The 144,179-nt window shown below is 31.8% G+C and overlaps 6 protein-coding genes and 1 long non-coding RNA gene across 10 annotated transcripts in view; 3 read left to right on the top strand and 4 right to left on the bottom strand.

Moving 5' to 3' along the window:
* The first annotated feature begins 9,273 nt into the window (after positions 1-9,273).
* Positions 9,274-15,380, top strand: LOC127734487 (ninjurin-1-like). The gene is made up of 5 exons (XM_052244388.1): positions 9,274-9,428; positions 9,763-9,810; positions 10,809-10,844; positions 12,315-12,365; positions 14,890-15,380. The coding sequence occupies exons 1-5, from the start codon at positions 9,396-9,398 to the stop codon at positions 15,367-15,369; spliced, it is 648 nt and encodes a 215-aa protein (XP_052100348.1). The 5' UTR covers positions 9,274-9,395; the 3' UTR covers positions 15,370-15,380.
* Positions 15,381-29,241: 13,861 nt separating this feature from the next.
* On the bottom strand, positions 29,242-56,484 carry LOC127734482 (transmembrane 6 superfamily member 1-like). 3 transcript variants are annotated; one of them, XM_052244381.1, is made up of 8 exons: positions 56,194-56,484; positions 42,070-42,271; positions 39,828-39,910; positions 39,291-39,382; positions 36,867-36,983; positions 35,766-35,858; positions 31,575-31,700; positions 29,242-29,563 (listed from the first exon to the last, which is right to left on the bottom strand). In XM_052244381.1, exons 1-8 carry the CDS (start codon positions 56,390-56,392, stop codon positions 29,318-29,320), a joined length of 1,158 nt encoding a protein of 385 aa, XP_052100341.1. In that variant the 5' UTR covers positions 56,393-56,484; the 3' UTR covers positions 29,242-29,317. The 3 variants fall into 3 exon arrangements, with proteins under 3 accessions (XP_052100341.1, XP_052100340.1, XP_052100342.1); XM_052244380.1 differs by lacking the exon at positions 42,070-42,271 and adding an exon at positions 43,625-43,826 and having other exon boundaries at positions 56,194-56,483; XM_052244382.1 differs by lacking the exon at positions 56,194-56,484 and adding an exon at positions 43,625-43,760.
* On the bottom strand, positions 46,341-48,335 carry LOC127734494 (uncharacterized). The gene is made up of 2 exons (XR_007997628.1): positions 47,576-48,335; positions 46,341-46,447 (listed from the first exon to the last, which is right to left on the bottom strand). It is a non-coding gene; the product is annotated as an uncharacterized LOC127734494 (long non-coding RNA).
* A 297-nt stretch (positions 56,485-56,781) lies between the features above and the next one.
* Positions 56,782-68,222, top strand: LOC127734489 (sugar transporter SWEET1-like). The gene is made up of 6 exons (XM_052244392.1): positions 56,782-56,915; positions 59,670-59,747; positions 62,458-62,581; positions 63,721-63,882; positions 64,670-64,789; positions 65,382-68,222. The coding sequence occupies exons 1-6, from the start codon at positions 56,848-56,850 to the stop codon at positions 65,466-65,468; spliced, it is 639 nt and encodes a 212-aa protein (XP_052100352.1). The 5' UTR covers positions 56,782-56,847; the 3' UTR covers positions 65,469-68,222.
* Positions 68,223-72,444: 4,222 nt separating this feature from the next.
* LOC127734484 (survival of motor neuron protein-like) lies at positions 72,445-86,515 on the bottom strand. The gene is made up of 8 exons (XM_052244385.1): positions 86,465-86,515; positions 82,421-82,498; positions 81,410-81,529; positions 79,403-79,600; positions 78,976-79,110; positions 78,548-78,604; positions 75,061-75,186; positions 72,445-73,070 (listed from the first exon to the last, which is right to left on the bottom strand). Exons 1-8 carry the CDS (start codon positions 86,504-86,506, stop codon positions 73,011-73,013), a joined length of 816 nt encoding a protein of 271 aa, XP_052100345.1. The 5' UTR covers positions 86,507-86,515; the 3' UTR covers positions 72,445-73,010.
* Positions 86,516-86,627: 112 nt separating this feature from the next.
* LOC127734478 (uncharacterized) lies at positions 86,628-120,410 on the top strand. Its single transcript, XM_052244369.1, has 15 exons — positions 86,628-86,688; positions 101,187-101,405; positions 104,829-104,986; positions 106,245-107,462; positions 107,946-107,985; positions 108,342-108,469; positions 109,240-109,363; positions 110,918-110,994; positions 112,209-112,310; positions 113,364-113,473; positions 114,818-114,989; positions 115,910-116,007; positions 116,910-117,064; positions 118,897-119,026; positions 119,563-120,410. Exons 2-15 carry the CDS (start codon positions 101,209-101,211, stop codon positions 119,587-119,589), a joined length of 2,736 nt encoding a protein of 911 aa, XP_052100329.1. The 5' UTR covers positions 86,628-86,688; positions 101,187-101,208; the 3' UTR covers positions 119,590-120,410.
* Positions 120,411-129,221: 8,811 nt separating this feature from the next.
* The window catches only part of LOC127734483 (DNA repair protein complementing XP-A cells homolog), a 16,055-nt gene continuing 1,097 nt past the window's right edge, over positions 129,222-144,179 (bottom strand). For both annotated transcript variants that reach the window (XM_052244383.1, XM_052244384.1), the window contains exons 2-7: positions 138,266-138,398; positions 136,886-136,998; positions 134,820-134,925; positions 134,124-134,289; positions 132,075-132,192; positions 129,222-129,683 (exon numbers count right to left, since the gene is read on the bottom strand). In XM_052244383.1, coding sequence (XP_052100343.1) covers positions 129,532-129,683; positions 132,075-132,192; positions 134,124-134,289; positions 134,820-134,925; positions 136,886-136,998; positions 138,266-138,398 — 788 coding nt within the window. In that variant the 3' untranslated portion in view covers positions 129,222-129,531. The remainder of the gene's footprint in view (positions 129,684-132,074; positions 132,193-134,123; positions 134,290-134,819; positions 134,926-136,885; positions 136,999-138,265; positions 138,399-144,179) is intronic.

Below are 144,179 nucleotides of genomic sequence, written 5' to 3'. Positions count from 1 at the left end.
ATCTTCAGCTAGAAAAGGTTCAAAAACTTTGAGGTTGTTCTTCGCAATCTCTGCTTTACAGTCTAAGGCAACCTGTAGATAAAACAGAATGAATTTTAAATAATTATATATTATAGATTCATTTAATTTCATGTGTACCTTTCAAACACCAACTGAAATTTATTTATCTTTCTTCAATATTCTTAAACCAAACAAAATCCAGAATTATGTTTACAAACAAAAGGTTACCAATAGTTTGGTTATGTACCATAAACGCAGACTTAAAATCCTTCCAATGCTAATGAAAGGAAGTTCACTAACATACTGGTTATCATGTGATATATATTAAAACATTTGACTTTTCTACACTTTACACAAGTATTCCCCATTCCAAACTAAAAGACAAATTGAAAGAGATGGTATTACTTTGTTTCATTAAAAAGAATGGCGAACGTAGATACAAGTATCTTGTCTTGGGGAGGGATAAATCCTACTTTGTAAAGAATCACTCTGATTCAAACAAAAAATTCTCTGAAACTGACATTATCAAGATGCTTGATTTCTTGATTGACAACATATTTGTTTCGTTTGGAGGACGTGTTTTTCAACAGACTGTCGGAATTCCAATGGGAACCAATTGTGCCCCTCTTCTTGCCGACTTGTTTCTTTATTATTATGAGGCTGACTTCATACAGCAACTTCTTAGGAAGAAAGATAAGAAGTTAGCAATATCCTTTAACTTTACGTTCCGCTATAAAGATGATGTTCTCTCACTAAATAATACAAAATTTTGTGACTATGTTGAACGAATCTATCCCATCGAACTAGAGATAAAGGATACTACAGATACAGTTAAGTCTGCCTCATATCTTGACTTACATCTAGAAATTGACAATGAGGGTCGGTTGGAAACAAAACTTTACGACAAAAGAGATGATTTCAGCTTCCCAATTGTGAACTTTCTATTTCTATGTAGCAACATTCCAGCAGCGCCTGCATACGGAGTATATATCTCCTAATTGATACGATATTCCCGGGCTTGTATTTCCTATCATGATTTCCTTGATAGAGGATTGCTGCTCACAAGGAAGCTTTTAAACCAAGGGTTCCAAATGGTGAAGTTGAAATCATCCCTTCGTAAATTTTACGGACGCCACCACGAGTTGGTTGACCGTTATGGAATAACCGTTTCACAGATGATATCGGATATGTTCCTTATGTCGTAACTACAATACCCTTCCCTTTTCAAGAATGTGACCTACCGAATTAGACTATTTACCGGATTTGTAATAACATAAGCAACACGACGAGTGCCACATGTGGAGCAGGATCTGCTTACCCTTCCGGAGCACCTGAGATCACCTCCAGTTTTTGGTGGGGTTCGTGTTGCTTAGTCTTTAGTTTTCTATGTTGTGTCATCTGTACTATTATTTGTCTGTTTGTCTTTTTATTTTTGGCCATGGCGTTGTCAGTTTCTTTTCGATCTATGAATTTGACTGTCCCTCTGGTATCTTTCGTCCCTCTTTTAAGTGTATCAATAACAATCAATCAAGAGTTAATTCATGATAAAAGGCATTGTTTAGTTCAATTTTTAATGACATATGATGCTATATTTGTTCTCTATACAGTCCTATCTCTGAACAATTTTTTCCAAAGGCAGCTTGAACAAAAATTCATGTACGGTCAAATTAGTAAAATCTATCAATTAATAGTCATGATCTTAATGAATTCTTCTTGCTGAAATATTTTGCAAATATGGTAGTTATAATTAGTCTGTATAAACTAGCTATCTCACTTCTTCATAGTACAATCTTAAAAATATGCTAATACCATGTTAAGAGATCTAGATGTAACTCAAACACAGATTTAGATGTTTTTCAACATCTATAAATCATAGGCATATGTTCACATAAACATTGCAACTAATTCTAAAATGACGTTCTTCTTTTGCTTTGGAGACACAGCCATGTTCTAATTCGAATAAAACATGGGTTACAGGTGATTGAGTGACGTCACAATTGAAATTCCAACGTCAGTTGTATTTTAAACAACGCCGGAGATCAAAATGGACATTTTTGTTGATTTTGTTCGCTAGGAAATTACATAAAATCATTCTAAAAGAAAGTGTACATGTTTCTGATCATTTTCTATAATGCAACGGTTAATTTTATATATCGTTTTGGCTTTATCAAATCAAAATGGCTGCCTGCTTTCGAACGTGAATTGTAGGTCCATTTCAGAGGATAAAAGTTCTAAATTTTCCTATTAGAATCGAAATTATTTTATCATGCCATGCTCTATGCTTATTTTAACATGATTAGGCATTATATTTGTCAACATATCACAACTCTCTAACGCTCGGTATAAAGATGTTGACAAATACAATGCCTACCCATGCTAAAATAAGCATAGAGCATGGCATGAACGAATTATTTCTTAATTAAACAATATGTAACATACATATAGCCCATAACGGAGAGATTTAAAGGAATCAGACAGGTATATCAATTTGTTGTCACACCCCATTCTCTCCATCCTTTTCTGTCTTCAAGTAACCTGTCAACCCATTTAAACCATACATGGTACCCAGGGATGGCACTTTAATCATGGGGTAACCACCTTTAGAGACAAATATAGAACTTCAATTACATTTCCACTGTACTTGATACCCTGGTGGTCATTGTAGAAAACTTTTTGATTGATAATTTTGAATAATAAAAAAATGGCATGAAATTTTAAAAGGAGGGTACATTTTGCCTGTTTGTCAGATCGGAGGTACCTGTTTTGGTACATCCGAAGTTCCGGGAACCAGTTCTCTCTTATATGCCATTAAAGGTATGTTGATTTTTTCAGTACAAGACACCAGAAGGTGTTGCTTTGACATGCAATGATTGTCACTTTATTTGAACTTAAGATAAAAGAGCTGTGACCACTTGAAATTGAGGAATTTAACATAGAAAGCAATGGGGCCATTAATTAGTGGTGTACTTCCAGTAGAGATTTCAAAGTGCCTTCCCATGGTCACATGCATGTTTTAATGGAAAAGCCCTTATTTCATATACAAACTTCCTTTTAATATTGCAATAACATAATTCCTAATTACAATAAGATTATGACTTACAGCAGCTCTGAATGCATTAATTACAATGCAAGTCACAAAGATAAGAGTAAACCACATTTCTACTGGTCCCTTTTTCACTCTAGTCCCTATGAATGTCATTACATTTCTCCTGCTTTCCTAAAAATAAATGCAAATTATTTATACACTAGGAAAATAAGACTGTTTTCTCCACTGTCATGGTTGTCCTGACTTTATACAGATGTTGATTCTTGATCTTGTAGAAGCTTCTGTCCAAGATTCATTACATATCATGAAGGTTTGACAAAGTTATTGACATCAACAAAATGTAATCACCGACTGCATCTAAATGTTAACTGATTTTCCATAACTTTTTATATTTCCAAGGTGCAAAAATCCTGTAAAAATAGTTGATTATGTAACCTCGTCCAAGACATTGCTGATATACACCTTTGATTAAAGTTTCATAAAAATCTGACAAGAAATGTAGCTGTAAAATTACTTAAGAGTACAATTTTCCATAGAATTTTTATTAACACACTTAACTTACCGAATGTGAACTCAGTACTTTGAAGAGGATGTATAATGATATAACTACATATGGCACATTCAGAAGAATAGACCATTTTGGACCATATTTCCCTGCAAAAAAAAAAACAAAAAAAACTAAGAACATAATTAAGAAACATACAGGAATCCAAGAAGTTCTATACAAACGCGTTTTCAAAGCAAGCATAAAGTAAATGCATGTATGTCAATGATAAAATTGACAAAAAGGATGGCACATATAAAAAGCTTACGATATTAGATTGAGCAGATATAAGCAAGAACATGATACATAAAGGAAAATAAGCTGTTGTTATTTGAAAGGCATTGTGCATTACTGCATTAAATATTTTTGGAGGAAAAAATTTCATGATACTAAAAGGATAACAGTGGCCAGTAACCTAACCATTAAGTAAGTGACTTTAGGTGTAGAGTTAAAATGTAAATTTAATTATTCAAATGTGTGTAGACATTTTATTTTGTGCAGATTATTTTTTATTTTTCAACAAATTTAGTTTATATTAAATTACCTATGGCTCCTCCCGATACCAGCACTGCTACACTGTTTATGATAGAACCACACCAGAACAAACAAGCCAGTCTATATCCCTATGAAATTTAAATCATTTCTATAGTTTAGTCTAGTCATTTTGGCAGTGGTACAAAATTTAACAGAATTATTAAGAAAGTCAATTGCCAATGTACATGTATGATATAGAATCAATTTGTCATGTTTGATTGAGACAACAATATAACAACAGATTTACCAGTAATCTATCAAATTAAAGCTGCTTCATTCTTATATTGACTTTCCTTATACAGTAAAATCAGAAATTATTGTGAGCATTAATTATTGTGATTGTTGGACAGTCTACTCTAATGTAAATTTATATTATCGCAATTTCAGGAAATGCTGCATACAAATTATGACATTATAATTAAAACGAGAGTTTGTATTGTTGCAATATTCACAATAATAAAAACATTGGCAAAAAATTTCTGAATTTACAGTATGATACTTAAAACAATTACTAAAGTGAAATTTAACTTCAGTGTGAAAAGGCTTAAAATGTAGATCACTTAGTATCTGAGAAATGAAGTTCAATTTAAACTTGACATGCATGGAAAATACATGTAATGATTAGAGACGGTTCTTTTTGGAGATTGCTGGTACATTCCCCTACTTTCACCCTTGTTTAGTGTAATTCTACATTTAATGTCAATTTCAATAAATTTCTTCTTTGACCAATACTTTACACTGGCACAATTTTGTTGAATCAATAATTGTTGCAAAAACACACAAATATAAAATGTCAGGAAACAAAATAAATGAAATTCTTCAGATATATCCTGAACCCAAGAATTTTATATTTGATAACAAACAAATAAATCAGATCCACATAAAAAACTGTAAAATACTATTAGTTAGGAAATGTATGAATGTTTGTGTTGCAGTGTTCTATTCAAGCAATTTTGCTACCAAGACATTTCAACAAGGTTGATAAAGGGGCTATTTCACTTAACATGCTTGCCAGTTTTATTCCATGTGTTTTCATGCTGTACCACATTTATTCAGATTTTTTTCTTTCACACAGTCATATACCCAAAATTAAAACAATTTCTGTGCATTGTAAAATTGTAATTGAATTTCATGTTTTTCATGCATATTTATGCCCTTTCCATATTTTCATTTTCTATCAGACAACTAAATTTACAAGCATGCAAAATTTTCTACTTGAAAGAAGTTTAATTCATCTTCCACAATACTGTATTTTTCCTGATTACCGGTACAATGTATTTGGTAATAAAATCCTGTTTTTGTTTGTCAACAAATTCAGAACCAAAATAACTGACATGACTTAAGTGTCCAAGAAACCTATATAATAAACCTGATAATTATGTAGAATACTGACTAGTGTTTCTGTCAGATTTTGAAAGGAGCATGGTGCTATTGGCAGAAATAACTTAAAAAGACCTTAATAATGCAGAGAACACTTTTTAAAAATTAATTCAGAAAGTTTCAATAGGTGTTACCAATACATAGCCTATATAAACTGGTTTTGTTGAAGGTATTTTAACCATTAAAACCAATTTTGAATGGACAGGGCAGTCCCCATTTACAACTGGAATATGAATGTAGAGGAGATATTTTTTCCACCTATATTGATAAAAAACTTGGTACATGAATTAAATAAATCAAAAGTATTTACAATCAACTGACCCCCAAATAGGCAGAAAACCCTATTCAATTTATAAACCCCTGAAAATAGAATTGGGAAGTTTTGATATATCATGCATATAGTTCCTTTTAAACGCACCAATGTAACACATAGCTCTACCGTATACCATTCGAAAGCATAGCATATATACTAATTTGTTTAAATTTCTAGACTAGCAATTAAATAGTAGTATATGAAACTTCTTTTCGAACGATCATGCTTAACTGGTAAAGTACATATTGAAGAATATTTACAATTACACCAAAACCATTGTTAGTTTGTTATTTTGGCTTTCCAATCAGTCAAAGAGATTATAGTAAAAAAACTATAGAGCAATTCAGCACATTCTTTTTTCATTGAAATCGAACATTATTCAACAACAAAAAACGACACGAAAGCATTTAACACCATAGTTTATTTTATCAGGAATTCAGTAATGAACGTAACTTTTTTGGTCACGAGCATTTGAATGAATCGATAATTGGAAAACACAATTTAGAGGGAGTGTATATAAATGCATATATAAGAAAATTTTGTATATGACCTTAAATATTTCCGTTTTACTACCCATCGCAATCGCACGGAATGGCAACTTCAAGCGATGAAACTACTCCTTTGGTAGGCCAGTTTTATTTTTACTATATATAATGAATATACTGAGGGCATTATAAGAAGTACTGATATTAAATTATGAGGCAAAATGTGTACATACAGTACAGGTAGAGACTTATTATTATACATAACGGACTCGGACATGTCAGAAATGAATAATCCGACAATTTTATGGGAGGTAGTTTGGTCAATAATCAACAGATCCAGGTGTGAATGGTAATTTAATTGTCCTTTCATCTTAATCCGTGCTACTAGACAATTACGCTTCACTGATTTCAGAATCAGGTAAACTGTGATTTAAACCTACCATGCACTTTATTGATTAGTTCTATATCGTATTTGACATAAAATATAAAGTAGTGGAGTCAACTTTGTTTTAATAAAAATAGCCTATTTTTTTAATTATGGCATTTTATATTTCAACTGCTGATTATATTCTTGGTTCCTCAAAATAATTTTTTTTTTATGTTCCTTGTTTTTTTTTGTTTTGTATCTTTTTCGTATTTGTTGGCATACAGTTTTTAAACATATTTTCTTTTTATTTCTGGAAGTTTATTTTTGTTTTACTTATTTATTGTCCACGTACATCCATTGATTAACAGAATGATGTGCAAAGTGCTGCTGCATAAATTTAAGTTTGACGGTCATATACAAAATATTTCTATATTTAACCACACTACATTTGTATTTAATATTCAGTCTGTATTGGGTCCGTTCTGGAATTAAATTACAGTGAGCAATACTTGTATACTAGTAGTTTGATGATTCTTTATAGTTGTGAATTTACGTTTTACTTTAAAGAAATATTGTCCGAAAGTTGGTGATATAATGTAACTAAAATAGAACGCAAATAATAACACTAGAAGAAGATAACGATTCTTCTCGGGCATTATATTTATTTTGATATGTTTGTTTTTGTTAAATATGCATGAAATAATTGCCACAGACATGACTGGACATTAAAACTAGAAGCATTCAATTAAATCGTTTGATGAATGTAATTACTCCCATTTAAATATTTAATGGTGCTGCATTGACTCTTAATTTCATAATATTTATTTACGCACAATGCATGTAAACTTGTATGTTGTATTTTTGACAGCAATCTAAAAAAAATATTTTCCGTGAAAAGACAATTCCATGATACACATATCAGTGATCAACAGCGTGTGGTTGAACTTGAACTTGACTTCACTCACAATATTGAATGCTAAAAATAGCTGCGATCAATTTTGTCCACTGCACGAGATTTTCATATGGCGGGAAATATCGTAACAGTAAACACAGGTGACCTTACTGAGCGACCATGGGAAAATCCATTCATGATTACATTTGATGTGTAATGATTGACAGCATTGTGCGTTAGTTTTGAGCTCTTGATCGAGATCCATTAACAATTGATTTTACAAGAATCGAAAATTAAATCCTTTACATATAAACAAAACAAGCTTTAGTCTTCTTGAACTATTTTATTTATTATATTATCAGTCAACTCCAGGATTCCACCTCCCCCTCCCCCCCCCCCCAAAAAAAAAATTGGAACCAAATGATATGATTGACTAATCCTCCTCCGTTTCTACTATTCTTAAATGTCACGAGTTATTTTAGTTCTTTTAACTCAATAATTTTATTTTTTTTTAATCTCCGATTCATTACTTTAAATTCCAACAAATCAACACCAAAACTGAAAACATATTACAGTACTGCATTTTTATAAGGTTTATATCAACTACAACATAACTGATGAAATATAACAATTTTAACTGCCGACATCGATTTACAAAATCTTACTGAATGCACGAGCTTTAGAATGGCTAGAAATACGACGCAAAAGTAAAGACGGCAGATCATGACTAGTGTAAAACTTTGATTTTCATGTATTGATTGACGCAATTCGTAAAATATGTTTATAAAAACACGATTTTTATTAAAATTTCAAACATGAAAATATAAACATAAACATTCTGGAGTTTTTCCTAAACAATACACCAATGTCTCCCCATCATCAGCTATACAGTGGTTGCCCGTCATAATCTCAATAAATTGGTCAAAAAATCAACTTAAGGTATGCCAACCGCCCAACCCCCCTCCCTTATTTTCGTTTTCGGCAATTTCAGTTATTTAAACCTAACTTCAGATTTTAGAACATCAACCATTCTAGAGTTTTTCTTAATAGATACGCCAGTGTCTCCTCTACATCACCTATACAGTCGTTGCTCGTTACAATCTTTATTAAATCGTCCGAAATCATTTTAAAGTACGCCAATTCCCTATTTTCGTTTTGTCAATTTCAGTTTTTTACCCTAACATCAGATTTTCGAACATAAACCATTCTGGAGTTTTCCTTAAGAATACGCCAATGCCTTTTCTACGTCACCTATATAGTTGTTATCCGTCACAATCTCTATAAATTGGTCCAAAATAAACTAACATATATACATATACATAATTGTTCGCTAGCTAAAAAAATACGCGATCCTCTTATGTGAAATTGTGGTTTTTAGTTATACCTCTTCGTTGTTTGCTTGTTAATTTTCGCTAAAATTGTTCGGTAGCTTGAGTCAAGTGGCACAAAGTGAAAATATAGTTTATGCATACAATTGGACTGCCAATTTAAAGTTAGAACAAAACCATAGACAGTTAGTGGTTGTAAGTCATAGCAGTAATGATACGTTAAAAGGTAAGAAATTATTCAATTAAAGTTTGTTCCTTGGAACTGAAATAAATGCAACAAAAGTTCAATAAAAAATTCAGAATCATTTATTTGATTTTCGATAAAACAAAAATTAACCCATCCACTCTTTTTTCCAAGTATTCAGGAAATCGATGTACATATTTGGGTCAAGTAGAATTTTTATGAATGGAAAATTGGAAAAAACAATACAAAGGGAAATTATTGAAGTGTATTTAAGCAAATGAGCTTGCACATGTTCTTTAATTTTCACATTTAGTTGCATAGAATGGCTACTTCTATACATGAAAGTATTCCTTTGGTAAGAAATATTTACATTATCTGTATGTTTTAATCAATGTTTACTATGAGCTTCATCATAATTACTTACACGAAAAGCAGAAGCAGTAGTTTTACGTAAAACAATGATTGTGTATAGAAGAAGAAAAAAATGCCAATATCATCATATTGTAGAGAACGTAACATTTACCTATTTTATCGTTGTAGGCATTTTGTTAAACCAGGTATGAGGGCGCCGAATTTTTAAAATATTAATGATGTATACATTTATTTAATCATACCAAACCGTTATCTGAATATTTTTAGATAAACTTTGAAATTTGTTGTTTATCAGTTGATGTAATCCTTTGTTACAGAAACAAGTAGATGATGGCGGTTATCAAAGCGAATTACACTCCCGAAATGTAAGTTTCATACTTAATTTAGTCTCTTCAAAGTTGAATTCTTATGAATATATAAAAAAAATGTTTTGACATATATATGAAGACAGGGAAAGAATTTATATTTGAGTAATATACTTGTTAAGTTGCAAGTTTTCACAATTTTCTATGACGATTACAATTTTGTGCATGAACTTTACTCCATTAAAGATTAGTGTCAACAAGGCAATGGGAATACATTACAATATATACTTGCTTATATGATATGAAAGCAATAACACGCTACATGATGCATCTTTGCAAGCATCGAATTACGAGTACATATATATCTATATATATATATGTATGTATAGCGGTCTAAATACAGCACAAACACCATTTTCCAAAAAGACCAAAAAAGTGACAAAGTATATTTTAACAAAACGCATTTGACTAGCAGGTCGAACAACGGATGTTCTTAAACCCTGCTGACTGCCATTGCCGATTGCCAAATAAAATGATCACCAGATGTAATAAATTGGATCTTAAATATTAATTTGATATCAAACAGAAAACAATAAACTTGCGGAAAAAGATGGTATACCGCAAACAAAAGGTGCAAAAATTAGTACACCATATCCGGATTTCGACAATTAATATCTCATATCTCGTATAAAAATTGCGGTTTTTATCCAACGCAATCATAGGTCTGAACATTGTTTTCAATTTAGACTTGTTTATTTGTATGTATATATACCTTGAAGGGCGATGTGGACCATGGAGGTCAACAATATTGCATTAACTCGTTGCTTAAGTTGTATGTATGGAGTGATGTTATCTCTTAGTGTTAGTTACAGAACTAAAGGAAAACAAAATCAAGATTCTAACAAATGTTCACATCTCGTTTATATCTTTGTGAGAGTCTGTAGTAGTGAGACAAAGCGTGACCGTCAAAAGTATGTCCCATATTTTACAATTAGTTGTGTGTTTACTTTTCCCCTTTTGATATATTAACAATATGTGATCTTTTTTAAATTTTTCAGTCGTCAATTGATAACAATTCTACAAAAGTTGAAATGGTGAGTTCTGTCTTTTATTAACTATACTCATTCAACCAATTTATAGTAATGCATTTTTTCACCCAATCGAAAAAATGTATACTTTAGACTTGAACCATTAAATAAGTTTAAGTATTATCAATATTGATACACCAAAGCGATTGAAATGTCTTCCCGATTTCTATTAGAAGCCTATAATCAGGTACACAAGAAAAAGACAAACAACACATTGATAAATAGTGTATAATACAGATAGCAAATTTAAGGAGTTTTCTTTTCAGTTTAAATTCAATATTAATACATGGTTGGTCGCAGAATATCTTAGCTTTTCATTCAACGCGTACCAGATAGTTCGCGCATACGTACATTGTGTTATACAGCTAATATTATTACTTATTTCGATATGGTTCTAGCTTTGGTACTTAATATTGAATATGACTTTGGAATCGTATATTAAGTGACGAATACATAACAAGACATTGTAACCCTAACGTACTAGTTGTTAGTCCGTTTGTAATTCATGAGATTCCAACTAATTTTATTCTCATCTTTGTCTTTTTTGTCTTATTAAACATTAAGTGAAGTAAACTGCCTTCATTTTACCGATATTTATCATATACTTAGCATTATTATGACAGTTTTGCATATGTGTAACAAGCGGAAGTAAACAAGCCATAAATTCACACCTAGGCTGATATGGGGTTATCAGCCTGAGTGCGTTTCTACATCGGTTGTAAATGATAAAAAGATTAATACATGTCCGTTTCCATTTCGGCCCGGGTATCATCCTCGACTAACGTCTCGGGCTGATAAAGGGGGCCAAGGGATGATACCTGGACCGATACGAAAATGGCCATGTATTAATCTGTATAATATATCATGCATGTCCGAGTTATAGGTGTAATATTATATTTTCTTATTATGCAATATTAATGGTTTCTCATTTTGGCATTTTATACTCGTATGTTGAAATGAGGGACAATAATAAATCAAAACGAAATTTAGCTGAAATGTTCAAATATTTCTTCTTTAACTTCCGAAAAGTCATATGGTGTTCAAATTAACCTCGATGGTTTGTAATATGATCAAAACATTTTATAACACCTGTAAAGTTTGTGATGAAAAAACTACAAGGTTTTCCAAAATTCTTTTTTTCAAATGGAAAAGCGGCGAAAACCAATACGATATCTATTCAATTTAATACAATTAGCTATTGTAATATGGATTTTATTGCTATTATTGTCATGTTTATCCAAAAAAAATCACAAATGGTGACACTAAAAAAAATAATTTAAACATCAAACTCTTTCATTTTAATTTGTTTAAACTATCGTTCAGAAATTTAAAAAAAATCTTCAGAATCATTTATCTCTTGAATTTTCAATGTATTGTTAAATATAGTGGCTTAAGATTACATAAAGAAAGGGACGATATTTCGGAACTCTGCTGCATTAAAGTGCTTTGTTTTTGATATACTCTTATGAATTTTAGAAACCACCCCCTGAAGGCAAAGACGAAGAGGAAAGCCCAAGAACTCTGATTGTAAGTATCGATCCTTAAAACGTATGCGTGTTTAAATTATGTATACTGTACGCGTATAGCATCTACCTCCTAAGCAACATGCCTATTACAGACCGTAATGGAATTGTTTGTTACAGGATATTAGTTTATATTATTAACCGAATATTTTTAAGGATTTGTGATTCGTTAAAACTTGATCACATGTACATTTGTATTTGCTCAGTTTGCACACCAATACTGTTGTGTTTAGCTTTTCGTAGGTCAAAAACAGCATATTGCACAGAGCATACAGCATGTTACTAAAAATAGATTCTAGAAATCCCCAATTTTACATTGTTCATGAAATAGTTGTTGATTAATAATATAACAATTGTAGCCTTTGGTTGAGGTCAATACGATGTTATATCGACCCAGAGAAGCATATCGACCTCGGACTTCGTCCTCAGTCAATATGCTTCTCTTAGGTCGATATAACCTCGTATCGACCTCATACAAAGGCTATAATTGTATAGTATTAGATGGATTGTGTAACCGCATTGAAATATTTTTTCCCTCACAAAACATGTATCAAACGCACGAGAAACAATCGATAGTTATAATGTTTCTGAAAAGGAACATTTTTATGATATCAATAACTTTAAATCTGGACTATTTATGCCATGTGTTTCCAACGACCAAATGACAAGATATATCTCTTTAACGTACGCTTTATTATTCATTGTTATCTCATTAACTTTTTTTAATACAAATTCAGTCATATGAAGAGATTCACCTGTGGGCTGCTTTGTTATAAAAAACATGAAATTTATGTGTTTCATAATAGAACGATTCTTTAGAAATTATTTTCCAATCTAAGGACTTAAGGTGGATCAGGTGTCTTTTTCTGCGCATCCATTCTGGTCATGTTGCAAAAATACCTTTTTGTTTAAAAATATTTTACCCAAGTATCATTCATGAAACAACAAAAATATCTAAAACTTGAAATTTAAAGATTATATTCAAAAACTTAAATGTCGTAAAGTGTTTTTTAAATTGTCAGAAAAAATCTTTTAAAATCAAGGGCAGATAATTATACTGAATTTGATAGAACAATTTGTGCTTTTTGGATTTTTAAAGAAAATAACCTCGTGACCCCCTATTTTTATTCGATATTTCAGTAGTATTAATAAAAAGCAATTCTCTCATTGAATTTTAGCCAATTCTATCGTTTAATGTTTCCTCAATAAGGAAAAATTAAGTTTCCCCTATATAACCAATATAAAATAACCCCGATTTCGTTAATTTCATTGTATTTTAACGAAAAAACAAGGACCGTGACCCCCTGTTTTTATATTGAAATTTGAAAGAACATTGACCCAGAAGTCTTTTACAAAAGTTTAAGAAAAATCTATCGTCGATCATGTAGACATCCCAACTACCTTAACACAAAAAAACTTTGTTTTTGAGAAAAAAACATAAAAGATACCAGGCTGTTAATCAAGTGTACTAGAAGCATGTTCAGTTTAGATAAGATTCAACAGTGGCGTTTGAATATGAAAAAGGTGGATTTCAACATCAATAACAAAGAGAGGTCGTTGGAAATCTTAAATTCTAGAAATATTGCCAAATTGCAAAAACCTGGATGATTTTATTAATTGAATTACAGATATTTACCAAAAGTTGTAACATCCATGATATTTTATTACCGCACAAAAGACATGAAGATGAATTAGTGCATCGGAATAGTACTGTAATGCTATGTATTCCTTGCTACGCTGTATAGTACGGCTATATATGATTATTTGTAAAGGGGGATTAGCTGTTAATTCATGTTCACAAATTTGACCCAAATTCTCATATTTAATTTATAACATACTAAAACGTAAATTCAAATTACAATAGTAAAAAAAAACTATTAAGAGTCCATGGACTAGTTAAAATGTAAGAGCATATTGTGCGTATTTTAGACTAGACGCCATCTAATTGTCTATCGAGATGACCTCCGAAAACTGCCGACGATTATATTACCCTATATAAGCATAAATATAAATATAAATATAAATTTAAATAAACAGACAAACACGTGTCAAATTAAAGGTTACATGAATACGGATTCAAATGAGTTGAATTTATTGACTCGCAAGCCAATAATACATTAGCGATTTTTTTTAGCTTATTTAACGAATTGAACCAAACTGACTGCTAATAGCAAAATGATATTACTATATTCCGCTTTGATAAATGTTTGAAACAAAACAAAAATTTCGGTTTTTTTTTTTTTACTAATTCGTAGCTAATGCCCCTTTAAGAAAATGTATATATCCTTATAATTGTTAAGTTATACTCAATTAATTATTTAACAATATGTTAAAAGGACATTACTTGAAAATGATGTGGTCAATTGAGAAAAAATCAATAACCTGAACCAAAATATAAAATAGATGTTGAATTAAGAGTACTGATAATAGGTTATTTCAATATTTTAATAACCTGCGTCTTTAGTTAGACGAAAGATCATTTTTTTTTAAATAGAAGTGTCTGAACGTCATCTTTTCTCTGATTTCAGGAAGATGAAACTGAGAGTAGTTCCAATACCAGTGTTTCAAACAAATTCCAATCTCGACGTGACGTTACAAAAGGATTATATGACGTTGCCTTACTGATGGCAAACGTATCTCAGCTGAGATCAGTCTTAGATTCTACGGATAATAAATACTATATGGCCCTTGTTGGTCTCCTTATTGCCTCTATATCGTTCCACCTGATAAGTGCTTTTTTGCTCTATGCTTTGCTTATAGTAGAGAAACAAGCTCAGAACAAACGACAGCATGCAAATGAGAACAAAACTAAATCGCAATCAACCGTGAATCAAACATCATCTAACGTCAGTGCAAAATCTGCAGTATGTACAAACTGTTTTGCAGATATACCGAGCTGTTGCTGTTGGAAAATATACAAAATTGATATAGTAGCAACAGTTTGTGTAATTGCAGTAACAATTCTCAATGTTTTTATTACAGCGTTTGGAAGCAGTATTAAATCATAATTTACAAATGATCATATGTTAATTAGTTAATGTGAAACCAAAGTAACTTGGATATCAAACAAAAATAAATAAATATGGTATGATTTCCAATGAGACAACTATCCACCAAAGTTTATTGTTAAAGAGTGAAGACTTTTTTCTCTACCCTTTGTGTCACCCGCTTCCGTTTATCGAGGCTCATATTCGTGGAATTTTTATTCCTCGTTATCTTTTTTCCATCTTTCATCACTCTTCTTTTGCTATCCGTGTCCACCTTTTTTATGAACTACTTTGCTATACTCCGCTTAAATATTGTGCGACAAAAGAGCGTTTTCTATGTAAATTCATCGATGAAGCTTAAACTTTGACTTACTAGGCAAATACAAAACATACATGCGTATCAAATGATGTGCACATCCAAGATTTATAAATAAATCCTCCTTAGGATATTCACATTGCCTGGAGTTAATTTTCCGGTTGTTGTAATTAAGTATATGTGCTACTGAAAAATTTTAAAGTTTGGTTCTCACACTTTATTGCAGTGGTCTCAAACAAAAAAAAACACGGATTGTATGCACTTAAATCGGTATCTGCCTTTTATATATTATAAACGCACGTCTTTGTGATGATTTGTTTACCAGTTTTTGTTTTCTTCAAGGTTGTCTTGGTTTCGTATTATCGTATCGATTTTACGGATTTTAACATTTTGATTTTACCAGTTACACAGTAAATATGGTTTTTGTATTCATGAAGTATTCAATCTTTTTGCTTCATAAGAGAAAAGTGGAAACTAATCTTAAATGGCTTATTTTTGCAAGAGGAGTCATATTCAGGCTCGTAGGAACTCATATATATATTTTTTAGAATAAATACACTGTTGATACCTTATGATGTTTAATTCACTAATCTCCAAACAACTTTTACTGCATTGCTGTTATTCATTTTAAACCTTCAATAAAGTCATTAAAGATACCAGGATTAAAATATTGGAGGCCAGACGCTCGTTTTGTCTACAAAAGACTCATCAGTGACGCTCGAATCAATAAAGCTAAAAAGGCCAAATAAAGTACGAATTTGAAGAGAATTGAGGATTCAAAATTCCGACAGGTTTTCTCAAAAGAGCGAATATAATCAAAGATAACAAATTTGCTGTTATAAAATTTTGAAAATAATGAACGTATTCTATGTATTACTGGTAAATTATTAAGTCATGGATTCCGTTACCAAAAATTACTTAAAACTTTTACTAAATTTTCACATAGATACAAATATCTAGTTTGGAAGTTTGGCTAAACAGTGTAGAGAACTTAATTTAAACGGGATAGGATAGCACATCCTATTTTTTACGGAGCTGTTGTTTACCAAGCCCGTAAATTTAGATACGATCTGGGTAAACTTATCGATCCTTTAAGTAAACTTATTTTAAAAGGTTGCTAATTCAACACTCTCACTAGATCTTTGAATATTGTTTTATTTGTATAAATATTGATTTTGTTATCAGGAAATTAAAACCAAACTAATATTATTGTTATATACAGATACATATGCACATTCATAGTTCTACAATCTGTCGATACCAGTATTTTGGCATTGCACAAAGTCGTGTTTTTCTCTTACTGTCAATGACGTCTTAACACTAAAATCCATTGGATGTGTACTGATTGCTATTTTAGTCTAAGATACAGAATTGTTTTATTAGTTGTTATTGGCTTTGAACTAGCTGTCAGTAACTGCAAGTACTTTCAGATCTGTACTAAGTGTCTTTTTTGTTGTTGTTGTGATTCATAGATTACCTGCTACGTCCGGTATGTATTTTTGTTACTTGTTTTTCTGCATTTGTATGGATCTGATGAGTTAGGCCTTTTTCAACTGATTTTATAGTTTGTTCTCATGTTGTGCTATTACGCCACTGTCCCAGGTTAGGGTGAGGGTTAGGTCACCGCTAACATGTTTAACCCCGACACATTCTGTATGTGCCTGTCCCAAGCCAGGAGCCTGTAATTCGGTGGTTTTCGTTTGTTGCTTTATATCGTATTTGTATTTGGTTCATTGATTTTTACATAAATCAGGCCTTTTTAAAATTTTCTCGTTTGAATTGTTTTACATTTGTCATTTCGTGCCTTTTATAGCTGACTATGCGGTATGTGTTTTACTCATTGTTGGAAAGCCGTACGGTGACTTATAGTTGTTATTTTCTATGTCATTTGGTCTCTGGTGGAGAGTTTTCTCACATTGGCAATCATACCACATCTTCTTATTTTGATATTATGTTTACAATCCTGTCTAGTTATCATAGTTTTCAAGAAAATAAACAAGAACTTAGAAATGTCCCTCAAAAGAAATGTTTTTTAAAAAGAGACATGTGATAGTAAACCCATAATGGAATATTTGTAGATCTTGTTCTGTTGACATATTTTCCCGTTTTCAGTTCTTGTGGTCTTTAAGTCAAAATGTCAAAAACTGTGTATGTAGGGTTATTAGTCTATCAAGTAATTAATAGATGGTTTCTGTAATTCGACAATTTTTCAACTCCTGTATTGCTGATAATATTCATTGTTTACAGTTCCTGTCTAACTGTTATAGCTTTCATAAAAGTTGACAAATATTGCAAAACAATATTAGACATTTAAACCTGATGTTCTATTTTGGCCAAGTCGGTAATGTTGGTTTGTTGGCAAGAACTTAAAAACATAAATATTTAATTTTGAAATTGGTCACTGGTTTCAGGGGGAAATATTTTGATTAAAGTTACCACGACAAACGTTTATATATATATATCTATTTCTCAAAATTATTTTACTGTGTTAAAACTAAGGTTGAACGGATTTTTTACACTCTAACATGATTTATAAATTTGGACTTCAAAAATTTTAGTTCCGTGCTGTGCGATGGGAAACCATATCATTTTATATGTCTTAAAAGTGAAACAGGACGTTGAATAGGAACAAGCAATTATGGTTCAAGCATGGCTTTTATATATTTCCCCGGATCTCTACTTTAATTGATATTTCCTGTAACCATCAAATGAATATAAATATAACAAAGGTCGGACGTTTATACTTATATAAATAGTTTATTACAATTTTATAAAAAAAAAAGGGAGAGGCGACCTATTGTCTCCAATATATAATTGTACATTTTAATTACATTTTTTTTATATCATATTACTTACAGTCAAACCTGTATATAAAGCTCACACTTGGAATGAGGTTCAAATGCATAGGTATTACTACAGTGGGAAGAGAAGAGGGTGACCTGGCAAGGCAGTTTTTTGCTAAATAGAGGTGACTTTTATAGCAGGTTTGACTATATACAATGTATATAAACACAATGTATCGTTTAAATTATGTCAGTACCTACCGAGCCTGCTGAGTGAATGGTACCTTCGGGGATTGATGGTCCAACAACAGAGGTACCGGTCCAGTCGAAGTAAAAGACTAATGAAATATGGCAACATAAAATATCATTTTTGACTTTGAACTTATTATATTTCAGTATTTATAAATACCCATGAGATTCAAAGGTCTGGTACCTATAATTTACATAAAACTATTCCATAAACGAAAGAAATGTTCTCCTAACATGAAAAGTTACAACTTGAAATTAAACTAATTGAAAAATAAGACAGAATAAGTTGATAAATGACAATGAAGGAGACGTCAAAAACATATTTGTAATAAATGCGTGTTAGGAATATTTTTGTCAAAGGGTGTGTTTATTAGATGTTTTTATAATTCATCCAATGGATAAATAAAAAAACAATAAGTATTTTGGAAGTCAGTGTGACAAATCGGAAGAATAAGTTAGAAATGTCCCCAGTTATGATATATTCAATTCAGTTCAATACATCATTTAAATCTCAATAGTAAACAGAACAACATTACATAAAGTGTACAATGATGATATTAGATAGATAACATTTATTCTTTGAAGGATAATAAGAGACTGTAACATAAGGTCATTGCAAAAAATATTTAGTATATATATATTGTATAAAATATTTCTACGTTAATTTAAGATAAGATAACATGATTTGGAATCTGCAACGTATCATATTAATATCAGTAATTAAAAGAACTAATTAATATTAATCATTAAAAGACTTAAAATCAAATTTAAAATGCTTTGCTTCATCAAATAAATCTTGTTGAAAATCGTCGCATAATGGAAATTATAGTGGGCTTGTTTGATATTCTTGCAGATAAAGTCGGTATCAAAAACAAAAATGCCATTATTCTATATATACTGATAAATGACAATGAAGGAGACGTCAAAAACATATTTGTAATAAATGCGTGTTAGGAATATTTTTGTCAAATGGTGTGTTTATTAGATGTTTTGATAATTCATCCAATGGATAAATAAAAAAACAATAAGTATTTTGGAAGTCAGTGTGACAAATCGGAAGAATAAGTTAGAAATGTCCCCAGTTATGATATATTCAATTCAGTTCAATACATCATTTAGATCTCACCTCTCAATAGTAAACAAAACAACATTACATAAAGTGTCCAATGATGATATTAGATAGATAACATTTATTCTTTGGAGGATAATAAGAGACTGTAACATAAGGTCATTGCAAAAAAAAATTAGTATATATATATTGTATAAAATATTTCTACGTTAATTTAAGATAAGATAACATGATTTGGAATCTGCAACGTATCATATTAATATCAGTAATTAAAAGAACTAATTAATATTAATCCTTAAAAGACTTAAAATCAAATTTAAAATGCTTTGCTTCATCAAATAAATCTTTTCTAGAATCGTCGTATAATGGAAATTATAGTGGGCTTGCTTGATATTCTTGCAGATAAAGTCGGTATCAAAAACAAAAATGCCATTATTCTATATATACTATATTGATTTAACTTCGCCTGACACATAATTCTTTGTAAGATATGCTTAACTTATCTGTGATGATTTGATGCATGTAAGTGAAACATAATATGATGTTGAAGATGTACATGAACGAATATGATTTTATCTTTAAAAAGAAAACAGTGAAAGAAATACGCTTTGCCTTTCGTTCATCAGGGATGACTTTTGAATACCTTCTTTTTTAGTTTAATTCAAAAGTAAAGAGAAAAATGTCCTGTTACTGGGAAAGTGATATAAAATTCCATTTGAAAGATATCCCCATCCTTTTGTTCATATTAGAAAATAGATCGAAGACTATTGAAAATAAGTGAAAAACAATTGTTTACAGTTTCATAAAAACGGATATTTAAACAGTTGTGAAACTGAACTCTTGAGCTAACTAAATACATGTTATAATTAACATATGTTCGAACGTACAAATTCTTGATTCAGATGTATACCTACAATTTTTTTTCTATTTATCATGTCGATTTGTATCATATCCATAATTCAGAAATGGAAACTCGTTTCTCCACAAATAAAACAAAAGAAATAATTCCAGCATGATAAGCACTTGGGTTTGAAAACAAGGCGGATTTACTTATTTTACCAAAAAAAAAGTGTTCGGTCGAGGAAAGCAGTTAGTTCAAATTCCGGAAAATATCAGATATGTGATCTTTAAACAGCAATGATGTGAACCATTTACAAAGTATTATCATTGATAAGTGAATGTCCAGAATTTATTTTCAATCTGAATATTAAAGATACAAGTATTATACTGAGAGTCAATGTAAATGCTCTAAATGCAACTACGTAATTCATGATCTGTTAGTTGAATTTATGTATAGTCATACGGTTTCATACTTCGGATAGACAGAGAGAACATGTGTTGTTAATTTCGAAGACGATGTTTACTTTCTTTTACCTTTTTTTCATTCGTCAATGCAGTAATTTTATATATTATAAAATTGAGAATGGAAATGGGGAATGTGTCAAAGAGACAACAACCCGACCATAGAGCAGACAACAGTCGAAGGCCACCAATGGGTCTTCAATGCAGCGAGAAACTCACGCATCCGGAGGCGTCCTTCAGCTGGTCCCTAAACAAATATGTATACTAGTTCAGTGATAATGGACGTCATACTAAACTCCAAATTATACACAGGAAACTAAATTTTAAAATGATACAAGACTAACAAAGGCCAGAGGCTCCTGACTTGGGACAGGCGCAAATATGCGGCGGGGTTAAACATGTTTTTTGAGATCTCAACCCTCCCCTAAACCTCTAACCAATGTAGAAAAAACAAACGCACAACAGTACGCACAGTAAAACTCAGTTTAAGAGAAGTCCGAGTCCGATGTCAGAATAGGAAACAAAAGAAAATAAACAAAATGACAATAATACATAAATAACAACAGACTACTTGCAGTTACTGACATGCCAGCTCCAGACCTCAATTTAACTGATTGAAAGATTATGTCTTCATCATATGAATATCAGGCACAATCCCTCCTGTTAGGGGTTTAGTATTATACCGTCATAAAATATATAAGAAGAACATAACCCGTGTCATGCCAACAATTGGTTTTAGAATAAATGTGTTTAATTCCGATGCAAAGACCCTATAAGTGAATCAATATTAAAGCCAAAATATGCAATCTTTAATGACCTGACAACAGTATCGTAACTATATCCCTTCTTAATAAGTCTGTTTAAAGGTTTCGTTAGATTTGAGGTGAATACTGACATTTTTGTGCTTTGTAAAGAATATTACCATAAAAGATTGGATGTGAAATACCCGAACGTATAAGATGTCTGCATGTTGAGTTATATTTACGAATGATGTCCTTATACCGATGATAAAATTTAGTAAATGTTTTGACTAGTTTATGATATCGAAAACCCTGGTGTAATAATTTTTCAGTAATACATAAATTTCTCTCGCTAAAATCTAATACGTTGTCACATACACGAGCGAATCGTACAAGTTGAGATATATAAACACCATAAGATGGTGACAAGGGAACGTCACCATCTAAAAATGGATAATTAACGATAGGAAATGAAAAATCATCTCTTTTATCATACATTTTTGTATTAAGCTTCCCGTTAATGATATAGATATCAAGATCGAGGAAAGGACAGTGGTCATTGTTAGTATTAGCTTTATTTAAAGTAAGTTCAACAGGATAAATTTCTTTAGTATACATACTGAAGTCGTCATTATTGAGAGCCAATATATCATCCAAATATCTAAAAGTATTGTTAAATTTTTGTATCAGATGTTGTTTCGATGGGTCTTTGCTGATTTTAGTCATAAATTGTAACACATAACAATACAAAAACAGGTCCGCAATAAGTGGTGCACAGTTAGTCCCCATTGGAATTGCGATAACTTGACGATATACGGAATCTCCAAAGCGAACAAAAATGTTATCAAGTAAAAATTCAAGGGCAGATTATGCATTAATATAGTATTCAATGCATTGTGCAGTTCAAAAGATCAAGAAATCAGGGAGATAACTCCTTACTTTTTCATTTTAGCTTTTACAACTAAATCCAGTGCTCTGACGAAAGGGTCTTTGCTAATGAGCTAATCATTTACACAATGCAGACAGAAGAAAACGTGGAACGAATCATTGTTTAGAGAAAGGGAAAGACATTAAACATATGTATAAACAGATTACATTCCAAAGACCAATAGAGATGACAGAAGAGGACACAAATGTTCGAAGATATTATCACGTGTTGAATTAGGAGCAAGGACCTTGAAAAAAGACAAAGCTAGTGACAACTCTCATTAAACGGGGCAATTCATCGTTCAAAAGACTTTGGGGAGTTTTTACATCCACAGAGTCGATGCAACTGCTGGTGGACTGTGTCTTCCCGGGGGAAGGGGGTAATTGTATCACTAGCTCAGTGGTCACCATTCCTGTGTTGAACTGAATTATCATTAATGCGGCCTTTTCCCTGTACTTTTACTGTATATAAAATGTAGAATTATTCGAAACACTGAGGTTTTTCTACCCAAGGCATAGATGGCCTTCGCCATTTTTGGTACAACTTTTTTGGATTTTTTGTAGTGTTCAATGTATTTTTTGATTTTGTATTTGATTTGGCCTTCTAACTGTTTTGATTCCTGCGCCACTGCTGAGTCTTTTGTCGACGATATTCGCATCTAGTAAGCCTGGTATCTTTGTTGATATCCCCCCTCAAAAACTGCGATGTTCTTATGAGTATGTGTCTCTTGTTCTTTCAAGAAGTCCGAGATACTGGATGTGTTATCATCTATTTAGGAAAATACATTGTTGATCCAGCAGAAAAGGCCTCAAACAATATTGTGTTTGGATTGTCAACCTAAAAAAATTCAAATTAACAGCAAATTTTGGAACTCCACTTATACACCTACATCACTTACAAAAGATGAAATTTGAAAAAAGCCACACATCCGCCTTTTCCTCCTTGGGTATAAACTTTAAATAAGAGGATGAAAATGTCTCTTCTTAATATATTACTCCACAAACTTCACAATATCTGTATAAACAATATTTAGCAGGCTCGTCTAGATGTTCCACTAAACGTCATTTTAAGATACTTTCTACTAGGGATGTCAACTCGGTGAAGATTTACTAATCGAGTACTCGTAGGAGTTACCGAGCGATACTCGAGTACTCGCTCGGTAAAACATTTACAAAATGGAAACACACAACTATTTCATTAGTCGGTTAAAGAGCTCACCAGAGCTCATGTTTTGTCTGTTATTATGTATATATATGCCGACTTTAAATAAAATTTACTTACTTACTAACTTACCATTTTATATATTGTGGGTCGTTGTCTTATGAACGTAAAACCCTCAACATTATTACCTAGACTAGATAATAGTCCAAGGCATTTTATACTATAATTAATAGCTCATTTACTACATCAGAGACATATATATGTCTCTGATTACATGTACTAATTATGTAAACTGGCAATAACCTAATCAGGTAATTAATCAATATCTATAGAAAATTGATTACTCAAACAACAGTATTTGGGAACCGTAAAAACACATTTAATGATCAACAAAGGGGTGATGATTATAACTAACTGATGCCTTTAATCATTTTCTGAGGGTCGACACACATGACACAGGGTGCAACGGATATGTTCTTATTTAAAAGTGTTATCTTGTCAACTTTTTCTGGGACGAGGCGATTTCTCAAATTTGTTAGATAACTAACAGTCCTGCTGATGAAAATATATGCTCTGACGATACAGGATGGGATAATGACTAAGATTAATTAGCTAAAAGTGTAAGCCTTGGAAAAATGCACTTTTTCATAGTCTACCTCTCTTTGGAGGAATTTTAAATGACAGTTAAACGCAAACATTCGAATCAAATTTTAATTTTTAATTAATTCTAATTAAGTAAACATTTAATTTTCCGGGAGGCCGGCGCTCTCAATAAACATATGTTTTTGTGGAAGCTTAAAAAAGCAACAACATTCTATCAGGAAACCGATTAGTCGAGTATCATTTTGGTATTCGATACTCGGTACTACCGAGCGATACTCCAGTACTCAAGTACTCGTTGACATCCCTACTTTCTACAGAAACAAATGGTCTTGAAAAGTATTGTGATGAGGTTATTAACCTTGTGGTGTTTATCAGTTGTGGATTCTTAAAAATTCTGAAGACCTACTCCACTACTATCCAACAAGCTCAATTAAAAGATACTACAATAAATGTGGATAGTGTCCACATGTGGACACAGATGATGCCCCCGCTTGCATATCATATAGTTATAAAGGGACATAACTGAAGAACGGTAAAAGTGACGCTACCCAAATTTGAACTTGATCTGAGTTTTGTGGTAATAAGCATTGTGTATAAGTTTTACAACATTTGGTTGAGACAAACTAAAAAAAATCAGCAATTTTTATGTTTATAAAGGGACATAACTCTAGAATGGTAAAAGTGTTGCCACCTAATTTCGTACTTAATCTGTATTATGTAGTAATAAGCATTGTGTATAAGTTTCATAACATTTGGTTGAGGCAAACTCAAGTTAGAGAACTGAAACAAAAAAATTGTACTTGATCCTTACTGAGTTTTGTGGTAATGAATATTGTGTATAGGTTTCGTAATGTTTGGCTGAGGAAAACTTCAGTTACAGAATGGAAACTAAAAAATTTTGCAATCTTTCTATTTATAAAGGGGCATAACTCAATAATGGTTAAAGTGACACTACCCAAATTCAACTTGATCTGTGTTTTATCAGTGGAAGTCTAAATTAAACATTGCATTGTATAAAGCATTGATTGTAGTTGATTCAACTATAATCATGGTCAAAGGAAGATAACTCCAATTTTAAAAATATATTATATAAACTTGATATTTAGAAGAAAATAAAAATTTAGCAATTTTTCCTTTTATAAAGGGGCATAACTCTAGATCGGTTAAAGTGACACCACCAAAATTCAAACTTGATCTGTGTTTTGTGGTAATAAGCATTGTGTATAAGTTTCATAACATTTGGTTGAGGCAAAATTAAGTTAGAGAACGGAAACTAAATATTTTGCAATATTTCCTTTTATAAAGGGGCATAACTCTAGATCGGTTAAAGTGACGCCACCAAAATTCAAACTTGATCTGTGTTTTGTGGTAATAAGCATTGTGTATAAGTTTCATAGCATTTGGTTGAGGCAAACTAAAGTTAGAGAACGGAAACCAATTTCGGGACGTACGGACGGAAGTACGTACGTACAGACGGACAAGGGTAAAACTTAATGCCCCCTCCGCTACGGCGGGGGCATAAAAATAGAAATTGTAAAACAAAATTTGTTTTGTTCAATCAACAAGATGCACGGAGGACGATACATTCAAAATGTTGAAAATGTTGTGGAGTGTTGTAGACTATTAATCCCAGAGATTATCATCAGTTCATTAGTCAGTGCTTAAGTACTGATATGATTAATAACATACCTTTCTTCAATTATCTGTATATAAATTCATTAATTATTAAGAAACTAAGGTTTCAACTTCCTCATGCAAAGTAGACCTTAGGTTATTTGGCTATTATTTTTCTGTCCCTTTTGGTCATATATCTCTTCATGTATTTCGGTACTTATAAATCCATGGCTGTGAGCACTCCCAATGACTGTAAATCCATAAAAGTGCTTTGGAAACCTACAATTTATCAGCCATCATCCAAAATGGGTTCTAATTGTGCAATCAAATTGGCCTACTTGTTTTGTATTCATTTGAAGCAGAATCCATACATTACCTTTTCAAGACCAAAGAATAAAAAGTGAAATCAAACAAGACCACATATAGCATTCTACCAGGTTTATGAATACTGGATGCATTCTTTGAACTGATTGAACTATTGCTGTATCTTTATATAATTTCAGTGTCATCCTATAAACAATCTTTGTAGTATATAATAAGATTGCATTGAAGATGAATACATTTTAACAAGTATATCACAAGGTTCCAAATTTGTGTTGACTTCGTTTGATTTTGTCAGTTTTTATGAACTTCCCCTTTTTGAATTTACCTTGGAATTCGGTATTTTCATTATAATTTTTCTTCTTAATATCAAGAGAAACCAAGAGATAAATTTCCTGTTATATCTGCATCAATTAATTGTTCAACCACGTTTCCTCAAGACGCCTGCACTTTTACAACCGTAGAGTTAGTTATTTTAATAACCCTTAGTTGATAAATATTGTGCCATAGCTGAACTTAATAGTGGTTGTATTAACTATCTATGCATTGTAAAAAAACACCCACATTTTTGGGTAAGACAAGAAATATTCCATCAAAAGTCGGTTTGTCTCTATTGACTCCTCTATTTGGGTTTACTTCATTACCAAATGATCTTATCAATCAGAAATTGTGTGATTCAATCAATTGGTTTTCTGTTTATTTGAGTTTATGTGCTGGAGTTGTTTTACATTCCCTTTCCAGTGATAAAACATTCCAGAAATGCACTTATTGGACAGATATAGAAATGATTAGAAAATTACTGTTTTTGCTTGATAATATTAATGCTCATTTTAGAGATAAAGTATAACTTCATATGATTGGTATTCCAATGGAGACCATATGAAAGATATTTTTAACAATACCTTAAGATATTTAGATGGATTCATAAACCATCAGTTAACACATACTACTAACTTCTTTAAAAAACATTTTCTTTCCGTAATTCTAAGAGTAACACAATCTTTCAACACAATAATCAATAACAACTGAAGAAAGTACATTCTTGTAGCAAACTTTATTGGTTAAAAAAAATGGTGATGAAATAAATGGTTAAAATTTTTAAAATTTTAAGTCTTATGTGCATTTATGATTAACTATTGACTTTTTATGCATAAAATGGTCATAAAATATGTATTTGGCACATATTAAAAAATAATGTTTTCAAGAAACCCAATCTTTTCCTTGATTGCACAGGGATATGTCATGCATTCTTCAAATGAGCAATAATATATACTATGTATTCATCTAATAATCAAATTTATTGTGATTGTCTTCATATTCTTATCATCAAGTTTTTTTAAAAATACATAATTATAAGTAAGAGTATTGTTTGTTTCAATTCCAACATTTGTAAAATTAAAATATGAAAATATCATACTGCATGTATGATAAATTTGACACATAGTACCAGGATTTCAGCATCAATAACACTTTTATAGTCTTATGATATACTATATCTAATATCTCTACTATCCATATCATAATACATGGTATTTATATATTTCATTTCACATTTAAAAAAAAAAACGTATTTGTTATAAATAGATTTAACATTTAGCTTTTTTCCAATTCCATATTTTCATATGTTTAAAAAGAATATAGAAAATCATATTTAAATCTTAATAAAAGTAATTAGAAGAATATTAAAACTGCAAAAGCTATTTTTATTTTCGTTTTCTGGATTAAATTTAAAAATCAGCCAAAATTTACCATTGGCCTTTATTTTCAAAAGAAGAAAAGTATCAGTCTCTAAGATTTGTTTTGAAGTCACAACTTCCTAATACAAAATAAATGTCAACTACAAATGAAATCTTCATTCATAAGTATAGGCTAGTCCCATGCAAAAAATTACCACAACTAAAGAAAACAACTAACTACAATATAAAAAAATTCTTAAGGGTTCCGCGGAACCCAGTGTCTCGCCTACTTTTGCTGTTAATCGCAGGCTCAACAAAAATGAGGAAAAAAATTAATAAAAATATTCCTCTCTATACTATCTTTTGATTGTAAGTAGCTTCTGTCCAAGTTTGGTAAAAATCCAGGATAGTTTATGAATCTAATAAATGTTTTATAAAATTAAACTGCAGACTGTATGTAATGTTAACTGGAAGAAAAACTAAGTCCATTTATAAGTAATAAAACGGAAAAAATGGAACAAAATTTTAACAAAATTTCCTTCTAGATACTAGCTTTTAATCATAAACAAGCTTCTTTCCAAGTTTGGTACAAATCCAAGATAGTTTAAGAAAGTTGTTAATATTTTAAAAACTTTAACCACAGAGTGAATGTAATGTTAACTGGCAGAAAAACTAAGTCCATTTATAAGTAAAATACTGAAAAAATGATTTTTTTTTACAAAATTTACTTCTGGATACTATCTTATGATCATAAGCAAGCTTCGTTCCAAGTTTGGTAGAAATCCAGGATAGTTTAAGAAAGTTATTAAAATTTCAAAAACTTTAACCACAGAGTGAATGTAATGTTTCCTGGCAGAAAAACTAAGTCCATTTATAAATAAAATACGGAAAAAATAGAATTTTTTTTTACAAAATTTACTTCTGGATATTATCTTATGATCATAAACAAGCTTCTGTCCAAGTTTGGTAGAAATCCAGGTTAGTTTAAGAAAGTTATTAAAATTTCAAAAACTTTAACCACAGAGTGAATATAGGATCGCTATGTCTCGCTTTTTCGACAAAAGTCGAAGGCTCGACAAAAATTCAAAGTCAAAACACTTGTTATGCAAAGATAAAAAAGATAACAAAAGCTGGTAAAAAATATGGTTTAATTTTACACTAAAAAAACCTGGTTAAAACTACAATATATGATTTAAGCCATTTGTTTTCACTGTTTTCTCTTTCTAAGATTGTATGATGGATGACTTGAAGAGTTATCTTCCTTGACTGGTTCATTTGAAATTTTCTCTGTTTTTGTAGGTCCTGTTATACACCTGTAGGCAAACAGTTGTGGTATAACAAGTAAAGCAATGTTGATAATCCAGAAACAATACTGGGCTGCTGGTGTAGATGGGATACGATAATTGGCTGCTGTCCTACTATGTTGTGCTGTTGTCAGGTACACAAATTGGGCCTAGAAAAAAACAAATTTTCATAAACTCATCATAGATACCAGGATTGAAATGAAGTACCGCAGACGCACGTTTTGTCTACAAAAGACTCATCAGTGACGCTCGAACTTTTACATCTGCAAGTGTTGTCAGCATTTCTTATAAAAAATATCAAAGATTCAGGACAAATAATAATTCAAATGGAACATATATTAAATATGTAGAGTAATTCCTAGAACACAGCAAGATAAACTGTGGAAGTTTTCATGGTTATTTATATTTCTCCTTTAACATTGTTTTTTAATTTTATGCTATGGACTTACTAATTATGCATAATAAAAAAATAAAAATACACCAATGGTCAAAATTTCTTCATTAACTAGTCTCACTTCAAACTATATGTAAACTTTTTCTACCAACATTTTATATAATGGGAAAATAACTTTTAAGTATTCAAATAAATCAAATTTATCAAATACATTTTTTTCTCTCCATTAATTTATGTAAATTTTATTTATCTGTCTGGACTGTGTTGCACAAACATCAATAAACATTCAATCATTAAGATTATGTTTAAATTATAGGTGCTGATAAAATCTTTTGAACATATTATTAGTCATTAGCTTTTTGTTCATTTCTTTCCTGATATCATTTGGCTAGCAGGCAAGTTAGAATTGTTTACCTTTTTGAAATACAAATACTGTAACTTTAGAAATCAATGTGATGTTCTTATAAGAATGCGAAAGCATCAGGTTTGCAAAAAGAAAAACTTGTGTTCATAATTTCAGTAGTGATTTTCCTTCTAAACATTTGAAATCACATTAATTAGATTTTGCATTTTTGCCAGAGGTCAAGGATTTGCAATAGTAAATGAACATATTAATTTTTTGGAATTTACAGTAAAAGAAAATGTGGCGTTCAAGTCCTTAGTACCAACTGAGTAACCAAAATTACAAAAGATATCTACAGGACAACATATGGTCTTCATCATTAAACATGTGTCTATAACATATGTCAAGCCCTTAATAACCTCCTTAGTTGGTGTAAACAAATTAAGATAACAGAGACTATAAAAAATATGCCATCAACATCATATTCTAACAACCACTCACTTGGCCAAAAATATTTACATGTGAAACTAATGTTTTAATACTCAACTTTCTCCCTTTTACAGATCCAAACAGGCAAGATACCTTGTAAAAAATTATCAAAGTACTTAATCAATTGATTGTGAAATTGTGACTTCTTACACTCTTATATCAGTTGCATTACTTCCCAGTAGATTTTTTAAAAGAAATTTCAGAAACAGTACAGGAAAAGTGGATCATATGCAATGCCCAAAGCCAATTTATGTGTAGAATTTCATAACAGCAAAGAAATTTGAAGAAACTTTTTTGCACCAGTTTAATTATACCTTTTAAAATAAGTATTTCAAGAAAAAAGAAACAGCTGAAGGGCAATTCCCATTCTTATTTATTTCATTAATCATAATACCATATAAAAGGTAGGGCTGCAAAACCACTTTTTATTTAAATCTTTGTAAGTGGAAACATAAATCACTATATATGTGATAAAATCAAGTGAAAGTGTCCTCAAAATTTATAACATAAATACATCCCTGCTTTAAGTTTTTTAAGTAATGAAATATAATGCTCATTGAAATCTGGTGCATTATTGCAAACATATCCATATATGACCAAAAAAGGAATGCTTAATATGAAGGAGCTGACCAATCATTACCATCAAAAAAAGGAAATAAACAATAGGAACTTAAAAGCTGTCCTGTTTGTCATAAAGGATGTTGAAATTTTTTATCCAATAATGTTTCATTGCATATTCGTAAAGTAAAGTTCCTCCATAAATTGTAATTCATTGGAGTGAATCTGTGATAAGAAGGTCAAAGTTAGTCACAGTGGAAATACCAATCATTTGACAGTCTACTTTGATCTCCAAAATAAACATAGACATACTAGAATATATTTATTGAATTAAATATGGGCCTATTGAGGACATGATACAAATATCTTATCTCACCTGCGCAGCAGCCCCAGCATGAAATACAGCCAAATCTTTCATCAAACCATTACTTGGTGCTGGATACAAAAGTCTATAGATGGCATACACATAATAAGGCAAGAAGTAAAAAAGGTATACCAACATCTGAAAAAATATACCAAACTTCATTTCATCACTCGTAATTTATTTATGGCATCATCCATCTAAATCATGATAGATTTCAATCATTTAGGAGGAGGGTCTTTCTGCATTTTTACATTATTTCATGGTAAAGCATGAAAAGTGCAGAATATTCAATTACATTTAATGGCTTTATGGTGTGAATGTGATTATATCTCATTCATGTACAATGTGCTGTCAATGTGAAAATAGTCTTTTTGTTCGAAAGACTATTATTTTCTTCTCTTTCTCAACAAAATAAATTCAATAAAAGAAGCTTTATAAAAACTTGAGGTTCAGATGGACTCCCCCATACCTATATACTGCTGTTAAGTCAAAATTTGAAAGATCTATATACAGTAGTTTTGTCAGAGGGAATTTAATTTGTTGCAAAAACTGACAAATGTATGAAAACAGCTAAATATGTAATAGAAAACATGATAGTATTTGGCAAAAAAAATTGCAGTCACATAGACCATATTTAAATGTGGCATTCTCAGAGGTATAACCATACACGGATATGGGTATGAATATTAATGCATGTAAGTGTTGACCAAAATCTCAAATTATGGCTGTTAACCAGAGCAATGTATTGACCTAGTATAAAACTAAAACTTTTATTTCTATCATTCTATGTCTACTACATAGTGTAGGATGGCAAAGATTCACATCAGCAGGTTAAGTACTATAACTTACTTTCAGGAAATGTAACATTCTTTGTTATAGAATTGTTTGTTAATGTTTTGATCTTGTGTTTGTTACACCAATATCATAGAATAAAGTGCTTATCTTGTACTGATTTTAATTGTACAATTTTTTATGTACCTTTTCCTAATTCCACAGATCAAGTTTAAACGTGGGAGGACTGAGATTTAAAAAATACTAAATCTACATGCCACATTTTCATGTCTGTAAGTCATGAACCATGTCAGTGCTTGTGTTTTCTAGAAGTTGTTCCAGTTGTTTTTGTGTTGTTGTGCGCTGTCTCATTGATGAATGCCTAATATCTACTTTAATTCATACAAAATACATGGAAGTAATTTATAACAAAAATAATATGTTTCCATGCCCTCAAAGGCATTCATTATGTCATTTCCCTTAGTGTTCATTCAAATTTAATTTTATGTGACAGATTGATATAAAAAACATGCACTTTTATTGGGACAGACAAAACTATGTTCAACTTAAACTTTGGTTAAATGTCAATTCTTTTGTCTCATTCAAGTACTTCCTGAACTATTTTTATTACAGGTCCTTATTGGTTCATGGAAGGCTTATCGTAAAGGAAAATGACAATCAAATTCACTCCTATATCTATTCATTACTTTCTAAAGAAATTAATATATCACATAGGTCTAGTGTACAATTCTGAAAAGCCCTTATATAACATGCTTTTTAAGGAGTGTAAAAAACCCAGATATATATAGAAAGCAGATATACTTATCTTTATTTCCTTGACTTTCAGGAAATAAATTGGGGAAGTAATACAAATACAACTGCTACATTGATCATGTACATTTAACTCTTATACTTATGACATATAATATATATAAAAATATGATTTTAAAACAATAGAAAATAAGAATTAATGAAAATTTAACAAGAATGTGTCCATAGTACATGGCTGCCCCACATTTTCTATGTTCAGTGGACCATGAAATTGGGGTCAAAACTCAAGTTTTAAGTTGATTGGACTACAACTTCATCAAAAACTTTAACCTGAAGCGGGACAGACGGACGGACGGACGAACAGACCAGAAAACATAATGCCCCTACTACTATCGTAGGTGGGGCATAAAAAAAAAACATTCATGATTGTAGTTTGTCTTTCTCATGTTTAATGAATGTATAACCTGTCTATTAAGAAAATTTGCATTTCATTGAGCATCTACATTAAAGGATACCAAACTAACATGACATGAGTACATGCCAACCATTGCTTAGCAGTACAAGTTTTGTGCCAGAACAGACTTATAATTTCAATCAGTGTATGATGCCCATGATTTCTGATGAATATCTTTTAAAATGCAAACAAAAACTGTGTTTTAAAGTTATTATTAAAAGTCTCTTTTCAATATATCTTTTATCTAGACTATTTACTCATTTACTTATTGGTGTTTTGGCAGAATAATCACTATACAAATATTTCCTTTAAAACATTTTCCAATACAACACAGACACCAAATAGTCATCTGGACAAAAAAAATGAGTATCAGCGACACCAAAATCTATTTATTTTAAGGACCCCATATTCCCTTATACCCCCTGGTACCAGTTGTTCATCTCTTGGTTAAATATAACCCAGCTGGGTTAAATCTTTTAACTGAGGGTTACGTAACCAAGGGTTAAAATTAGGTTGTTCAACTTCTTTTTAAACCTTGGTTACTTAACCCATTGTTAAATTTTCAGTGAATGTTCATTTTTATCAAAATATAGAATTATCAACACTTTTCTCTGGTCCTAGAAAAATATTTTGGTTAATAAATACAGTTCCTTATTAAAAACAATACGTTTTTTTACGTCTAAATTCATTACATAGTAAAACAACAACGCGGACGTGACAGATAGCACCTTTTTATTTAAAAAATTCGTAAGGGTTCCCGCGGAACCCAGTGTCTCGCCTACTTTTTCTGTTAATCGCAGGCTCAACAAAAATGAGGAAGTAAATCAATAAAAATATTCCTCTTGATACTATCTTTTGATTGTAAGAAGCTTCTGTCCAAGTTTGGTAAAAATCCAGGATAGTTTATGAATCTAATAAATGTTTAAAAACTTTAACTGCAGACTGAATGTAATGTTAACTGGAAGAAAACAAAATTTCCTTCTAGATACTAGCATTTGATCATAAACAAGCTTCTGTCAAAGTTTGGTACAAATCCAAAATAGTAAAAGAAAGTTATTAAAATTTTAAAAACTTTAACCACAGAGTGAATGTGTTGTTTCCTGGCAGAAAATCTAAGTCCATTTAAAAGTAAAAAATGGAAAAAATGGATTGATTTTTTATACAAAATTTCCTTCTAGATACTAGCTTTTGATCATAAACAAGCTTCTGTCCAAGTTTGGTACAAATCCAAAATAGTTTAAGAAAGTTATTAAAATTTTAAAAACTTTAACCACAGAGTGAATGTGTTGTTTCCTGGCAGAAAATCTTAAGTCCATTTAAAAGTAAAATAAGGAAAAAATGGATTTATTTTTTTACAAAATTTACTTCTGGATACTATCTTATGATCATAAACAAGCTTCTGTCCAAGTTTGGTACAAATCAAGGATAGTTTTAAGAAAGTTATTAAAATTTCAAAAACTTTAACCACAGAGTGAATATTTGTGGACGCCGCCGACGACGACGGAATGTAGGATCGCTATGTCTCGCTTTTTCGACTAAAGTCGAAGGCTCGACAAAAAGGAGCGTTGATTGTAAAATGTTTTTATTTATAGATTCTAAAAGATGTTTAATTTTGTTGATTTAATTTGTTTATTGACATAGATGACAGGGTAAAAAAAATTGTTGATTTAAAAATGTTTGTTAGGTAGACACTTTGAACGTAAACCTCGTTGCTAAAAAGGGGGAAGGACTGTAAAACATAATAATCAGTTTTTTTATTACTAATGGTTGTCGAAAATGAGGAAGGTGTTGTATCAAAATTTAGTGACCTTTCAAGTCTAGTTATAAACAGGGAATAGTAATTTAGACAACACTATTCCTTGGTTAAAATTTTAACAGAGGGCCGAAGCAAGGTTAAATCTGAATCATTTAACCAAGGATTTAACAAAGGATTAAATCTAACCACAGGACGATCAACAGAAAGTAACCTCGGGTTATGATATTTAACCCTTGGTTAAAATTTAACCGAGAGATGAACAACTGGGTTCTGAAAGTCATAACATGAAATGATATTATTCATACTTACAAAGGGTTATAATCAATGAATAGATCTGAAATGGTAAGGTGCCACTTTAAATTTGAAAAGGATGCCAATTCATACTGAAAACAATATCAAAGTTAATGAAAAGAAACTTGAATTTCAGTACAAATATTATCAATTTTATTACCTGCATCTTTGGAAAAGATGTATCTTCAGCTAGGAAAGGTTCAAAATCTTTGAGGTAGTTCTCTGCCATCTCTGCTTTACAGCCTAAGGTAACCTGGAGATAAATCAGAATGGATTTTGATAATTCTATTCAAAAAAAAAAATTATCATGGATTCATTTATTTTTATGTTTCTCTGAAACACCAACAAATTGTAAGAAATTCATTTATTTTTCTTCTATATTCATATCATAACAAAAGTAAATCTGCAAAAATGTTTACAAACAAAAGGTTAATCAAAACTTTTGTTATGTACAACAGACTCAGACTTAAAATCCTTCCAATGCTAATGAAAAGGAGGGTCACTAACATACTGGTTTTCATGTGATAGATATTAAGTGTATGACAATCAGTAACCATCAATCATGAGTTACTTAATGATGTAAGGAATTGCTTAGTTCAATTTTTAATGACATATATATCTTTATACAGTCCTATCTCTGAAAAATTATCTCCAAAGGCAGCTTGAACAAAAATTCATGTACAGTCAAATTAATAAAATATATCTATTGGTGGTCATGATCAAAGTGAATTCTTCTTGCTGAAATATTTTGCAAATATTGTAGTTATTACTAGTCTGTATATAAACTAGCTGTCTCGCTTCTTCATAGTACAATCTTAAAAATATGCTAGTTCCATGTTAAGAGATCTAGATATAACATGTATAACTCAAGCACATATTAAGATGTTTTTCAACATCAATAAATCATAGGCATACATTAATATAAACATTGTAACCAAGGATTTATATAGTAAGATCTTACAATATAAATACTTGTTGTAACTTACTAAACAATATGTAACATGCATATAGCCCATAATGGACAGATTTAAAGGAATCAGACAAATATATCATTTTGTTGTCACACCCCCATTCTCTCCATCCTTTTTCTGTCTTCCAGTAACCTGTTAACCCATTTATTTCATATACAAACTTTCTTTTAATGTTTCAATAACATAATTCCTAATATGAATGCATTAATTACAATAACTTACAGCAGCTCTGAATGCATTAATTACAATAACTTACAGCAGCTCTGAATGCATTAATTACAATAACTTACAGCAGCTCTGAATGCATTAATTACAATGCAAGTCACAAAGAAAAGAATAAACAACATTTCTACTGGTCCTTTTTTCATTCTGGTCCCTATGAATGTCAACACATTTCTCCTGCTTGCCTAAAAAATAAATGCAAATTATTTCAAAACTTGGAATATTAAGACTGTTTGCTGCATTGTCCTGCCTTTTTTCCAAACTTGAGCTGACTGTCATGGACAAACATTTATCTGTTTTATGATATATTTAATTCCCCCAGAAATGTATAATCAATCATTCATCTTTTTATAGTGTTTTCTTCATAAACAATTTATATACATAGATATATAAATACATTACAGCTTTGAAGAAAAAATTTCTATAGCTGCTGCCCAAGTAAAAGTGTAATATTGACTGCCAAAAGCTAAGTCAATTTATCAGTAAAATATGGAAAAAAATTATAAAATATCAAACATTTTTGTTCATATGTTGAGTCTTGATCTTGGAGAGGCTTCTGTCCAAGATTCATAACATACCCGGAAGGTTTGACAAAGTTATTGACATCTACAAAATGTATTCACAGACTGCATCTAAATGTTAACTGCAAAACACTTGTCCATTTATCAGTATAATACAGAAAAATGAAAAAAAAAATATTTTCAAAACTTTGCTCTGTCTTTTTATTATAAAAAAGCCTTTGTGCAAGTATACATTTTCATGAAGGGTTGACAATGTTGTTGATTTAAAAAAAATCTAAAACAACAGTCAGACTTTACCTATATGTTACTGCCTCCAAAATGATTGATAGTGATGACTCTCTTCCTAAACAAAATTTCAGAGGTTCAACAAAAATCTCATTCAAGTTCTTATTATATAATTCACATTCAATTCAACCATACGATGTGTCTTTGTCCAAACTAACTAAGGACATTTTTACCACGTGTTAGATTGTGGTTTGTCATTACGTCGTCTGATCTTTTAATTACCGAACGTGACTGTTTTGCTGAGTGTGAAACCGCATTGCTATAAGACGTTTCACGGTACTTTTCAATCCCAAATTCATATATTTAATTTTGATGTTATATTTGTTAGTCTCGTCGGATTTTGTCAAATGTCTTAACGTCTTTTTTGTTATATTCGTGTGTTATGGTAAAGATACTTAATCACCCCCTTCATTTATTAAATTTTAGTTTGGTTCAACAAAATTTATAAGATATATTTGGTTTACAGTTTGATTCAGAAGAAACACCGACATAGCTAGATAATACAATTAATTATCTAATTACTACCACAATTTGATATTAATAGTATTGTAATTTTCATTGTTATTAATAAATGTAATGTCAGTATTACAGATCTAATCTTGAATCAATCCTAATTCTATCTTATTTTTGGGAAATATTTTTACAAATTCAAATGTGACGTCACTTTGTGTGTTTTTTAGAATTTCAAATGTGACGTCACTTTGTGCGTTGAGGCTTTGGCTAACTCGGCTGTATATTTTTATGTGTTAGATTAAGTTGTTTTATGTAATGTATCCGTTTTTATTCTGTAGTTAGTCCCCACTTCGGTTTTATCATGTATATCTATTATATAGTCATTTTATAAAATTTACTGTTTGCAATAGTATATATTATTCTAAATAATAAGGATGTTCTTGTCCCAGTCTTGTGTGGACGAGACTCACGTCTGGCGTATTAAATTCTAAACCTAGTACCTTTTGTTAGCTATTATTCGTGTGTTTCTTTGTCCTATATGTTCTCCCATTTATTTGTATTGTAGTCATGTCATGTAATGTTGTCATTTTAATGTTATATTTTACATTGCCATAACAGCGGGAGGTTTGGCATGCCACAAAACCAGGTTCAACCCACCATTTTTTTCTTAAAATGTCCTGTACCAAGTCAGGAAAATGGCCATTGTTATATTATAGTTCGTTTCTGTGTGTGTTACATTTTAATGTTGTGTTTTTGTTGTGTCGTTGTTCTCCTCTTATATTTGATGCGTTTCCCTCAGTTTTAGTTTGTAACCCAGATTTGTTTTTATCTCTATCGATTTATGAGTTTCGAACAGGGGTATACTACTGTTGCCTTTATTTACCTAAAAATAACAGAACAGCTTTCAAATGTCCACCACCAATGTACATATTTTATCTGTCCAAGAGCAATAACTCCCAATATATTTTTTTAAAATTTATTTACCTTCTTTTTCCATAAATATCCCACAAAAAATGTAAGCATGAAATAGCTACAATGTGATTTTCCATAACTTTTTATATTTCCAAGGTGCGAAAATCCTGTAAAATATTATCAAGATTATCAAACCTCGTCCAAGACATTGCTGATATACACCTTTGATTAAAGTCTCATAAAAATCTGACAAGAAATGTAGCTGTAAAATTTATTAGAGTACAATTTTCCATAGAATTTTTATTAACACACTAAACTTACCGAATGTGAACTCAATACTTTGAAGAGGATGTATAATGGTATAACTACATATGGCACATTTAGAAGAATAGACCATTTTGGACCAAATTTCCCTGCAAAAATATAAAAAAAAAAGAATATAATTCAGAAAATTATGGGAGTCCATCTATACAAATATGTTTTCAAATCAAGCATAAAGTAAATGAATATATGAAATGACAAAATAACAAAATGACAAAAAGGATGGCACATATAAACAGCTTTCGATATAAGATTGTGCAGATTTGAGCAAGAACATGTTATTTATGAAGGAAAATAAGCAGATGTAATATGAAGGGCATTGTGTATTACTGCATTAAATATTTTTGGAAGAAAGAACTTCCTTAATAACAAAATGGTAACACTGACATGACTGGCCAGTAACCTAACCATTAAGTAACTTGTGCCTTTAGATGTAGGAGTTAAAACATAAATTTAATTGTTTAAATATGTGTAGACATTTTATTTTGTGCAATTGCATTTTATTTTTCAATATAAATTTAGTTTTTATTAAATTACCTATTGCTCCTCCCGGTACCAGCACTGCTACACTGTTTATGATAGAACCACACCAGAACAAACAAGCCAGTCTATATTCCTCACTGAAATTAAAATCAACTCTATAGCTTTGTTTAGTCTAGTCATTCTCGCAGTGGTACAAAAATTTACAGAATTATTGAGAAGAAAGTCCATTGCCAATGTAAATGTATGATATAGAATCAATTTGTCATGTTTGATTGAGACAACAATATAACAACAGAATTACCAGCAATCTATCAAATTAAAGCTGCTTCATACACCTTATTGCTATCATCATCTTGGGCCCTGTTTAAACAATGTATCATGCATAATACTTTTTAAAGAGACCTGTTTAAACCATTGTAAACACTTCAAACAAAATATTTTTTTTACTTTAATTTGAGTTTCAAAAAAAGTGGATCATAATCAAAGTTTCAAAGTGTTTGCTTTCTAAATTTTTCTTCCCTCAGCTCGTTACTGATGACCTTTGTTTTGGCGCCGGAAGACACAAACAGGAAGTTGTCTAAGTGACTTTTTTTTCCGGATTGGACTAAATAGCGATAAGGTGTATTCTCATACTGGCTTGATAAACCTAATACTGTAAAATCAGAAATTATTGCGATTGTTGGACAATCTACACGAACGCCAATCTATATTATCGCAATTTCAGGTAATGCTGCAATCAAATTATGTCATTGGAATTAAAACGAGAGCTTGTGTTGTTGTAATTTTACCAATAATAAAAACATTGCAAAAATTCTGAATTTACAGTATGATACTTGAAATAATTATAAAAGTGAAATTTAACTTCAGTGTGAAAAGGCTTAAAATGTAGGTCACTCAGCATGCTTAGTATCTGAGAAATGATGTTCAATTTAAACTTGACATGCATGGAAAATACATGTATAGGTTAGAAACGCTTCTTTTTGAGGATTGCTGCTACACTTTCCTAGTTTCACCCTTTTTTAGTGTAATTGTACATTTCATGTCAATTTCAATAAACTTCTTCTGTGACCAATACTTTACACTCTCACAATTTTGTTGAATCAATAATAGATGTAAAAACACACAAATATAAAATGTCAGCAAACAAAATTAATGAAATTTTTCACATATATCATGAACACAAAGAATTATAAATTTGATAACAAAAAAATTAAACAAATCCAAATTAAAAACTGTAAAATATTATTAGTTAGGAAATGTATGAATGTTTGTGTTGCATTGTTCTATTCAAGCAATTTTGCTACCAAGACATTTCAACAAGGTTGTTAAAGGGGTTATTTTCACTTAACATGATTGCCAGTTTAAATCCATGTGTTTTCATGCTGTAACACATTTATTTGGCTTTTTTTCATGCACACAGTCATAAACCCAAAATTAAAACAATTCCTGTTCATTGTAAAATCGTAATTGAATTTCACGTTTTTCATGCACATAAATGCCCTTTCCATATGTTACATTTTCTATCACACAACTAAATTTACAAGCATGCAAAATTTCTACTTAAAAGAAGTTTTATTACTGTATTTTTCCTGATTACCGGTACAATGTATTTGGTAATAAAAAAATCCTGTTTTTGTTTGTCAACAATGTATTCAGAATCAAAATAACTAACATGACTAAAGGGTCCAAGAAACCTGTATAATAAACCTGATAATTATTCAGAATACTGACTAGTTTTTCTGTCAGATTTTGAAAGGAGCATGGTGCTTTTGGCAGCAGAAACTTAAAAAGACCTTAATAATGCAGAAAACACTTTTTAAAAATTCATTCAGAAAAGTTTCAATAGGTGTTTTCAATACATATATATAACCTATATAAACTGGTTTTGTTTAAGGTATTTTAACCAATAAAACCAATTTTGAATCACATACAGAAAATTAAAGGACAGGGCAGTCCCCATTCACAACTGGTCTTTAGGAAGGGAGAGGGGAAATTTTTTTCCCAACCTATATTGTTGAAAAACTTGTAACACAAATCTAATATTTGTCAAAGCATTTGCAACCAATTGACCCTCAAAAAGGCAAAAAACCCTGAAAATAAAATTGGGAAGGGGTTTCCCAAACCCAGTTTAATCTGTAATAATGAGGTAAAAAGTAGATCAACAAAGATTTATATCAATTATAAAGGATATAAAGCTTTTCATGAAACAATTTCAGAACTGAAATAATTTCTCTCATAAAACATGTAAAAGGTACATCTGGTTTTGTATGTTGTACACTTTAATATATATACTTACTTATAATTACTTCTTGACATGATAAACATGTACAATGCAAAATGTACTGAACCATCCCAATAACAAATAGAGGTCCCATGTGGAGTTTTCAGGTAAGGTTCCCCTTGCAACAGGTAAAAATGTAGATATCTACCTAGAAAACCATCATTCTCAAGGGCAATAACTACATCAACCATGGAGGAAAACAAAAGAATACTCCATGCTACAAAAAAATAAGGTCAGGTTGGAATAGAGATGTTTAAGCTCATATATAATTCCACTCAGACACAAAAATATTCTTTTTATGCACAATATGTGAAAACTAAACATACTGTGAGGGTACAAACCATATTGGCCAAGATCATGAAGATCACAGAAGAAAAGGAGTTTTTCATTAAACCAAATCTGTTCCTTGAACAACCAGAAGTAAAAATGTACATATTCTGTACCTTTAACTTACATATAAAACTGTTTACACTAATTTTCATGCATAAATTATTATTTTCAGCATGTAAACATAGAAACAACTGAGGTCAATTCTAATGCATATGCACAGAGGTGCATGCTGTTGTTTCAAAATTTGAAGGTTGTTGTTTCTTTTCAGTTGGTAATACAACTTCAAAACTAAAATGCAGTTGCATACATGTACATGTGTACTTATTGTTCACATTTTATCAAATTCTAATAAAAAAAATTTGATAGACAACTTTTATGAAAAAATACAAAGCGTGGAAATTTTGAACAATGGAAAAGAGGAAAGACCACAGTAACTAGAGAAACCCTATCTTAACTATATAAAATAATTTTCAAATCAACAGTAGTCAGTAGAGGAAACTTACATGATGATTGGAAATATATGGCCATGATGAGTAATTAAAGATAACAGTGAATTATTAGACATGCAGGTACAAGTACATGTACATGTCATGCATGTAGTCATAATAGGAAAAAAAATGTTATAAGCAGATAGAATCTATGATATTGAGAAGGACATCCACATCAAAGGTTAGATATGTGATAAGAAATGTATTATTCATGCAAACACAACATATATGGAGTACAGTGGTACCTGACTTAAGCTACATGTACCTCTCTTGTGAATAAGATTCTACTATTTTAATACTGTAATGACTCTTATTGCATATTGATTTCATATGAGTCAGTGACATTAATCACAATGACCATGATGAATTAGGGAGAAGTTGAGAAGTAGGTATGTCAAAGAGACATGCAGCAACACAGCAACACAAAACATCTACAAGCCAACAAATTGTCTTAGACCACAGTTAATTGTCTTTTTCACATGTCAAGCTCTGAATCACCCTGAAGTTTGTTCCTTTGCTTGAATATATCAGATATATTGAATATTGTAATGAATTGAATGCCATACATGTATATGTACAATGTATATACATTTTCATATAGAGAGTATAAGCTCCTTCTATTCAAAGAATATATCCCAAGATATTGCTGAAAAAAACTTAAAAAATACATTACTCTTACTCAACTGAGTTTTAATTTCATTTTGATGCAGACATGGTAAAGTGTCATTTTGACCAAGCTTTGACTGACTTACTCATAACTTTTCCTTGACAAGACAAATAAAACCAAAGCAAAGTGTATTACACCATCCCAGTAGTTGATCATAGTTCCAAAGGGAGTTTTCAGATAAGGTTCTCCCTGCAGGAGGTAGAAATGCATGTATTTCTCAATATAACCATCATTCTCTAAGGCAACAGTGATATCCACTAAAGAAGCAAAAAGGAAAATACTCCAAACTGAAATGTATAAATTAAAAAATATAAGATCTATTGTTCTGCATGTCATACATGTACCATTAAAAATAATAATGACAAACAACTTTTATGCATAGCTGCATATTCGTAGAGCTTGCAATTTCATTGTTCAAATGAATAAGATATACATGTAATAATTAAAAATTCTGTGAAGTGAACAAGTGCTCAGCATGAATAATTTCACAAAAATGACAACTTTATCTTGCCATCTGTGAAAAATGTTAAGGAAATCGAAATTGTGGTAATGTTCACACCTTCAGCATGTTTAGTATACATGGTATGCAGGTATGTGTACCTTAACATTCTGTATAAATGGTAGAAGAATTGATTTGGGTCACACTGCTAATGTAGTGAAAGACCTTCCTTTTAAGGATTTTTCCTAAATACAACATCATAAAAGAGCATATAGTTTTTGGCAAATTTGTATCTGAGGGACATATGATTTCCTACAAGTTTTCATATCTGATTACCAAAGGTATGAGGACAAATAAAAAAAAAACATGCAACAATAAATATTATCAAACCTTCAGGAGCTCATCAGGTAACACCTGTGACATATTACATGTACATGTATAAGGATCTAGCTTGAAAACTGACGGAGGAGCCATGAGTTAGCTGGATAAATCATGTACCCTATGCGAGACATCTACAGACATTGGTAAAACAATATGTCCAAAATCATTTATTTCTTTCTTGGGCTTTATATCGGAAATGATTCACATTGAACATGTTGAATGAAAGGTTTATAAAAAGAATTGAAAAATGTGGCCATGTTTACACAACATAATTTTCTCTGAGAACAGACAAACCTGTCACATACCTGTGCAACTGGTAATTTTTCAAGGCTTGACAGTGACTAGATAATCAAAGTTTAAATACATATATGGGTAAAGCCATAAAGGTGGTCTGGAAAGTGTGACATTAGGATATAAAATTGAAGTTTTTGATATCTCTATCAATTCACATTATTTTGTTAGCAACCATCTGTATCTTACTACCTCTTTTTATTTGAAATCCCTGGTCTTGCTATGTTTTTGTAAAATTGACCTTCCTTGTATATTTTGTGTAAGTTATATTGACAATAGCGCATCTTTTGTTTTAAATAGTTTCTTATGGGATTAATGAAATGTATCAATACTTAGCTGCACATAATATCTTTCAACATCATTATATCATAGACCAATTCACAGATTTATCCCTGATGTTCTGAAATGTCAGTGCTCTGAGCAAGATCAGTATGTTATAGATGTCCAAAATAAAGTTTTCTTCTAGTAACTTGTGTAAAACGTTTTTTGAACAGCAATTATATTTGTAAACATAATTATTATATTTCAAATGAAATATTTTATGTAGTTGTTGTAAACCAAGATCTTCGTTGACATAATTAAATCCAAATTCAATGTATGTTATTTTGACAATAACCCTTTTTGATAGTTTTTCTGCCTTAATTTTAAAACAGGCCACTCAAAAAACAGGGGGGGCAACACTAGCTGATTTTTTAAGTAGGGGAAAAGTTATCCAATACAGCTTAATCTTCTAAATGAAGAAGATGACTATAAATCTTGTATACCATATCTTACATGTAGGTTATATTGACGAATAGTGTTTAAATTTAACCTTTTTCAAAATCATTTTTATTAAAGATTTTTTTTCTACTATTGTCTAGGTAACTGATGGTTATTTTTCATTTTACCAAATTATGATTGAATGCTTATATTGCTCACAACACTACCGTCTTTTGGTTGTTATATTGACACAATGTCAAGTAACTTACTGAAATAAAACAGGAAATCTGGTGTAACATCTGAACACAAAGAGTTTGATCCATTATGTTTATTTTGATATAAACTTAATTCTTGTTTGCATGCAGGGGTTCATGTTCATTATTGTTCAGCTAATAATGAAGTCACAAGCTCATAACCAAAACTATCTGAGATCTATCAGATCAAAGTGACAACTATAGAATGCAAGAAAAATAAAGGTGCACTAATTCACAAATCCAAAAGGGAGAGGAGAAATCAAGATAAATAACAAGAAAAGAACAAACCTTAAATAACAACTCAAACCCAATAAATAAGCTTTATTTTAGAGTCGGCAAGGTATACAAACAGAGACAACATAAGCTCTAATGAGCTTTTAACCGACATACTTTTAACCCAATAAAACTATCCGGTGCACTGCAAGAGTTAGCTTAGCCTGATGGTAAACAGACACTTAATGAGTTACTCACAGTATTTAGGGGAACATATTGTTTACTGTTGGTATTTAGGAGTATTGTTAATTAGGCTCACTTGAACTGACTTTGTACTTTGGTCAAAGGTTGCTCATTTAATATGTACAGTTATGATACTCTTGGCTATGTCAGATGGTGACTTTATTGATCAACTGTTTTCAACAATTTTTTTTCAAGAGCTTATTAAATCAACACTTTTGAAACTAAAGTATAAAACACATTAACATGATTAATGTATGACAATACTAATAATTAAACCACTATTCAAGAATCAAACCATAAATCATTTATTTAAACAAATTAAAAACATTTTAAAGTTCATTCTGCTGTCTATTCCACTGTTCATACTCAGTTGATTTATCTCAAAGATCTGAAAAGCAAATAAATAAAGTTAAAATAGTTTTATACATGATTTTAAATTGAAATGAATGAAAATGTGAGTCAAGGCTCCATGTTGAAGGCCATAACGTGACCTTATAGGCTATTATTGTTTTTTTTTACTTCTTTAGGTCTTAGGTGGAGAGTTGTTTCTTTGGCAATAATACCACATCTTCTTATGTTTATGATGTTGTATGTTATCCAATGTTGAAAACAGCATTGGAAATAAGTATCCACTTCACATTGATTTGCATTGTGTCTACATTCATGTTTTTATTGTCAAATTCAAGGGTATGGGGAGGTTGAGTGCTTAAAAACAAACTTGTTGCACCGTCTCAAGACAGAAACTTGCATGTTATAGTCTTGTGACAATTTTCTGTTTTCTTGTTTTTTGTTGATGTTCTTTTGATAAAAGGCTGTATTTACATCTATAAAATTAATGTGTCAACTAACTCTCTTTTGGACCATGGTTATATTGACTTGAAACCTTTAGTTGTCAACGTATGCTCTATTTCAAAGAAGCAGGAAATATGCTTACAATTTCATTAAAAGGCTTGATTTTTTTATTGTACAAGAGATTTGTAGGCTAAAAGCCAAAGTCAACATATTTCAGTAGTAATAGTAGCTTTAGGACTACTGAGGGAGTAGGAGTTATATTGACCCTTACATTAAGGTGTCAACTAACTCTCTTAATGACCCTGGTTATATTGACTATGCATATAATTGTCAACTAACACCCTGTGAAAAAGCACTGAAAATTACTTCACCCTTTTTAAATGTATATTAACTTTCCCCCTTTATTATCTGTAAGTTGAAATAGAAGTTAAATGAAAAGAATGGTGCAGTATATCTCTACAAAGATCATCTACATCCTAGGTGTTATATTGACTGGGTTGACAAAATTGGTCAAGTAACGGTCATATCGATGTTACCGTAAAAAGTGAACGAATGGTTTGACTTGGGTGCTTGAATGCGTTATATTCGTTAGTTCTTATCATTCTAAGCATATTATTTTGGCAAAAATTAAATAAAACAGTGTCAATTTGACAGAATGGTTTGGTCGTTATACTTTGTTTGACGCCTTGGTCGTTATTAGTTTGACATTTTGCTAAAAACTTACCATCGAGTTCTTCTTCCATTTTCATCCATGAATGATAGTGATGCTTACATTTAGTTTCGTATATATAGCAATTTTGAAATGAAACAAAGTATTTTTTTCTCCCTGGATAAACTCTTTCCGTTAATAATAAGGAATTAACATTTTACGTACGTTATACGTTATTTTGACATTACAAACTTGCCATTCTATGCTTCTCATAAAACGGAATACGAAACCAAAATTAGAACTATTTGAAACAGCCGAGATACGACGGCGCATGAATATGACAGGAACCAATCAAATGTTCCGCAGATGACGATATCGCGGAAAACCCCGTGCGTTATTTTTACCATAGTAGTCTATTGTCAATATAACATTACTAACCCTGTCGAAATAATCGTTTCTTTGATTAATTTTACTGCAGTTCACGCAAAACTTTGACGGATTTATAGTGCAACAACACTTTTCTGACGATTTAACTTACTTTCCGTTTTTCTTTTGCCCATAAAAACAACCAGGTATATTTTTTGTTAGAAGGGGATTTCCATGTCACGCTTGGGACACAGGAACGTACAGATCTACGTTTGACAAACTTCAATAACAAGACACATTGAATTAGCGGATATTTGATATTTATCAAATCTTCTACTTCATCATGTCACTGATGCTCAATAACAAGTTGTAATCAAATAACATATATTAAATATTTTAAAATTGGGATTTAAGCTTCAGATGGTTATTTGACCAATTTGGAGCACCTTTTTGGCTTTACCCATATATATTTTTTGTTTTCAGAAAATCATAAACTTTTCTGGATTTTGAGATTCACTCAGGTGCCAAAATAAAATATGCTGGAAAAAGTTTGAGATGTTCCCCTACATAATAATATTATTTTTAGTGAGTTGTTTTGATTGACATGGACAAAAGATATCTACACAACATTTGGGGATTAAAACTGTTTAAATGAGTGGATCCTATCATATGATATTCAGGTGTTTTTTATTTTGGCACCTTCAGTGGGAATGGAAAAAAAGAGGAATCTCAAAATCAACATAAGTTTATAATTTTCTGAAACATAAAATAAATACATTTAAATTTTAAATATCTAGTTCCTGTCATGCCTTAAAATGCTTACAGGTACATTTGTATGCCTGTAATTTTCATGATTTTGTGGCGTTAACACATTTTTTTTTTTAATTCCTCCTGATGAACCTTAAAAAGAATTCTGTAGAATGTTCCAAATTTGATATACTGTTTACTTATAAACAACTTAATGAAACAGATATCATTTTTATCCGTTGTAGGTATTGGTATCAGGTCCATTGGCTCTCAATACACCTTCGCACCCTACACCTTCACACCCCACACATTCACCCCCTAATTTTATTCAAATACTGGTTGAATTATTAGATATTTTTTAGATGTTTTTATCAAAATATTTAAATTTTCTTTAAAAAGTCTAGAATTTTTTTAATTTTATTATTGTGATTTGACGACTATTTATAAATGCTAATTATGTATGATTACTGTTATTAGTTGATTGGTATTTACAAAGCCAAATTTGGTATAATTGTTCTTTTATAACTAGCGTTGATGTAAATACTACATGAAGTTTATAGCTTGGTATGAGTAAACTCATTGAAGATTTAGTATCTTTCGCCTCATGACAATTTTTCATTCATGATTCATTTCGTCAAAATATTCAATTAAACAATAAAACACTACAGGAAACCTGTTTACGTTTTTAGTATGTCACTTTAATCATACGCATGCACCAGTTTGAATGGCAGTGAAAAATTTCGCTCTTGAATTATGATATAAAAATGCGTAAAATTTGTGAATATGCAGCATTAGTTACTTTTAACTGGATTTAAATTTGTGATTAGTGATGCCAAATAAGACAGACAAAAAAGACAAAAAACGAAAGAGGCAAAATCGTACTAAAGGAAATACTTCATCTGAAGGCTCGACAAGTGACAGTTCTTTGTTTACAAAAGGCAAGAAAAAGTGTTCAGGTGACATAAAGGGTGACAAAAACAAGGTATTTTTAACAGATACACTAAGTGAGGCATTCTCTTGTCTTTACAACAACTCACCTACTATTCATAACGATCAAAATACAAACATGAACAATTCAATTAATCAAGGGTTTAGTCAGTAAACACCCATTCAATTAAGTACACCAAATTTCCAGTTATATGGCCAGCCCTATCAGTTTCAACAATACCCGAGTCCACCACCGCCACCCCCACCCCTGCCGCCTCATCTAGCAACAAACGGAATTGAGATGATATTAAATGAATTGTGTAAAAATGTTGATTCGATCGAAACTAAACTCAACAAGCTAGACTCTATTGAAGAGCGATTAAACAAATACGATTTGAAATTTAGTGCTGTTGATGTTGATATGATATTAAATCCTGCAAAGACAGAATAAGCACGCTTGAACATAGTGCCCAATTTATGTCCGATATTAAGGATGAACACCAATCTATTAAAAAGAAACTTGAAAAGGTGACTGAAAGCATAGAAACTTCCAAAACAGTAAACTTAAATGTGAAAAATAGACTCGTCGACGTTGAAAAACAAAACTTTAGCAATAATCTACTGTTCTTTGCAATCTTTGGAATAAACAGGGCACAGGGTGATTCTGAGGAGGCGAATGCGGCGGAAAAAAAAGTTCTGGAAAACTGCATCAACATTATTACAGATTTTCTTGAGCAAAGGTTGAATATCAAAGACGCTAAAACGTGCATAAAACTCGAAAAAGCCTATAGACTTGGTAGGAAAAAGATGAATGCCGAAAAACCGAGACCAATAGTGGTAAAATTTGCTGTTTTCGATGATCGAGAAACGGTACGAAAAGCTTCGGGTCGCTTAAAACAAACAAGTTTTGGAATTAGTCCTCAGTACCCGACAGAGGTGTTATTAAAACGAAAAAAATTGATCCCGGTGATGAAGGAAAAAAAGGAAAGAAAATACAGAGGCATATTTTGTAGGAGATAAATTGTTCGTTGAAAGAAAGTTGTGGCAGGAATAGGAGTTTGCGGGGAATGGCTGTACTACTGTTGAAAGTGATAAGTGTAATAAATGTTCATTAAATGAGTGCTCATGGAATATCTCTAAAGGTCTGTTGCGGAAATTAAAAGACAAAGAATTTTTACAGGAAATAACGAATTGTGATATTGTATGCTTTAATGAGTGCTGGGTCAAATGCCAGACGGAATTTGAATTAAATGGTTATGATAAGAAGTTTGTTTATAGGGACAAGTGCAACGGAGGAGGAGTAATTGTTTTCTATAGAAAGTGGTTAAATCCGTATATTGAAGTATTGAATTGTTGTGCCAATAGTATGATATGGTTAAAAATAAGCAATGTTATTATGTTTGATAGTAAAGATTTATATTTATGTGCTATATATATACCTCCTGATAATAATGTTTTTTATAAAAAATATGACTTGGATGTCTTTGACGTTTTGCAGGAACAAGTAGAACATTATAGTGTATTAGGTAACATTGCAGTGATTGGTGACCTCAACAGAAGAATAGGTAGAGAAAATGACTTCATAATGCAAGACAATTTAAATATATTTAATCTCAATGAAACTGATTTACTTAATTATGAACCTGATTTGCCAAGTGAAAGAACAACAGAGGACATAAAGCCGGCTAATTCGTTTGGTCGTAAAATTTTAAACTTGTGTAAATCATCTGGTATATGAGTATGTAATGGTCGTTTTGGGAAAAAAAGTGAAACTTTTACATTTCAAAATAAGAATGGATGTAGCATAATTGATTATTTGCTTTTACAGTCAGAGATATAACTCTATAGGGTTATTACAGAAAATAACTTGCGTGTGTTATTACAGATACTTTCATGAGTTGTCTACTCTTTATTCCTTAAATTTTCTAAATCTGTAATAACATATATTTGTTATTTGTAAAATTATTTCAATTATAGTGGCATCTAGGGATCTCTTGAGACTGCGCAGAAACTAAATGCATAGCCTTAATAACTAATTTTTTAATTAAATATATACATTTTTGATTAACCATGGTAAATCAATGAGACAAGGTTATTAAGGGATAAACTTAGCTGTGATAACAAGGCTCAGTTATTAAAGGAATTTAAATTATTATATAAGACACTGGGGAATTACTGAGAAACTTGCGCAGAACCTCATTACATGCTCTGATCATTATTTCTTACAATAAATTAAAATACATTGTAATTAAGCATGATGTATGTCTGAGCCATTGCTTTGAAGTGATATAGAGAAGCTGTGATAACACCCTTTAGTTATTACAGGCATATTTTTTCTGTAATAACATATAGGTGTACTATGCAAAATTGGCAAACTATGAACTGTTATATCTTTCAATAGTAAGTATACATATAGACAAAAGTAGTATCAATAGAACTTTTATACATTTTAACTAAACTAATGATGTATATTGTCCCTTTGAAACATATAACATGCATAAGTTATCACAGTTCTTTGATTTTTTAGTCCACAATAACAAATGTATGTTATTTTTCTGTAATAACCCTATAGAGTTATATCCCTGACTGTTTTATCTCGTGATTCATTTTCTATTGTTAATGATTTTGTCATTGGTGATTTTACTACTTTTTCATGTCATGCACCGTTAAAAGTTGTATTTAAACTAAAAGGATTAACCTTAAATGAAATATGTACTTGTAAAACTGTAAAATATGATTGTTATAAATGGAATGAAGGGTTTAAAGATGACGTTAAAAGGGACCTTGCAGCAAATTCCAATAAAATTAATGGACTGATGAATAGTTTATCCGATGAGCCAAGGAATATCGACGAAATTGTGAACAATATTAATTCGTGTCTGTCAGATATTGTCAATAAATATACAAAAACAGAAGTGACGAAAACTTTAAAATGTGATTATTGTAACAGCTCAAAGCGAACTTATAAACCTATAAATATAAGGCAAGATAAACCGTGGATAAACGATGACTGCAAACAATTGTATATAGAATATAGACGCTCGTTGATACATTTTAACCAAAGTAAGTGTGAAGAAAACAGACTTATTTTAAATCTCGTTAAACAAAGATTTAAACGAAGTGAAAATAGTTTAAAAAGACGATATAAAAAACAGAGGGGAAACATGTTGAGTTCTATAAGAAAAACGAATCCAAAGTACTTTTATCGAAAATTCAGAAAACGAAAAAAGGCCATACAAAGCAACATAAAATTAAATGATTTTTGAAGCATTTTAAAAACTTAGTTTCTAAAGAAGAAATTGATGACGGACCAGAAGTAGAATACAAAAATGAAGTCATTTATGAAGAATTGGACCGACCTTTTACGGAACAAGAAATTGATGTTTGTGTTAAAAAATTGAAAACAGAAAAGGCAACAGGTTATGACAATTTATTAAATGAATTTCTGAAGGAGTGTAAATTAACCCTACTGACACTGTTATGTAAACTTTTTAACGTAATACTTATTACCGGGTGGTTTCCAGAAATATGGGTCAAGAGTGATTTAGTTCCGCTATTTAAAAAAGGTCCAGTTGATGATACAGGAAATTACAGATGAATTTCGCTTGTGTCTCATGTTGGGAAATTGTTTACTTCTGTCATTAATACAAGACTATTAAAGTGGTGCAAAGAATACAGTATATTGACTGATGCGCAGTTTGGGTTTGTACCTGGATATGGTACACACGACACCATTTTTGCCCTTCATTCTGTTGTATCAAAAAGTATTCGTAAAGGAAAACGTCTATATTGTTGTTTTATTGATTTTGTCAAAGCTTTCGACAGTGTGTCACATTATGTTTTATGGCAAAAAATGTTAAAATGCAGTATTAGTGGAAACCTATTGAATCTTATTAAATCAATGTATTGTAAGTTAAAAACTTGTGTTAAATTAGATGGTGAATTTTCAGATTTTTTCCATTGTAATGTCGGCCTAATGCAAGGCGAATCATTATCTCCATTTTTATATGCAATTTATGTAAATGACATAGAAATTGAGTTAATTAAACAAGGAATAGAACCATATGAAGTAAAAATGTTAAATATTTATCTTTTTATGTATGCTGATGATACAGTTCTCTTCAGCGAAAGTATTTCTGAATTACAAAAAATGATAGTCACTGTATATGATAGTTCATACAAGAATGGTCTTGACATTAATTTAAGAAAAACCAAAATAGTTGTTTTTTGTAACAGAGGTGTACTCAAAGAGAATGAGAAATGGTATTTGAATGGTAAAATGATAGAAATGTGTGATCAGTTTGTATATCTTGGTTTGTTATTAAATTATAACGGTACTTTTACTGTAACACAGAAAACACTTTCTGAACAGGGTAGAAAGGCTACATTTTGTTTATTAAGTAAGATTTATGATGATTGTTATAACATTGAGACTTTGATATCCTTATTTGATACATATGTAACAAGTATTGTGGATTATGGTTGTGAAATATGGGGTTTTCATAAGGGAGCTGATATAGAAACGCTTCATTTGTATTATTTAAAAAGAATTTTGAAAGTGAGAAAAGGAACTGTATATCATATGGTGTATTTTGAACTTGGGCGTTTACCACTGTATGCAAATAGATATGTAAGAATGGTTCGTTATTGGTTGAAGTTATTAGAATCTAATAATTGTATATTGAAGAGTATTTATGAAGATATGTACGAATCTAGTTTTGTTAAACCGAATGATAAACTCAACTGGAGTTGTAAGATAAGAGACATACTAAACAGGTATGGATTTAATGATATATGGTTAGCACAAAGTGTTGGAAATAGTCAATTATTTTTGTATGAATTTAAAAAAAAGAATTGTTGATAATTATATAGCTGAAGGCTTGTCATTTTTTGAAAATACTTCAATATGTAATTTGTATCAATATATACATGATGGACATACTTTGCAATTTTAATTTTATTTGAATCTACCATTGAACAGTTTATTCCAGTCATATGTAACTAAATATAGAATCAATTCACATTCACTTAATGTAGAAACTGGAAGATACTTTAATATTTCCAGAAATTCCGTGTTTGTACTATGTGTGATAAGAAAGTAATCGAAGACGAATATCATTTTATATTAGAATGTGATAAATATGTATATGTCAGAAGTAAATATATTAAGATATATTATTTTAGAAACCCATCTACTTTCAAACTAGTTCAGTTATTATCTGTAAGAAATATTAAGGAGTTAAATAAGCTGGGTAAATACCTTTATGAAACAGAGAAAATTCGTAACACTTGATTTTTGTTATGTACTTTTATTACCAATGTAAATTGTATGCCAAACTCCGCTATATGTTAGAAACTGTTTATGACATTAATGCTGTATATGTATATCATGTATATGTAAATTGTATAATTTGTGTATCTGTTTAATCCTATGAGTTGTATTTGCTTACGGAATAAAGTATTATTATTAATTCAAAACAATGGGAAAAACTTATTTATAGCAATTGTAAACTTAAACACGATTAAGGTTCATGTGGACCCTTTGGTTAAAATGGCTGCGTTTTCACCTCAAAATTTACTCTGAGTACAGACAAACCTGTGTATCTGAAAAAGTTTTAAGGCATAGCATGCCCTAGATTAATAAAATTCAAATGCATTGTATGTTTTTGAAAATTTAAAACTTAACTGGATTTTGCAGTGCACTTTTTTTCGTCCCTGTAGAAGATGATAAAATTAACAAACAGTTGAGTTTCACTTGATATGGTCCCTCAGGTACACAGTTTAAATCACCAATTATTGTCAGGTATCTATTGTCCATCTATTGTCCATGTCAATCAATACAGTTCATTTCAATTTTTACCTGTGGGGAAGTTCTCAAACCTCTTTCACAACTTAGTTTTTTTTAGCACCTTCTGGAGGAATGAAAAAAAGTGCACTGCAAAATCCTGTTAAGTTTTTAATTTTCTAAAACATAAAATATATTTGAATTTTATTTATCTAGGGCATGCTATGCTTTAACATTTTTCCAGATACACAGGTTTGTCTGTACTCAGAGTAAATAATGAGGTGAAAATGCAGCCATTTTAGCCAAAGGGTCCACATGAACCTTAAAACTTTATTCAACACAAAACCAATAAAAGGGTGTGAACGTGTGGGATACGAATGCAAAAGGGGGCTAACGTGAATGGGAGCAACATAATTTTGGGCGAACGGACCCAGAATCATAGGTATTTTTATCTAGGGGCCTATTAAATCGACCTTAGTTTAAATGTGGACCATAAGATAAGATAAGATAAGAAAACTTTATTTTGATTCGGCATAAGTTAAAAGACACAACACAAGCTCTAAGGAGCTTTTGACCGAATATAAAAACATATACATAACATAAAAACAGTCTAATTTGACATATAAAACAACCTGTTATACGAAGTTAAATCTCACTTACATAGCATGCAATAAAAATTTAGCAACAAATTTAAAATGAAATAAAACATGCTAGACCAGAGCAAACAAAAGCAACATAAATAATAAACATCTCAAGAATTATCTGCAAGCAGAACTTGAAATCAGGACTTGTGCCAGATCAACTTGGGGCCGTAGAGACATGAAACCGTGAAAAAAATACATCCTATAATGAGATGAGAAATATTTACCGTTGTAAAATGGGTCATGTTTTGGTGGACCGTCACGGAAATACAACCGAGGTACGAGGAAAACGACAAGCAGAGACACGATGCCAACTGCGAATACTGCTGCTGCATTGTCTACTCCACCAATCAGTTTCATCAACAGCAGAATGGGAAATGCTAAACATGCAGCAAGGAATGACACCTGAAATCTTGTTAATGCCATTGTGCCTTCTGTTTTATCTTCATATGAGCCGATGATATCAATTTCTGACCGCGTCCTACTTTTTGAATATGTACAGGTAACTTATTTTTTAATGTGTATTTGGCTGTCTATAAACGCATACTGGATCAAATGGGTATGAAGTAAACTTTATCAACGTCGGACAGAGAATTCATTTCCGGAATTTGCATACCGTAATTTACTAAAATAACTATACTTTCCCCATTCCTCTAGCTCTTTCTACTTCACAATAAAAATATGTGCAAGTAAAATAACACATGAAATAATTCTTTATATCCGTCACATTTCAAACGGCTTAACTTAGAAAATGTAAACTTTTGAAAACTTTAAGATTCTTATTCAAGTTATTGGCACATTTAAGGTAATCCTGATAAGTAAAGGTATAAGTTAACTATGTAATAAAGTTAATAACCAGCTGGTGTAGATCAGTAATCATAATGGACACGTTTGTAATTGTTGAGAAACTAACACAAGGTCTAACAGTAATTGCGTTAGCTAGTGGCATGTAAGTTCAAGACAATTATTGGAACAGAAGTAATATATGTAAATATCAATGACAGTTGGTTACATTTATGTCTGGATCTTGTGAGATGCAGTCTAAGTACCAAAATATCCTTGAAAATATATAGCCATTAACTACATGCTCTATAATATACCTGTTTGACTACAGCCACTTAATACTGCAGAGATTTACCTTATCAGTTCAAGTTATGTTGAGTACAGAGTTGCAAATTAAGAAAGTCGAGTTGTGAGATATAAAAGTTGAGTTGTGATTTATAAAAGTTGAGTAGACATTTATAAAAGTGGAGTTACTATTTATAAAAGTCAAGTTTCAATTTATTAAAGTAGAGTTGTGAGTTACAAAAGTCGAGTTCTCAGATTTATAAAAGTGGAGTTCAGCTATTTATAAAAGTCGAGTTATAAAAGTTGAGTTGTGAGTTACAAAAGTTGAGTTGTGAGTTACAAAAGTCGAGTTGAGATTTATATAAAAGTGGAGTTGCTATTTATAAAAGTCGAGTTATAAAAGTTGAGTTGTGAGTTACAAAAGTTGAGTTGGGATTTATAAAAGTCGAGTTGATCGAGATTTATAAAAGTGGAGATGCTATTCAATTTATAAAAGTCGAGTTTCAATTTATTAAAGTAGAGTTGTGAGTTACGAAAGTCATGCTGTGAGTTATAAAAGGCGAGTTGTGAGTTAAAAAAGTTGAGTTGCAAGTTACAAAAGTTGAGTTGAGAGTTAAGAAAGCAAGTTGAAAGTTACAAAAGTCAAGTTGCGAGTTGAAAAAGTCTAAAACATTTGAAAAAATAAATGATTTATTTTTCTGGTAGAAAATTGGACATTCATTTAAAATATGAATGAGAACTACTGATTTTCCAAATGAAAACTGCCATTTCTATTCAATTAAGATTAGAGTGGATTACGTTCATAAAATCAGTAAAAGAATAGATGTGTCCATCTGATGAAAAAAATTTAAACCATGAATATATATAAAAAACCATATCCCCCCTTGAAGTTAAATGTTTGTTCCCTCAAGTTTTTATATATTTGTATATATTTGTTTTAATTGTCATTTTGAGTAATGATACTTCAATTATAATAAAACAATGTGTTACTTTAATTTACAAACATTCCCAGCTTTATCATGTTTATCATGTTTATAATCATGTTAATTACTAGATCGTTTAAAGTTAAAGAAATAATATTTTTCTTTGCCTGCAACAAAAGTCGCAGTATGCAAGACATAGATATTAAAATCTGGCGGTGGCGGCGGCGAAGGCGTAAACTATTTGTTTATAAAGCTTTATATTTCAGAAGGTAGAAGACCTGGATGCTTCATACAGTTGTTTGCAGATACCTTATATGTTACGAAGTTTCAGTCTGTCATATATGTACATTGTCCTTGACCGCATTTTCATGGTTCAGTGACTGCTTGAAAAAAAATTACAATTTTTTGTTAAGTGAAATACTCACTTATTATGAGTAATTATAATCCTCAGGATAACTATATTTGGTATATGGGTTTCTTGCAACGTCTACATGTCCGTCAGGTTCACCTGACCTCAACCTTATTCCATGGATCAGTGATCAAGTTACGTGGTCAAGTCTGTATCTCAGATACTGTAAGCAATAGGTCAACTATATTTGGTGTATGGAATGATTGTAAGGGGTCACAGGCACTTGTCTCAGAAAAAGAAATTCCTATATACCTTAATATAACACATTAAGGTATATAGGAAATTTTTTTTCTGAGACAAGTGCCTGTGTAAGGGGTACATGTAATTGACAGGTTTCATCTGAACTTGACCTCAATTTCATGGTTTATTGAACAATGTGTAGTTTTTGTGGTTTGGTCTATTTCTCAGATACAATAAGCAATAGGTCAACTATATTTGGTGTTTGGAATGATTGTAAGGGGTACATGTCTGACTGACAGATTTCATCTGACCTTGATCTCAATTTCATGGTTCATTGAACGAATGTTTATTTTTTGTGATTTGGTCTTAATAATTTATCAGGTACTGTAAGCAACAGTGCCACTATATTTGGTGTATGGAACGATTGTCAGGTGTACATGTCTGTCTGGCAGGTTTCATCTGACCTTAACCTCATTTTCATGGTTCACTGGACAATTTTTAGTTTTTGTAGTATGGTTATTTCACAGATATAAGCAATATAGGTCAATTATATTTAGTGCATGGAATAATTGTGAGGTGTACATATTTGTCTAGCAGGGTTCATATGACCTTGACCTCATTTTCATGGTTCATTGGTCAATGTTAAGTTTATGTGATACTTGTAGTAAAACCTTCATATTACAGACTTTCAATATAAATTCAATGATAAGTAAAACAGGCGAGACATTTCAGCATGTGCACTTTTGTTATATTTATATAACCCAAATATTATTTTTGAATTAACAGGGATTAAAACCCACTTAATATGACTTTTCGTTCAGCTTCATAGCTGCAAAGAAGTTTTTATTCCGACAAGGGAAATTAAACTTGCTTCAAATTATAATTTGAGAGTAAAACTTAATGATTCTGGAAATGAGTTTCTGGAGAGGACAATGATAAATCTCTTACACCTATGGTTAACCTGCACATTTTATGTTCAAAATGTGAAACTTTAACCTATACTCAGAGTCTAAAAATACTGTAATAAATTTATCAGAGACTACCAAAAATCTCTCTTCAAAATATGATTATTCATTAATGTATACAACTGAATATGAATTCCTCATTTTTTTTTAAATTTCAGACCACCATGTATCCATATGATAAAGACTGGTATCACTAAAAATGTTCCTTTTATTTTTTTTTTTCTTGGAATGATGAAGTAAGTATAAATATAAAAATAAGGAGAGGTGGTTTGATTGCAAATGAGACAACTATCCACCAGAGGACAAGATGTGGAAAAATACAGGAAACAGTACGACCTTCAAAAATGAGCAAACCCTTATTTTGCAGTTGTTATATAAACTTGAAATATAAGTTCAGTTTTGTATACAAGGAGTTCGTGTTGCTCTTGCTTAAGGTGTAATACCACCAAATCATAGTACGTCACATCCGGTTGCATACGAAAAAGGGTCGAAAAAAAATATTCCCTTGAATTTGACAGTTGTAGGAAATTAATCCTACATTTCATTGCAGTAAAAAAATTCTGAGTCATAAACATATATCTTGGGTGTTTCAAAGCACCCTTATTTTTTATACGACCGTATATTGGTATGACGTTGGCGTCCGAAGACACATTGGTTTTCGCACAATAACTTTAGTTTAAGTGAATGGATCTCTTATGAAATTTTACCATAAGGTACAATACCACAAAAGGAAGGTTGGGATTGATTTTGGGGGTTATGTTACCAACAGTTAAGGAATAAGGGGCCAAAAATAAGCATTTTTGTAACTTCCAGACAATAACTTGTGTTTAAGTATATGGATCTCTCTGAAATTATACCACAAGTTTCCATACCACAAAGGGATGGTTAGGATTGGCTTTGGGGGTTATGGCTCAAACCGTTAAGGAATAAGGGGCAAAAAAGGGGAAAAAACAAGGGTTTCCTGGTTAATGGACAATTTAAAAGCAGTGTAAGGGAGGTAATCCAAAAACAAAATTGTACAATGTTGGATTACCTCCCTTACACTGCTTTTGAATTATCTATTTAAAAAAGAAATTGTTGGGGGCAATTTTTTTTTTCATTTCAGATTTCAGAAATTAAAAAGAAAATTTCTTCAAATATTTTTTTTTTGCAAAAAAAAGGGGGGGGGGTAAATTTTTTTTTTGGGAGGGGGGAGGGGAAATTTGCAACAGCATAGTGTATTGCACAAAAGCAAAAAAAAGGGGGGGGGGGAAATTTTGTCTATAGTACTGGACAGGATAAAACTTTACACATGCCAAGTATTTCTTTATTTGAAACAAAGATAAATTCTGCACAATTTTTTGAAAAGTGCAAATTTAACAAAGACTAATAGGGGAAAATCAATGGTGGTATTACACCTTTACGTCACCTATGTCCTTCAAAAATGAGCAAAACCCATACCCCATAGTAAGCTATAAAAGGTTCGGAAATGACAAATGTAAAACAAGTCAAATGAGAAAACTAGTGGCCTGATTTATGTACAAAGCAATAAACAAACAAAGAAATATGATATACAGCAACAAACGACAACCACTGATAGAAATACAGGCTCCTGACTTGAGACAGGCACATACAGATGTTGCGGGTTAAGCATGTTTGCTGGCGCCAAACCCTCCCCCTAACCTGGGACAGTGGTGTAACAGTATGACATAAGAAAAAACTGTAAAAATCAGTTGAAAACTCATCAGATCAATACAAAGCACATAAAAACCCTAACAAAAACACAAAAAACTCAAGTACAGATCTGAGAGTACTTGCAGTTACTGAAAGCTTGTTCAAAGCCAATAGCAACTAATAAAAAAAATCATGTGTCTAAGACTAAATATCAAAAAAGATTTAGTGTTAAAACGTCATTAATAGTCAGAGAAAAACATGACCTTGTGCAATGTAAAAAAAGTCTACCTAAATGTCAGTTAGTGGACATAGCAATTCTCGGAAGTCAATGTGATTCATACTAAATGTATACTCCTGGTAAAGGTTTTTGGATACAGTTTTAGAAATATAAAGTAGAAATATAAAGTTTTATGTTTTCTGATGTGGAAAAATCAAGAATGATTTTAATAATAAGGATTAACAAATGATAAAGAAAATAGATATAATAAAAAATCTAGAAGTTATGAAAATCATGTTATTTGCTATGATAAGCAAAGGACATACATACTTATATCAAGGACCTTTAACATGTTGACTTAGCCAAGAAAACGTTAACATATATATCCTTGTAAATCACACGGGAAATAAATCTGTCTTTGAAAAAAATAATAATCATCTACAGATATCCATAAAAATTGTATTTCAATATTTCAAGCTCCTAAAAGTATATAATATATCTAGTGGGAAATGTTGCTTGAATTTTCAGGATGATTTCAAGTTAATAAGAAAAAAGCATATTAAATCTGCTTTGTTGTACTTGGCAGAGAAGCAGCAATTTTAAGCAAAAGTCTTTTATTTGACCCAGTATGGGATGGAACTCATTACCACTTGTAAGCTACCATGAGAAGGAACACCAAGACTATTCAATAATCTGATAGCTTACTGTAGATTCATTTGTTTTTATGGGTACCAATTTTTGTAGATTACAGAAAACTAAAATTTTGCGGTTTTGCCAATATTTGCATACAACATGTACAAGCCTACACACTACATCAGTATGAATGACTTATTACAGATAGTAGTGTAGCAAGAAAAACCCATGGTGTACTGGTGTCCACCATTACCACACACTTAACAGCTAGGAACAATTTATGGTTTACTAGTTGTCCAGTTAACTGGCCATTACAGTTTGGTCTTTCATCAACTGTTTTCTTTGATACAGCCAATAATTATATATATTTAACCATAGAAGTGTAGTGGGAACAAGTCAAGGTGTAGTTCATGTATTACCATCAACTAATTGATTTATTACAGTGGTGTGGTGGGAACAATTTATGGTTTAATGATATCTAATGCTACCTTACTATACATCAACCTTTTAGCCATGATCATGAGTGCTGTAGGTGTAGTCTCATACATTGCCATGACTAAATCCAAGGTAAGTTAGTTAAACTTCATGATATATTTTATACTATACTTTAGGAATTATTTTCTGAGCTTGTTTATATACTTAAAACGGTTAGGAACTTATTTCATCTCTTTAGACTAAGCTTACTGTAGTTGTTTTGAAATTTTATGTAATATAAAATGTGGTAAAGTATTGTTTTAATATCCTGACTGTAGTTTGCTCCAACCTCTGTACTGAGCAGAGCTCATGTTTACTATGTTGATTTGTACATATCTTGTCCGACTCTAAACAAAATTTACTACTACTTCTTCTTACTTTGAGATAAAGGCTGTATGTTGAAAGCCTTAAGTTTTAAACATTTCAGAAGACAAAATCTACTACACACAGTTCTTTATCTGACAAATTGATGCATGCTGTTTGCCTTTTTGGAAGTGAAATAACTAAACTCATCTTCAAAAAATTTGAGAGATTAAAACTTTGAATGCCAACTTTTTTGGTAATTTTTTATGTTTTTTTTTTAATTTCATATTTAAAAATAAATGGGGAATGTGTCCACGGGACACAGATGATGCCCCCGCTTGCATATAATGTTATAAAGGAACATAACTCATGAACAGTAAAAGTGACACTACCCAAATTTGTACTTGATCTGACTTTTGTGGTAATAAGCATTGTGTATAAGTTTCATAAAATTTCGTTGAGGTAAACTAACGTTAGAGAACGGAAAGCTATTTTGGGACATACGGACATACAGACGGACAAGGGTAAAACTTAATGCCCCTTCCACTAGGGCGGGGGCATAAAAAAAATTAAAAAGGGTAATGCAACTATTAAACATAATTGCTAATAATGTATTCCAGAAAAAATATTCATATAATGATGTAATTTAAATGGCCCCTTAGATTATATTTTGCCTGTCAGAGTCATCCAGTGTTCGTTCATGAATAAAATTATATTTTCCAGTCAGACATATCAGAATTAACTTAAGTTCCATGATTAGACACATTTTGCTAGTGAGAATAAAGCAAACTTCCTGGATTGGGGATGAAAAAGAACTTCATTATAACCAACTTCATGTAAATTTTGATATACAGAATGGATTATTATATATAGGTTATTGAAATATTCACAACTTTGAAAGTTAACCTTGTTTCCAATTGATATTTCAGAGTAAACCATTGCTACAGGTGTTATTTGGATCAACATTTTTATTAGTAAATCACTGGTATTGTGTTCGTATTGTGGTACATGAAGAACAAGTTACAGAACAGTATGGACTGATGATGTTCTTCATCAGTTTGGTACTCTTAGCATCTCCTGCTTTGGAAGTGGTATGACTTATTTGTTAGCTTTTCTATCTATAAGACATGTGTGAACTATTATAATATGTCTGCTAACTGCAAAAAAAAAATTAGTCCATTTATCATAAAGAAAAGATTACAAAAAAGCTTATGTCCAAGTTAAAATTCCAGGAATTTCGACAAGATTAATGATGTCTTAATAAAGCATCTGAACCTAAATGTTGACAACACCAATGTGATGTAGAATTGCTACATCTTACTTCTACAACCTTCAATGCAGGCTTGACAAAAAGGACAGTAGTTTCAAACTTTCATTCGATTGAATAGAATGTTTCTGTGTATTTTTCATCCAAAAACAAATTTTGTGGATTAAGTAATTGCTAAATTATTATTTACTGGTAAGTGGAAAAAGTGACTTTGTTGAAAATCACAAAAATTAAAACTCACAGGTTAACATTCTACTACAACATGTACAGGAAGTCAAGAGTCCACATTTATTAATCTTGTATTGTAATCAGTTGTTGAAGATTCACAAAAATAAATAAAAAATATGTGAATTTACAGTAGGTATTATAGCTAACAGCCAGGTAATTCCAACTTACAACTTTATCATGTGATATTGTGAATTAATGAATTGTTGTGTGTTCAGTTATATAAGTTTTTGCACCATTTTGTATATTGGAAACATTAGAAACTGCATGAACTTTGTTAACATGAAATCTATAAACTTTTTGAATTTTTAGCAAAAACAGAAACTAATGAATTTGATTTTGGACCCTCAACAATAAATGCTGTAAACATACTTTTATATTTACAGATTGAATGTATGAAAGATAAAAGTGCAGAAGGAATGTCTGTAGCTATGATTGTTGGAAACCTCAGTTGTTCTTTTGCCTGGTTGTTTTATGGAATTTTACTCAAAGATTTCTTTGTCTATGTAAGTATTTTGTTATACTTTTGTACATAGAAATTCAAGATATTTGACAAAGACATCTATTCATTATTTACAGATTATACTTTGTAAGAGGTAATAATTTGAATTAAAGTGTAAAGAAAGCAAAAGGTTGTTTAAATGTATTTATGATATAACAGTTGTGACAACCCTATTTTCAAATACTGTGGAGTCATTTGTTTTCATGAATACCAATTTTAGTGGATTGAGTAAAACTTGCATTTTTTTGGATATTTGATATCATGGTTTTGCCATATTCTGCATATAAGACTAAAGAAAATTTGTAATTCCTTAAACATTCAAATTTGTGGTTCACCTGAATCCAGGAAATCATCGAAAATTGGTATCCCATGAATAATAATGAATCTTGTACTGGGGGTATATCTAATTCAAATAATGATGCGGTACATTGTACACACTATATGTAATTTATTAGAGTATTTTATATGTGTACAAATACCATAGGCCTTTTATATTATGATAAAGTCATGATTTTGAAATACTTTCTTTCAACCACAACAACATTACCAAAAAGATCAAGGAAACAGCATTACACTACAATTGTTTGTTATTGCAGGCACCAAATATAGTTGGAGTAGCTACAAACCTTGGAAAAGCTGTTGTAAAGGTCATATATGGTGGAAAGAAAGATAAAACAGCTTGACTGTACAGAAATATTATTTGCTATCAACAATAACTGTTATAGAAATCATAAGGGGTAATGCTTCTATAATGGAAATCTAATATAACATTTACTCATTGGAATATATTTTAAGTTTGTTTTATATAAATAAATACATGTTAATCAAGTAAAAATAACTATTAGTAACATGGCAATTTGACATATCTTTTTTCTATATTTTACAACAAGTTATTTTTTATATGCATATTTTTGCCTGGGGCATCACTGAAGAGACATTAATTGGTGAAATGCATATCTGGTGCAGTAAAATTTATATAATAAATGTTTTTATCCCACTTGATGCAGTGGAAGAATCAGAATTACTGGTATATTTATCCAATGTTTGGTTATTATATACATGTGTATGTATTTGATACTTAATATTGTCCAATCAGTAACACAATTAACCAATGCTGAGTTAGTTCATTTATTTTAGGGTACTTAATTTTGTTTACTGAATAGATTACTCATTATTAAGCCGGTAAACCAATTCAGTCTTTAACTGTATGGACTGGAAATTAATCCCTTCAACAATGAAGACGTACATACAAGATATGCAGTGTCAGAGCTAATGCTAAGTTATTTTGAAATATCATTGTGAAGGTGGAGGTATGATAAGAACCATTATTTTGCCCTGGAATTGCAAAACTAGTAATTTGTTTTCAAGTGTATTACTGTGACTTGACAGTAAGTGTTGCACTACACCTATTGCAGTTCATTCCATATTCAATTTGTTTTACCAAATTAAACTGTTCAACTGGTCACAAATTTTTACAATTCCAAAACTTTTTTTTTCATCTTTAATTCCACTAAATTGCTATTATGAAAATTCTACTTAGGGGTGTTAACCAACCTTGACAACCTATGTGGGTCACTTGCAAGGGGTCATGAAATTGAATTTGAAAATTTCTATACCGGTATATATTGTTATTGTAGTCTTTTGAAAAAGGTGATAGGTAGTAATTTTTGAATTACCAAAAAAAGTGTCCAAATACAAGTTCTTGAATTATTTCTTCTGAATTGGTATTTTTCTGTGCATGCTACTTGGCTTTCTGTAAATGAATATCTAAAATACTTGGCAAAATATACTTTAAACTTAAGTATGTTCTCTTGAAGATTCAAAAGGAGATAAGATAAATATTTCAAAAGATCAATAATTTTAGATTATCTCCCATGGATGACTCTACAATAATATGAATGTATAGAAATTTTCATTTTAGTTTTATAATAGCAATTTAGCGGAATTAAAGTTGTATAGGATTGTAAGAATGCTTATTTTATTGCCTTGCACTTTGTTAACTTGACTGTGATTTTCTACAGCAATTGGATAACATTTCTGTCCAGTTTAACAGTTTGGGTTCATAAAACAAATTGCAAAGGGTCAAAATTTTGAATGAACTGCAATAGGTGGAGAGCAACACTTACAGTCAAGTCCCAGTAATGTCATTGGTTAATAATAGGATGATAGATCAGGTGATTTTAGTGCAGATATGTTACTTGTATGTGATGTCATCAACTTCAGGAAATTGATTGTATGATTGATTGATTGTTGGGTGTTTAACACCACTTTCAGCACTGTTGGCTATTTCATGGGGCCAGTTTTTATAGGTGGAGGAAGCTGTAGTACTAAATACTAATGAAAATATCTCGAGGATATTTTGGATTTTTTACTTGCAATTTTGCATTTAAATGCAGGGAGTTGATGCCCTGAAGATAAAATGAAAACAAAATTCAAAAATATAAATACTGATATCTGACAGATAAATGTCTTATAAACATCTTAAGGATTTAATTTGATGGCTTTAGAATACTTTCAAATTTTCAAATCCAAGGGGCCCAAAAGGTGGTCTTATTATACCTTCTGCTTTGAATGTGTAAAGAGAACATGTACATAATTATTATAATACACAGCTGCTTTTTTAAATCCCTAATTTGATCTTTTCAGTAAGGTAATTTATTCAAAAAACACCAGTGCCTTTAACCATGCCTCACATCCAGGTTTGTGATTTTGGTTTCAGCAATATTTCAGACCAAAAACTTTTTTTTTTTACTTAACAGGTTGTAGTGTAAGAAATAAATATATTTATTTACTTGTGTTTTTTAAATGCATTTATTTACAGTGATACTTTTAAATGTTTTTTTGCCTATAAAAGAATTTATCTTTATAAAATAGTCTAGTCACAAATTGTATAGTTTAGCCATTTTGTTCTACTATTGCTAAATAAATAAAGGTATTATTTAAGACAGAAATTCAAATTGCCAGACATAAAATGAAGACTGATTTACTCAGTCATAGGTGCTATAACACATTTTTTTAACCATATATTTTTTATAAGGACATTTTGTGTGTCATCAACATATTTTATGTAAAAACATAATGTAAAATGTTGTTATCTAAAGGAGAAATATATAATGGTGCTTTAATTGTGATATTTTTTCCCTTCTAATAAACTTTTAATGTATAAAATATACAGTTGTTACAAAATTTGTTTATAATTAAATTTTACAGTTGCATTAACATCACATGTATTTTAATGATTTTGACTTAGTTAGAATCAGTAGATATTCGGAGACAGTATAAGAGAAGTTGCTCATTCACTTTGTTATATATTCTGAAATTGCAGTTTGTTATATTTTTATGCATTAAAAAAACTTGTTGCCGATAAATTGTGTATTAAAAATGGGTACATGTAGTTGTATACAATATATTTTTTTACTAAATAAAAATTGAATTAATTTGTTCTACCATTATATTCTATATTTAAAATGTGTAAGGCTTTTTCAAATCTTGGTCGATCATCACAAGTTTATGATGTTTAAATGGATCAATCACTTTAATTGAATAACAGAAGATATAGAGTTTTTTTTTTCAATGAGACTGTAACCCAAGAACACAATAAAGCAAATAAGACATCAATAGTCTACCATCTAAAATACTGAAATATTTTATGAATCCAGCTTTGAACTAGTAAAAAGAGATCTTTTTATGCCCCACCTAGGGGCATTATGTTTTCGATCTGTGCGTCCGTTCGTCCGTCTGTCCCGCTTCAGGTTAAAGTTTTTGGTCAAGGTATTTTTTGATGAAGTTGAAGTCCAATCAACTTGAAACTTAGTACACATGTTCCCTATGGTATGATCTTTCTAATATTAATGCCAAATTTGAGTTTTGACCCCAATTTCACAGTCCAATGAACATAGAAAATGATAGTGCGAGTGGGGCATCCGTGTACTATGGACACATTCTTGTTTTGTTTTAATCATGGATATCTAAGAAATAATCCACAGAAAAGATGTTTGTATAAGGTGATTTCAATTAAATGTTACATCTCAGTTAGTTCTTCAATGCTGAATAATTCTAGCCTGCAATTGTCTAATGAAAGAACCTTTGTGATCACGCTCGCATTCCCCACATTGTCACTGGGCAAACAAAATCTCACCAGATTCCTATGTTCAAAGACTTATATAACTCCTACAAAAGTCAACTGATAAAAATTTCTTCTGGATATGCACAGTTAATATATGTCCTCATTAACTATAAAGTTGTGTGGTTTCATAGGAGTTGCACTGACAAATTATTGCAGTAGTATATTGAGGTCAAAATTCTAAGTTCAAGGGGCCAAAACTCCTAGAAAAACATTGAATCATAATTTCCAGTCGTTTTGCACTTCTACATAGTACCAGTATGTCCTAAGTACCTGCAAATTTTCATGAAATTCTATTGTGTGGTTTCAGAGGAGTTGCGATGACATACTGTTGCAGTAGTATATTAAGGCCAAAATTCTAATTTCAAATGGGCATAACTCCTAGAAAAAAAATTGAATCAAAACTTCCTGCTGATATGCACATTTACATAGTCTGTCATTATTATCTACAAAGTTCCATGAAATTCTGTTGTATGGTTTAAGAAGAGTTGCAATGACAAACTGTTGCAGAAGTATATTAAGCCAAAACTCAAAGGAGTATAACTCCTAGAAAAAAATAAACTGTTGACACAGATATATGTCTCTCCTGTCAGCAGAAAATTGAAAAAGACAGCAACATTGCTAAATAATTCAAAATCTCGGGACCATGACCTAGTGACATGGCCTCGAAATTGTCTTCAAACTAATATGTACTGATAGTAAAGCAACCTTATAGAAAATATCATTGATCTATTACAAGTAATACTTATCAAACTAACTTTAGCAGAAAACTTAACAATTGTTGACGCATCTGCCGCCACCAGAAAAACAATACCTTTGTCTCGCGACTTTCATCTCTGGCGAGACAGAACTAAATTTTAATTTCCTGTCAATATGCACATCAACATAGTATGTCCTTATTATCTACAAGGTTTCATTAAGTTCTGTTGTGTGGTTCCTGAGGAGTTTCTATGACAACAATGGGTTAATGAACTGACAGACAGATGGACAGGTCAAAAACATTATACCCTTTGCAACTTTGTTGTGTGGGGTATAATAAGGCATTAAAATAGATCAACTGGTTGATTAATGTGGTGTCGATTAAAAACATCGTATTTCCAAGTACCAGTTCACAAACATAGCAGTTAGAACAATCAGTATCACAAGAATTCTTAACATGAAGGGAGACCTAATTGCACTAAGTGACTAAGTGAATAGCTATAGTTATTTCATCGGCAATCATCTCCTTATTTTCAAATGAAGTAGTGCACCTTCTATTTTAATGCTGATTAGAGTGATTTTTGGGGTTTCCCATATTAAACATGGACTTGAGGTAGATACAATTATTAAAGGGATCACTTCAGGGAAGTTAACTCAAAAACTGGCAATAAAAATTAGCAAATGTAATTTATTTCAGAAAAAAAATTGTGAGTAGTTCCTTAATACACTCATATTTGACCTTAAAAGGTTATGTATATTTCCAAATATACAACTAAAAAAAACAACCATTTCACATGTACTTAGTGCTATTTGCAATTTTTAGAGTAAAAAAAAACAATTAAAATGACCTTTGGAAATCCTATCCAGAATAAATGTTGAATGACAATAGCCTCTTTAAATGTTGTATTAAGATCAACCATACTGAGGCTTACATATGATCTGTAGCTATTGTGGTAATTCCACAATTCAGTTTTTATTCTGCTAAGAGGACAGAAATCTGTGATTGTCAGGAAATGTTCTAAATAAAACAAAGAGTAGGACAACTGAGACAAAACAAATACTGAAAATGGAGCAGAAAACTAGTAATTTGGCCAAAAGAGGAGCAACTAATACACAAAACTCATACTTGATTTATAACTACTCATCACCAAATAATATACCTTATCTTACCTTCCTATACATTTCTATAAATATCATTGGTTAAAAGCAACCGCTTGGAGACCCTGTATATTTAATATGGGGCTACAAGGCGTGGTTTATTTTAATAAGTTAGTAGTGGTGTTACATTCCTTTATAATAAATTGTTGACACAGAGATATGTATCGCCTGTCAGCATTTAATTCAGAAAAAGACAATCTGATGGACAGCAATATTGCTTATTAATTCAGTCGCCTGACCATGGTCTAGTTGGCAGGGCCTGAAAATGGTTGACAAACTGAGATGTACAGACAGTAATGTAACTATATAGAAAATATCCTTGTCTATTGTAAGTAGTTCCTATTCATCTAGCTTAAGCAGAAAATTTAACATTGAAAACTGCTAATTAATTCAAAGTCACTGGACCATGTCCTAGGGGGCAGGGCCACAAAATAGTTGTCAAACTGATATGTACTAATGTGACTTCATACAAAATATCTTTGATCTATCACAAGTTTTTCTTATCAATCTGACTTCAGTAGAAAACTTACCATTGAAAATTGCTAATTAATTCAGTCACTGGACCATGACCTAGGTGGAGGGCCTCAAAATAGTCGTGATACTGATATGTTCTGATAGTAATGCAACTTTATATAAAATATCAATGACCTATCACAAGTAGTTCCTTTCAAACTAACTTACGCAGAAAACTGAACAATTGTTGACGTCGTCGCCGGAAAAGCAATCTCTATGTCTTGCTCTCTACAACTTTTATCGCAGATGAGACAAAAACAACATGATGTTGGAGGAAAAATCTGAAACCTTTCACCCTGACAACAGATGAAGAAATTGAAAAAGAACGATTGAAATAAATGCAGAAAACACACTAAAAGCTAACTAATTGTTATTGTTGGCATTTGTTTTTGTATAGACCAATGGAAGTAGGTTCTTTATATTGAAGACTTGATCACTTTGATAGGCCACTAGTCTAAGTACCACATGTTAGATAACTAATTGTTATTGTTGGCATTTGTTTTTGTATAGACCAATGGAAGTAGGTTCTTTATATTGAAGACTTGATCACTTTGATAGGCCATAATCTGATGGACAGCAAAATTGCTTATTAATTCAGTCACCTGACCATGATCTAGTGGGCAGGGCCTGAAAATGGTTGACAAACTAAGATATAGACAGTAATGTAACTATATTGAAAATATCGTTGTCTATTGTAAGTAGTTCCTATTCATCTAGCTTAAGCAGAAAATTTAACATTGAAAACTGCTAATTAATTCAAAGTCACTGGACCATGTCCTAGGGGGCAGGGCCACAAAATAGTCGACAAACTATTGGTGGCCATGCTTAATGGCAGATAAGGGCCATAACTCTTAAAAGGGAAGTAAATGTATAATTTCCTCAAAGTTTTATTTTTACTGTAAACGATGACGGATGATATAGTACAGATGATTGACAAGTAAAATGACAACATGGGAATAGCTCACACTGGTCCATTGAACAGACAGCCTAAACATAGCAGCACAAAATAATTCAAAGGACTAATGCACTAATGGAATGGAAAATTATTTATATAGAGTTCAATTGGAACATCTGTGGCCCGCAGCAGCTTTGCATAAAATCAAATCAGCTTTTATATAAGGTCTATGAATCTTTATTCTCAGTTAGTTGATAAAATGACATGTAGCTTCAGACATAAAAATCAAAATTTATTATTCATACAGCTATAGAAATAAGACTTAAACAACCAAACCTATTGAAAAGCCATATCTTTACAATGCTGAAGAGGCAAATCAAATTGTACCTTTAAGAACAAATATCTATCGCTTTAACAAAAGGCATAACTTAAACAACACAATTTATTTTTATTAACATTACATATTTCATTTGATAAAATACAACTTTTTAAAAATCCCACGGAAAATAAAAAGAATTGATTTTTACAAATAAATTAATATGACAAATTCATTTTATACTGTTCTAAAATGTCTGAAATATTTTATTGTTCCATATGTTGTAAAAAAAATGAAATATTGACTGATGATTTTAAAATGATATCAGATTCAAAAACAATGAATCATTCCTCCATTCATGACATTCATTCATAACTCAAGATACATACAAATGCTTGTTTGATTATTGACATCCCTGTCACTGCAGTACATGCTGGTTTGTACTCACAAACAAAATAACATTTACAACAAAGTAAGTAATGGAGAACAATATGAGATGTTGTTCAGTAAGTTCCCATATGTTATCTTGCCGAGTCTTGTTCTGTAGAGGTATACCTTTGACGTTTTCTTTGGTTCTGTCCCTGAAAAAGGTAAATTTAGTACTGTTAAATCTGGCTTATGTTACTTAACTATATGCCATACTCAAACAATTGTCTAATCCTAAATCAAAGAGGGGCAGCAGAGAAAAAGTAGTTGTTGACACTGATGTTGACAGGTGAGAGAACAATATAGTTAACTCCCTTTGGCCATGATCAGGGCCTCAGGGATTGTACCTTTACGAACAAATATCTATCGCTTTAACAAAAGGCATAACTTAAACAACACAATTTATTTTTATTAACATTACATATTTCATTTGATAAAATACAACTTTTTAAAAATCCCACGGAAAATAAAAAGAATTGATTTTAACAAATAAATTAATATGACAAATTCATTTTATACTGTTCTAAAATGTCTGAAATATTTTATTGTTCCATATGTTGTAAAAAAAATGAAATCTTGACTGATGATTTTAAAATGATATCAGATTTAAATACAATGAATCATGTATACCATAGTAATAGATACCATGTGAGGGCCTCAGGGAAGATTAGTTTATTGTAACTAACTGAGTTTACCCTCTTTAAATAAAGAATTTATTATTATTATTATTATTATTATTATCAGACTGGTATCCTTCCCTTTTCCCAAGCCCATCTTTTTCTTTGAACTACGCCAGTTCCCAAATTAATAATCGTTATTTTTTTCCCACCCTTTTCTATTTCCCCCTATTTCAGGCTATAATTTTATAAATATTATTTTCTTTTTTTCTTATTAAACTGAAAGACTTTTTTTCGTACTTAACATTAAGATATACCTTAATGTACTATAAGGTTGAAGTTTTTCAGACATCAATAACTTTGTCAAACCTTCATGGAATCTTATGAAATTGGACAGAAGCTTTTTAATAATCAAAAGACAGTATCCTGAGTAAAATTTTGATTGTTTTTCCCCTTATTAAACTGATAGATGGACTGAATTTTATTCTCTCACCTTGCTCTCTAAGGTTAAAAGTTTTTCAGACATCAATAACTTTGTCAGATCTTCATGGAATTTTCTGAAATCCGGAGAGAGCTTTTTAAATGAACAAAATGCAGTAGCCAGAAACTTTTCTTAGTTTTTCCTTATTTTACTGATAAAAGGACAGTTTGAATTTAGTTAGTCTGGGTTTAAAGTTAAGACATTAAATAACTTTGTCAAACCTTCTTATAATTTTATGAAAGCTTTTTTATCAATTAGAAATAATGTCTGAATCAAAATTTTTAATTTTTTATTTTTGCAGATTTTACTGACAAGTGTACTAAGTTTGTTTTGCAGTCAACAATAACATACAATCTGGGATACATTTTTAAGATATTTTTTGCTTTGAAAAACTTCATTGAAAGTTTTGAAACTTGAAAATAAGCTTCTTTAAGATTAAGAAATGGCATCTAATGTCTTAATTAATAAATGGGGAATGTGTCCATGGGACACAGATGATGCCCCTGCTTGCATATAAAGTTATAAAGGGACATAATTTAAGAACAGTAAAAGTGACACTATCCAAATTTGTACTTGATCTGAGTTTTGTTGTAATAAGCATTGTGTATAAGTTTCTTAACATTTGCTGGAGGCAAACTAAAGTTAGAGAACGGAAACAAAAAAATCAGCAATTTTTTTCATTTGAAAAGGGACATAACTCTAGAATGGTAAAAGTGACGCCACCAAAATTCAAACTTGATCTGTGTTTTGTGGTAACAAGCATTGTGTATAAGTTTCATATCATTTGGTTGAGGAAAACTAAAGTTAGATAACGGAAACAAAAAATTCAGCAATTTTTCCATTTGTAAAGGGGCATAACTCTAGAACGGTTTAAGTGACGCCACCAAAATTCAAACTTGATCTGTGTTTTGTGGTAATAAGCATTTTGTATAAGTTTCATAACATTTGGTTGAAGCAAACTAAAGTTAGAGAATGGAAACCAACTTTGGGATGTACAGACGTATGTACAGACGGACAAGGGTGAAATCCACTCCATTTTCAACATACCTGGTAATATCCTGTGTGATAGCCACTCATATACCAGGACATCAGCATACTACATAAGGCTTCATTATCACCATTCATTAACTCATCATTTATTGGTGGCGGAGGTGGAGGCACAAATGGGAGGCCCTTTAAAATGAATAATAAAAGAATCTAATGCAGATGTAGCTTTAAGTTATTACAACAACTATGATACAGCCCAGGGAATATGCTTCTGACATTCTTACAGTTTTTTTCTTATGATGTGCTGTTTGGTAAGGGGAGGGTTGAGAGATCACAAACAGGTTGAACACCACCAAGTCAGGAGCATGTTATTCAGTGATTGTCACTGGTTTTTGTCTGTCATATTTGTTTTTCCTTGAGTGTTTTGTCATAAATGAGGCCATTAGGTTTGTTTTTTCAATTGTTTTACCTCGATTGGTTGACTATATAAGGTATGGGTTTTACTCATTATTGGAGGTCTTAGGGTAACCTAAAGTTGCTTAAATGCCTGTACCATGTCAGGAATATCACAGTTGTTTTTCATTGACTGAAAACGTTTTATTTTGTCAGATTTTATGGATTTCCCCTTTTTGAATTTACCTTGGAGTTCGGTACTTTTTTTATGCTTTTTTACATGCATGTCATTTGGACTCATACTACATCCTGTTTTATATTCATATACTTCTTACTTCTTCTGCATGCCCTATTGTAGTAGCCATTCTGTCTGATTTGCTATGATTTTCGCAAAAATATGGTTAACTAGTAATTGTAAATACTGTTCAATTTAATGTTTTTAAATAGTTTATATTAAAATTTCACTAACAAAAGTATGCCCATCAGGTTGAAATATTGCTTAAAAATTTTAATGTATGACAGCTAATTATAATATCCAATATCAGCTGCATTAATACAACTAAATACATTAATATGTTTAATGTGTCTGTATCCTTACATAAGCTATTCTGTTAAAACCCTGTGACTGTTATATAATTGAAATAATTTTTAACTGCTTTAACTAGAGTAATTGCCTTTCACAATACCAAATAGCAAACAAAATGTTCCCAAGTTACAGTTTGAATTCAAATTCTTTCAAATGACTAACTGTGAAAATGTCCACCATAACTAGCGAAAGGTCATTGTTTATAGTATAAAGCAGGTGTGGAATAATTAAAATATTCATATAGTCCTTCTAATTCTAATGACTGACTTTCTGTTTTATTAAATTATTACTTTGTTTTTATTGTGAATGAGTTATTGTATACTTATTATTCAAATACTTTTATAGTTATTATTCATTTTATATGAAAGGGAGGTAATTGCAAAATCAATGATGAAGTAAAACATGACAAAGGTTGTCTCTCATTACATAACATGTATGTCACATATTTCATAGAATTTTAACTCATTTAGCAAAAACCTTTTTAATTTTCTTTCGAAATACACAATAAAAATTAAATAATCTTCTAATCATTTCCAAAACCAAATTAACTATCGACTATAACATTGGTTTCAATCCAATTCTATGGGCAAAATGTTTGTAATGATTTATACTGGTAAAAGAAAAAAAAAGAAAAAAAATATTACATGTATTGGTTTTTATCTTCAATATATATATATATATATATATATATACAACTCGTCTAAACATCAGCCCAACAATGTTAGATCTGTAAATTTGCTTTTCGCAAATTTTTTGGTCTTCCCTAGCCGGGATTCGCACTCATGCTACTGAGATATCGTGATACCAAATCGCCTGCACTGTATCCGACGCGCTAGACCACAAGACCACCTAGGCTTCACAAATTTATAAAGCTTTCAGTGGCCAGGTGTTACCTTTCCTCGTCAGTTTTAATCTAGCATCATAATACAGTACATGATATATAAGGCATGAAGATGGAATTGTTACAGATCAGCTGAAATATCTATTGTAAAGGATCCTACAAATTAATGCAAGATACAGTCACAGAAATAATTATATTTATAAGTATGTCTGAACCAGTGACAACTCTACAACAGATTTATCCATCGGATCACCAGCAGTGATGGTGATACATGGCTGTGTACATTCTGTATATACAACTTGTCTAAACATCAGCCCAACAATGTTAGATCTGTAAATTTGCTTTCGCAAATTTTTTGTTCTTCCCTCGCCGGGATTCGAACTCATGCTACTGAGATATCGTGATACCAAATCGCCTGCACTGTATCCGACGCGCTAGACCACAAGACCACCTAGGCTTCACAAATTTATAAAGCTTTCAGTGGCCGGGTGTTACCTTTCCTCGTCAGTTTTAATCTAGCATCATAATACAGTACATGATATATAAGGCATGAAGATGGAATTGTTACAGATCAGCTGAAATATCTATTGTAAAGGATCCTACAAAGTAATGCAAGATACAGTCACAGAAATAATTATATTTATAAGTACGTCTGAACCAGTGACAAATCTACAACAGTTTTATCCATCGGATCACCAGCAGTGATGGTGATACATGGCTGTGTACATTCTGTATATACAATTCGTCTAAACATCAGCCCAACAATGTTAGATCTGTAAATTTGCTTTCGCAAATTTTTTGTTCTTCCCTCACCGGGATTAGAACTCATGCTACTGAGATATCGTGACACCAAATCGCCTGCACTGTATCAGAGCGCTAGACCACACGACCACCTAGTCTTCACAAATTTATAAAGCTTTCGGTGGCCGGGTGTTACCTTTCCTCGTCAGTTTTAATCTAGCGTCATAATACAGTACATGATAAATAAGGCATGAATATGGAATTGTTACAGATCAGCTGAAATATCTATTGTAAAGGATCCTGCAAATTAATGCAAGATACAGTCACAGAAATAATTATATTTATAAGTATGTCTGAACCAGTGACAACTCTACAACAGATTTATCCATCGGATCACCAGCAGTGATGGTAATACATGGCTGTGTACATTCTGTATATACAACTTGTCTAAACATCAGCCCAACAATGTTAGATCTGTATATATATATATATATATATATATATATATATATATATAATCAGCTAGTAGTAAGGGTGTTTAATGTTCTACACACAAACTTAGGATGGTCTCAAAGACTTACAGTAATTAAAAATCAATTTATTTTCTTTAATCATTTAATGACTATAACAAAATTTGGTAAAATTTTGGAAATTGCTTACATTTTATTTAAAAACTACTGTAAATTAAGAAATTTTTGTGTGCATTTACTATTACTATTGTTGAATATTGGACAAAAATGTGAGATTCATTTAATACTGCAATTACAGAAAATGGTGCATACAAATATTGCTATAGAAGTTTAAAACGCAAGTTTTTATTTTGCAAACCTATATATCCTGTCACCATTTCCGCAATACAAATGTAATAATAAAAATATCGCAAAAAAATCTGAATTTACAGAATCATTAATATAGTAATGACCTAAGCAGCTATATATATCAACTTTAATATTGTGATAGCTACTGATAAATCATCATCTACTTACCCCTGATGGTGGTCCCATAAATCCTTGGGGGAAAGATGGAAAAGAAGGAAACTGTGGCTGTAAAAAAAAATATTTTAAGTTTGCAATCAGTTATTTAATGAAATTACTATAATAAATATTGGTAAATATTTGTCTCAAGTACATTGTACCACTTCATTGTCTTATGATAGTTCACTTCCTCAAGTGCAGGAGGTCATGGGTTTAAATAAGTTAATGAACTGATCAAACTGAAATTTAAAATTGGTAATTGCTGTTTCAATGTTGAGAAAGCATGATTTTGGGGTAAGAGCAGAGTGATTTAATTGGAATCATAATAATGTGTCTGTTAAGGGTAACATACTTTCCAGCTGTTAAAGCCTAGCCTGTAAAATAAACTATCATTATTTGTGTATTTCAATTGATTAAAACTTGAGTTCAGCAATATATACCATTGAAACACCAGGAAATGGAGGCATGAATGGCATTCCTGGCATAAAAGGAGGATTTGTACTACTACTGGCTGAATGTTTCTTCTTTCTTTCAGGTGCTGGACTCTGTCTTGCACTCCAATCCATACTATCTGACTGTAAACAGACAAATTATGTATTTTTTTCAAAATAAGTAAAGTAGGCAATTTCAACATGCATTTAAATACTAATCAATAGGGAGTTATCGACAGTGCATGTACATCTAAACTAAAGTTTTCAACAGTTTATGAATAATTGTCTTATTCTAGTAGGCATTTATTTTTCATTCATTTTCGACCAAGTTTTTAAGTTTAATCTTGGCCCTAATAATAGCCATCTATACTTGTTATATTATATAGTATACGTAAAGGCTTTTGTACATTAATATAATACATAAATTAGTATTTACTTCTGATTTATGTCTTTGTTTTTGTTTTCTGGTTGGCTGAAGTAGTTCTGTAAATTCTTTCTCTTCCTCATTACCATATCCTCTGTATCTTATAATACATGTCTCTGCTTCTTCGTCTATATCAACAATCTCAGCATCATATGTCAGATCATCTTCTGTAAACACAGCTCTACACTGATCCCCTACTTTCCAAGGACACTGTAAATATTGAAACTTATTCAGGGATCCAATAATTAATCTATATATATACTGTAAACTAACTAATTAGCGGGAGTGATTTATTTTCATGACTTTTGCAAGTAGAAAAATAACGTGACTATAAATCGACACAATCATGTAAAACTTGGACCTTTCCTCATCTAAATACTGCAAGTAAATTTGAAAATCACAAAATTAAATTGCTGCTAACTAGGATAGACATCATAGAAGAGGCATAATGTGAAATAAAGTATTCAATAAACCATGAAAATCAGATTAAGGTCAGATGACCATGTCAGACAGACAAGTAAACCTTATAGTGATTCTATTAACCGAATATAGTAGACCCAACAATTTACAGTAACTGTGAAACTGACTCGCAACTTAAAACTTCATGTCATAGATCTATGGCAAGAAAATAATTGAATAGATATAAGAAGATGTGGTATGAGTGCCAATGAGACAACTCTCCATCCAAGTCAAAATTTATTAAAGTAAACCATTATAGGTCACAGTACGGTCTTCAACACGGAGCCTTGGCTCACACCGAACAGTAAGCTATAAAGGGCCCCAAAAATTACTAGTGTAAAACCATTCAAACGGGAAAACCAACAGTCTAATCTATACAAAAAACGAGAAACGAGAAACACTTATGAACCACATCCACAAACGACAACTACTGAACATCAGATTCCTGACTTAGGACAGGTGCAAACAAATGCAGCAGGTTTAAACGTTTTAATGGTACCAAACCTTCACCCTTTTTCTGAAACAATAGTGTAACATCACAACATAAAAAGATACACTATAAAATATCAACTGAAATAGCTTAACTCAATCAAAGGACATACCTATTACTTAACTTTTATTATTAATTTGCATGAAATCCTTTATAGCTTTCAAATAAACACTCAACTATTATGTTCCACATTAATCGATTAATCCTTTTCACTTTAAAGTAGGAAAAATATGTTATGATAACACTTTTTTATACTGTATAAAACAAATGTATTTTCTCTGAAAATCTCTAACTTAAAGTCAAATATAATGTACTATCATGAATTGTTAAATAATAAAGGGACGCAAAATTTTCGTGGATTTTGAGGGCAGGCTAAGGGTTGGGGTCCTCAAACTTAAATACTCAAGTGAAATACAAATTTTAAGTCACTTTGATAGCATCAAATGAAGAAAGCATGAAAATTAAGTACCATCAAATGTTTAAATTTCTTGAAACCACAAAAAATGATACCAACATAGAATAAATACTCAGTATATAATTGTTATGAAAGGGGAGGTATGTATATGTATGATAAAATTTTATTTTGCCCATAAAATTGCAAATATAGTAAAATTATTTCATTCTTTCAAACATTATTAATTTTTTTAATAATAAATTAGAATTAGATAATAGAGTCAGGTCAGATCATTCATATGCAGATACATTTGTATGTCATTTGGGATGTCACTGTGACATCATAAAATGTCAAAACTTACCATTTCACACACAGTTTTTGGTAATTCATGCCAAGAACACAAATGAGGCTAAATTTATGCTTTATGCAGCTTTTCCTAACACCTTAATATTAATGACACAGTTACAATTTTTTTCTCCAGTTTTGCTTTTAATACAGACAAAATAATATTGATATCTGATAGAAAATTTACTTTTAAAGATCTAAATGATAGTATTCAATAGATTAAAAATCATTTTGTATTTAAAAAATTCAAGGACCAAAAAAGGTGACCTTATCATATCTCCTACTTTATCCATCAACTACAACAATAAAGTACTTCAATTTTTCAAAATACCTTTTTCTTATTTTTATGTTTCTTTTTTCTCTTCCTCTTCCTCTTCTTGTTTATATCTTGTTTGTTAGAGGTCTGTGATTCATTATCATTACCATTAACTACAGAACTATTTACTTTTGCCTATAGAAAAGAAAACATTTTATGAATGGTACATTAAATATAAACAGATCATCAAAAAATGATATACTAATTTCTATAATAAACATGATAAATGTTCTTTCAACCATGGAAAATCAATTCTGCCATGTCTGCCAGCACATATAATAATTTACAAAAATAAATTTTAAAAAGAATACTGGTATGGCCATGCAGTTAAAGTTTATTTTCATCTTTATTAAGGACTTTACTCTGACACTACAAATCTAGAACGTGTCACATTAAAATTTTACCTGTGTACTATAGTTTGTAATATATGTAAATGAAATATCTATGAAATGATTATGAGGACTCAGTTAACTGTGTTAATGAGTAAAAATCCCAAATTAGCTTTTTTTCTGCTTTACTCAAATTATTAAGGAGCATAACTCTGGAATGCCAACAGTGTTCTCCCCAGAATTTTCAAATAGCACCGTGGAAATTAACATAACACTGGTTTTCCAAAAAATATAGCACCATGGCCCTATACATTCTATTACAAAATCATCCAAGATAGCACCATGGTAGAAAATATAGCACCAGGGTACCACAGTGCTTTAAGGCCCTGGGGAGAACACTGGACAATATTTAATGACTTAAATTTACAAACAACCTGCATTTAGCTGTTCTTTGCAATGTGTTTAAATTAATATTAAAACATACTCATGTAATTAACAAATATTTTTTTTCACCCTGTGAAATGTATTAAGTTTTACTTGAGTACATATACCAAATATTAATCAAGGACCCTTGACAAATGCCAGAATGAAAATGATCAAAATGAAACTTGCTTTAAATACATTTAGGTTTGTAGTTTAGCCTTAGACTTTAATCTAAAATGTCTCCTCTATAATGAAAGAGATTTTAGTGGCTTACTTTCACCAGGTTCACAGCATTGTCATAAGCTTTAATCAAAGCTGTATCATCCCACAGATCACTGTCACTCTCTGCAGCCTGAAACAGAAAAGAACATGTAGGAAACATTTCTAGGGAAAAAACTGTCATTTCTTGCTATGGCGAGTTTTACAGTGAGAAAAAGAAATTTAAGATGAAATTTTATCAAGTATAAAATTTATCATTTTATATTAGTCCCCATGACAAAAGAGCAAGTAAATGACATCAAATTTAGATTATTTTTAAACTTTTGTTATAAATGATGATATACATAATATGTGCTCAGTTGATACAAATCTACAATCTTGATGCATCTTTAGACTCAAGATATTGGACTGTAGATTTTTTTTAAACCAGATTTGTAACAAATTTGTATATCTGAATGCTGAAAAATATTATGACAAGCATTGACAAGTAAAAAATAAAATGCTCCGCTGAGCGCAGCTTGAAACAATCGCAGAGGTCGAACCCTGAACAGTTGGGGCAAGTATGGACACAACATTCAAGCTTGATACAGCTCTGAATTTGGATTGTGATTAAATATTTGACACATCATAGGTTTCTGACACAGAATGAATGTGGTCCAAGAACTTAAAATTTTTTAATTTACCTATTATGGTCCAATATCCAAAATCTAAATACATACATGGTTAGATTCAGCATATTAAAGAACCCCAAGAATTCAAGTTTTGTTAAAATCAAACTAAGTTTAATTTTGGACCCTTTGGACCATAATGTAGACCAATTTGAAAACAGGACCAAAAATTAAGAATCTAAATACACGGTTAGATTCAGCATATCAAAGAACCCCAATATTTCAATTTTTGATAAAATCAAACCATATCATTATTATTTGCCTTTATATATAAATCAAAAATACCCAACTTAAAATGGAAATTTTAAAGAAAGAAAAAAAGGGAAAAAAAGGAAAGAAAAAAAAAGGAAAAAAAAAATCCTCCCCCAATTTTTTGAACCCCCTTATGATTCATCACCCCCAAACTCAATCCCAGCCTTCTCTTTGTGGTATGGTACCTTGCAGTACAATTCAAAGAGATCCATACACTAGAACACAAGTTATTGTCTGGAAACTGTAAAAATGCTTGTTTTTTTACCCTCATTCCAAAAATTTTGAGGCAATTACTCCCAAAATCAATCCCAGCCATCCTTTGTGGTATATATGGTACCTTGCAGTACAATTTCAGAGAGATCCATACACAAGTTATTGTCTGGAAACTAGAAAAATGCTTATTTTTGGCCCCTTTTTCCTAAGCATTTTGGGCAATTACCCTCAAACTCAAACCCAGCTTTCCCTTTGTGATATGGAACCTTGTACATTGTAGTACAATTTCAGTAAGATCCATACACTTACACACAAGTTATTGTCATGAAACTAGAAAAATGCTTGTTTTTTTGCCCCTAATTCCAAAAAGTTTGAGGCAATTACCCCCAAAATCAATCCCAGCATTCCCTTTGTGATAAAAACATATGGGTTATAACCTGTTGGTGATATAATGTCCCAAATGGGATATAAATTCACTGTGAAAAACAATTTTTTTTTTAGATTTTACATAAAACATCTTAAATAAGCCTTTTCTTCTTTATATTTACATGATTCTTGTACTTATATTATTGTGTAGAAAATATAGAACATGTAACTAGAGTAGAATGTGGGATTACCAGCAAAATATTTTCTTGTGAAGGAATTATACATGTTATAAGTGATTGTTGACTTTTCCAATTTATAAACATGATAAATGTGAACAAAAATCATAAAGATGGACCTTTATCTGATTTCTTGTGAAAATTAAAGACAATACTTTAAACATGTTAAATAACTTGATAAATTAATAACAAGAATAACAACACCATGCATGAACACTGTAAGAATCTGTGACAATAAGTGTAATGTCCATATCATAAACTACTATTTAATGTGTTCATGGTAACATTAATTGCAACTCAAATTGTATTGAATTAAGCATACTTCATTGGCATGTATAAACTTGATTCATATTTTAATTGTCTGATTTAACTCAAAGCAAGGCTTTACATAGTACTCTATATAAATCCTTACCCCAAGCAATGAAAATGTCTGATGATCAGTTCTTTTGTATTAACTACATTCTTGCCTGACCGTCTTGAGTAGCTCATCATCTGGTCATATAATGAAGTTACTCAATAACTGACAGACTTGGTAGTGTTTTCTGAGTATGAAGGACTATGGATGAAGTTTACAGTCCTTGTATGCTTTAAACTGTCATTCAGCATGTTCAGAGCACTGTTTTCAACGTTACGTATCTAATGACTTTTCAAAAGGTATATGATATCCCTATTGTGGAATTTGTCAATTAAACACACTTTTCTTCTTAGGCTGCATAAGACATGTAAGAACCTTCTGTCAAATGATGATCCATCCAAAATGATCACAATGTAAACAATTCTGACATACAGACAGAGGAAAAACACTCAACAGTTCCAAACAAGTTCAAATTGTTGCTTGTTCACAATGCCCAATTAAAAAAAAAGATAAAAACATGATCACGGACAAAAGACTTTTTCCAGAAACTAAGTTCTGCAATCACGAAATTTATTCTAAAATCATAATTTTGAGATGATTATCTCCCTTATTCAGGCAGTAGAACTGCTTCAAGGCAACAAAGTAAAATGAAGAGTTAACCATTGGTGATTTAAAATCCCTGTTGATCTAAAGATATTAATATAAATATAAAAATTAATAATGGTATTTTGTACTTGTGTGTCTAATCAAAACTTTGCAAATACTTGCTAGTCCAAATAAAGTTTTCTCTAGTCTGGGGCATAAGACTAGTGGCAAACTCTGCAGAATGCATCATGTTTTAGGGCTTTCTTGATGGTATCAGGTCCGTTTGATCCCAATACACGTTCGCACCCTATTTTTATTCAAATACCGATTGAATTATTAGATGTTTTTTTTTATTTATAAATCAAAATATTCATATTTTCATCAGTAGAAATTCAGGAATTTCAAAATGAATTTTTTTTGGGAGGGATTGGATGAAGACTATGGACCATCAGACAAACCAACTGACGATTTTCCACCACAGTAGACTTTGAACTTTGATTACAGTTGTGACTGTTATTTGAATTTAATACAATAACTCTTGAATAAACTGTTTATATTAGTGCATATTTGATAGTATTGGTGTGTGAATGGTGTATAATGTCATGAATGTGATGTTTCAGGGGTTTTTTTTAAATATTTTAGTGCTCTTTTAAATTTTATAAAGTAGTTACTCTAAATATTTTAGTGCAGTTTTTTTACATGAAATATTTCATGATTTGAATGATAGTGTACGGTTAAAGTGCATGAAGTAGGAAACCTGTTTACGTTTTTAGAATGTCACTTTATTTTGAAACAATAAAAAAAACTTATTTATAGCAATACACTAACTAAAACACGATTAAAAAATTATTCAACACAATACCAATTAAAACGGGTGTTAACGTGTGGGGTGCGAATGTGAAAGGGGACGAATGTGAATGGGAGCGGACGTGATTTTGGGTTAACAGACCCGGATTTTTTCTAAATGTCCATGATCCTGCAATTAGGACAAAATGTCTAACATTGTACAGTTTACATCTAAATTGTGAAAGTTGGCAGGTATGTATTCAAAACTGATTATTAAAACCCATTTGTATGACCTGTCAAAACCTTCAGGATCTCATCACTGACATCAGGTAGCACCTGCCCCATACAAGATAACTTGGGCTTGAGTAAAAACTGTTCAATTCCTGTTGAGATAATCATCTGTGGAACTATCCTTATTGGCATAATAAATTATTTATTGACTTGTTGCATTTTGTGGTAAGGGGAAACCTTCTGACGTACTTACAACGTCTGTCCCGTTGGCGTTATGTTTTACATGTTATCAATATCTAGCTACATGTAGTTAGTTATACAAAAAGAACGGACGCCAAGTTTAAGACGTTCTTTGTTTTCCTTAATTTCTGCGATTTATCATTTCCTAAATTTAGTCAAATTGTCACCTGTCCCCGTTGAAATAGAACAGTTCCAGCTATAGTGGCCATGTTTGGTAGAAAACCTATCGTTAGATGAAACCACAAATTTAATTGGACAAACTGAATATCTCATCCAATGAAAGAACGTGTTGGATAAATGTCGCACGTGTTTTGCTCTTTGGTTGGAAAGTAGAAAAAGTGTATATTTCCGGTTATTGATAGACCTAAAAAAAAAAAACGATTAGAGTAATGTAAGTAACGAATACTACAAACTACAAACTTCTATGTAACAACGTTCAGAATTGTTTCTCTGGTTCAGGTCGCTTTAATTTTTCACTAATTGATTGCTAACCCACAGGGGTTTGTTAACAAACCCCTGTGGCTAACCATTCTTTTATAGTCATTCAATTTCTGCTGACGACTGTAAATTGTATTCTTAGTTGCAGGAAAATTTGGACAGATTATGTGACTGCTGGTACATAATATATTAGCAGTTCTGCCAACTTTTCATGAAGCAAATGTGTGAGATTTGGCTAAAATTGTAAAGATCAAAGAGAAAAAAAACAATAGATGAAAGGAAAATGCCGCCAAATAAGCATGAAAATGTGTGAGTCTCATGCTATATGCCTGAGACTTGGCAGCCCTGCATTAGCATAAGATGCAGCTGGTATTACCTGTGAAAAGGGGACAAATTCAGCAAACGGCCCTTAGATTACACCTTATCACTATTTATTCCTATCTGGATAAGTTATAAAATTACACATCTTTTTAAACCAGTTGTCAGTCATTGTCAGTTGAAGCTATCTGGGGCCTTGCCCTTGATCCTTGTTCAAACAATTTACACTTTTGGTATTTAGCTTAATAATGTCTCAGAATGACCCTAGATCTGTCTCTGAATAACCTTCTGACATCGAGCAACAATCACTTTTTAATTTATGACCTCAATTTTTTAAGATTGTGATGCAAAGTTTTGCAGGAACTCGTGTGATTTTAAGTAATGTTGGACAAATTTGTATAAGTGTAAATATGTCTATACTTAAATTACAATATTCCGCTGTCAGCAGATTTACATATATAAACATTTATTGTAAAAAAAACAACAGAATGATTAAAAACCAATTGTTCAGAGAACAATTGCAGGTCTTTCCACCCCTAACGATATATTTGGATATGGAAGTATTAAAATTCAGTTTAAAATGTCAGTTCCAGTGTCAAATGATAGCCCATTGTTTGCTGATTCCAAAAATATATGGTTTCTATACAGTTTTATTTGAAATAAGGGAGATAATTTGTTACTTCCGGTCTGAAAAATTGTATTTCAGGTATTATTTGATTGTTAATTTGACACTGCTTTCAAAAATATATTAATCTATACATTCTTATATGATATAAGTACAAAAAATAGCCACTTCCGGTTTACATAAGGTCACTTCTGGTTTGATTTTTTCAAGGTCATATGGCTTGTAACCTAATGCTCAAAGTCCTATGGCTTTATAATGTATAAATATGAATTTAAAGCAAAGGTCAAATTTACCTATGACCTTGACCTCAATTTCAAATAATCAAAATAACAACTTATTATCTTTATTGTCAACATATACAGTAAAAAAACAATGTGAACTCGTGATACACACAGAAACGTAGACAAAAAAAATGAGCAGTGCCTTTTCCTATCATAAAAAAATGTCCTGCCCTCCACTGGCACCCTACCCCTTTCAATTTCTAGCTGGAGCACTGATATGCATAAAAAATAAGCGACATCGTGCGAAACCACAAAGCACCGTAAGAATAAATGTGGCGGAAGAAGAAAATAATAATAATAATCAGAACAAAATCAATAGGTCATTCAACAGAAAAGTGGAAAGACCTAATTTCTGGTGAAAAAGTACCTGAATTATGGAAATGTATCCAAAGTTTGTCCTATTGTTAGGATTTTACATATGAAATAATTTTCAATATAAACAAAGAAACACTATCTTCAGGTAGCATTTTTCTTCTCGTTTTATTAAAGTAAATTTTAAATAAAAAAATAAATGGAGACACAGATGATGCCCCCACTTGCATATAACATTATAAAGGGGTATAACTCGAGAACGGTAAAATTGACGGCACCCAAATTCGAACTTGATCTGTATTTTATGGTAATAAATATTGTGTATAAGTTTCTTTATATTTGGTTTAGGCAAACTAAAGTTAGAGAACGGAAACCAATTTTTGGACGTACAGACATACATGGGTACCACTTAATGCCCCCTCCAGTGATGGTGGGGGCATATAAACATAATATAAATTAAAAAAAATGAATATATATATATATACAAAGTTGGCTTATCAGTCAGAGCTCAGACATAAATAAGTCTAAATCTGCTTTTGACTCATAGTGGTCTAAATTTGTAAGTTTCTAGATTTGTCTCCCTTTAATTTAAGACAAATTATGACTTCAATAAGTCAATTAGTGTTAAGCAAGTCAGGGCCTAATCTAGGATTTTGAAGAGGGAGAAGTGACTTCTCCTTCCATGAGAGAGAAGGGAGAAGTGGTCAACTTCTTGTAGAAGTGAGATTCCATTACCGTTTCGGTTGCATCGTGTTTTCAAGCTTATCACTAAGGAAATTGTTTTATATTCAATAAAAGATGTACTTGCAGTTTTTTCATATGTTATTGTACACAATGTATATATAGAAAGTTCTTAATAAAAAGGTTTAGACAATATATAGTTGTTATTTATTTATTGATACCATAATGTGTTCTTAATAAAATGTGTTGATTGGGACATGAGGGAGTAGCCTAGTAATATTATCAAGATTATGATGCATTAAATTCATGTGCATCTGCCTCAATTTATTTTTAAAACACCAGAAAAATATGATGAATTTCACATGACTGGGAATTTAATTTATATCACCACTTGTCATTGTTTTGTAAAACATTATTGAATGTCCAGGACATTTATGTTAGTTGTAGAAAATTGAGATTATCGTTAAATATTGTAAGTCTATAAATGAAAATATCTTTCAATCTCAAGTTAATTATCCGATAAAGAGCTAATTTCTATCTTTTTTTTTAAAATATCATCCATATCAACGAAGTGGTCATGAGAAAAAATCCACTGCTGATCACAATCTGGTCGAGTGTTGTACGTTTGCAATCACATTATCCATCAGCTGTCTTTCTACCTTTTATATTTCAATTTTTATTCAATGAATATAATAAATCTACCGTTAATTCCCACCCTTTACCTACCGAATAGTAAAATTTATCGACTCGTGTAGGTAATAAAAATAAAACAAATCAGCTGATCGAGTGATTACGCAACATCCTCAGATGAAAATCATCGTAAAACGATAACTTAAATAGACAGTCAGTTTTCCGTTTGAACAGTTTTGAAAGTTATATCCGAGGATGTTCAAAGTCGCCGTTGTATTTATTTAATTTGATCGTTTACAGTATTAGTCCTGTGTCGTTTCGAGAATCTCGATTTTCCTTGTCAGCCGCCATTTTTTTTACCTGTGAGACTTGTCAATCACAAGTTGTCTCCCTTTTACCGATTTTGATAGCGATTTGACTTCGCTAAGAAGTCAGTCGGCCGGCGAGATTTAGCGATTTTCAAAATTCTTTGGCGACTTAAATCGTCATTTCGCCGGCAAGATTATGGCCTGTTAAATAATAAGACTCATGTTATTATGTACACAAACAGAATGATAAAATAAGTTACAATTCCACCCAAGGTAGCAATAACCTACTGCTTTTTATACGACCGCAAAAAATTTTTGTGGTCGTATATTGGTATGACGTTGTAGTCGTTGTCGTCCGAAGACAAGAAATATTTGACCTGAATTTTAAACTATATATAAGTTGCAAATATTGACTCCTACAAGTCGATAAGTTACCAAAATTGGTCAACTTCAAGACCCAAGCACATTTATAAAAAGGTCAAGCATCTACATGAAATTATGACAACATTGAAAGACAATGCTTTGTCTTCTAAAGAAAAATATGCATGAGAGCCTCAAAAAATGGAGATAATGTTTATTTACTTTACAATGCAACCATCTATAACCAAACAAAATGAGGAAAATAATCTTATGTTAGTAAAAATGTTTAATTAGATAATTAAATATAGATAGCTCAGGTCCTTGTGAACTCTCAGACAGGTTTATAATGTCATAGGTGGTGCACATTGATCGTCAATTAAAGTTACCATAAATAGGCCTGAACAAGTCTGTCATTTTCTGACTTAATCAAGTCTGAAAATGAAAACACATTTTTATAATAAATACATTTTTGGACTTCTGTTAGTCAAAAACAAAATACGACTTGTTTATGTCTGAGCTCTGACTGCTTATTAATGATCTTTGTACAAAGACAAAAATCTGCCTGATTGATTCCTTGTTTGATCTGAGGTGAGTTTCCCCAGAGTTCTCATTTTGTTTGCTATAACATTGTATAAGATCCTATTTTGAATAAGCTCTAGACTCAGGGCCTAATCTAGGATTTTGGAGAGGGAGAAGTGACTTCTCCTTCCATGAGAGTGAAGGGAGAAGTGATCAATTTCTTGGAGAAGTGAGATTCCATTACTGTTTCGGTTGCATAGTGTTCTCGTGCTTATCACTAAGGAAATTGTTTTATATGCAATAAAAAATATACTTGCAGTTTTTTCATGTTATTGTACAATAAAAACGTTTAGATAATATAGTTGTTAATTATTCATTGATACCATTTGTACTGTCAACTTGAATTTAAGTTTAAATTTGTTGCTTGGGACATGAGGGAGTAGCCTAGTAATATTATGATGCATTAAATTCATGTGCATCTCAATTTATTTTTAAATGTCCAGAAAAATATGACTCTCAGTTTACCTGATGAATTTTACATGACTGGGAATTTAATTTATATCACCACGTCATTATTTTGTAAAACATTATTGAATGTCCAGGACATCATGTTACATGTAGTTGTAAATTGAGATTTTCGTTAAAGATTGTAAGCTTATAATAAAAATATCTGTCAATCACATATTAATTAACTGATGCAGAGCTAATTTGTATCATTTTTATACGCCCGTTTACGGGACGTATTATGGTATACCGTTGTCCGTCTGTCCGTCCGTCCGTCTGTCCGTCCGTCGTCAACATGTCGGACATTAACTCAAAAACGCTTTAACCAATTTGCATAAAACTTTGGTGAATTGTTTATATCTATTGACGTGAGCTTCCTTTCGTTTTTTATAAATTTTAGATTTTACGTTTCAGAGTTATGGGGTTTTATTCATTAAAAAAAGGGGGATTTTCCAGTTTTTGGACAATAACTCAAGAATGCTTTCACCAACTTGCAAGAAATTGTAGTGAATTGTTTATATCTATTGACCTGAGCTCCCTTTTTGATTTTTATAAATTTTAGATTTTACGTTTCCGAGTTACAGGGTTTTATTCATAAAAAAAGGGGGATTTTCCAGTTTTTGGACAAAAACTCAAAAATGCTTTCAGCAGTTCTTATGAAACTTTGGTGAATTGTTTATATCTATTGATGTAAGCTCCCTATAGAATTTTATAAAATTTACATTTTACATTTCTGAGTTATGGGGGTTTTATTCATTAAAAAAGGGGGGATTTTCCAGTTTTCGGACAATAACTCAAAAATGCTGTCAGCAATTCTCATGAAACTTTGGTAAATTGTTTATATCTATTGATGTAAGCTCCCTTTTGATTTTAATAAATTTCTAATATGACATTGAGAATTAATTGAACTTTATTTGTTTATAGTCTGAAAACAGATTTACTAAGTATTGCGCAACAGCACAGTGTATTACACAACAGCAAGATATCTTTAATTGAATATAAATTCAATTCATATAACCAATTTCAAGTTCTTTGACTAGATTTATTCAGAAAACCTATAATATGTCAAATATTTAATTACAATCCAAATTGAGACCTGTATCAAGCTTGAATATTGTGTCTTTTTTTGCCCCAACTGTTCAGGGTTGGACCTCTGCGGGCGTATCCAGCTGCGCTCAGCGAAGCAGTTTATTTAAAGATATCTCCCTTATCAACGAAATTGTCGTGAAAAAAAATCCACTGGTGATCACAGCTGGTCAGTGTCGTACGTTTGCAATCACATTATCCATCAGCTGGATTTCTACCTTTTATATTTCAATTTTTATCCAATGAATATAATAAATCTACCGTTAATTCCCACCCTTAACCTACCGAATAGTACAATTTGATCGACTCGTAATAAATAAAAATAAAACAAAACAGCTGAGTGATTACGCAACATCCTCAGATAAAAATCATAGTAAAATGATAACTTTAACAGACGATCATCTTTCTGTTTGAATAGTTTTGAATGTTATATCCGAGGATGTGTAAAGTCGCCGTTGTATTTATTTAATTTGATCGTCGACAGTATTAGTCCTGGGTCGTTTCGAAAATCTCGATTTTCCTTGTCAGTCGCCATTTTTTTTTACCTGGGAGACTTGTCTTCTTCTTCTTCTATTGCATGGATATCCTTCCATTCATGGAACACCACATACAGCTCTGTATGTGTATTGAAATGTGTCACACAATTTTTAAAATTTATTTATACTAATAAATTTAAAATCTAAAAGGACACTTTTAAACAGTATAAATAGGAGGAATTAATTTTAAAATTTATATATGCGACTAAATTTAAAATCTAAGAGGATACTTTTGTACAGTAAAAGCTAAGCGGGAATAAACTTAAAATCTACAAGGATACTTTATACAGTATAAGTTAAACGGGAAGAATACCCTGTCTCTCCCTGTTTATCTGTCTATATACATACATACAAAAATTTGGCAAAGCACTGTTCAGTAGCCACATTATATACAATGTCAGTTTATGATCATCTCCTTGTATCCTATATATCTGAGTTATTACTTTAAAAGTCTGATTCTATGTGTATGAAGTTTATAGCATAGACTTGCCGAAAGATTATGGATATTGATAATGTCCTCCTTCTTGAATAATGCACAGAAGTGGCTACAGTCGATTACAAGCTGTACAATATCTTGTTTCTTTGAGAAAGTGTTTTTCCAAGTTTGTGGCCCAATGATGTTTATTGTATACATTTTCAGTTCTTGAAAAGCTTCTTTTCTTTGCTTAAATAGAGCCGGACAGTCTAGCAAGAAATGAATCTCATCTTCATCGCTCAATCCACAGCATTTACAAGTAGGTGCTTCCTTTCCTCCTGAATATTTATATTTTAGACTTTGTAAGAGATATGTTCCAGTAATTAGTCGTGCTTTTACAGTGCCTTTCTTTATATCTGAGATAGTTGAATTTAGACTGCTCCAGGATGGGTGAGTGGATCCAAAGGTTAGGCAGTTTTGACTTAAATGTTTTAAGGTAGATTTTTGTGATATATCAGATTTTAATTTTTGTGTCCAGAACTCTCGGATAGATGATTTAACTGTAGATTTCCACGATAGTTTAGTGGGCAAGCGTTGTTGGAGAGCAGTTATCTCTGGTAGTTGATATATTGATAGAAGCGGTTGGATCCTGTTAAAGAAGCTTATTGGATTTTGCATATTCATGAGGATTTGACGCTCAGAGAGATCCCTAATTGTACTGTTTTCGCATGAAAGTATATTATGGAGGAATGTCAGTTGCCTTTTGTGTATTTCTGTCTCAAGGGGCAATGCTCCGATAAGTAATAATACTGCACAGTTTGCTGTCCTGATAGGTAGAGATTGGAAGCTTTTCAAGTTCTTTAAATGAAATATATTTAATATGTCCATCTGGGAGTTGTTTAGTGGTAAAATTTCCAATCCATAAATCAGTCTTGGTAAAACATAGCACTGGTAGATTTTATAAGATGTTGCCGGGTTTAATCCATTAGTTCCATGTACTCCGGTTTTAATAAGAGAATAAAGTGTTCTCCTGGCTATGCTCATTCTAGCATCAATATTAAGGTCGTTTTCTTTTAGTTCTGATCTTATGATTCCCAGATGGGTTGTTTCTTTGGAAGGATATATGGTGGTGTTGTCCAATGTCCAACTTAGTGTTGATCTATCCATTTTTGCGGATTTATTGAGAATGACAGCTTTAGTTTTTTCAGGGTGCAGCGTTACCCGGTCCTGTTTAGAATGCCAGATAGCGGTAGATACCATTGTTTGAAGTTCTGACGGGTCGCTACTCAAGAAAGCAATATCGTCTGCACATGTTGGGCAGCCTACGTAGGTTGTTCCAATTTTTAATCCGATATTATGTGTTTTTAGGTCCTCAAGGAGGTCATTCACATACATTTTATATAGAAAGGGTAACAGTACTCCTCCTTGTCTTACTCCCTGTTTGATGCCAAAAGAGTGGCTGAGGATACCTTTCCATTTGACTTTTGATGTCAGTCCCGAATAGAAATCCTTGATAACTGTCCATAATGAGCTATTTGGAATATTTTCATAGAATTTGTCCATCATTATAATGTGGTCTACTACATCAAACGCTTTTTTACTATCTACTGTCATGAGAAATAATGAATCTAATGTTGTATGTTTGGATTCAGCTCGCGCTTCATTGATGATAAAAGCGGCCATTAGCATGCAAAGTCCCTCTGTAAAGCCAAATTGGAGAGTAGAAAGCAAGAAGATTTTGGAAAGACCTGGGAGGATGGAACTTTCAAAGAGCTTGGAGATAATAGGCGTCACTGTAATGCCTCTGTAATTGTCCATAATAGATGCTTCTTTTCCATTTTTCAATACTGGTGTAAGAATTCCAGATTTGAGAGTGCCAGGGACTTTTCGTTCTTTCAGAATTTTTCCAAATAGGTTTGTGAGAAACGTTGTAACAGAGTACGGAGAATTTTTAAGATGTTCAGATGAGATTCCAAATTCATCGGCAGCTTTTCTACAATTGAGTTTTTTTATCGCTGTAGATATCACATCTGACGTGATGTCCAGAGGTTCAGAGCAGGATTGTTCCTCGTATTGCTGTATGAGTGAGTGGCGCACATTACAGAGTTCCTGAAAATCATTATCATAATTGTTGTCCTTAGGGATGGCCAAGTCTTCAAAGTACTGTGCAAAACATCTGGTTTGCTCATCTGTATTGTATAAATTTTTATTGTTGGAAGAGATATATGAAGCTTGGCTATTACGGTTTGCCCTATTCATTCTAATTAATCTATGAAATTTTTCTAATTCACAAGTTGTCTCCCTTTTACCAATTTTCATAGCGATTTGACTTCGCCATGAAGTCAGTCGGCTGGCGAGATTTAGCGATTTTCAAAGTTCTTTGGCGACTTAAATCGTCATTTCGCCGGCAAGATTATGGCCTGTTAAGACTCATGTTATTATGTACACAAACAGAATGATAAAATAAGTTACAATTCCACCCAAGGTAGCAATAACCTACTGCTTTTTATACGACCGCAAAAAAATTTTTGTGGTCGTATATTGGTATGACGTTGGCGTCGTCGTTGTCCAAAGACACATTAGTTTTCGCACTCTAACTTTAGTTTAAGTGAATGGATCTCAATGAAATTTTACCATAAGGTTCAATACCACAAAAGGAAGGTGGGGATTGATTTTGGGGGTTATGGTACCAACAGTTAATTAGGAATTAGGGGCCAAAAATAAGCATTTTTGTAACTTCCAGACATAACTTGTGTGTAAGTGTATGGATCTCTCTGACATTGTACCACAAGGTTCCATATCACAAAGGGAATGCAGGGATTGATTTTGGGGGTAATTGCCTCCAAATTTTAGGAATTAGGGTCCAAAAAGGGGCAAAAAACAAGCATTTTTCTAGTTTCATGACAATAACTTGTGTGTTAGTGTATGGATCTCTCTGACATTGTACCACAAGGTTCCATATCACAAAGGGAATGCTGGGATTGATTTTGGGGGTAATTGCCTCCAAATTTTAGGAATTATGGGCAAAAAACAAGCATTTTTCTAGTTTCATGACAATAACTTGTGTGTAAGAGTATGGATCTTTATGAAATTGTACTACAAGGTTCCATATCACAAAGGGAAAGCTGGAATTGAGTTTGGGGGTAATTGACCAAAAAGCTTAGGAAGAAGGGGCCAAAAAGGGACAAAAAATAAGCATTTTTCTAGTTTCCAGACAATAATTTGTGTTCAAGTGTATGGATCTCTCTGAAATAGTACTGCAAGGTACCATACCACAAAGGGAAGGCTGGGGTTGATTTTGGGGGTAATTCCCTCAAAATTTTAGGAATTAGGGGCCATAAACGGGCAAAAAACAAGCATTTTTTCTAGTTTCAGGACAATAACTTGTGTGTAAGTGTATGGATCTTTATGAAATTGTACTGCAAGGTTCCATATCACAAAGGGAAAGCTGGGTTTGAGTTTTGGGGTAATTGCCCTAAACGTTTAGGAATTTGGGGCCAAAAAGGGGCCAAAAAACAAGCTTTCTTCTAGTTTCCAGACAATAACTTGTGTTCAAGTGTATGGATCTCTCTGAAATTGTACTGCAAGGTACCATACCACAAAGGGAAGGCTGGGATTGAGTTTGGGGATGGTGAATCATAAGGGGGTTCAAAAAATTTTGGGAGGGATTTTTTTTTCCTTTTTTTTCTTTAGAATTTTCCATTTTAAATTGGTTATTTCTGATTTATATATGTTGTGTACAAGTTATCATTTTGTACAAATTATAGTTTGTACAAAAAAATTGTACAAATTATAATTTGTATTTTGACTTTGTACAAATTGTAATTTGTACAAAAAGTGCCTGTACAAATTACAATTTGTACAAAATTCGACTAAAATTCACTTATAACTTGTACAATAATTTATAGTATGGATTTTTTTTTTATAAAAAAGCATTTATACACACTTTATATTTTTTATTCAATGGCCACATAATCCTCATTTACAAAATACAAAAATACCCAGATGGAAACAGGAAATGTAATTGATACATGCATGCCTGTCAATTCTGATAGTACATTAGAAATTAGCCCCAGTGACAATTCTGATAGAATAATAAAAATTGGCCTCAGTGAAAATTCTGATAGTATAACAGAAATTGGCCCCAGTGACAATTCTGATGACACAGACGTTGAAACACCAATCATACGTGCCAGGAAGCGTGCACTGTCTGGCCAACAGATCCAAGCCGAATATCTAACAATGAAAACGAAACGGAAATGATCAGAACTTGCTGGTGGGGATAATGTCATTATACCAATTCCTTAGTATGATCGTGCCCCAACTGATCCTCGAAATATCTTATGTGTTATTATTGAATCTGGAGAATTTGGGTACCGCAATGGAACAGCTGACTGTAGGAATTTTAACATGATATTTGCTGAGAAATAAAAAAATGAAGTGCAATTCCCGATGCGATAATTTACTCACATGCTCAAACAAATAATACAGAACTATTCTTGTGTTTTGTAAATAAAGTTTAGTATGTGGTCATTGAATAAAAATTCCATAGTGTGTATCAATGTTATTTTTATAAAAAAATCCATACTGTAAATTATTGTACAAGTTATAAGTGAATTTTAGTCAAATTTTGTACAAATTGTAATTTGTACAAGCACTATTTGTACGCATTACAATTTGTACAAAGTCAAAATACAAATTATAATTTGTACAATTTTTTTGTACAAATTATAATTTGTACAAAATGATAACTTGTACACAACATATATAAAAGCAAATAATAATGATATGGTTTGAATAGGTAAATTAAAATTTTTTAAGTTCTTAGACCACTTTCATTCTGTGTCAGAAACCTATGCTGTGTCAAATATTTAATTACAATCCAAATTCAGTGCTGTATCAAGCTTGAATGTTGTGTCCATACTTGCCCCAACTGTTCAGGGTTCGACCTCTGCGGTCGTATCAAGCTGCGCCCCAGCGAAGCATTTTATTTTAAAATGACTTCCCTATTTCCCAAGATCCTTATAATTCACTTTTGGAGAGGATAAAATAAATTTTCACTCTGAACTCTGTAAAATTTGACGGACCTGAATTACCAGAATGTTTGATTTATATACAAATGTAATCTGGAAATTTGGGTCCATCAAATTTTACCGAGTTGGGTGCGATAATTTATTTTATACAAATACATCGTATGTGAGGTTTCCTATGCCTTATCTAGATATATCTTTTCACTTTCTTGCCTTTTACAAGGGTTCAATGTATACTGCCCTACAGGCCCAGCGAAATTTCACAAACTTTGGCTTTACTGAGTATGTTCAACCCATGGAAAATGGGACCACCTGGTAGCCCAAATAGTACAGATCTAGAAGTATCATCCGTTTAAATATGAGAACTACATTATTCATGGTATAAGTGGTATTAATTATTGTTTTGTCTATTACATAATTTGATTACTACGATACAGTATACCTAGCTAGGTAGCTTGCACTTTGGTGGTCATTAGAAGTATTCTTTTGTAGTTAAAAAAAGTCATTCCTGTATGTTGAAAGTGCCAGATGGCAACTTGATATAGTTTTGACGTTATACATACTATAAGTCTCTTTTAGGGTTGGCAAAAACATGGGTTTTATGAGGATTGCCCAGCCCAGTGGGAAATACTGGGAAAACACAGGTTTTACTGGGTTTTATTAGATAATACTCAGCAATACTGAATAAAATGAAATACTGGCCTGAATCTATAAGAGTATTCAGTGATCAATTACAAATGCAATGTATAAAAGTTATAAGACATACTGTTTTAATTTATAAGTTCACTTGTTTGAGACTATTATTATATAGTGTATACATTTGAGAAAGTATCTGTCCATTAACTCTAAGACATACATGAACATACATAGACAAATGTGAAAAGATTTCTCAATTAAGATTTAAAGCTATATATACTCCTAAAACATTTCAAATTGCCATTCTGTCTAAATTGGACAAACTGTTAACATGAATCCAAATAGTTCAATTTGTTTTTTTTAATGATATATATAACATATATTTAGAGTAAATAATTAATTATACATGTTATATGTAAGAAAATTAAATGACTATTCAACATTTTTGTTCGTGGCTACACAATTTTAGCAAATTTATCAAAAATGTACATGCACATCATTTATTAAGAACATGAAGAAGTATTTATTCTAATTATAACACAGATATTTAGCAATTGGATTGTATATACATGTACATTCAGTGTTTCCGCCTGCCCAAAATAGAAGGGTGGCCCGCCCTTGGTGCCCTTACCTCCGCCCTTCTGCCCTCCAAAGCAAAAATATGCCCCCCTCACAGCCTTTTGAAAATAAACTTTTCAAATTACATGCACATCAGTGTTTTCTGGGAAAAATTGTTACCTGATTGTGTAAAACACTAATTAACTGACAATGGCATCAAGTTAAATACCAAGGCTAGCCTTTGACAATTTTATCACCTCTGTTAATGATTGTTTACTGCTTATTAGGTGATTATAGATAATTGAACAAATACTAGTGAGCTAGCGTTACCCATTTGTAATGTTTATGTAAAGCATATACACCCGAAAAACTTTATTTAAGTAGGCATTAAATAAAAATAAAATGTTAAATAATTTTAAAGGCATACATTATACATAGTTTTGACTATATTTGGGGAAAAAAATGTATTAGTTTAATAACCCTGAGTGTGAAATTTACCGAAATTCGTATTTTGAACATAAACAAGATTGCACCACTTCCGGTTTAACTTCTTGGATTTATAATCCTCCTTACATAGGAGCACTTAACAAATGCTTTTATTCTTAATAATTATGGAGAGAAAAAAAGTAACTGTTTTAAACCTTCTGCAATGAATGAATTAATATGATATATTATCCTCTCCTGTATCACCATATATAAATCTCCTTACTTAGGAGCATTTTTGTGTGCACTTAAAAAATACTTTTTTGTAACAATTTAAATGAGAATAAGTAACTTTCAATAACATACACTTCATGTTTAAACAAGTAATTTAAATGTACATAATTGTATTGCATTAACAATTAAAATTTGCATGTATACCTCCATCTTTCAAAACTACTTGTTTAATTTTATAGACTATCAATAATAAAACATTGAAAATTCTGATGATTATTTTCTTTACCAAATGTACAAATTTGTTTAGATTAAAAGCATATGCCTTACTTCATGGTATGATAATATGATAAAAAATTCTTACTGGAACTATCAAGAACACAAGAATTTCTAAAAATGCTTAAAATACAACTATTGTCCTCCAGTTGAGCCTTGCAATATTCAAGGTCATTTACACTGTCCAACAGTGCCCTTATAATCTGGTTGATTGCAATTTGCCCTAAAGTGCCCTTTCAGACAACTAGCACCCTTCTTCCCTGAGATTCAAGCTGGAACACTGACATTGTAGCAATTAAACTTTACAATTCACTAATGACCTTCACTAAATTGCATTTACAAATTTTGGATAAATTAAAAAAAAACTTGGGAAATAAACAAGGTACATTTATCCAAAAATGTGAAACACTTATTCCTATTCTGCCTATATAGAATTATTGAAGAATAGGAAGAAATGATTTTTTGTCCTGAAAAAGACTATCAATCATGTCAATGTTTATCTGTATATAATGTGTATATTTTGCAATAATACTATGAAACTGCAATGTGTCATTACTATTCTGTGTAAAAATAACCTTAAAAATCATATTACCCAGTTTTGCCCAGTATTACCCATTTCTGGGAAAATTGACAACCCTGGTCTCTTTACACTGAAAGGCTAATTGCAATCATTTTTGATTGTATAATATATTAAATTAGTAATATTATTTTTTCATTTTCAGTATTTGACTACCTGAAATCATCATGTCAAATAAACCTAAACAAAGCCCAAACACACTGGGTTACACTAACACCACTTATAGAGAAAAGATGACACAGATGAGTGAACAGGAAAAGATCATTGAAGAAAAGAAGAGAAAAATTCTTGAAAAAATGAAGGCAGATGAAATAGCTGCAGTGACAAAAAATTCAACAGCAGCACCTACTTCTACACCTCCAGTGTAAGTTATGTTAAAAAATGTTTGCTGTTTAAATTATTTTCAATTTTCTTCTGTCCATCCAAGATGAACATATTATGTTATACTGTTGTCAACTGTCCATCCATCCACAAATCTCCTGATAATTTATTTAACTTGTGCTTTTTGTTTATTGAATCCTTACCAAATTTTCACACAGTGTTAGGTTATGAATGCTCTGTGAAGACTTTCTACCTTTTTAATATTTATCTTTTCTTTTTTTAAGAGTTCAGGGACTTTAGATAATGAAAAAATAGACCATTATTCATATCGTGCATATGTTTGATTATAACTCAATTTTGCTTTCACAAAATCACGTAAAATGTTTTTACTATGTCACATCTTATGAAAGTAAGCTCCCGTTTGATTTTGACCATTTTAGGTTGCAATTCTGTAAATACAGACAATGCAATTTCCCATAGGAACTCCCTTTGCGGCTAAAACTGTGACACTTTTACTATGAAGTTTTGTGAAAAATAATATCCCAGAACGGAAAGTTTATATGCACTACTATTTTATTCAAAGGTCAAAATATAGGGCTGTGCGGCATATTTTCAACATTTATATGCCCTGAACTTCTAAGAGTTTAAACTTATACTAAAATTCTATACTACCCTTACCTCCATTTTTGGACCTCCTAAGAATTAAAATTTAGCCGCTACCATGTTTATCTATACTGGTTACATTCCCAAGTGATGTCTCTATGAGATGAAACACAGAGATCATCAATGGGAACCAGTACGTTAACAAATTAACATACCTATGAATATTAAATATCTCCCCAAAAGAGGCGTGGTTTGAGAAACAGCTGTATTTACAAAGTGCAACCTATACAAACATTTATTCAAATAGAAAACTCTCTAAAAACACTTTTTCTCACAACAATACTTATTTATCAGAATTATAGCCTTAAAGAAATCACTGCATTTACTCTAAGTCTCCTTTTACAGTACATTTTATACCCCTACCCCTGTTTCAATTTTTTAAAGATTTTGAAAACAAGACTCTAATTATTGCCAGCTTACCCTATGTGCATGTTTTCTGACATGAACTGTCTAAAACCTGTTTGAAACTATTCTGATAACAAATTGAAAGCATTTTAGAATACTATAAATGTATTGTTTAGTAGTTAAGCATTCCAACATTCAAGATTATACAAAGTATCCAATCCTGCCTGTGTCTCCAGTCCACATCTTACTGTATGCCTATTTGTCAATGAAAGTTCACAATTTCTGCCTCAAATGGTCAGTTTAGAATTCTTGTCACAACAGTATCATCCCTAACCATATATCTAACATAAGTTAGTTAATATATGTCCTAGAAGTGTTTAAACAAAGGCATATTTGCAAAAGTTGTATTTATGAAGATATCAGTCTGGTGCATAAATTTACTAAAAGTTTGATTGAAATGACTGCTTACATCTGATTTTTGCATAACTTCCTAGCACAGTTATTGTTTACTTTATAAAAGACCTTTGAAATAAAAAAATCATAGCATTTACAAGTTAAATTATCTGTTTTATGACTCAGGGGTAGGCATTTTCCTCTGTTTTTTGCCCCTGGGGCCTCACATTTCCTAATTTTTTTCCCTGTTTCTAGCAATGTGAAATATTTACTACATATTTAGGATAGAACACACTATTGTAAGTTTTACTGAGGTCTTTTTGTAATTCTAGCTTGTACTTTTTTATGCCGCAGTCACAAAAAAGCACATTTAGGCGTTACGGCTTACTTTTGGGTTATCGACAGGACAAAAACACCCCACCAGAAATATTTAGGAAGGATCAATGAGTTGCAATTACTGCGAAGAGTAAATCTAAGCACTTCTAAACAATTTAAATTACAAATAGGCATATATTATGAATTTATTTTGAATTCAGGGCTTTAAGTAAACCATGCATACTGTAAACTGTGAATTTATGCTGAGTCATCATAGTTAAGGCCCAGGATTTTCTCAATCTTCATGAAATATTTATAAAACTTCATATTTGAGTTAAATTCTTTAAAATCTCTGAGATAAACCAGATTTTGTGAAATTCTGTATGTTCTATTTTTTAACCCTATATAGGTTGCAATTCTGTAAATACAGACAATGCAATTTCCCATAGGAACTCCCTTTGCGGCTAAAACTGTGACACTTTTATTATGAAGTTTCTTGAAAAATAATATCCCAGAACGGAAAGTTTATATGCACTACTATTTTATTCAAAGGTCAAAATATAGGGCTGTGCGGCATATTTTCAACATTTATATGCCCTGAACTTCTAAGAGTTTAAACTTATACTAAAATTCTATACTACCCTTACCTCCATTTTTGGACCTCCTAAGAATTAAAATTTAGCCGCTACCATGTTTATCTATACTGGTTACATTCCCAAGTGATGTCTCTATGAGATGAAACACAGAGATCATCAATGGGAACCAGTACGTTAACAAATTAACATACCTATGAATATTAAATATCTCCCCAAAAGAGGCGTGGTTTGAGAAACAGCTGTATTTACAAAGTGCAACCTTTAGATTAGTCTTATGAAACATTTTTTTAAAGGGATATATAGGACTTTAATCACCAAATAATAGGCAATTATTCATCACTCACAAAAACTTAAGTATGGCGTCAAGAATCCATACAAAGTTTGTACACACTTATTTGTTCATTGAATACTATTCTTATTAATATGTGGACAAGTGCATCATGTGTGTTATTAATATTTTGATGATATGATTTACATAAGAAGTGGTAGAAATGTAATCTTGGGGGAAAAGTCAGAGTACATGTCCTGTTATTTACAAATTAATAAAAATTATCACCTAACATTTGGTGCATATACAGTATCATTCTTAATCAATTAATGGAAGACGTCTTCTACATATCTACTATTGTGAGCATGTGTTTCTGGGTTGCAGCATTATTTTTACACCAAGAACACTTTTATGAAATATTGGCACCCGGCACTTACCTGTATCCAAAAAAATGATCATGCATGTCTTTCTTAATATTTAAACCATGTACATTTTCCAGTGTGAATACATGTAATTTAATATGAACTAGGCCTAGAACAATCAGATTTTAGTCACAAGCCAGTCAGAACAAAATCAGAAAGTGTACTGACATGCAAAATTTGAAATACTGTGGATTCATTTATTTTCGTGGATTGAAAAAAAAGTATGTATTTTTGTGGATATTGATTTCATGGTTTTGCCAAATATGTCTTAGTCTGTACACAACCCTTCAGTAAATGTATACTTTGATGAACATTTAAATTCTTGGTTTACCTTTACCCACGAAATCCACGAAATTATCCCACGTATAATAATGAATCCACAGTGTGGTTGCCATTGACAATCATTTTATTTAATTAGTTTGTTTATGCTTATGTTTATGATTTAAAAAGTATTAATTTTTTAGTACTGGAAAGAGGCCTGGGTTTCCAGCTAAGAAGTCAAAGTTTGGAACTCACCTCCCAGAAGTAAAGAAGGAACCTCAAAAGACTGCTGCTACTCCATTTTTTGTGAATGATGGAAACTTTATGGAAAGATTTAGACAAATGCAAGGGCTTGCATCAGGCATGTACTTACATGTTTAATCAACTTTATTTCTATTTCTAGACAATATTTGAATAGGCCCCTTTATGGTTAGTGTAGCCATGTTGAATAGGGGGCAGATTTTCAAAATGGAGGTAAAAATGCAGTTTTCTCCTCAGAAATTTCTTGTATCATCTTGGTAAACAGGGAATTATGTTATACTTCTTGTTTCCAGAAATTATAGCATCACATCCATAACACTATCTTTAAGAAACTCATTTCAGATAACATCACATTCTAGCAATATAGCATCACATAACCATGATGCTAAAAGGCCCTGGGGAGAACACTGAAAATGGTTTGAAAAATACGAGAAAACATCATTTAAACAGCACATTTGCTTGGAAACATGCATAGGATTTCCCATACTTTCATGACTTTCAAGCTATTTCCACCTCCATCCAAAAAATCTGCCCCTTATTCATTATGGCCAAAATAACCATGAAGTGGCCTATTTTAAAAAGAGATATCAATGAGAAAGCAACCCAAAAAACAGTAAAACCTGAATATGTTGATTAACTTGATAAAGGTTTAAACCAGAATATGCTGATTAACATGATAAAGGTTTAGATTTATGAAGTAAATAAAAAGGGCAAAGCAGATATTGTAAACAACAGTTAGAAAACACATAAATGTATAGAGATGTTTGTATGTCAGATAAATGTATAGAGATGTTTGTATGTTAGATAAATGTATAGAAAAACAGTAGAAGTTATTAAACCAGAAGTTACAGAAACCATGAAAAAATAACAATTGAAGGAAAAAGTATATATACATTTCGGGAAATCTAGTAACTATTAGTGCAAACAAGAAATTATTTGAAGTCTTTACATGCTATATTATAAGATTTATGTACTTTCATAGATTAAGTCAGAATGGTAAATATTTTGTGCTCTGCATACTGCACCCTAGCTACATGTAAAGCTACATGTTGTCCTTCAGAAAGATTAACCAAAAATTACTATTTATGGTCTGTTGTGATTATTAGATGCAAATTACAATGAATTATGTCTTTAATACATAGACAAATGTCAGATCTATTTTATTTGAAGATTAAAAATGCTACATGAAATATGCCTCAATGGAAAGGATTTTTTATTTTGTTCATCATATTCTGCAACTTTCCTCCTTATTTTCATAATTTTAGTACAGATTAACACAAGAACATTTTTGTGATTTATTTTTTCATGATTAATACAATTGATGCACAACTTAAATTTCTGCATTCTTGTTTTGTTAGCAAGTAGAATAACAGCTGCAACTGTAAAAGAGGAAAAGAAAGACAATGTAGAAAACCAAAAAGACAAAGACTCAGAACCAAAAAATCAGCTACAAGTTAATCCTTTAACAGCAAATCAACAGACAGCATTTGGTGAAAACTATCCACCACAGAACCCCCCTCCTAGACCACAAGTACCACTGGAACAACCACGTCAACTGAGACCTTTCCCACATGGAAGGCCTCCACCTCCTGCAAGACCACCTCCAGGACAGGCACCAAATCAACCACCACTCTTAATGACACACAATGTTGGTCCTCCAGGTCAAAGACCCAGGATGCCAATGCCACCAAGACCCTTAATGCAACAAAACTTAGAGCCACCTGTCAGTAGCCCAAATATTTCAGAGCCTCAACAACCAATACTACAGCAGCTACATCCTCTTAGACCTTTTCTACAACAGCCACCTAGCTCACAGCCAATGCCACTGATGGCACAACAAATATTGCCCCCTGGTCATAGACTACCTCCTCCACAACCACTAGGTCAGATGCCACATCAACCTCCTGGTACTGCCTCATTGCAATTACAGTCTCCTGATCAGATGCCACCTCAGCCTCATGGACAAATGCCACCACATTCTTTGATGCCACAAGGAATGCCACAAAGGCCACCTCCAAATATTCAACAGGGACCACCAAGACCACATATGTCTGTAATACCTGGTGGGCCACCACATCAAGGAGCATTGCCACCAAGACCACCTCCTCCATCCATGTTTCAAGGTCAGCAACATCCACAATTCCCCCCAGGAACTGAGTCTTTTCAACCAGGGCCACATCATCCTGGACTTCCTCGCCCAATGTTCTCTGCAGCTCCTCCACAACCAGGACAACCTCCAGTTATCAATTTTCAAAGTGCACCACCGCGTCCTCCACCACAACATCACGAGGACCCAGAGGAGTATGACCCATCAGAACCTACATCTCCTACATTGGAAAAACATAAAGGAAAACATCATGGATCTCATATTAACAATGGCAGTCAGGAAAAATTTGAATATGATGAATATGGAAATCTAATTGATAATGGTTCAGAACAATTATTTGATGATTATGGAAATCCCATAGACCAGAAATCAGGGATATTATTTGATGATTATGGGAATCCTATCAAAGTTAAAAGGGAATCTGTAGACGAATATGACCCATCAGTTCCAACAGAAGCAGACTCACCAGGTAGGGAAACATGCATATAAATTATTGAGATATCAGTGGTTTAATCATTATCAAGCAAAATGATTGAGTGAACCCACTTTTTTTCAAGGGGTATTGCCTACAGATGAAAGTGTAATATATTGAATGTAAAATTTTTCAGATTTATTATGGTAAATTAACTTATTTTTTTATATTTATTACTGTGATTGTTGATTCATACTGTCTAATTCAGTGACTAACAAATGTTACAATAGCTGTAAGTAAATTGAACTGAACAGATGCAAGATAATTAGTAAACACTTGTATGATTTAAGGTCTTAAAGTATTTTGATTTCTTGATTATGAAGGCTTTTGGATGCAATTATAAAAAAATATTGTCTGGTGTTGCAAGATTGTATGATTTACATTTTACATTTATTCTTCCATACACATATGTTTAATTTTTAAAAGATAGACTACTATTATAATAAGTTAATCATTTACATTATAACATTTATTTTACAGATAAAACATTATCTTTTCAAATGAAGAAAGAAAACACCAGGTATTAAGTTTGTTATATTGTAAAATTGTTGGTATATTAGAATATTAATATTGTAATTGACCTATATTATATACATTTCGATGCGGCAGTAACACTTTCAAAATTTAGCCAACAGTTTTCAGATTTGATATTTTTATGAAAGCTATTAAACTGAATTTTCACATAACTCTGATATTCAAAGTTTACATTTAGATATATACGTATGATTGAAAAATGTCAAACAACGGAAATCAATTTTAATTAAATTTTTTTAATGTATAGAATTTAACATTGTTTCAAAATGTGCTACACTTTCAAGCTGAAGCACTGGGTGCCATATCCACTTTCAATGATATTTATTCATTATAATTTTAAAGTCAATCTAAGAAACCATTGATAAAAGAAGAAGGTACAGGAGATGTTGGTAAATCATCCAGGAACCTGACCAATGTATTTGATACAGTAGAAGACAGAGGTGACACAGAGGACAAAAAGGAAACAGTAGGTATGTGTCATTATCATCCAGGTCAAATGTATCTTACTTAAAACACCTATTATTACACCAGTGTACACAGGACAAGGCCGGGAAAATGTAGGATTGCTTATTTATGACACAGCTAAAAAAAGCTAAAAGCTTCAAGAATTTAGTTGAAAACGCACCATACATATACAATAGGTTTATTATATACATGTATATATAAAAAATATAAAAATAAAGAGATATGGTATAATTGCCAATGAGAGAACTGTCCTCCAAAGTCCAAAAGCATCTATAGGTCATTGTACAGCCTTCAACAATGAGCAAAACCCATAATATATAGTCAGCAAAAAAAAGACCCAAAATTTCAAAATGTGAAACAATTCAAAAGATAAAACCTAATTCAAAGTCTAATTCATGACAAAACATTTACAGAAGAACATATATGACGGACAGAAACCAACAATAAACACAGAAAAAAAATTAGGTGGAAATGGCTTAACTAAACAGTACAAAAAACAACTAAAATAAAACGAAACTTGCATAACAGTTTGATTATTTCTGTGCAAAAAATACATAAAACATTACTATGCATCTTAATAAGAAATAAACTTCTATTAAAGGATTTTATATCAAAATTATATTGTGCAACATTACAACTAAACTTTGATACCATGGCAATAAGTGCTTGCTCTAAGTGTAGAAACTTGAGAACAAAAATAAAAAATTATGCTAGTTTTGCTGTTTGAATGCTAGTTCGACCCAGAGAACAAACGATTCTGATAGGCTGCTTCTAGTTTTTCCACCACAGGATCCTGTTACCACAGCAACCATTGATAAGTTTGCAGCTGATGTAGCAAAGGGAGGCCCAGAGGTGGAAGTGAAGGTTTTCTGCTCCAGTCGAAAGAATCCAGATTTTTGGTATGTTGCATTAAATAAATCTATGTTGCAAGATATTACAAAATTGAAAAATAAAAACATCTTAATAAACCATTACTACTATTACTATTGAAAAGAATTGTCATGAACTTCAGTTTCAAAGAAATACAGGTCCATATCAAGTTCATCTTGCTGATTTTAAAAAAACTAATGCAAGATAAAATTGATATCAAATAACAATGTCTTTGCTAGTTCATCCCATTGATCTTGCTTTCCATAAAAGCCAACATAGCTTAAGACACAGGGCTTCCAGATATTTGAGCCAGGCGGACATTTTTTGTCTTATCCCTATTCTAATCCCTTAAGACTTTGTAACAAAAGGCAGCCATGGTAATCAGTTGAGCATCATGTAAACAATGATTGACACAAAAACGATATTAAAATTGACTTTTGATATAAATTCATTGTTCTGACGTAAGCTGTTAAATTGAAAGTGCATCATTCGAAGTGTGCAGCATCAGCTTACTAATATCTGCCTTAGACTATTTGTGCAAAATTACGTTGTCAACAACTTCACTTTGTTTTTTAAAAACATTTTCCTTATACCGGATGTTGACTTGACAATGGTAAAACACGGACCAGAGACGGATATGTAAAATTTGTGTACGTTTACAAAGCACGATTGAGTTTAAGAAATACTTGAAATGAACATTAGATAGAGGTGTCAATGATAATTTTAACATTTTTGAACAATTTGGATGCATAATTGAATCTCACACCTATGCACATGTATCAGTTCAAACAACGTGGTACTGACAATTTTTCGCTTTAAACCTTTATTACTACCTTTTTAAATTTTTCTTCAAGTCATATTTTAATATACATATTTCTGATAATCTAAATCTTTTTGACTTAATCATTTAGATGCAAACCGCTGAAATTTAAGAAAATGACTTTATATAGACCGATCAATGTTTACCTGTCGCCTGAACAGATAAATTTCAGCTGTCAGACAACTAATTAACCTTGTTTGTAATAAGTGGGTATTAAAGTAGGGTTTGTTTTGGTAGTAATTACTCATCATGTCACTTTTATGACCGGAAATGTGTGGCTGTGTAAGGCAAAAGGTCAGGTCAAAAAGATCACATAAGCTTTAATCTTTTTTTCTGAATTATGTTAAAATGGCAAATCAATGTTATATGTCTGGTTCAGGCTTGGCACAACAAGTCAAAAATATGATTTACCGGTCAAGTCCGGACAATATAACTGTTTTGGAAGTCCTGCTTGGATGTTTTGCTCCTAATTTCACAGCTTAAAAAGTAACATAAATAAATTTGTGTTTTGTTCAGAATCCAACATTCATTAGCAATTTGTTTTCTAGAAAAAAAGTTTCAATCATATAGCTTTATCAGTTCTTGCATACAGACATGTCTAGGGAAATTTTGATTAACTTTCTGTTATTAAAGATAGCAGATTAGATAAGATCATTTGTGAGTTCAGAGTTAAGTCATTACATATAATGAGAATATAACTAGAAGTATGAATATAAGGGAAAATAGAATGTTGTGTTATTTATCATCTGATGTTGATTTGTAGGTTTTTGTATGAACAGAAAAGTGATGCATATAAATATTACAGATATAAAGTAATGGTGTTATCTGGAAAGTCATTTGGTGAGAATTACAATAAGATTCTGGGATTTTTAGTTTACTTTTCTGCAGAGAAAATGTTGCCTAATTCTAGAGGGGGTCTGTAGTAGATAAAAAACATTCTCTGATATATTGATACTGAGCTCATAAAAGTAAGGGTCTGTCTTGAGAGGTCTTATATGGCTGATACAACCAAGAAACAACAATATCACTGCCAGTCTTTTGAAAATAGTATATATAAAGAAATTGGTTCTTGCAGGGTTTTGAAAATAGATCCTGCAATCAATTGCAACATAATTTAGTTTTGTTTTAATGGATTACACAATTAAATCTAGACAATGTTCAAACGGCAGCACCTGTGCCTTGAATGTGATACCCTGCGCCTTTTTCATTGTTATCTTGGCTCCCTGTCCTTTTATTGAACAACCCTTCTTCCCCTTTTACAAATTTTTTTTTTCTAGTTTTGACCACTGAATAATTTCCAATTTGTCAGCAAATTTATAGGGGAGCCTAAATTAGCTTCACTTGACAGCTTGGTGTGTCAAAAATACCATAAACTAACTTCTGTTACCTCAGCCTAAGATAATATATTTGTATTTTACACTGCCAAAATGTAACTAAACAGAATTAATATTAAGGAAAGGAAAACGTCAATGTGACTGAATAATTGTCTTCACTGTGGTTTAATCTGATAAACAAAATTTCAATTCTATAGTTTTCTTTAGAAAAGTCATGCTACATATGTGTAATTCCTATTTGCCAAAAACATCATATTATCTGCAAAATTTCATAAACATATATGAAATTTGTCACATTTTTCTCAGCAAATACATGTCATAGCCTCTAGATATGTGGTATAGTTCATACGTTGACTTTATACTTTACTTGACATACTCACTGCAATTTATGGAATATAGACAAAGTTGAAAAAATATGTGATGTTTTATTACCAGTAGGTGGGATGGGGGTGGTGGTTTTATTTCTATATAAAAATAAAGAGATTTGGTATGATTACCGCTGAGACAACTATCAACCCGAGCTCTGTCTGTCCATCCAACAGTTCGTCCCATGAAATTAACTGCACATTTATCTCAGAAACTACAAATCAGAGCTGTTGGTATCAAGCTTCATGGCTCACAGCAAATCTTGTTTTGTTGTTGTATCCTGTTTTGGCTATTTAATATGGTACAGATGCCTTAATAACCTGATAAATTGAAAATTATTTGTGTGATTTTCAGAAGACAACAAAGAAGAAAATGTAAAACAGGAAAGTAAAGGAAAGAAGAGGAAAAGTAGATGGGGAGCAGAAGATGATATTGTTCCTCCTATTCTATCACACAGTAGGTTGTGGTATTAATGCATGACAAAGATTTCATCAAATTTTCAGTAATTATAATGAATACCATTTTATACACATAATTATATAAGGTATTCATGGTGATATCAAGAGAGGTCAAAACTGAGACTTTTTTATTAGTTTTCTTGTAAATCAAGATCCATGCCAAACATGATATTGTTATCAGTCTTAGTTGGTTCTTTATCATAAATTGAGATGCATACTCTAATATATAATATACAATGTTCTTCCCAGGTGGTTTAAGCTGTAAAATAATTCCAGTTCTGTTAATGCATTTGTATATGAAAACAGTTCTTTTTAAGTTTACTTTGATAAAACCAACATGACAGTACAAATATTACATCTTAGGAGAACTCTTTTAAATAGATGGAAACCTGAAACCTATTCTTCACACCTTAAATTTCATACTTTTCTCATGTATATGAATGACATCACTGTTTGATATAACATCATTATTTAGCATTGGTCTAAATATAGAAAGTAAACCATCAATTGGGATACTGTGTAGTTCATTCTGTTTAAGACCTCAACCTCTCTCTCTCACACACATATATATATATATATGAGTCAAGAAAACAATGGATAGGATTGCCAATGAATAACAATGCTACACTATCAGAAATAAATATTTTGGAAAACAAATGGTCTTTGTCAGTGTCCTGTCATTTGTTGTGATGAAATACTTAGAAATCAGTTTAACCAAATAGTGTCAAATACTCATATTTAGAACAAGAACATGTTGTATTTCAAAACAAAAGGTATTTATTTTAAGAAGCGAGTTGCAATTCAAAACAAAAGGTATTTATTTTAAGAAGCGAGTTGCAATTCAAAACAAAAGGTATTTATTTTAAGAAGCGAGTTGCAATTCAAAACAAAAGGTATTTATTTTAAGAAGCGAGTTGCAATTCAAAACAAAAGGTTTTCATTTTAAAGAGGCTTTAATATCAAATAAATTATGAGATCATATTTATTCAAAGAAAAATATCAGATTATCTTTATAACTAGTGTTGAATAACTAAAAGGATTTCTTTTACAGTACCTACACAGCATGCACCAACAGTGACTTTAGAAGACTTTGCTCGTCGTATGGTTGGTAGTTCTGAAATGACAGAAGAACAGCTGAAACAAATTAGAGAGCAACAGGAGGTATTGTTCTTGTTAAGATAAGAGTAATAAGATATAAAAATAAGGAGATGTGGTATGATTTTTCCAATGAGACAGCTACTAGTATTCATCAGATACATAAGTAAGAGGATGTAAGGAACTTTAGGGCCCTGTATAGAATTCAACAATGAGCAAAAGTAAAATTTAAAAGGTCAGGCATGACAGAGTGGAACAACTCAAAAGAGAAAATCAACAGCCTGATTGATGCTAAAAACAACAAACCAACAATAATGAGACAGACAGCAACCAACCCCAAATATTGAATTACAGGCTCCCGACTTTGGACAGACACAAATAGAATGTGTCAGGGTGAAATATGTTTGAGAGCTCAACCCCTTGTCCTAACCTGCCTTGTAACAGCACAATCTTATGACTGGTGAGAGCAAAGTCACAAATGTTAGTGAATTTCATTTTTGTAGAAATTAAATGGCAATTTTTGTCTCACCTCGATGAAGTAGGAAAAGGCTTAGATGGCTGTTTCTGGTGTCAGCTGCGGAGTCAACAATGTATAAGCTTGTGATTAGGTCAGTTTATGAGGAAACCACTACTAGTGGTAGGTCAGTGATATTTGGTATGCAGTTTTATTAGCATTTGCACATCTCATTTCCGTCGAGATTTTTTTACCCCACCCCTTATCAGTCATGGTTTAATGACTTTGAAACTTTTGCTTAATTTACATGTATTTTTTTAATTTGTGATTAGGTCAATCTAAGGGAGCCACTAATGATAGGTCAGTGATATTTAGTATGCAGATGTAAAAGCATTGGCACATCTCATTTCCTTGGAGATTGTTAGTCTTGGGCCCCTCCCCCCCAGTCATAGTCTATTGACTTTGAAACATTGGCTTAGTTTACTTATTAAAGTTTGTGATTACATCAGTTTAAGATTAACCACTTATGTTAAGATAGATTAACTGTATACCGCCATCTTGGATTGTAAAATAGTAGTTCTCAATAGGTCTAGTTCTTTGCTTATAATTAGTTTAAAGAGAACCACTTATAATTAGTCAATGGTATTTGGTATGCAGTTTTATAAGCATTGGCATTTCTGATTTCTGTGGAAGGTTTTGCCTTGCACTTTCAGTCATGGTGCATTGACTTTGAAGGTTTTGCATAATTAACATGTATAAAGATTGCCATTTAGAATTCAAAATTCAACATTTGCATTTTACTATAAAAATTACAAAATGGCGAGACATTTCTCCAAGTGTAAACAGTTTACTTTTTATGCAAGAAATCAAATGCTCATATTTTTGATATACTTCCATGCAAGACATTGTCTAATGAGGTAGTTCTTTAGTGTGTTTTTCTTTCTATTTTATGATAGATGAATATGATGTATCAGTTAATTATTGCTCAGAAGAAAGCTCAGGAGGCAGCCTTGGCTGATGCACAAGGATTGAAAGCTGCTCAGAAATATGAATATGATTCTGATGAAGACATAGAAGGTGGAACATGGGAACATAAACAGAGAACATCTGAAATGCTGGCTACTAGAGGTCAGTATTTTTTGTTTTTTGACAACACACAAATACTTCTTTCAGCAATTGATTGTCCTCAACCTACAACATGTACAATGTACATTCAAATCTTCATGTTCAGAACTTTTTCCATTTCAATGATTGCATTTTGTATTTGTTTATTTTTATATTGCAAAACACTGAGAGAAAGTAGACTAAAGTTTGCTCTTTAATAGAATAGTTAACATTATGTTTGCTCATAACTTTGTTGACATCTTTGACACAGTTTGTGTAACTTCAGATTTTGAATGCAGTATTTATGTATTTATCAGGGCTTATTTCAATTATTAGATTAAGCCAAACCTGTGACTTGGTACAATTGTTTCTTGATAAGTGTTCAGTGGACCTGTGATCAATCATGATATCGAGGAGCCACAGTAATCAATGTTCAAAAAATAGCTTTTAGTATAAGACTTTTTGCATCTGGTTGTTTAAAATAAATCATATGAGCTAATGCATCAAATTAGATTCATAAGCTCATCATAATACAGCTTAAACAAAATGTATAGGATTAAAAGTACATAAGCTGAAAATAGAATGATCCTGGCTACGTAGATTTGTTGAGGCATCATAAAAATTTATTATTATTTGCAAACACAGTGTATTTTTCTATGTCAAATATATTATTTTTCTCAATGTAGTTGTTAAAAGCATGATGCCAGACAATTTAATTTGAGTTTCAACCGTTGTCGACAGCATCATAAAATTGAGAATGGAAATGGGGAATGTGTCAAAGAGACAACAACCCGACCATAGAACAGACAACAGCAGAAGGTCACCAACAGGTCTTCAATGCAGCAACTGTTTTCATGACTGTTTTCTATTTAGTGTTTAAACAGAAAATAGAGATATACACATAGAATTGGTTAATTGATAGCTTCTTATATATCTACTTTCAGAATGGGCAGATAAGTTAACAGAATCTAACAAAGGAAAACATTTTATTGGTGATTTCTTGCCACCAGATGAACTAGAAAGGTTCATGGAAACTTACAAGGTATGATATAATACAGATTTATTAAGGTTGTTAATTTGATGAGGAAAACTGAAAAGCTATCTTTCTTCTTAAGTTTATATACTACTGCTGTAAATATAACAGCAAATCAGAGACTATGTTTGTTTGGAAGTACAGAATGATGGAAGGATGTTAATTGTTGAAAGGTAATGTTATCAAAATTTTAACTGATTATCTGTCGGAAGGACCGAATATCTAATACCAAAAACTTTAACTGCTTAATTGGACCTTACTTATTTCAATTTTAATAGATTTCATAAGCTGATCAAAGTTTACAATCGAGTTCATTATTTCACTTTAACTTAATATTGTGTGTAGGTAAATGTAAAAATGTCAATCATCAACATCCAAGTCTTGGTTATATTCCTAAACGAAATTCTGATCCAAACACTGTAAAATGCAATTTAGGGTATACTGGGTGTACTAGTAACATGCAGACATCAACAAGAGAAAATGATCTAGGAATTAATGTCATGTTAAACTCAATATATCGTATCAAATAAGCATGCATTAGTAAAGTTCTGCAAACATTGTCTTTGAACATCAACTTTAATACTGGTTAAGCTATTTATCTTTTCAAAAATTATCTGAATAACCGGTTAAGTGAAAATGTTCAAATTGTCAACAGAAGTGAAAAGGTTGTGTGGATGAAAAAAAAGGTCCCAATAATTGTTAAATTTCAGAATGGCAAAAAGAGCGACAATTATACCACCATATCCCCTGGCCACTGAAAGGTTGACAGGGATAAAAATACATATAATATTTGTTTTATTTAATTTCTCTAGATAATAACTCTTATTCTCATTTGAACCTAGAGCTGTGAAACAGTCATGTCCATTTGAGTCAATAATCTCTAAATATGTACTTTAATACAAATATTTAAGGCATTGAAAGACGGAAGAGAGCCAGATTTCTCTGACTACAAGGAATTTAAATTGACCTGTGAAAATGTAGGGTACAAGATGTTGGAGAAGTTAGGATGGAAAGAAGGAGAAGGATTAGGACAAGAAAGTCAAGGCATTGTTGATCCTGTTAATAAGTAAGTATTTTCTGTAGCTCTTTACAGTATAAATCAATGAGACAGTAACACAACAGCACAAAAAATAAGTTATCTAGAGACCAACATATTGTATTCAGCAATAAACTCTAAATGTCGAGACTAAATTGCCCAGAGTCTACAAAAGTTGTGAATAAATCAAAGACGATCAAAAATCTGCTGTCATCACTTAATTCTGTGAAGGACAAAAAACACTACAATGTAACAAAAGACAACTACTGACGAAGTATGTGGCAGAGATATAGTAACTATTTTTAGCATTAGTTCATGTGTACCTTGTATGTGTTTTTCTATATCTAGGAATTTCAAAGTGGAAGTGGATTATTTAAAAATTGATTGCTTCTTTTTATAATTTCATTGGGGTGTAGATGCATTATTTTAACATTGTCATGGATAGCATGTGCAGTCATAGCTGTTGTATTTTATACGGAAATAAGATATGATATTGGAGTGCCTCACGATAGTTGTCAGCCAATCAAAATTATGGATTTTAATGAAACATACATTTAATGTGATGTAATTATCATTTAATCAGTCTATTATTACAATTTATTATACTTCTCGTAAAAATGCAATATTTTGATTGGCTTTAATATACATGGGTGTTAATTTACTCTATTCTATGGTAAAATACTCTATTACCCTTCACGGAGACGCTTGATCAAGTGTGCGCTTTATTAAATACAACTCTATCCTATGGCAAATACTCTATTACCCTTAACGGAGACGCTTGATCAAGCGTGCGCTTTATTAAATACAGATGGTTGTTATGTACAAGACGTCATAGTTTATTACTTTGAATTTGAAATTTAATCGACAGTAATAACAGAACATTCAGTATAATAAATTAAATAACACATATCTGAGCTTCGCCTCAGTTGACAATGTTTTCTGGGGGTAACAATCTGCTCTATCACCCTCTCAGCTATGTGTTATTTATATAATAGTATCATTATTTTAAAGATTTTTTTAGGGTGATTTTCATGTTAGGAACAAGATAATTGGATGGTAAATTAAAATTCATCTAGGCAACATAATATTTAAAAAATACCAGTTTTCATTTGAATGCTATAATGCAGAATTCACCTTAAATTTTGCATCACTAAATCTACTTTTTTTAAAGTAAAAATAAAACATATTTTTGAATGTCTGTATGTTTGTTCTGAAAGTAAAAGTATGATTCTGTTTAAGTAATCCAATTTTCTATAAACATCTAAATTGTTATTTCTATCATGGTGTATATGATATTTAAATTTATTATACTTCATGTCAAAATGCCAGATTTTGATTGGTTAATACAAGGGTGATAATTTACTCTATCATATGGCTAAGCAATTTTTTGAATGTCACCCTCTTGTGCGGACCAATCAAAAATTGATAATTGAAAGGACAATAAATGAATTCATCAGTAATTTTAAAGACTACATTTCAGACCTTTTTTCGTAGACTGTGAACATAAAAAAAATACATCTTGCATCAATTTTGTTGTTTATCTAATAGTTGCAACATTTTAATATACATGATGTCAAAGTTAATTACTTGCAATTTACAATTTATAGGACAAAAATGACAATGTTCATTATAATCAGTTATGACACATAGCGGAGAAGGTGATAGAGAAGATTGTTACCCCTCGAAAAAACATTGTCAACTTTGGCTCTTCTTAACAAATGTACAGATTTCAATAAAATATGAAAGTTTAAATTTAAATAAAAAAACAGAATTTTATATTTTCTTGTCCATATACCTAAACTGAGACAGTTTTAAAGGGGAAAATGTCCATGACATAAAATGTATTTTTATGGTGTTTTCAGGGGGAATGTATCCGTAGAAGGCAGAGGTTTAGGTATAGAAAGACCAGCAGAACTTGGAGCAGAAGATGATGAATTTGATGCTTACAGGAAGAGAATGATGTTAGCATACAGATTCAGGCCTAATCCATTGGTATGTTTATTAGTCTGTAAACCAATCGGTATATAGAGTTGATAGTGAATGATAAAGTATGATGAAACTTTTAACTATCTGTTTGTGTTGTTGTTCACTCTCAGCCACTTTCAAATTCTTCAATTTACATCTCCTTTGTACGAATTAAAAATACAAAGTTTTAATGAAGATCTCATGAATGCTTCAGTATCTATGTTGGATAAAAGGAGATTTGGGTATACACCAATGAGACAGCAACCACTCCAAAAGATAACACATGGAGAGGTCAACATGGGGTCTTCCACAATAGAAAATTGTTTATTCAATAAGTCAAGCTTATATGTTCTTCTAAATTTTATTATAGTAGGTTTCTTACTTTAAAAACTGCACATTTATTCACCAAAGACAAATTGTAACAGACATAGAGATTTTCATTATTAAAACTTTTCTTGCTGGTTGAACAACCTACAGGTAAATTGATACAAAATGAACACAAGAGTGTATATATTTATCTGGTTTTTTTTTCATCTTATTACAATACAGTTTTTTTTTTCCAGAACAACCCAAGAAGACCATACTATTAGTGAATGAAGACAATGAAGATGAAAGACAAAGTTAATATACAGACAAAAATGAAAAATATATGTAGACAATTACTGTGATTATTGTAAGCCTCTATAAAACAAAAGTGGCTTACCCATCTACAAAGCAGTCAAATGTATCCATGCAACTAAGAATTTTGGCTATGCTTTGGTAAACTCGTAAAACCAATAATCGAATAATATTTTTATGAAATCTTAAGTTATGATTTCACCCTGAAGATTTTGTGTGATGTGTGTCCAAAATTGGGGAAATTCCTGTTTTGAAAGTTCTTCAGTGTCCGATGATTTCGTGCATGTCTTCTGATAAAAGTTCATATTGGAAAGATTTTACCAAATTCTGTTCAGTTTGAACAAAACAGACAACTCAGAATGCAGAGCAAAATTTATTTCATTTTGATAAAATTTGCCTTAAAATGAAACAAATTTATTTGAAAATGTCATAATTTTATTGGAAGATTGTTAAATATGGGGTTGCTTTTTATAAATTTATATTAATTTTAACCTATTTTGTCCCTTTGGAAGACTAAAACAATTACAAAAATATTCTATTTATTTTACATTGCGGATATGAAAAAATCAGGTAATGACCAAACTCACTGGTCTGTGCTGACACATGGGATTCCACTTTACTTCAATATTTCAGTATTGAGAATGGCTATGTTGTTTTCAAATAATTTTTTTGGAGGTAATGCGATAAAAATGTCATATAAGTGAAAAAATTCAAAAGATTAGGTTTGCAGTCTTGATTTTTGAAATTGTGGTTGTGATTATGTCCTCTATTGAAGCAACATTAAACAATTAAGTGCCAATCTGCCTAAGAATCAGGCAGTGGTGAAAACATGACAAACAAAAACCCACTCAGGTTGACATTAATTTTTGTTCAAAATGTATAATGGTGCATGAATATAACATTCGTTTCCTTGTCCTGTTCTGGTAATTCAAGATATAATTTGGTTGAAATGCACTAGAAATGAAAAATTAAGGGGAGCTAACTCCGTAATTTGCTATCATTCTAACCAAAATTTATCTAGAGATTTCTCGGATTACCAAACACGCAAAAACGAAAGACCTACTATTTCTAACTCAGGATGAGGGTTACTTCAAAATAGGATGGTTAGGTCGGTGGGTTTTTTTCGGCCATGTTTTGATTTTTTTCAAAATTGCCTGATTCTTACAAAGACTGGCACTTAAATGGATACATTTGATTTATGCAGACATTTTTTGGGATACCTATCAATCATAAAATAAAGATTTTTGTTTAGGGTAATTTTTATGAGATATGCTTTGTTAATTTTTGTTAATTCTGTGTGATATGATCATTTTTCATTTGAATATTTCATGTAGTTTCTGATATCTTGTGCACAATTGTTTTCCCATATGTTTTATGTAGTTAAAGGTTTTAAAAATTACAATCAGTAAAATAATTTAACTATTCTTCAGCTTAATGTACACGATAGAAGAAATCCATGTAAATCGTTGTATTTGAATGGAGTACAGTACCATGTATGTGTTGCAAAGTAACTATAATTCCTGCATATTGTTTCTTCTAGATGAACCAATGAAATGAACACATGAAAATAAGATTAAAAGTAAAATTAAGTATAAACGGTACTCTCAAATTTTTCATTTGAACTAGATTATATTTTTTTTTATCAGAATGCAACTGTAAGTCGTTCTAAAATGATGCTCCTCTTACGTTTTGTAAACAAAGAGATTTTCTAATTCACACAATTGTTAGGTTCACGTGCATGACATCACAATTTTATTTGCGATTGAATGACGCAAGAGATCAAATGGACAATTTTGTGGGTGTTGCTCACTGGAAAATTTTAAAAAAAGTAAATCTATATGTATTTGTACACTTCTTTTTTTTTCTAAACTGTTTCTTGATTTTTTTTTGATTCATTAAATTAAAAAAGGCTGCCTTTCAATTGTAATTGTGTCTTTAGACTAGCTTCAAAAATAAAAAAGTTTCTGAACATTCCTATTCGAGTTCATGTTATAGTCATGTTAACATAGGGATAGGCAGCATTTTAGTCAACATTTTACACCTCATGTACACTTGGTATAAAGATATTGACAAATATAATGCCCACTCATGTTAAAATGAACATAGATCATGACATGCAAGAATTTCTTAATTTATGTCAGTGCAAAATAATACCAATGAATAAATTTGTTAAGAATAAGAAATGTTATGAAATATTTATACCCATCAATTATGTTGCTTTCAATTATCATAAATCAGTGATGTGAAAAGTTAAACTATAAATGATATATCATTATGAAATTATCATTAAGAAATTATCATTTAGAATTATCATAATGGAGTAGTGGTGTATAATTGCTTTTCATTAAAATATGGAAACTTACATTTGTACATAATGACATGTGTCATATTTACTTCCAGCCCCTATCAGTTTTCCCATATACTACAGAATTTTCAGTTTTACAAATGAATCACTACAATAAACATCTCAAACACTTAAAGTTATGAAAACAAAACCACCACAGATTCTTTTAGCTTGGTTCACATACATGGTGATCCTTCATGCATTACTAGGGAACACTGCTATGATAGCCATCAGAAAATTATTCACAATAGATATAAACTATTTAAAAAGTACAACTCATCAGACATATACTATGGGCAATTATCACCATACTAAAGCAAGGAAGAACTAGCACTTAGATTTACTTTTGCTTAGTTAACATGTATTAGTAAGTGATTAGGTCAGTTTATGGGGAATCACTAGTGGTAGGTCAATGATATTTGGTATGCAGTTGGATAAGCATTGGCACTTCTCATTTCCATGGAGATTATCTGGACCTGCCCCCTCAGTCATGGTCTATTGACTTTGAAACTTTTACTTAGTTCACATGTACTAGTTTGTGATTAAATCAGTATTAGATGAACCACATATGTTAATTCAATGATATTTGGTATGCAAGTCTAATTTCCTTGGAGATAATATAGCCCCATCCCCTCATTATGGTTCATTGACTTTGAACTTTTTACATAGTTTACAAGTTAATGTTTGTGTTTAGGTTTGCTTAAAGGGAACGACTTATGATAAGTCAATGGTATTTGGTATGCAGTTGTATTAGCATTGGCACATCTCATTTCCATGGAGAATGATTAGCCATGTACCTTTAGTCATGGTTCATTGACTTTGAATATTTGCATAACTTACATGTTAAAGTATTGCTATTTTAATTTCAACATTTGCATTATCAAAATAACAAAAAGGCGAGACATATCTCTGTGTTCACAGTTTATGTTTTGAGTTATTACTTAATTTGACTGCTCTGGTTTACAATGTATTTCTGGTAAACCTGGTGATATTGGTTGATGTCAGGGTCTTATGACATTTATTATAGAAATCATGCCAAAGATGATTCAGGCCAATGGATTTAAATTGGCTCCAATTGATAATGATTCCAGAATTTATCAAATTAACTATGACACAGTGGACACCAAGTATTGGAATACATCAAATAGATATACAACCTTAAATGACATACAACCAATATCCAAAAATAAAACTCTGTCCAACCCTCTCACATTTATTTAAATGAAATAGCCCTAATAGTAATGACAACAAAAAACCACCATAAGGCTATTTCCTGAAATATATCCTTCACTAGAAAAGATTATCAGTTGGCCCTTATGACATCATTTATCAGATAGAGGGAGCGACTATATCCCTGCACTATTCAAGTTTCAAGCATTTTCAGGATCATCGTTCTGCAGGGTAGTCTAGAAATAATTTATGTTCCGCAAGTATGTTATGTCAATTCCTGTATGACTGAAGGAAGGGTGACTAACTAATTAGATCTTAATTTCCTGAATGTTTTGTGCAGTTTATCATTAAATTTTTCACCCATTTGCTCAATATGTGTTGGAAGTGATGATGCATCACGTGGTGATGGAAGTCAAATGACAGAAATAAATAACTACCGTATCTTGGAACAGGCGTATTGTCATACATGTTTTGAGTTACTAATAATGACAGACTAATTCAATTTAAAAATAATATGAATAGCTAGTTTAGGTAAATATTTATACCCCACAGAGCAAAGTTCCGTAGGGTATAATGTATTTAACCTGTCTGTCAGTCCTGTTCTTGTCATGACAACTCTTCTGAAACCACACAATATTTTTGATATTAAGTGTGATTCAACTTTTTGCCCCTTTGAACTAAGAATGTTGGCCTAAATATACTACTGCAACAGTTTGTCATCGCAATTCCTCTGAATCCACACAACAGAATTTCATGAAACTTTGTAGTAAATTAGAACATACTATGTAGATGTGAATATAAACAGGAAATTATGATTCAACTTTTTTTCTAGGAGTTATGCCCCTTTGAACTTAGAATTTTGGCCTAAACATATTACTGCAACAGTTTGTCATCGCAACTCCTCTGAAACCTCAACAGAATTGCATGCAACTTTGTAGATTAAAAGGACATACTATGTACATGTACATATCGACATGAAATTATGATTCAACTTTTTTTCTAGGAGTTATGCCCTTTGAACTTAGAATTTTGGTCTATAAAATATACTACTGCAACAGTTTGTCATCCCAACTCCTCTAATGCCTAACAACAGAATTTTATGCAACTTTGTAGGTTATAAGGACATACAGTGTACATGTGCATATCGACAGGAAATTATGACTCAACTTTTTTTCTAGGAGTTATGCCCCTTTGAACTTATAGTTTTGGCCAAATATACTACTGCAACAGTTTGTCATTGCAACTCCTCTGAATCCGCACAACAGAATTTTGTGAAACTTTGTAGTTTAATAATAAGAACAAACCATGTAGATGAGCATGTATTCAGGAAATTATGATTCAACTTTTTCCTAGGAGTTATTCCCCTTTGAACAGAATTTTGGCCAAATATACTTATGCAACAGTTTGTCATTGCAACTCCTCAGAAACCTCACAACAGAATTTCATGAAACTTTGTAGATAATAAGGACATACTATGTAGACATGCATAAAATATGAAATTGTGATTCAATTATTATAGCCCTGCCACAAAGTGGTTTGGCCATATAGTTTTACCCTTACCCGTCATTTCATCATTCCATCATTCTGCAATGAACAGTTATACAGACTTTTTTATGCCCCCACAGGGGGCATTAAGTTTTACCCTTGTCCGTCTGTACGTAAGTACGTCCCAAAATTGGTTTCCGTTCTGTAACTTTAGTTTGCCTCAACCAAATGTTATGAAACTTATACACAATGCTTTTACCACAAAACACAGATCAAGTTTGAATTTTGGTGGCGTCACTTTTACTGTTCTAGAGTTATGCCCCTTTACAAATGGAAAATTGCTGAATTTATCGTTTCCATTCTCTAACTTTAGTTTGCCTCAACCAAATGTTATAAAACTTATACACAATGCTTATCACCACAAAACACAAATCAAGTTTGAATTTTGGTGGCTTCACTTTAACCATTCTAGAGTTATGCCCTTTAGAAATGGAAAAATTGCAAAATTTTTATTTTCTTCTAAATATCAAGTAATTTTATTAAAATTGGAGTTATCTTCCTTTGTCCATGATTATAGTTGAATCAACTACAATCAATGCTTTATACAATGCAATGTTTAATTTTGACTTCCACTGATAAAACACAGATCAAGTTGAATTTGGGTAGTGTCACTTTAATCATTATTGAGTTATGCCCCTTTATAAATCGAAAGATTGCAAAATTTTTAGTTTCCATTCTGTAACTTAAGTTTGCCCCAACCAAACATTATGAAACCTATACACAATATTCATTACCACAAAACTAAGATCAAGTACAAATTTTTTGTTTCTGTTTTCTAGCTTTAGTTTGCCTCAACCAAATGTTATGAAACTTATACACAATGCTTATTACTACATAATACAGATTAAGTACGAAATTTGATGGCAACACTTTTACCATTCTTGAGTTATGTCCCTTTATAATTTCTAAATGCCTTCACATACTGAGCTGATTTTTAGTGTGTGAGTCTACTATGATGAGTTACAGATAGAGTTTACATTTGGATCCCCTCTGCTGAATTTTGCCGAAATTACAGGCTTTGGACTTCGAAAATTTCGTGAAAATAACAGTTATATGGACTTCCAAATTTCTACTCCTAAAAATGGCTTCAAGCTTTTTTTGTGAGGGGGGCCATTTGTGTCGTTCCTACTCATCTAGTTTTTCTATAAGTTAAGCCACTTTGAACTCAGAAATTGTGGCCCAAAGAATTTTATGAAACTTTATAGATAATAAGGACATAATGTTATGAATCTTTGAAATTTGGAATCTGGTGAGATTTTGCCTACCCAGTGACAAGGTTCTTTAATTTTTTTTTGTGTTATCCCTATTAAGCATAAAACCCTATATAGCTAGTCAATCCTGGCCACCTAAGCTTCTAAAAACTAAAACAAAGATATGTCTAATATACTTTGCAAGAAAATAAAAATTACACAGCAATTTGATGGACTGTGCCATACCACTGCATATATATATATGAAATAATGAAAGTATCATATAACATTCAACATATGTTTTTCTTATATTATACCTGAGTAAAAAGTAGATCAATGTAATGGCTTCAAATTAACAAGAGGCTCTCAAGAGCCTGAATCGCTCACCTGTAATTTTTATGCTTAAATCTTTCATCAATGATTATTTTTGCTTTTCAATATATATTAATGAGTGGCTTAAAAATGCCATTTAAATGTTCTTTGTATCTGTCTTATATTCTTCAAAAGCAAAAAAATTCATTTTACCCCTATGTTTCATTTTAGCCATAGTGGCTATGTTTCTTGACCTACAAGGAAATAAAATACAAAATTTATACTAGATACTCTGAAACTCATTCAGCCCAAGTTCTAAATGCTTTAGTTTTTGAGATATGTCAAAAACTGCATTTTACCCTATGTTCTATTTTTTAGCCATGGTGGCATGTTTTCTGAGGAAACAGAAAATAAAACACAAACTTTATTCTAGATAACCTAAGAATCATTCAGTTTAATTTTGGTTTAATTTGGTTTAGTAGTTTCAGAGGAGAAGATTTTTTAAAGTTAAAAACATGATAAACAAATTGTGTATAATTGTCCTTAAGGGGTCAATTGACAATTTTGGTCATATAAAACTTATTTGTAGATCTTTAAATACTTTGCTGAACATTTTTGCTGTTTACAGTTTAAGTTTATTTTTATCAATAATAGTATTCAAGATAATAACCAAAAACTGCAAAATTTCCTTTAACTTACCAATTTAGTGGCAGCAACCCAACAATGGGTTGTTAGATTCATCTGAAAATTTCAGGGCTGATAGAACTTGACCTAATGAACATATTTACCCCATGTCAGATTTGCTCTAAATAATGCTTTAGTATTTGAGATATAAGCCAAAAACTGCATTTTACCCCTATGTTCTATTTTTAGCCATGGTGGCCATGTTTTGAAGACGAAACAGAAAATAAAACACAAACTTTATTCTAGATACCCTAAGGATCATTCAGCTTAAGTTTGGTTGGAATTGGTTCAATAGTTTCAGAGGAGAAGATGTTTGAAATAGTTTACACCGGACAACGAGGACGTCGGATCACAAGTGATGGCAAAAGCTCACATGAACTTGCACCAATTGCATCATTGCCCTTGCAACTTCAAAAAATGTGAAAAGACACAAAGGAGTAATAAAAAACCATAAGTCAAGAAGGAAGTCAACACCAGGGGAAAAAAAAACAACAGTAAAAAAAAGAAATACCAAGCATCAGAAACCCCAACAAAAACAGTGTGAAATCAGATGCTGGAGAAGGGTTGACACTTGTCCTGCTACTCCGGATATATATATCTGATAAGTCATAATCAGTGATAAGGATTCATATCCTTATCATAGCAGCTTGTTAGATATCTCTTGTTTAACCCTAAGCAACGTTACCAAAGTTTATATTATCTCACCCTATAACATGTCTGAAAGTTTGATATGAAAATATTAAATGTATTTCAAAAAGAACAGACCGGACGTTAAATGACAGAAACAGCAGCATTAAAAAATAAATGGGGAATGTGTCCATGGGACACAGATGATGCCCCCGCTTGCATATAATGTTATAAAGGGATATAACACAAGAACTGTAAAAGTGACGCTACCCAAATTGATCTTGATCTGAGTTTTGTGGTAATAAGAATTGTGTATAAGTTTCATAACATTTGGTTGAGGCAAACTAAAGTAAGAGAATGGAAACGAAAAATTCAGCAACTTTTCCATTTGTAGAGGGATATATTTCTAGAACGGCAAAAGTGACGCCACCAAAATTCAAACTTGATCTGTGTTTTGTGGTAATAAGCATTGTGTATAAGTTTCATAACATTTGGTTGAGGCAAACTAAAATTATAGAACGGAAACCAATTTTGGGACTTATGTACGTACAGACGGACAAGGGTAAAACTTAATGCCTGCAGGGGCATAAAAAAGTCTGTATAACTGTTCATTGCAGAATGATGGAATGATGAAATGACGGGTAAGGGTAAAACTATATGGCCCAACCACTTTGTGGCAGGGCTATAATAATTGAATCACAATTTCATATTTTATGCATGTCTACATAGTATGTCCTTATTATCTACAAAGTTTCATGAAATTCTGTTGTGAGGTTTCTGAGGAGTTGCAATGACAAACTGTTGCATAAGTATATTTAGCCAAAATTCTGTTCAAAGGGGAATAACTCCTATAAAGTTCCATAATATTTGGTTGAGGCAAACTAAAGTTAAAGAACGGAAATGAAAAATTCAGCAATTTTTCCATTTATAAAGGGGCATAATTCTAGAACAGTAAAAGTGACGCCCCCAAAATTCAAACTTGATCTGTGTTTTGTGGTAATAAGCATTGTGTATAAGTTTCATAACATTTGGTTGAGGCAAACTGAAGTTAGAGAACGGAAACAAAAGAATTTAGCAATTTTTCCATTTGTAAAGGGACATAACTCTAGAACGGTTAAAGTGATGCCACCAAAATTCAAATTTGATCTGTGTTTTGTGGTTATAAGCATTGTGTATAAGTTTCATAACATTTGGTTGAGGCAAACTAAAGTAAGAGAATGGAAAACAATTTTGGGACAGACAAGGGTAAAACTTAATGCACCCTCAGCTACAGCAGGGGCATAATAAAAAGAATGCCAAGGCCAAGCAAACCCCACTAAAAGAAAACTGTTATTGTTCCATTAGTGGCATTCATCAAGCAATCCTGTTGCATATTTCTTAACTAGATATCACACAGATTCACTCTTGTCAGCATGGGTTTTATAGTAGGATGCCAAATGCAATAGTAAAGCAGGATCTCCCTTGAAAATTACAAGCCAACTCGGAGAATTAAACTTGGGACCTCTGTTTGAAGTCCAAGCTGTAACGGACTGTGCAAAAGAGGTACTTTCCTAAATACCCAAGTATTGACTACTCAAGGAAAGTGATCCTTCAACTTAAATTTATTATTTTTATAAAAAGAAATAAAGGAAATTATTAAAAAATCCTGTAAAGGGCCAGATGACATTAGGCCATTACTAATGAAAACAATGGTCCATATTCCATTAATGTCTTTAAAAAACAGGAAAAGGCATTATGTAGCAAAAATAAATCTTTAATACATGTAACAACATACATATAAATTATTTTTACCTATAAGTTCTATACAGAGCTAAACAATATAAATCTATGCTTGTTTTAAATAAATTTACAAATCTTCTGTAGTGAACATTCCACTTTCTGACATTTTCGGTCTACCATAACAATGAACATGTCTATAAACAACATTGGATCTTAATGTTTTTAAATAAACAACAGTAAAATTGACTGTCATGACTGTTGTATTATATCACTTGGATTGGATCTGTTTGACAAATAACCTTTCTTCTCCTCACTTGCAGTCATTACATTTTTTCATATGTATCAATATGTCCACATGTCAGACATTTTTTACTGTACATATCATCTTCTTCGTCATATGTTTCTTCTCCATACTCATGCTGATGTGGTCCTCTGTCTTTTCTTGCTAAACTTCCTCTCACAGCCAATCTCAATTCTGACATAGAAAAATAAAAAACAATATCAAATTACACTTTGTCAACCAACAAAAATATTAAAACTGTAAATTCAGAAATTATTGCAATTGCTGGACAATCTACATTATGCAAGTTTAATTATTACCATTTTAGATACCAAATACTGCATAAAAATAATGGTATCAAAATTTAAAATGCAAGTTTATATTTTTGCAACACCTATCACATTGCAATTTTTTTATAATAAAAACATGGCAAAAATTTCTGAATTTACAGTATTTAAGTGGCAGCAGGTTACTTCATAGTTTGACATATTTATGTAGTGGATGTCTTAATGCAGACCTCTTTTTAATGGTCCATTGAACAACCTTAAGTTTTCATAAGTCAATCAAGTTTGAGGAACCTGCACTAATTTTTATACAACCGCAAAAATTAAAAAATTTTTGGTCGTATATTGGTATGACGTTGGCGTCATAGTCGTCGCATTCGTCATCGTCGGCTTCGTCCGGCGTCGTCCAAAGACACATTGGTTTTCGCACTCTAACTTTAGTTTAAGTGAATGGATCTCCATGAAATTTCACCATAAGGTTCAATACCACAAAAGGAAGGTTGGGATTGATTTTGGGGGTTATGGTACCAACAGTTAAGGAATTAGGGGCCAAAAATAAGCATTTTTGTAACTTCCAGACAATAACTTGTGTGTAAGTGTATGGATCTCTCTGACATTGTACCACAAGGTTCCATATCACAAAGGGAAGGCTGTAATTGATTTTGGGGGTAATTGCCTCAAATTTTAGGAATTAGGGACCAAAAAAGGGGCAAAAAACAAGCATTTTTCTAGTTTCATGACAATAACTTGTGTGTAAGTGTTTGGATATTTCTGAAATTGTACTACAAGGTTCCATATCACAAAGGGAAAGCTGGAATTGAGTTTGGGGGTAATTGCCTGAAATGTTTAGGAATTGGGGGCCAAAAAGGGGCCAAAAATAAGCATTTTTCTAGTTTCCAGACAATAACTTGTGTTCAAGTGTATGGATCTCTCTGAAATTGTACTGCAAGGTACCATACCACAAAGGGAAGGCTGGGATTGAGTTTGGGGGTGATGAATCATAAGGGGGTTCAAAAAATTTGGGGGGGGGATTTTTTTTTCTTTCTTTTTTTCTTTTTTCCTTTTTTTTTTCTTTTAAAATTTTCCATTTTAAGTTGGTTGTTTCTGATTTATATTTAAAAGCAAATAATATTGATATGGTAGGAGATACACACCAAACAGGATGTGTAAATTATTATATAATAAGTATTGTGCAATAGCAAGAAATTTTCAATTGCACAGTATTGTACAATAGCAAGAAATCTTCAATTGCACAGTATTGCGCAATAGCAAGAAATCTTCAATTGCACAGTATTGCGCAATAGCAAGAAATATCCAATAGCACAATATTGCGCAATAGCAAGAAATTGTCAATTGTACAGTATTGCGCAATAGCAAGAAATATTCAATTGCACAGTATTGTGCAAAAGAAGATACTTCATATAAATTGCTTATTTCTTGATCAATTTCAATGGGGTTTATTCTTGAATTCTTGGGGTTCTTTAATATGCTGAATCTAACCGTGTATTAAGTTTTTGGATTTTGGGCCCCGTTTTTAAATTGGTCCACATTGAGGTCCAAAGTGTCCAAAATTTAACTTTGTTTGAATTCAACAAAAATTGAATATATGGGGTTCTTTGATATGCTGAATCTAACCATGTATTTAGATTTTGGATATTGGACCATAATAGGTGAATGTCTAATTTAAAATTTTTAAGTTCTTAGACCACATTCATTCTGTGTCAGAAACCTATGCTGTGTCAAATATTTAATCACAATCCAAATTCAGAGCTGTATCAAGCTAGAATGTTGTGTCCATACTTGCCCCAACTGTTCAGAGTTTGACCTCTGCGGTCGTATCAAGCTGCGCCCTGCGGAGCATTTTATTATTCTAGGAACACTTTAAATTCAGACAAATTTATGAATTCGAAGGATATATAATGAATCCCACTTTTTAAAGTTAAATGCATTGTGCTTATGAAAGAATTTATATAGTTCCTATAATTTTTCTATAAAAATAAATATTATTGCTGGGTAAATGAGCTTAAAAGGTGCATTAGCTGTACAAAAAGTTAAAACTTTCAATCATAACAATATTTTTCTTTTAAAGTTTAAATAGGCATTAGCTGTCAAATTCATGTCCACCAATTTGTCTCAAATTCTCGTATTTGATTTATAATGTACAATAACAAAAAGTCCAAAACAAACAATTAACAATGCATAGACTTGTTATAATGTATCAGCATTTCGTGTGTATTTTAGACTAGGACACCATCTAATTAACCATTGAGATGACCTCTGTAAAATGCAAATGGAACAATACCTTTGACTTTCTTGTCAAATTTTTTTCGCTTCGTTTTTTCTTTATTGTCTTCCCTTTTATCTCTTTCTTCTTCTATCTTTTCTTCTGTTTCCCAAATCTCCATTGCTCTTTTATATACCTTATCAAAAATAACAACAAAACAAATGTATACAGATTGAAATAAACTAATATAATCTAACATATGAAACATAAATCTTCATGTCTATCAACTTTAAACACAAACAACTATGGGCAGATATAATATCTATAACAGTACTTGAAAATTCAGATAATAGAATTATTTGAACAAAAGTTTAATTTTAGATTTTAACACTATTATAGATGTAAATAGAGTAACAGTACTCTAAACAATCACAGAAAATTAAGCTGTTTTTCCAATATCAAGCTGAGGTTGTGAGTTTGAAGTCCACTTGTGGCAAGGTGAGTTCGACTCAGATGGTGACTAAGAATGTAAGTTTTCCTGCCAAAGATTGGTGGTTCTCTCTGGGTACTCTGGCTCCCTCAACCAATAAAAACTGGCAGCCATTGGTTCTCTCTGGGTACTCCGGCTCCCTCAACCAATAAAAACTGGCAGCCATTGGTTCTCTCTGGGTACTCCAGCTCCCTCAACCAATATAAACTGGCAGCCATTGGTTCTCTCTGGGTACTCCGGCTCCCTCAACCAATATAAACTGGCAGCCATTGGTTCTCTCTGGGTACTCCAGCTCCCTCCACCAATAAAAACTGGCAGCCATTGGTTTTCTCTGGGTACTCCGGCTACCTCAACCAATATAAACTGGCAGCCATTGGTTCTCTCTGGGTACTCTGGCTCCCTCAACCAATATAAACTGGCAGCCATTGGTTCTCTCTTGGTACTCCGGCTACCTCAACCAATATAAACTGGCAGCCATTGGTTCTCATTGGGTACTCCGGCTACCTCAACCAATATATACTGGCAGGCATTGGTTCTCTCTTGGTACTCCGGCTACCTCAACCAATATAAACTGGCAGCCATTGGTTCTCTCTGGGTACTCCGGCTACCTCAACCAATATAAACTGGCAGCCATTGGTTCTCTCTGGGTACTCCAGCTCCCTCAACCAATATAAACTGGCAGCCAAGTTGGTTGAAAGTGGCATGGCTCCCTCAACCAACATAAACTGGCAGCCAAGTTGGTTTAAAGTGGCATTTATCACCAATAATCAATTGGTTTTCAAAAGTAAGTGTGAGTTTTTGTTAGGTCTTGCTAACTTTGTTATACCTTTATGTAATTTTTTATGGAAGAGGAAGCTAGAGTATACTTTCAGTTTGATAGTTTGAGCTTTAAAATGTTTTTTACAGTAAAATGATTGCCCTTCCAGTATCTAATGGGTCAACTCAAAAGTTTTGTTGTAGCATACCTTCCTTGAGTGAAGAAGCAAAGTTCAACACTGAGATTTTAAAGATTATCATTTGCTGCTTCTACACTAAGCATGCAGCATTTAGGATTAAAAGCAGACTGTTTGAATGTGTCCAGGTAGAAAAACAGGTCTTCCTACAGACTGTTACTTAGTGAGCTAGCATATCTAATATCTAACTCAGCTTTGGTAAAGCACAAAGCCGGATATATGGGTATGACACTAACATCTGATTAAACATAAAAAGATGGAAGACTAAGACAAAAATGATAGATGGATGATAGCAATAGCTCACATTGGCCCTTATGCCCAGGTGAGCCATACATTATAGACATTATAAATATAAGGAGATGTGGTGACAAGCCAATGAGACAACTATACACCAAAGTTCAAATGAAGTGGATGTATTAAAACAATTATAGGCAACTGTGCAGCTTTCAACAATGAGAAAAAACCCATACCATATAGTCAGATATAAAAGGACCCGACATGAAAAATATTAAACAATTCAATTGAGAAAGTTAACGGCCTAATTTATAGCAAAATAATTTACGAAAAACAAATACATGTATGACCAATACAAGCCAAGGACATCTACTCAATTACAGGCTCCTGACTTGGGACAGGCACATATAGAATGTGGAGGGTTTGTTTTGCTACTACTGTATGTGTTACCTGAGGTTCGTAAAAGAGTTTCATTTCTCCCCATGATTTGTGATGTGGATTCTTCCTTGAGATGAACTTCAAAGGAGGATCTCGAACATCAAAATCAGCATCTCGTAATAAATACTTGGTCTTTGCATCTGTTTTGGTAATTAAATTGTGTTTTTCTTCATTTTCCCTGTCAAATAAATAAGCTTCAGTTATAGCATACCTTAATATCTGTTGTTACAAATGCAAACAACCCCATTTATTAACCGTTATATAAATATATTTTTATAATTGCTGTAAATTCAGAATGGATTTCTGATACTTTTTTACATTGAAAGTGAATAATTTAGTCTTTTACAGTCTGGAGATTATAATCATTATCATCATTAGGTTCCAAAAGACCAAACTACAATAAAGATTAGACAATAGTTTACATGTTTATTCAGAGAACACATAATTACACCATCAATAACACTATGTTTATATATGAAATAATATTCCTAACAGGAATGACAACTTATATTTAACAAACAACATGCCAATGAATGCATCTTATCGCAAGGTGTACTGTTTAAATATGAAAAAAAGACTGTCAGGTTGAAACAAAGGGAAATGATAAAGAAAACACAAACCATCTCAGATCATACCAATACATGATCACAAAATGTCTTAGAAATGCAAAACTAACATCAAAATGAAAAAAAAATCAGTTATACACACCTACATATATCACAAATGTCTACATCATAATTGGTTTTCAAGTAAGACTCCTGCATTTCTTTTCCACAATCATCACAAAATATTTTGTTTTCTGTAATAACAGGGCCTGAAAACATCAAAACCATTTGTACAATGTGTGGCTCATTGAAAATATAAAAACAATACTTTTTGTTCACTAAACATGGTACATTTACACTAAGAATTAAATTTGAATATTATGGAATGCTCTATCCTGAAAAATAACATGTTGTGAAGCAATTGTTGACAATAGCTACTTGCATAATCTTTGATTTTTTTTCAAAATGGGGAACATTTTGAAATCTTTATAAACGAATATATAAGCATGTGTCTAAGATCCAAAAACTATTTATGAATCAAAGTTAAACATACATGCCCATCCAATATGAAGTCCAGTAATACATTCCTAGGGTTATTTGAACTACAATCTAAATGTTTGATCAGCTTTAAAGGAGGAAATTTAATATTCATATGAAGAGCAGATGATTAAATCAGTGATACGAGTACATATGGGCTCTATTTCTGTTAAGGAGAAATCTAAAATTTTCTGTTGGTAGATGGTGGATATAAAAACATGTGTGGAAAGCCAACTATAAAGAGATTTATTAGAATGTTTGTCACAGCTTGGAGCATGCTTTATTGGAATGTTTGCCATTAGTTTGTCACCTACAAGGAGCATGATTTTTTGAATGTTTACCATTAGTTTGTCACAAACCAGGAGCATGCTTTGTTTGAATGTTTGCTATTAGTTTGTAACCTACCAGGAGCATGCTTTGTTTGAATGTTTGCCATTAGTTTATCACCTACCAGGAGCATCCTTTGTTTGAATGTTTGCTTTAAGTTTATCACCTACCAGGAGCATGCTTTATAGGAATGTTTGCCATTAGTTTGTCACTTACAAGAAGCATGCTTTGTTTGAATGTGTGCCATCAGTTTGTCACCTACTAGGAGCATGCTTTATTGGAACATTTGCAATTAGTTTGTCACCTACCAAAAGTATGCTTTATTGGAATGTTTGCCATTAGTTTGTCACCTACCAGGAGCATGCTTTATTGGAATGTTTGCCATTATCTTGTCACCTACAAGGAGCATGATTGTTTGAATGTTTGCTATTAGTTTGTCACCTACCAGGAGCATGCTTTGTTTGAATGTTTGCTATTAGTTTGTAACCTACCAGGAGCATGCTTTATCTGAATGTTTGTCATTAGTTTGTCACAAACCAGGAGAATGCTTTGTTTGAATGTTTGTCATTAGTTTGTAACCTACCAGGAGCATGCTTTATTTGAAAGTTTGTCATTAGTTTGTCACAAACCAGGAGCATGCTTTATTTGAATGTTTGCCATTAGTTTGTCACAAACCAGGAGCATGGTTTATTTGAATGTTTGTCATTAGTTTGTCACCTACCAAAAGTATGCTTTATTGGCATGTTTGCCATTAGTTTGTCACAAACCAGGAGCATGCTTTGTTTGAATGTTTGCTATTAGTTTGTAACCTACCAGGAGCATGCTTTATTTGAATGTTTGTCATTAGTTTGTCACCTACCAGGAGCATGCTTTGTTTGAAAGTTTGCCAATAGTTTGTCACAAACCAGGAGCATGCTTTATTTGAATGTTTGTCATTAGTTTGTCACCTACCAGGAGCATGCTTTGTTTGAATGTGTGCCATAAGTTTGTCACCTACCAGGAGTGTGCTTTATCTGAATGTTTGCCATTGGTTTGTCACCTACCAGGAGCATCCTTTGTTTGAATGTTTGCTTTTAGTTTATCACCTACCAGGAGCATGCTTTGTTTGAATGTTTGCTTTTAGTTTATCACCTACCAGGAGCATGCTTTATTTGAATGTTTCCTTTTAGTTTATCACCTACCAGGAGCATGCTTTGTTTGAATGTTTGCTTTTAGTTTATCACCTACCAGGAGCATGCTTTGTTTGAATGTTTGCTTTTAGTTTATCACCTACCAGGAGCATCCTTTGTTTGAATGTTTTCTTTAAGTTTATCACCTACCAGGAGCATCCTTTGTTTGAATGTTTGCTTTAAGTTTATCACCTACCAGGAGCATGCTTTATTGGAATGTTTGCCATTAGTTTGTCTTCATCGTCATCGTCCTCTAGGAAGAATCCTGCTCCAGTGTCAATGATTTTAGCTGGACCTTTGACTTTTTGCCTACAAAAGCACATAGTGGATTACAAAAAGTTCACATCTGTTCCTCTGATTTATAAGATATTGGATACAACAAACAATAAGTTGTTTGAAAAGGGAATGAAAGTAATGAAGTGAACTAATTATTACGAGCTATTAATTAACTTGTTCTCAGATAAATCAATCAGGTTTCTTTAAGGATAATGACCCCTTCTGTAGGCCTGTGTATTACAAACCTTTCAAGGTGCAATAAAATCCAAACAGCAAAAATACTGACAACATGAGACGTGCCCTTTTGTTAATTTACCAAAGGGAAATAATGTTCACAGCAATAATATTTATTGTTTCATTGCATTTAATAGAAAATGGGGATTGTGTGGCAAATCTAGCCAAGAATTTTACAGAAAATCCACAGACTTTATTACAGATAGTTATGTTTTAACATTTTAAATATAGATTACTCACTTGTTTGTTCATGTTGTGCATTTATTGTTCACGAAAAGTCCTAAATAACCTTTACCATCCAAAAATACCATGTGCTGAGTCACTAAATTTGAGCACACACTAGAAAGTGTGCTTGAATAGTTCAATATCTGTACTTGTTTTAACTAATATCTTAATATAAAAACTTATTTTATGGGAATCATTGCTAGCACTACATGCAGTAATCCCTTTTCTATAAAGTACCAAAATGTCAAATATAAGAGTACAAGGGGAAAGGCTGTGGATTTATTTTTATAAAATTTCCATAAGTTTGGCATTAAAACAAAAAAAAAGGGTACATTATTCTTAAATTACCAATTGACCAAATAAACATTCTTAATAATCTCTTATTTGTGTTAAATCACATGTACTTTTTTGCAACCATCATAGTGTTTGCAACTGTTGTTAGTGTATGCAGTTGTTGTGTAGGACCTTAACATCCCCCAACTTACAAAGAAATTTTGCACCTTCTATTATGGAGATGTATTTGTTGTGTATTTAAAGGTTTTTTCTCATTTTTACATTTTATGTACCCATATTTTTATATGTTCAGTACCGGTAAAAACCATTCTCCGTTGTTTAAGAAATTAAAAATTCTTCGAAACCTAACCATTTGAGTCTTTGATCAATATCAATTTTTATCAGGTAATTAACATTCAAAAATGAACAATATTAATGACATAAGATACATAAACATGAATTGATAAAAAAAACTTCATTCTGCATTTGTCATAACTTTTTAATTGTCCTTTAGCATGTTTAGTAACAGGAAATGTAAGTATTCACTTAAAGACTTAGATTTAATTACCCAACATCATTTTTGTCTTTAGAATATGGTTTGTTCAGCAGTCTGGCTTGTCTAAGTAGTAAAGCTTTTTGCCTGTTCCTTTCTATCCTGGCCTTCTGTGATGGTGCAAGCTTCTTTTCTTCAATTTCATTTTCTAAAATGCAAGATGAAAATCAAGGTAAAAACATTGTAAAGTCTGAATGTAAAGAAGATCTAAACCAGTAGATAAAAAAATGTAAACATTACAATATTGTATTCTGATTGGATATATAAATAAACATGAATACAAATGCTGGTTTTTTTTTACCAGTTGTACACCGGGTTTGTACTAACATAAGTAACACGACGGGTGCCACATGTGGAGCAGGATCTGCTTACCCTTCCAGAGCACCTGAGATTACCCCTAGATTTTGGTGGGGTTCGTGCTGTTCAGTCTGGAGTCTGTTGTGTTTTGTATCCTGTTGTTTGTCTGTTGGTCTTTATCTCTTTTAACCATGGCGTTGTCAGTTTATTTTCAACTTATGAGTTTGAATGTCCCTTTGGTATCTTTGGACTCTCTTTTGTACTCCTCTGGAGCATCTGAGATCACTCTGGTTTTGGTTGGGTTTGTGCAGGTGTTTCTGAGTCTTTAGTTTCTGTGTATTTCTTTGTCGACTGTTGTCTTTTAATCCTTTTTCTTTTTGGCCATGGTATTGTCTGGTTTTCTTCGACATAATTGTTATTGTTGTTCCCATGGTATATTCTGTCTCTTTTTTGTAAAAGAAGATTCTCCACTTTTTTATAAGTTAGTAGCTAAAACTGATCTCCATGCAGTTCTCATGTTAAATGTAGGCATAGTTAAACATACATGCCAAGTCACAGTTTTTTGCAAGTTAACAGCCTAAAATTGTCTAATTTTTCTGTCATTCATGTGTCATTGTCTTGCTTGTAAATCTGATCTGACATCTGACATGCAAAAATTTACCATGTTGACATATACATTCAAATGACCCATTGCACCAAAGAGCTAACAAATTTGGTTTTAAAAATGAATAAAATGCTCCGCAGGGCGCAGCTTGATACGACCGCAGAGGTCGAACCCTGAACAGTTGGGGCAAGTATGGACACAACATTCAAGCTTGATACAGCTCTGAATTTGGATTGTGATTAAATATTTGACACAGCATAGGTTTCTGACACAGAATGAATGTGGTCTAAGAACTTAAAAATTTTAAATTGGACATTCACCTATTATGGTCCAATATCCAAAATCTAAATACATGGTTAGATTCAGCATATCAAAGAACCCCAAGAATTCAATTTTTGATGAAATCAAACAAAGTTTAATTTTGGACCCTTTTGACCTCAATGTGGACAAAGTTGATAACGGGAGCCAAAAATCAAAAATCTAAATACATGGTTAGATTCAGCATATCAAAGAACCCCATATATTCAATTTTTGTTGAAATCAAACAAAGTTTAATTTTGGACCCCGATTTGGACCAACTTGAAAACTGGGCCCATAATCAAAAATCTAAATACATGTTTAGATTCGGCATATCAAAGAACCCCAATAATTCAATTTTAGAAGAAATCAAACAAAGTTTAATTTTGGACCCTTTGGACCTCAATGTGGACCAATTTAAAAACGGGGCCCAAAATCCAAAAACTTAATACACGGTTAGATTCAGCATATTAAAGAACCCCAAGAATTCAAAGAATTAAAACCCCATTGAAATTGGTCAAGAAATAAGCAATTTATAGGAAGTATCTTCTTTTGCACAATACTGCCCCTGTTTGGCCCCCAATTCCTAAACGTTGCGGGCAATTACCCCCAAACTCAATTCCAGCTTTCCCTTTATGATATGGAACCTTGTAGTACAATTTCAGAAATATCCAAACACTTACACACAAGTTATTGTCATGAAACTAGAAAAATGCTTGTTTTTTGGCCCTTTTTTGGCCCCTAATTCCTAATATTTTGAGGCAATTACCCCAAAATCAATTCCAGCCTTTCCTTTGTGATATGTAACCTTGTGGTACAATGTCAGAGAGATCCATACACTTACACACAAGTTATTGTCTGGAAACTAGAAAAATGCTTATTTTTGGCCCCTAATTCCTTAACTGTTGGTACCATAACCCCCTAAATCAATCCCAACCTTCCTTTTGTGGTATTGAACCTTATGGAAAAATTTCATAGAGATCCATTTACTTAAACTAAAGTTAGAGTGCGAAAACCAATGTGTCTTGGGACGACGCCGGACGACGATGATGACGACGACGCCGACGACGCCAACGTCATACCAATATACGACCGCAAAATTTTTTGCAGTCGTATAAAAACAAATTTGAAAGATCTGTATAAACATGTATATTTATATGTAGGACTCTGAACCGCAATGGTACTCCAAACTGTGATGGTCACACTGAAGTGCGATGTTGTAATTGTGACACTATCTTGTTGATAGCTACGCCAAAGTGTGATGGTGGTAACGCTGAAGTGCGATGGACTACATAAACTATATTTTCAATGCTTTTCAGGTCGATGTAGAAGTCAATTTGTTTGTTAGAAGCAGTTTTAGGGGTTTTTAAGTTAATACAGGGTCTTATAAACTTTTAATATTACAGAAAATGAGGAGTGATTGGTCATGTGTTGGTGGAAAGGAGAAAGTTAACCTTGTGAAGCGGACTTTTTTTTCAAAATCGACAAAAGGTTCTCTAAATAAGTACGGGTCCGAGAAAAACTCTGCGTTTCATAATATTAGGGTAGACGAGGTACTCATGAGAGGAATCAAGTAAAGATAAAATGATAATGCAGAATTATGTTCACATGCATTAAATCAAGGAGGATGATCTCTAATTCAGTATGCAACTGTAACTAAAGCCATACATATAGACAATAACCAATGCAAAATTATATAGTAACTTTTTACAAAATCTACTTCTCATACATGTCATAATAACTGTAGATTTAAAACTAGACATCATGCGTAATATAGACCATTGCATATCAGCAAATGGGCCATCGCACTTCAGCTTGACCATCGCACTTCAGTGTCCCCATAGCACCTCCCAGTCCTGCATATATACATCCACTTCATTTGAACTTCGGTGGATAGGTGTCTCATTGGCAATCATACCACTTCTCCTTATTTTTATATTGTATATATATATATGTTAAATACCCATACCAGTATTTGGACCATACATGTATGGTAATGACCATATACGTATATACTCGTATGGTCTGGGTATTTAAATTGATGAACGTTACATTAGCTATGACCTTCAAGGTGTCATAAATTAACAGTTACTAAAATAAAATTGTGACTCATCTAATCAAATGGTAACCATTGTTAGATGTTTAATGAAATAAAGTAAACTTTACTCACAAGTTAATTATTATTTACATTTTTACATGGTCATTACCGATTTTTCATTATGAAAAACAATATGTAGACTTCGACTTTGGAATATAATTTCAACAACAATATCTAAATGAACCGTTAAACAAGTCAAGAATTCAACTACTTAACTCCCAGGCACTTGGGCATTGCACCCTTTTTTTTCCTTTATTTTGGTGTTTTAATTTGTTTTTAATAAATTAAAATGTTCTTGAATATTTCAAATCATTTCTAATTATTTAATGTGTTTATGCTCCTATTCATACGATTGTTATTAGTTCATATAAATACATGCTGTCCCGGCCTTTATTTGTATATATGTGGAAAATAAGAATAGAGGGACAGCACATGAAAACTGTTGTTGTTGTACGATCTTATGAATAGGAGAAAGAACACTTCAATTATGTAAAAATAAGTAGAAATTAGAAGAATAAAACAAAATAAAACAATTTAAACACCGGAGTAAGAAGAAAGAAGTCTCTTCCTCAAACGCTGATGGTATCACTAATGGTCGAAAAAGTCGACACGATAAATTAAGGTGATTTAAATTGACTCTAGCGAAAGATAACAGATACACCAAGATTCAGACAACATGTCATGGGTAAAGGATTTCAGTAACTTAAGCTGATTTTGCTTCGGAGAACGAGCTGTATGTTCCTGCCAAGGAAGTTGGAATTTATTCGAAAAATACTTTGTGGTCTAAATACTTATATGGTCCGATCCTTTATTAACCAAACAAGTGTAAACTACAATGTATAAACCCATATGGTCCGACCATTCGCATATGGTCGGACCATATGGGTATATAGTATACACTCGTTTGGTTAATAAAGGTTCGGACCATATAACCATTGGCGTATGGTCGGATCATATGAGTATACGTATATGGTCATGACCACACACGTATGGTACAAAGACTTGTATGGTCTGGGACATATACATGATGTATATATTCAATAGGATCATATTTTGAAGGGTGAGGGATCATGGTAAAAACCTCCTTTTTCACTTTCAAGCTTATGTCAAATTAGCTGCGGAACCGTAGCTCTTAGGTCCTTATGTTATTTTTTACTATTTGTGGACCCTAATAGCTACGGTTCTGCAGCTAATGTCACATAAAGAGCAGTGTTCCAGCTAGGATTTGAAAATAGAGGGGCGCGTTTTTAAAAAAGGGCACTTTAGCGCGTTCTCACTGAAAAAATTCAAATACTTAATATTACCACATAATGACATATTTTTAGCAAGCATGTAGCTAAGTTAAATACTCTATACTATTATATACCAGTTTAAAAATCATTTATTTAGAACATATAAGTTAAAATCAAACTGAGAGCACTAATAGTCATTACTATATTCATTTCTCTTTCAGAACTACAGATTTTTTCAAAGAAGAGTTCAAATGCAAATAAATATTAAACAACATTGACAAGTCTTCTGTTTTTCTTTTTGAAGAAGGTTGTCACACATTGATCAAGAATTTTTTCAAATTTAGTTTCATCACAGTTTAATTTTACAGTTAATATTTTTGTTAATGTCTGTGTTTTCAAGTTTGCCCTGTGACTTGTCTTTATCAATTTGACCTGAGAGAATATTCTCTCCACCTCTGCTGTACTGAGTGGTTGTATTATTGCAACACTGAATAGTTTTGCAACAAGAGGGTACATAGATAATAGGTTTTTATCCTTATGACAAGGTGAATGAAATAGCTCTAGCAGACTAGGTAAGGAAGGATCTGTAAGTTCTGCTGATGTCACAAGAGCTATAAATTCCTGCCATTGAATAAGGAGAGTTTCAGGGTCCATGTCAAATGTATTTGCCAGAGATTCTATCTCTGTAAAACCATACATTGTTTCAATGTTGTCTGTTCCTGTAAGGTCTAAAATGGCCAACTGATCGATTGTGTCAGCATCCATAAATCTAACTGTTATATTTTCAATTAATCCATTGAGAAAGCACCTTCTGACTTTAGTGTCGAAATCTACTGGGGGTGGGTCAGTAATGTTACATGTGCTTCTTAAATGTTCCTCTTTTTGAAGCCATGGGCCATTCTGGGTCTTTCTTGTTGTCAACAAATTGACAGTTTTCTCCACACAAGCATCTCCGTATATTTCATGTTGAGCGTATCTAATAAATAAATATCAATAAGTTTGTCAAAACGGATTTCAATAAGAAAATTGATACAAAAATCAGACTTTCGAGAGCTCCGTAATCATGCAATCGGCACAATAATAAATTAATTCAACTTTGAAAGTTTATTATCAATTCAACAAGCATCTCCGTATATTTCATGTTGAGCGTATCTAATAATATCAATATTAAAGTTAGTCAAAACGGATTTCAATTTAAGAAAAATGATATAAAAATCAGACTTTCGAGTGCTCCGTAATCGGCGGAATTTATAATAGAAGAACAATTGCGATATCTGATAGAAACCTTTCTTCTTCTCGATTTTTCATAAAAGTAAAGAATTAAATTATTTTTTTACCTTTGATGGTCATTATTCTTGAAAAAAGATGTAATAGACTGGCAAGTCTTTGCTTCTTTTCATT

The sequence above is a fragment of the Mytilus californianus genome, unplaced genomic scaffold (assembly GCF_021869535.1).
Source record: "Mytilus californianus isolate M0D057914Y unplaced genomic scaffold, xbMytCali1.0.p SCAF_3, whole genome shotgun sequence".
NCBI lineage: Eukaryota > Metazoa > Mollusca > Bivalvia > Mytilida > Mytilidae > Mytilus > Mytilus californianus.
Note: the sequence above shows the minus strand (reverse complement) of the source record. Positions and strands in the feature narration are given on the sequence as shown.

What these genes read in the sequence shown, in the direction of transcription:
- LOC127734489 (XM_052244392.1), top strand. Translation starts at nt 56,848, where the DNA reads ATGGACACGTTTGTAATTGTTGAGAAACTAACACAAGGTCTAACAGTA. An exon ending in ATTGCGTTAGCTAGTGGCAT is followed by an intron (nt 56,916 to 59,669) that starts GTAAGTTCAAGA and finishes TTTAAATTTCAG; the next exon opens with ACCACCATGTATCCATATGA. An exon ending in TCAAAGATTTCTTTGTCTAT is followed by an intron (nt 64,790 to 65,381) that starts GTAAGTATTTTG and finishes TTGTTATTGCAG; the next exon opens with GCACCAAATATAGTTGGAGT.
- LOC127734482 (XM_052244381.1), bottom strand. Translation starts at nt 56,392, where the DNA reads ATGGCATTAACAAGATTTCAGGTGTCATTCCTTGCTGCATGTTTAGCA. An exon ending in ATGTCAAGAAGTAATTATAA is followed by an intron (nt 39,911 to 42,069) that starts GTAAGTATATAT and finishes TTTTAATTTCAG; the next exon opens with TGAGGAATATAGACTGGCTT. An exon ending in GGTACCGGGAGGAGCAATAG is followed by an intron (nt 39,383 to 39,827) that starts GTAATTTAATAA and finishes ATATTTTTGCAG; the next exon opens with GGAAATTTGGTCCAAAATGG.
- LOC127734478 (XM_052244369.1), top strand. Translation starts at nt 101,209, where the DNA reads ATGTCAAATAAACCTAAACAAAGCCCAAACACACTGGGTTACACTAAC. An exon ending in AATGCAAGGGCTTGCATCAG is followed by an intron (nt 104,987 to 106,244) that starts GCATGTACTTAC and finishes TTGTTTTGTTAG; the next exon opens with CAAGTAGAATAACAGCTGCA. An exon ending in GGACAAAAAGGAAACAGTAG is followed by an intron (nt 108,470 to 109,239) that starts GTATGTGTCATT and finishes GGCTGCTTCTAG; the next exon opens with TTTTTCCACCACAGGATCCT.
- LOC127734487 (XM_052244388.1), top strand. Translation starts at nt 9,396, where the DNA reads ATGGCTACTTCTATACATGAAAGTATTCCTTTG. An exon ending in TACATGAAAGTATTCCTTTG is followed by an intron (nt 9,429 to 9,762) that starts GTAAGAAATATT and finishes CCTTTGTTACAG; the next exon opens with AAACAAGTAGATGATGGCGG. An exon ending in AAAGCCCAAGAACTCTGATT is followed by an intron (nt 12,366 to 14,889) that starts GTAAGTATCGAT and finishes CTCTGATTTCAG; the next exon opens with GAAGATGAAACTGAGAGTAG.
- LOC127734484 (XM_052244385.1), bottom strand. Translation starts at nt 86,506, where the DNA reads ATGGCCACTATAGCTGGAACTGTTCTATTTCAACGGGGACAG. An exon ending in ATGCTGTGAACCTGGTGAAA is followed by an intron (nt 81,530 to 82,420) that starts GTAAGCCACTAA and finishes TCTTTTCTATAG; the next exon opens with GCAAAAGTAAATAGTTCTGT. An exon ending in AACAAAGACATAAATCAGAA is followed by an intron (nt 79,111 to 79,402) that starts GTAAATACTAAT and finishes GTCTGTTTACAG; the next exon opens with TCAGATAGTATGGATTGGAG.